Genomic DNA, 144,179 nt, shown 5'->3' with positions numbered 1-144,179 from the left:
GTTCTATCGGTGCTCTCATTTCAAGTGAATGTTGCCAAAAAGATTGCTTGAAACATATGGATTTCAAATTTGCATTAGAAGGAAGGAAGAGATATTTGTCAATGAATAAAAGCATGCAAAATTCATATTTAGTTGGGTGCATGCAATCTACATTGTCAGGTTATGATTATCATATTGGGACATTATTTATCTGTAGAAAAGGTTTCAAAATGTTTCATTCCATTGGGAATTTTCGTCTCTTGAGAATTGAAGAAAATTTGGAAAAGGATCCCACATTTTATTCAGAAGTACGTCATAAAAGACAGTTTGGGCCATTATCAAATACTGCAATGTCATGGATGAAAGATTTCTTTTCAAAGCATGGAGAGTGTATGCCAAATAGAGAGACAATACATATTCCAGATAATTTTTTAAGACGAGAAATCTACAACTTATACAAAGAATATGCAGAAGGTGCTGAGGGACATGGCCAGTTTATTACATATCAATATTTTGTGAAGGTATGAAAGAAAGAATTCAACAATGTCTGTATTCCTAAGAAGACAAGGATGGGGATTGCAGTACATGTGCTTCTCTTAAATAAAAAAGGGACAAATGTGAAGGCTCAAAAAGAGGAAAGCGTTCATAACTTTAACTTTTAAAATTGTATAGTCATCAACTATGAAAACATGTTTCTTAATGAATTTATTTTATGTTGTGTAGATTTAATTGTCAAAGAACTTCAGGAGCATCGCGAACAACAAACAAATGAAAGGAAGAAGTTGTACAAGCATCGAAAGAAGTGCTATGATAATCCGAATAAATATTTGGGTTTGATAATTGATGGTATGGACCAGAAGAAAACACTTTTACCACATTTTGTTCGCACACCCAAAAATTTACAGGAGGAAAATTTTATTCAGTTTCACTTGGTTGGTTGTATGGTCTTCAATGAGAAAATGTTGCCAAGGGTGTACAACACAACTCCAAATATTCATAATGATGCAAATTTGACCATAACCATAATTCATGATGTGATTTCTCATTGGTCTGGTAATCTTCCTGAAGTTTTGTATCTACAATTGGACAACACTTGCCGTGAAAATGAAAATCAGGTTGTTTTTGGATATCTAAACATGCTTGTTGAATTGAGAAATTTTCAAAAGGTAAAGGTTGGTTTTCTTCTTGTTGGGCACACTCATGACCATATTGATCAGATGTTCAGTCGTTTTTCAGTCACATTGAGGAGGAAGGAAGTTGGGAGCTTGCCATCACTAATTGAATGTATTAAGAAATCATACATGCCAGAGTCTATTTTTGATGTGTTGGAAGAAATTGTTGACATGCAAAGGTTTATTCTGGGATCATATGGTGAGGGGAAATGCATTGAACAACTTAATTACATTAGCTTCCAACATCAATTTCGTATCAAAAAAATTGATGGGAAAACGCTAATATGGGGCAAGAAGTATTCAACTACTGTAGAATGGGCACCGTCATCAGGTTTGCAATTTTTGAAGTTCATTCCAGATCATCCAATATTTGCATAAAAAATATCGTTAGTACAATCAGTTGGTGAAGTTCAGAATGCACGCAGACAAAACAGAGATATAAATTATTCTGATTGCCTGGAAGAAATTAAAAAATGTATTAGATATACATATGAGTACTTTGACATTGCTGATTCAATATGGTGGGAGTCATTTTTCAATAATCAAAGTGATATCATTTCAACAACAACAAATGAAGATATACCTTTGAAAAATCCATTTATTTGGCCACAAAATGTGTCAAATGAAGATGAGGAAGTAAACATTGTTGAACAACAACAATCTCAAGGTTCAGATGAAGAAATAGAACGCTGGCAGAACTGGTTGCACGAAGTAACAATGCTGAATTGCAACATGATGATTAGATCACTGCAGTGTGTGACGACCAAAGCAAGGGAATTGCCAACATATGATGTGGTAACAAGAGTGGATGAATTATTAGACAAATTTGAAAGTGCAGTACCATAACAACAATGGTGTGGTGCACTAGAAGGGGCGTTGTGCGCGACACCCGCACGATGGGGGGATACACCTTAGAAGACTATGGGGAACTGGTATGAATGTAGAAGATGTATGCGCTTACAATTTGGAAATCCCCAGCGTCAAGCGTGAGCCAGACAGCCAGGATGAAGCAGTTTGCTTGCTCACCTATGTTGGTGGGTACAAACGAGTGCTGTGCAAGCATACCCTAGACTAAGGATCGAAAATTAGATCCCGACGTGGTGGCAAGGAACATGACACATTCCACAAATATTCCACGATGGGGCATTCAAAAAGCTATGCGGACTCATGGACAAAGTTCACCAGGTGGGACGAACTGACTGGGACTTGCACGTACCAGGAATTTGATGGGCCTATATGGCCATAAGCAAAAACCAGAGCATGGAAATGACCCCACCACCAATGAGAAGAAATGAAACTAGGAGAGCAGAGAAGAATCGTTAGACTGCAGCTCCCATAGTTGGGACACGACGCGAGGACCTGGGTAAAGGAATTAGGCAGTTACAGGAAGCCATTCGGCAGGGGAGCTTGAAACTTCGCGAACTCGACAAAGCTTGGGCACGACTAAGGAAGAAAAGCATGACATTGGACGAAGAAATCAGCAAACTGGAAACCAAAGTCGCGCAAGCGAGCCGCGAGAAACTGAACATGATGGGACCAAGTCTAGCCAGCCCTACTACTGCATTAGAAGGAATTGCGACCCTGCTACCATGGTTGCAACCACACCTTACTAAACAAGGGTGCGTACCATACAAAGAAGAACGCTACACACTAATGGATGCAAGGGTGTTTGAAGGGTGCCCGCGGCCCGAGCTAGCAGGAAAATTGAGTCCTCACACCAGGGGTGCGACAACCTGACTATCTGTACGAAGCACAATCTCAGCTCTCCAAGTAGTTGAAAGAGGGCGTGGGACTATAAACAAATCTACAGGCAAGTTGCGTGGGAAGGAGGTTCTGCGCAGGGCCAGTATGTCACAAGGGTTGCGGTCGAATGTAAGGGGTTGTGCTCCTGCGCGGGTAGGCTGGGAGGTGACCGTTGATGTCACTGTTCATGACAAGAGTTCCAATTTAATGTAGAAAGGAGTGGGCCGCAAGCCATTAAGACAGGAATTAAGAGCTAGATTTGGGACGAACTGCCACTAGAAAGATATTAATGACCCAGAAGTGGAGGGAATGGTAAAATTCAAATTCAAACGTGACTATAAAAACCCTTGGGGTAGCCTTGGGGCAACACTTGGTTGTTTAAGATTTGAGCGAGTACAGAACATTGAGCACCAAGCTACCTTGCCACCCATGAGTACGCGACCAAGCGGATCTAGTGTAGAAACGATGACGGCTGCAAGAACCAGAGTGAGATTCGCGGAGGTTACCCCAGAGTTCCATGTGACCTAGGAGGAGCCTGGAGAGCCGGAAGCTACACCAGAGGTTCCAAAGTCCCCACACACGCCATGACCACAGAAATACAAGCAGACAATGGGGCCAGTCTGGGTATCACCACGGAACCCACGATTCAGTAAATTGTCAATGGCAGAGAAGGGCAAAGCTGTCATCGTTGAAACCGAGGAGGAGGAGGAATATTTGCAAGCCCTGATCGCCTAAATTGAAGCATAGGACGATGAGGCAGAAAATGTTTCCCAAGTACCTTCGGCAATAAAGTTACCCCATACATCCTCCCGTGGAAAGGGACAGCCAAGATACCAAAGGACCTGGAGGCCACGAAGAGTGTGCTCCAGACCCCGCTTCTTCCGGACGAAATAAGGTTTGACAGTCTACTGCTGGGACGGGTACCGAATATAAAGTTCAAAGACTGGGACCTCATGAACAACGAGAAGTTCCCACAGTTGGCCATAGAGAAATGACTGCAGCATAAATGGTTACACGGGGTGGAGAGGGCTGGGTTACTCCATTTGCGGTGGATACCCCACTACCACCGCACGCCCATCACAATTTTTGTCATCTGGCAGTTACTGTGTCTAGTACATGATGGGTATCTCTGGTTGGAGGAGCCGATTCCCATCATGGCCAATTTAATTCACCAGATTTCTCGGCTGCCCATCAAAGGAATCAATCTCGCAGCCATCACAGGAAAGAGCAATGACTTGGGCCTCACAGAAGCTATGAAGGCCAAATAGAATCTAGAGAAGAGGAAGCGAGGGTATGTAATAGTGAGCATCAAGGACTAAGGGGTGCATGTAGCCACCCAGCTGCTGGCCAGCAAGCTCATGAGGAAATGCCAAGCATACGAGGTGCTAGCTTCAGTAATTGCATTGGCAGAGCAGTGTGAAGAGGGGGTCCAGTTCAACTAGGCTTAGTTTTTTTGTGATGAATTTTTGACAAATTGTAGGGAGGCCCAAGAGCAGGGTAAGACCTTCCACTATGCGTGGTTGCTCTTATCCATCCTGTTGGTTGCAGGGGAGCTGCTGGAGGACAGCCAGTTTCCAACCATTGAGAGGAACTTACCCGAAGCCGTGAGGTACACCTTGCTCTGGGCAACAAAAGATGCGATAAGGGTTTGCGACATCAATGTGTTTTGGGTGTTCATGAAGGTGAGCATCCGAACATGGATCAATCGCAGGTTGTGCTTGTCCCCAACAGTATATAAAAGTTTGCAAAGTGCGACAGAATTCAAGGCAGATATGCATAATCTCTATATCCAGGCGCAAAAGGATCCAACCCAAACATGGGTGAAGCTTCCGTTCATTGCAACGGACGATGCAATCTTCGATGTAATGGCGACATGGTCTGTGGAGTGGCATGCTCCGGACTTGGCAGAACTGGAAAAGATCGCAACACAACAGCGGAAAAAGGAAACCAAGCTGCGCATCGCAAAGCTGACAGAGAGAAAGCACCAAGAACGGGAAGCAGCCACGCAGCAGAAGGTGGCTGAGGCAGCAACGACAGTGTAGACGGCACAACCCATAACCACGGCCACTGAAGAGATCAAGGAAGGCAGGGAAATGTCCACAGAGCAGGACATACAGGGGGAGGCTGAGACAGAGGAACGCATGGACCCTACACCAAAATTGACCCAACTCAAGAGGTCGTGCGCCCAGGAGAAGCCAACTGCACGGAAAAAGACAAAGGCAGCAAAGACTTCTCCTGAATTGTTGGGACTGGAATCGAATTTTTCGACGTTCTGACCGTGAAATTTCTGGCCGAAAGGATTGGGTCTAGAGATAAACGATGATATCCCCATACCACGGATCTAAAGTGATAATTAGAAACAAGGATTCGTCTGCAATGGGCTCCTCCGCCACAGTTTCCGTGTCAGCACGCGGGAAGTCACACATTAACTCCGCAAAAACTAAAGATTTCTTAGACTTGGATTTCTCAAATTCCAAGTCGAACTCCTGCAGGATAACAATCCATTTAGAGTACTTGCCCCCTAGCAATTTCTTGGTCAAAATGTAGATCATAGGGTTGCAATCCGAAATTACTGTAGTTTTACGTAGTAAAATGTAGTGACGAAAACGTTGGACAGCTTGAACGGCTGCCAATGCCAATTTCTCCACATGTGAGTATTTTAGCTCAGTTGGATTTAAAGTTCGACTAAGGTAATATATCACATGTTCAGTTCCGAATTCATCTTCCTGAACTAAGACCATTCCAATGGTGGAATGAGAGGCAGCGAGATACAAGAAGTAATCCTAGTTGTAGTTGGGAGGATGCAACAACGGTGCATGGGTCAACGCGTGTTTGAGTGCATCAAAAGATTTCTGAGCTATCTCATCCCAATGGAATGGAGTATTCTGTTTCAACAACCAGGTAAAACCCTTTGTCACCTCGGTGTAGTTAGGAATGAATCGTCATAAAAAGTTTGCTTTCCCTTGCAAACTTTGGAGTTGGCGAAGACCCGAAGGAGGAGGCAATTTGATGATAGCTTCAACCTTCGAGGGATCAACGCGAATGCCGGCTTTCGAAACTACAAACCCCAACAATCAACCCGTTTCTATACAGAAGACACATTTGTGTGGGTTCAACCAAATCTGATAATGCCTACACCTCATAAAGATTGCTCGTAAATGGACGAGATGATCAACTCGATGTAATGAATGAGCAGGCAAATCATCAAGATAGGGTTGCACAATGTGCTTGATGTCATGAAACGCATAAGACATCGCCCTTTGAAAAGTTACTACGGAATTCTTAAGCCCAAAAGGTAACTTGGAATAAGCAAATGTCCCCCATGGACAAATGAAAGCCGTTTTTGGTTGATCGGCAGGTAGAATATTGATTTGATTGTATCCGGAAAAACCGTCCATGAAGGAGAATATTTCGCTGCCGGCACAATCATCAATGATTTGATCGATATAGGGAGTTGGGTAATTGTCCTTTGGACAGGCTCGATTAATGTCCCTGTAGTCGATGCATATTCTTATTGTTCCCTGTTTTTTGTTAACCGGAACAATATTCGATACCCAATCCGTTAACGGGATCGGATAAATGAAACCTCCTTTCAATAGTTTTTCAACTTCTGCTTTAATTGCAGCAGCTTTTCATGGGTGAATCTGACACAAACGTTGCCGGACGGGTTTAGCATCTGGGTTTTGATCTCATGAATAACAATCGCAGGATCAATTCCTGGCATTTCCTCATAGGACCAGGCAAACACGTCACGGAATTCTTGAAATAGGGCCTTATATAGTTGAATTTCGTCATCTGTACACGAGGCAACTATATGAATGTTCTCAACAATTCCGGGCTTAACCGAAATGTGAATAGGAAAGTTTCGAGAGATGTTTCCCAAATTTAACTCTGAATAGGGATGTTTCATTGGATTCTGAGGTTCCTTGACATATTCAGTCGTAAAAATTGATGAGAAATCATTTTCAAAACGATCATCCTCGGGTAAAAATGAAGATCTGTGATGGAGATCTTCCCATGGTAAATCATCTACACATAGGATTTCATGAACTTGCTCATCGGAGTGAACAAGTTTAGAAAACGTGATTAAATCCAAGCTTGATGTGAAAAGTGACTCCTCACGGACCACATTCATGAAGTCATTTTCGGTTGAATATGGGTCGGCAAATCACTGCACGACTTCATAGGCAATTTCATATGGACTCAAAGGCATGGTGTTACCAAATGAGTCTATCTCAGATTCAGAAGGAATGATCCAAGGATCATCATAAACAATGGTGTTTGATGTAATCATATGAATAGTTGCAAATGAAGACAATGCGTTGATTGGAGGAAAAGGAAAAGTTCCCAGTAAACCGGCATCTTTAACTAGTCCTACTCCAACATCCTTATATGGGATAGTCGTTTTACCGACATGCTGAATACTCTCAGAAGAGGCTGGGTCGGATGAAAAGTAGGCCAGCTGATCTATTGTTACGATCTTTCCATTATGTGGAAACTTTATTACTCGAAAGACCGATGAAATGACCGCTGTCATAGCGTAAGACCAACTTCGACCCAAGAGAAGGTTGTAATCTAGAGGGGCATCAACCACCTCCACATCTAGACTAATGGTTTTTCCTTCAACCCCTATAGGCAGATCCTGTAGAATGCCAAAAGGATGAAACCCACGGTTGTCAAAGGCCTTTAGAATCGTCGGGGATTGATTTAGCGAAGGAGAACCAAGCGATATCCAACACTGTATCGACATAATACACGTTGAGGCTCCCTCATCAATTACAGTCTGATGAATAGGCCTGTTTTTTACTATCACTGGAATTTGGAAAGCCATTTGATGAGGCAAACGCGGTGTACTATTTTCTAGATCGAAAATCATTAGGTTCGAGTCCTGAACGTCAACAGCTCCTATAGCCAACAAAAGTAATTTACGTTGTGTTGGACATGATTGCAGCACTTCCAAAGCCGACATTGCTGAGGGTGAAACAGCTAAATCCTCAACAATGTTATAATTCTGAGCCGCTCTCGCATGTGGATTGAAAGCTGACTTTCGAAGTATACCCTTGGTGGGCGGTTTGATTACCAAGTCTGGATTAGGTTTCTCAATCTGTAGTGGATTGGAACTGGGAGCTGAGGTTGATGGATTAGAATGAGAAGATTCTGCTTCTTTACCATCAACGGGACTTTTACTACCATAATCTTGTGATCAAGTCGCAATCCTAACATGGGACATCATCAGTATGGGTTCTTCATTGGCACTCGAGGACGAACCTATCATCTTACTGTCTTGAGCTGGAAAAGGATCCTTCAAAACAGCAGGAGTTTGGGAACCCTTGACAATCTTCGCAACCTTTGCATGATGAGGGCAGTCTCTTGTAAAATGTTCATCGTCACAAATGAGACAAGGATAACGAGGTTTGCACTTTTCATCATTGGGTTCCGCCTTTTCAGGTTTCTCCTTTGAACTTTTGTCCGTTTTATTCTTCTTCTTTCCTTTTTTCTTCCCACCGGATTTTGATTTGGCTGTAGATGACTCTACAACGTGAATATCAGCGGAAACCTCTGCAGAAGAATCTCCTATTGGGGAATCAGGAAAGGTTATGATGGGAGAAGAATTCTTGGAAGATTTCTTCTTACTTTTAGTGTTAACTGTACCAATCATACCATCGGCGGCATGAGATCCCGAAGGAGTTGCAGCGATTTGATTTTGCTTGGGAAGATCGGGGATTTTTTCGTGTAACGTACCTGACTGAGTATAGACCAAGTCAAGGTATTGTGCTTGAGCAATTACTTGCTCCTCAGTAACAACTCCAGCTTTAGCTACATCTTCAGTGATCTTTGGCAACAAAGATTTTACAAACCACTCGGCCAAAATCGGATCTGAAATAAATACCTTAACTAAACGCCGTCGACGTCTCCACTCATGAATATGATCTGAAATATAAATAGACGTCGATTGTTTTAACGAAGTTAACAATTCCGTGCCATTGTCATATCGGACTGGCAACTAAAAATGAGTTAAAAACGAGGTAGCTAGCTGACTAAAATTATAAAAAGTGCCTCGTGGTAACTCAATGTACCACTTGGCCGCGAGACCAATTAGAGTGTGCTGGAAAAGTCTAAGACGGATTGAATCATCTGAAATGGAGTTAGACGCACACCAGAGGTGGTAAGTCATCACATGGTTCGACGGGTCTTCTCCTGATTTACCTTCGAACTTGGGAATGTCACTAGGCAACTTATTCGGCATTGGCGGCCAAAACAGAAGATAATTAATGGGATCGTTCGTTAGGCGTGACAAGTCAGGCAAGTCCAAAGTTGCGATAAACGGTAACTGCCGATTAGGATCCCTAAAACTCTGGGTTATGAGACCGGCCCCAAGAGGAGGATATCTAGGATAACTAGGAATAGGAATTGCGTTCGGGATATTGTATCCTCCCGGAAAACTAGGATTAACCGGACCGTACTGGGGTTGTTGAGGTTGTTGATAAGTGTACCCAGGATACAGTTGACACTGATAGATTGGCTGCTGCACAGCAGGACCGAATTGGTACTGTCCCTGGTACGGTTGATAAGTAAATTGTGGTTGACTTGTGACAACCCTACTTGAACCAGGTTGTCCTACAGGCATCTGAACCGAAGTTTGAATCGTAGATCCAGACAGTGGTAAAGATGTCTGAGGAGTAGATACAGGAACAGTAGAAACCAGAGCTGTCGATACTCCAGAAGTAGGTGGGGTAGATTGAACAGATGTTGCGACAGTTGTAGCAGTCGTTTGAGGCGGAGTACGAGGTGTACTAGGCCCAGGTTGAGAAACTACCGAAGGTACAGAAGTTTGAATGTTTGACTGAACTGGTTGCTGGGGTGAACCAGAAACTAAGGGTTGTCTAGTTTGAGATGGCAACTATACACTTGGCTGCAACACCTGTTGAGTTTACGATGGATCCCACACTATATTCATTCTGGGGTACTGACCCATAACAGGTTGAGAATACTGAGGACCATAACCAGGTTGAGGGTAGGATTGATAATTAAAGGTACATTTCCCGTTCCTTGAACATACGTTTGACCGGAAGGTGGTTGGAAACCTTGGTTCGAGTACTGACCTTGGGGTTGATACCCTTGAGGCACGTACTGATATTGGGGTTGACCTTGAGGTATAAATTGATACTGGGGTTGACTTTGGGGTACATATTGAGTCTAGGGTTGACCTTGAGGAACGTACTGTCCCATAGGTATGTACTGTCCTTAAGGTTGCCCCCCAGATGAAAATTGTGTACCTTGAGGTTTCCCCCCAGGCGTTAATTGAGGCTGCCCCCCCAGGTGGTAACTAGCCACCTTGAGGTTGAGGATTGGGAATAGAACCTGACATCATAAGAATGTCTTCTACGCTCAATGGCTTAGTACCATTGCTTCCAGTTAATAACCCTTGCTCGATGGATTGAGGAGATGCTCCCGAAAAAGTACCAGAAAGGGACTGATACCCGGAGGGAACAGAAGGACCATCGTACAAAAAGGATTCAGGCGATTGAGTAAACATGGATGACTGTCCTGACATATTTACGGGAGTATAATAACCTCTAGGTGTTGGGTGATAAGGAGCGAGAGGTGGTGAAAAACTTAACCCTGAGTTTTCTAAGAAATTAGTCAAAGAAAGATACCAAGAACTGCTCCTAGGTGGACTGTAAAAAATTGATTCACGCTCCCTTAGCTCAATAACAGGTTGATTTTCAGGGATAGGGATGCCTACTTCTTCTTCCAGAGCAAGTTCTTCAATAGCAATAAGTCCAGAAGGAAGATCTTGGGTGATTACTCTTTCTACCCTAGGTGAACCAGGACCACTAGAAGTTGGAGAAACAAACCCCGATGTCGGAGTAGCAGCAAATTCACTTTCAGGCTCGGATATTTCAGGTTCCTCACCTATATCACTAGTAGATGAAAAGCTACCAGTAACTTCGGAAACAGACACTGACTGTGGATTATAATCTGCCACTAACGGTTGAAAATCAGGATGTACAATCAAAGAAGATTCTCCTTCTTCAGGTGACCAAAATCTACTGTCTCTAGGAGTTACGAGGACTTTCAAGCCTTCAAGTTGGCTTGGTACTTCCTCAGGAGGTTGGCCCCGAAGTCTACGGGACTTCCTCAGTAACTCAGCCACGTTTCCAAACTCAGGAGACTGACCCCGAAGTCTACGGGACTACCTTGGTAATTCAGCCACAGTTAAAGACTTTTAACTACTTCACATGCAAACAAAGTAAAATCTCAATGAAAACCACCTAAAGTCTCTAAAGAACCAAACAAATTTGAATCACATGCCTAAAGAATCTAGGAGATCAAACACATACAAACAGTAACTTTCCGTACTGAAAACACTAGTTGGTGATGAAATCCAACGTCGCAGAGTTCAATACAGAAATGGCGGTTGGAACGGTTACCCTGGAAACCTACTTAATGAATAGACTGGCACAAGTTCCTCCACTTAACCATCTCGAGTGAAGAGAACCCACCCAAAAAATCCAAGTGACTCTAGTCGACGTCTACTCCAGGTACAGTGGGATCTTCCCACCACTGTATGGCCACTAAGGTTACCAACTGAAACAAATATACCTGGGGGAACAGTCTACGATCCGATATGCACGCAAGGGCAGAGTAGCAAGCTCAATCCCCTTGAAGGCTCCTTGACATAATCCAAGGTTTACCAACAAGTGACCCCAGGCTCGTCGACAATGGTTAATCCGAGGTTTACCATTTTTAATACGTGAATATCTGGCGTCGTTCCCAATGTGGAAGGATTGATTCCCACACTGGTTCGGACATGATCTCATGCTTCTCCTTTAAGATGATCTTTCCCAGAGCATAAATGCAACAATTGGATTTCTTCCCTACCACAAGATACAGCTACTTGTTTGTTTTTACTGTCTTGGAGAGTTAATTACTCTCCTACTCCAAGACACTAGCCTAAGCTAAGTTGATGTATCAGAGCCCTAGAAATAAAAATGTTACTAGATGAATTTTACTTTAAGCGTTATTTTTATTGGTTTTTGTTTAAGTCAAAAGGTGCGGAGATGAAACTCATGGTATGAAGACTCGACTCAAAATCACTAAAAATGCACCTAAGATGATTTAAACAATCTTTTTCTCTTCGATGAACTTCTAAACTAAGAAAGAGTTTGAGAATGCAAATACTTTGTAAACACAAATCTTTCTCAATCAAACAAATTAAAAGAAGAGCTTTTGCCTTTTCCAATGCACTCAAAACGAGACAACTAGTTATTTCACAAAAATTTCCCTTTTCGTTTCAAAGCACTCAAACACTACAAAACAAACTTTTTTCAAAAGAGATTTTTATATTTTCTTATAAAACACTCAAAACTAATGAAAATGACTAACTTTGAGATCTATAAATTATAAAAACCTATTTGAAGTCAAAGCCTACTAAAAGTCTTTTTTAAGGATGTTTTACTTAGCTAGATGTAAGCTAAGGACCAATTTATGCAGAATCACAAATAAGTCAAGAACAACCAATTTTGTTTTCTTTTTGAAAATGAAAATCCAAACTTTCAAACACAAGCTTTTCGAAGTTTTGTAAAGAGAAAACTCAAAGCGGATTCCTCAACAAGGGGAGATTTCATAAATGGTCAGACTCATAAGAAGGCTGGTAGACACTAAGGTGATCTGAAGTCCCTACAGCTTCTAAGCTCAGAGCCACTACACAACCAAAATGAAAAACAAACCCAACAAGCAAAACTCCTAGGAATTTCACCTAAAACCCTAACGCTAACGAAATCAACCTAAGGAAAGCTTCTGACAAGTTATATGCAGGTCTGGATAGTGGATAACAATTTCTAAACAAACACTAAGCTGACTAAGAGAGGAAATCTTAGGTTTTTCAAAATTTTGACAGGGTCCGCAAGCCCACAGTTGACATAGGTGCGGTCCCGCTCTGTGCTAAAAGCCAAGCTGCGGGTAGGTATGCACTGTGTCAAACGACTAGGGTGCGGTCCTCTCCCAAAGCTATGAAAAACAAAAAATAACCCTGGATCTACAAGCTCTACCCAATTTTACACACAACAAGCCAAAAACAGAAACAAAAATACAAGTTCTCAGGTCAAAGTAAAAACAAGGAAAACAATCAATTCCCCAACGGAGTCGCCATTTTGTCACACGGAATAAGTCGATCTTGCGGACAAGATAAACCTTCCTAGAATCTAAAGAAGACCTAATGACAAGCAAACCAACCAGACACTATCTTTCTCTAAATATGCTTTAATAAACAATGGCAAACAAGTGTTTTAGGGCCTACCTTAGGTCCAACGCAAGCTTGTGGATGCCCTCTCTTCTTCAATCCAAATGAGCTCCTTTGTCGCGAATCTGCAAACACAAACAAGGCAAACAAATTAAATAACACCCGAAAAGCCAATTGCATAAAACATATTTAACATGAAATTCAAGGAGTCCATGAAACAAATAACATGAGATACTTGTTGAGAAAAATGAGTTTGATTGTATTAATTCAAAAGAAGAAGAACTTTACAACCTTTGCCTTGACATTGTACAAGCTCCTCCCAGGGTCCAGCAAGAAGTCTCCTCTACTTTGACAAGTTTCACTCACTCCCCAATGAAGCCAAAAAGGTATGTGATCTCTCCTCTTAAGCTCAACTAGGAAGTCTTGATTTCACCATCATTTACCCTAAAAAATGTTCAGCTTCTACCCTCCTTAGCAACCAGCCCAATGCCTGTATTTATAGTGCAATGGAGGGAGGTTACTAGGTCCTCCTTCAAAGGGATAAAGCCCTCCTTCAAAGGGATAGCTCCTCTCATCAAGGGATTAGCTCCTTCTCTTTTGGGATGCATGAACCACCTCAGAACGAACAATCCACATCAAAATTCCTTCTAGAAACTTCTAGAATTAACCCAAAGTGAGTTTTTTAAGATAAAACTTGCGCCTTTTGACTTTCACAGGGGTCCGCACCTACACCATTAGGGACAGAGCGGGCAGGTCCGCAGTTTTTGTAAACAAAAGGTGTGGGACCGCAGGTGACAGTGAGAGAAAGTGCGGAACCAGAGTTACATTGATTTTTATTTCTCTCATTTCCAAAGCTTGACTTGAAGAGCTGAGGTCTGAGACTTGCTTAGGAGGACAATACAAGTGATGATAGACCCATACTGACTGCAAATAATCATGGTGACTATATTTTTGTGTAACAATGACTTTTGAATTCATTCAGTGATGTAATTTGTTCATAATGTCATGGTTTTTTAATTTTATAGTTGAAAAAATTTCAATTTCTTTTGTATCTAACATGTTATGGTTGAAAACATGTTAAATTTATACTTAGGAAAGAAAAATGATATTCTACCAAAAACATTAATGTGTTTTTTTCCTCATAAACAACTTTGTTTGACACATAAAAATTTGGTTTTATTAGCATTTTTTAAAATTTTTGAAAATTGACCCTAAAAAAAAAAATCATTATTCCAGTATCATCACTTTCATTTTGAAACTATATTTTGCACGAAAATTTCATAGTAAATTTCGTAGTCACTGCCATTTTTAAAACATGTTCAAAATTAACGCCTCAAAGATAAAAACATCGTTCCAGTATACACACTTTTCGTTTTTAGCACTATTTTTGATGTTTTTTTGGGGTTTTTTGGCCAGAGTTCCCATTTTGAGTTTATAGTTCCCGTTTCAAAGTTTACAATGTTACAATAATCCATGCCCTGTGCACCTGCACTTGAACCTGTAACTGTACTGCAACCTGTCCCTGTACCACTACATGTACTTGTACCTGCACCTGTACATGTACCTTTACCATGACCTATACCTATACATGTATTATCACCCTACTGCAACCTACGCACAATATCCATATACCTGACATCCTATTATCCTGCTTGCAAGGTCATATTCTGTAAGCTTATTCCATAAGAGCTCACAAATGCCAAGTGATGTGCCTGATCTAGAAATCAAATTCATTGATCATGGCCAATCGTCTATCCTGCCTGGCATTCAAATTCCGCTGATCAAACAAATACCTCAACCAAATGTGATCACTAGTAAGCACAAAATGCCTGCCAAGAAGATAGTGCCTCCACATCTTTAGTGCATGTATAATCGCTAATAACTCAAGATCATGTGTCGAGTAGTTCTTCTTGTGCTCATTTAATTTCTGGGACTCATAACATACCACATGTCCATCTCGCATAAGGACTCCACCAAGTCCTTAATTGCAATAATTTGTGCATACCACAAACCATTTATGCAGATCTCCAATATGTTGTACCGGTGCCTGCGTAAACCACTACTTAAGATTCTCAAAGCTAACTTCACACTCCTTAGTCCATTCGAACTTCTTACCTTTCCTCTGCAAGGATGTAATGGGATAAACAATCTGCAAGAATTTCTTGATGAACCTCCTATAATATCCTACCAGATCCATGAATATCTCACCTCGTCCACACTCTTAGGAGCTACCCACTCAATGATTTCCCTTATGTTCTCTGGATCTAATGCAATTCCTTCCTTGGAGACAACATACCCCAAGTAGTGCACCTCAGTCTGAATAGAACTACACTTGTTGAGATTAGCATACAATTGATGCTCTCTCAACAACCTCAATACTACTACTAAGTACTTGGCCTGCTCTTCCTTGAGTTTAGAATATACCAGTATATCATCAATGAACACAATAACAAACTTATCCAAATGGATGCAACACACTATTCATCAACCACATGAATGTATCTGGAGCATTATTTAAGCCAAATGGAACAACAACAAACTCATAATGCCCATACCTGGACCTAAACATAATTTTGTAAATGTCCTCCTCTTTGATGTGTACCTGATGGTATCTAGATCTCAAGTCAATCTTCGACAACATTACTACTCCCTTCAGCTAATTGAACAAGTCATCAATCCTCGACAAAGGGTACATGTTCTTAATAGTCATGTTATTCAACTTCTTGTAGTTAATGCCTAATCAGAGAGTACCATCTTTCTTCTTCATGAACTAGACCGGTGCGCCCCATGGTGATACACTTGGCCCAATGTATCCCTTGTCCAACATTTCCTTCAACTATAGCTTTAACTCAACTAACTCAGGTGTGCTCATCTTGTAAGATTCTTTCGATGCTAGAGCTACCCCTGACACTAACTCAATCGAAAATTCTACCCCCGTTTGAGGTGGAAACTATGTAATGTCCTCACGGAATACATCCTGAAAATGCTGCAACACTGGGTATCTACTCAACACATCTGCATCCTTAACCTCCTTACCCTTGTTGCTAGAAATGTGTATTGAAAATAGCTTGCACCCTTTCCTGTGGCCACGATTTTCTTGCATAGTTGTCACCATCCTAATTGATGTGGCTTTCTTCATTCCTTGCAAGGCTCTTGGTTATACATTGTCATCAACACACTCAATAGATTTATCATAGAAGTCTACCTTGGTTCTATGTAGATAAAACCAATCCGTTCCCAACAACATGTTGTATGATCCTAATGATAACACATTAAAATGTGTTGTAGTAGACATGCCATTCAAATAAAATGCACAAGCTCCTACCCAATGATGAACTCGCTTCTTCTTACCTGTAGCCAACTGCACTAACCAAGACTTTCCATGCAACTCTTTACTAAAACCACATTTATCCACCAAGTTAGAGCTAACATAGCTATAATTACATCCAGGGTCAATCAAAATAGGAATAACTTGATCAAAAATCTTACTGTCCATCTCAATGATAGATGCTTGGTGTTCTGCCTTCCTGTTGTCCACTCCTACATAGATACGTGGAATACTTTCGCCAATGTCCCCAATAGTCTACGCCTCTTGTGCACTGTATATCTGAGGCCTACCACTTTGGTTCTGTGGACAATCTCCCTTATGGTGTTCCTTGCCACATGTACAACACTCCAACTGACCAGTACCAACACCTCTATGATGTTGTTGCGACTCATGTCCCTGTCTAGCTACATTAAATCTCTTTTGTGGTGCCACATTTTCTTTCTTGTCTGCATGTTGAGGCATTTTCCTCTTAGTCTGTCATTTACCTTTACCTTTATCCTTTCCTTTCCATCCATGTTGAGATTCATTCTCACGCTTTGATTGTTCATAGCAATGCTTGAGTTTCCCGATAAATTCCTCAAGTGATCAAGGCTCATCATACTCAATTCGATGTCTAAATGCTAATGGAAAACCAATGATAAACCATTAAACTTTAGCCTTCAAATCAGTAAGATATGGTGAATACCTTAATAGCTCCATAAACTTTGTCGTGTACTGTTCATCTGTCATTGATCCCATGTTTAGCTCATAGAATTGTTTTGCCTTACTTTCATAGTACTTTTCTAACAAGTACTTCTTTCTAAAAAGTCTCTTGAACTCCCACCAACTCAAATCATCTGTCATTATGTCTCTGACTCACTTAATATCTTCGCACTGAATGTCTTCTTGAACTTTCAAGCTGAAGATAACTATTCTAGCCCTCATGTTATTTGTGTACTCATGAACCTCAAATAATTTGTTCACTCCAAGTATCTAAGGCTCTGCATCTTTCGGCTTCTTCATATCTCTGTCAAAAGTAGGTCGTTTTTCTCTGTTGAAATCATCCGGAAGGTATCCCATATCATTCCTCCTATAAGGATGATAGCGATGACGATCATGATGTCTATCAGCACCAGAACTAGAATAATACCTGTACTCATCGCCCCTCCTTTCTGGAGTGTCCAATGACCTGGAATCTCTCCCACTGTGAGATCTATCTGACCTGTGTCTACCAGGAGATCTAATGCCATATGTTCCATCAGTTTTATCCTCATGTCTATGGCTGCTCCGAGGTGGCCCTTCTCACTGCAAGTCTGAAAAACTCTAGAGAAGTATAGCATTCACCTATACCTAGTTCTCTTGTGCCTATATGATTCGGTCATTATCGCCTTACAACTCCTTATCTCTTCCTTCAAACTTTTCAATGTAACTACGAAATCTGAATAGTTCCAAATAGCATACTGCTCTTCAGATTCATAGGGAGAGTCCTTGTAGTGAACCATCTTGCTAGCGATTTGATCTTTCTCTTCCTACAATGCATAATATGTTAGATAAACCAAATCACAATAAACCAACGTACGTTAGTATAGATCAGGGAGGATACTTTATCTGTAAGATCCCCAAATTAGTGTGATACATGTATAACCTAATCATAACAACATATTGACATACACAAGTAAATGTATCAACTCATAAAAATCATTCTAACTAGTATTTAGTCATCAATGCAAGGTCATATCAACAATTCATGCTATGATCTCATGCATGACAACAACCATTACTCCATTAAACACATTGTTGCATGCAACCAACAATATGGATAAGCAATGCCAAATCAACTACATCTATGCATAAACACATGTAGTTGAGTATAATCGATCAATCCTTGTAATCAACCTACAAGACTGATACATGTAATCAAAATATTAAAGGATTTAACGTAACATACAAGGACGTAAGTAGGTGACATAAAATCAACATGTAAGTGACATATAATCCATATGAAATCAATCACATACTCATGTCAAATACGCGTCACAAAATCAACATCAAATTCTCCATGTTAACAATACTACAACCCCAATCTAACATCAAGCAAATGCAACAAGTACATAAGTGTAAGAGACACACATGAAACTGACATGCATGCATGACCAACACATTAAACCCATCCAGTCCGAGAGTTGAACCATGCTTTGATACAACTTTTTACCACCCTCCTACCACATCCACCCAAGTAACCATGCCAACTAGGGTAAACATGAGACAAGAGGCTACTATGATCAGATTTCACCTCCTAGATGGCCTTAAGGAATTGGAATCGATGGAACATCACACACAACGATCCAACATCATCAAAATAACCAGCAAGAGATAATTCAGACACTCAAACAACATGTCGTTGGGTCCCACTGTTGTTTTGGACCTCTTAGGCCACAGTCACTCTAATGCTATGGGAAAGGGAGTGACCATAAACCCAATGTCACCCTCATAGGCCTGCCTGTCAGCGACTGTGGACCATAATTTCTAGTTTTGTGCTAGCGACCCTAGAATTTAAGTCACTTTTCTAAGCCCAGAGCCCTAGGAAAGTATAGGGAAATAATGCAATAAAAGAAATAACCTGAACAAGACCTTAACCAAACCCCTACTAGCCATGACAACCATTTCATCAAACATATTGTCAACATGTAACCTAGACGTGTAAACAACAAAATTAAATGTAGGGATCTCATACATATCCGAGAATCGCTATAGACCATAGTTTCCTTGTTTCATTTACCGCATTATCATCTATTAGGTCATAGACACATTATCCGTTCATGTATAAGTAAAAACATGATGAGATCCATACATAGCTATTGTCACAAAATGTACACATAACTAACATAATAGGAACAAAAATACCATAAACATATCAGCCATCAAAATCCATATATACATCAATAATTTTTCACATGAAAATCAAGGGAATGAATGTCTAATTAATCAATGCAATTAACCAACCGGAGATGGGACTACCATGTTCCACCTAACCATAGAATGGTTGAGCTGAATCACTCTTTAGCCATTCACCCCCATTCCATATTCCAAGCGTGAATGTGGGACTCAAACCAAAACAACTCAACTAGTGCATACCGAGGCTAAACCACCTCACCCTCATCAATATAAAATAGGCTTTACCGTAATCCATCCTAAATCGCTAGGCCAACACAATGACCACATCATAACAGGCTTTACCATTATCTCCACCCGGTCACTAGGCCAAACAAGCATGGATGCCACCAGATTTCTCCACCTACACTGTGAGGAATTTTCTTGTTTCCTAGTCTTTCAGGTTTTACCGCAATCCAAACTAGGATCACTAGGCCCTAAACCAAAACTGACTCTCCAGGGTTTACCGCATATCCCAAACCTGAGATTACTAGGCCCAACGGAGATAAAACCACCTCTACTTTACCATATATCCTGCCATTCACAGGAAAGGATTCCTAGGCCTTACGAGGCAACACAAATCCATCTTTACCACAACCAACAGTCCATTTCACGGGTTACTAGGCCATGTGTTCTATCATTTTGGAGGTCTACCTCACTCAACTTCGAATCCATCTAGAAATCCAACTCAACCAAACATGAGAACCCCATCACACCATGGCTATCCGAAAATGGTAAGGCTAGGCTAAAAAACATTGTTACACCTACAAAAACCAATGCCATGATAGAAAAGAACTACATGAAATACCATGCATGCCAAATCTAGCAAGGAAAATACACATGCAATTCAATACATGTAATGAAGCTCGTTGTAGCTGCTTGATGCTACCTTTCCCTATTTGATCCCTTCTTCTTCTTACCTTCTTTGCCTTCTTTTCCTTTCTTTCTCCAATGCCATAGTGTTCCAAGAAAAAGCTCTAAGTGTCCAAGAGTATGAGAGAGAGAGAATAATGAGATTGCTCCAAAACTGAACTCACAAAAGGTTACCAATTGTTCCTCAGAAGCATTTTTATGAATGAGGCCTCTATTTTCTTCATTTTCCATTATTTTCTTTCATTTTCCCTCCTCACATGCAACTTGTGACCTTTCACCTCTCTTTTCTCCTAATTTCCATTATTTTCATAAACAATTATGCCGAAAATGCCATTTTGCCTTTCCAAATTCTTAGCCATTGCCCTTAACAATTTCCTTAGCCATAAACAACCAAATGAAAAACCCCTGGGATGTCCTGCCCACCATTCACCTTGGAATAAGTGTTCCATTCATTCGTGGTTTTTGTTTTTTATTTTGATTACATGAAATGTTTACCAAGGTTGTTACATTTACAAGTAATCTAGGATTCCAAGCAAAATTCCTTGATTAAAAGAATGAATAAATTTTTATAGGATTCCATCCTCCACGGTTATGTAGGAGATCTAACTTGAGAATTAAATCATGTTCTTGGTATCACATGTTTTTCTTGTAAGTATGCATTACAGGCATAGAAGATCATGGCCTACACTTCAAGAAATTCCTACAAGGTTTGACAAGAAACATCTTCAGTTATGTCTTAGACTATACATCTTATAAAATTATCGTTATCTTATTTTGAAATTTGTGTTATATTACTAACATTGTTATGTCTATCTATATTGAATCATAATTATTCTTGTTTTGAGTGATTCATCACATGATAAATCTACACTCCTCATATTCTTAATTGATTTTACAGAACGCTAGATAGGCTCTCTGGAAAGCCTAACCTAAGGGTATGCTAATTTTAATGTTTGAAACCCTAAAACTACTCAGCGTCATTGGGAAATGCTATTTGAAGTTTTTGTTGATGATGTAATGTTTGGGGTTCTTGAAATGATCATGAAAACCCTAGCTTGTTGGGGTTGAATGGTGTTTACTAAAATCTTGAACCTTTAAAGTTATGGTTAAGTAGGGTTTGCTATGTTGTGAATTGAAACCCTAGATCTTTAGGGTTGGGTTTATAAGAAAAACCCTCGTTATGTAATGTCCTAGGGATGAAATCCTAGATATTTAGGGTTGGGTATATAAGCAAAACCATCGTTATGCAGGGTCCTAAGAATGAAACCCTATGTATGTGTCCGTTGTTTGAATCCCTAGCATGGTCTAGGTCGGTATATGCATTATGTATTAATGTTTTCTAACATATGTTATGCTTATGATTGATGAATTCCTAAATATGTGTGCTGACATAATTTTTTTTGGACATAAGTCTTAGTGTTTAATCTAAGCCCTTGCCTAAGTTTGATATTCTACAATCATGTTGTTTGGGAAGTCTAGGGTTTTGCAGCTAAACCCTAGTAGTAGTTAAATTCTCTAGTATGTATAACAATATGAAATATCTGAAACTATATAGTAATTGTTGAGAATTTAAAAACTAGGGTTTACATCAAACCCTAGTAGAATCTAGTCATGATGTTTATTAAGCTGTGATTGGTTTTGACTCTTAGAGCTCCTGTATAAAAATATAGGGTTTTTAATCCTAGTATGAAATCTAACATATGAAATTTGAAAATTGTTAGATGCATTAATATGATTTTTTCTAGGGCTTGTTATATAAAAGATTTTGTCGTGTCATTAAAAGAATATTGAAACCCTAGATATATTGTGTTTGATATCTTGATGAGCTAGGAATGTGATTTAGGATTTGTAACTAAACCTCAGCAAGAAGTTGAAGTATTGAAGTATAGTCTCTTGTTGATTATGTTTGAAAAGTCTAATGCTTCTGTTATTATAAGATTTTGATATGGCTAACTTCATGCTTCTATAATTTTGGTTGTACTTGCTATCTAAGTTGTGCAGGTACATCATATTCAAGTTGGTGAAGATGATCATAAGTAAAGTTGATGTGATAAGCATGATATATGAATAACTATGATAAGAAGGATGGAAGCCATGAAATATTCTCTGATGTCGTAAAGTAGAAGTAGAAATCCCTAGGTTAAGAGGGAGCTTGAATGAAAGGAATCTCCCTAGGATAAGAGGATGGTTGAGAATACTCCTTGTATAGGAATAATTATATCCTCTCTGATTAAGAGAAGCCAAATCAATTTATGAAATATGTTTCTACATGAGAAGAAGGAAAGGAAGCTGCATTGTTGAGGAATGTTCATCAAGATTCATTGGAAAATCTCTAAGTCCTACTATGAAAAGTTGAGAAGAAACATCAAGTTGTCTAGAAGACCCCAAAGGTTTGTATTTGATTATGTACATGTGAAAGTATCTTATTGATTGGGGTTGTGTTTGTACAGGTAAATCTCTCAAAGGTTTTGATAGCATGTTGGTTACCGATCAGTTTGATCAAGAGAGATTTGTTGTCCGTGATCTACTGAATCAAGAAGTGTTGAGGCTTTGTGAATGAACCATTGCCCGGGAGGACATCTCCCCGACACTTTGTGTTGATTTCTAGGTTCCGAAGTTGGAAGGATGGGGTCATTGACATCTGACACGCACATGGATATGTGGGTTGATGGTTAGAAAGTAAGCCTGATGATACATAGAGAGGATGAAATATTGAGTCCATCTTAGTCCCAGTTAGATATATTTCCTTAGTCAGGAGTCTAGTCTGCACCATTGTGGTGCCTAAATTGTTGAGAGACCAATGAATAAATTTCCCTGGTTAGAAATCTAGTCCATGGCATTGCATTGCATACACTTCTTCATATATGATGTGTTTTGAGATCTTCCATGTACCTATATTATTATATCTTAATATGACTACCTCCCTAGTTAAGAGAGAGTGTTGAAAAATGTAACTAGGTTCAGTCTTCATAATTGTACTTGAAGTCAAAAAGTAATATATATTTTTCAAAAGAAAAGAAAAAAGATTTTTATTATTATTGAATTGACTTGTTAAAACATGGGTTTCATGCTTGTGTCAATTGTCATAGGTTAAGCCTCCATTGTGGGCTTTAGGATGATCTATTTGAGCCAAAGTCATTTTTTTGATTGATCAAAGGCTCCTCCATCAAGTCTCATTTCTGTTGGCTTCAAATAAATCATCATCAAGTCTGCTACATTTAAATGAACTCAAGTCATCCTCAAAATATATGAAGACACAACCCTTCAAAGAAGTCATGCCAAATTATTTTATGGGAAACAACTATATATATAATCCTAAGGTTTTCCCATTATCCAACCAAAAAATCTCGGGTAAAATCACAGAGATAATCTTGCTAAAGACAAGTGTGAAAATCACGGTGGAAAATTTTAGTGCTACCATAGTTTTGGGCTATCACAGTGACCACAATTTTGGGCTATTACAGTGATCATAGTTTTAGTTTCATTATAGTCTTGATGCTATCACAGTTTTAGTGCTATAATATTTCTGTGCAAACACGCAGATGAAGTCTCACCAGAGTGCCATAGTCTTCGTGAAATTTGAGTAAAGGATTTTGGTGCCTTGTTACCATAGGTCTCAATTAGGATGGTGAGGGTATCAATATTTTTACAGTGATGAAATCATGATGAGGTCTCTATGCATTATGGTGATGAAGGTCTCGATGCAACTACAGTGTGAAAAAATTCACTACTTAGGAGAACAATCAAGGACGACATGATGGAGGGAGTCGCTAGTCTAGGTTGTAAGGGTCTTGGTCGTCTCATCTTGAATCTATTGAAGGAATAATTTTGACCCAGTTTTTCCCTAGAGTGTGATTTTTCTCTAGCTACGTACCTACATCTTGTGTCCTCTTCTATTTATTTCTTGGCATTAGTCTTGATGATAAGAAAATATAAATCAAAAGAACTAATAATAATAATGAGAACATCACAAGTTAATTTCATAATAAGAGAAATCATTTAACTACCACACATTGAATTTCTCAACAAGATGAATGTCATAAGGGATGAATTTCAGAGGCCCAAATTCAGAACTAGGAAGTAGGCCAGTCTTTGGAAAGTCAGAGGGTTAGAGACCTTGGGACCTCACAAGGAAAATACATCAGAATATCAGAGTTTTGTAGCTCCTTTTTAATTGTATTTCTTTGAAAAGCATCGAGGGTTGCGGGGAGTGAGAAATACAAAGGAAATCATTTTCAAACCAAGGACCAAGGGACACTTTTACTCTCCCTTGACCGAACACATGGCAACATCTAATTGGCCCTTAGGAGCTGATGGTGGTAGATGATGTTAACATGACATGCCAGTATGGAGGACACATGGCAAGAAGATTCAACACTATTTGGTGGCATAATGGGGCAAATCTAGGTGACACATTTCACTACTAAGGAGATGCCACATGGAGATGATTATGGTAGCATGACATTATTTTAGAGATCAGAATATCGGAGGTTCAATACAAGGAGCTCTGATGTGGATTAGCGTTTGATCTTAGAGACCTAAAGAGCTAAGGTCCCAGAGAAGCGCTTAACACCTTAGAGCTATGGATATTCCACGTGGGTATTTCAAACACCGGATATTTCTTAATTCTATTCTAATTAAATTTTAAGAAAAGTTACGATGTAAGGGGCTTCCGATGTGTTTGGTACTTGGTCGTGAAAGCCCGAAGAATCAAGGGAAATGAGCATAACACAAGGAGATAGGCCTCTGGTGGGTCCTGAAGGGCTTAACATCTAAGTTTTGTTCTGCGGGTCACAGCTCTCAGTCCCATAGAAGAAAGACAAGAAGAGGTTACACAAAAGGGGCTAAGCACTAGTCGGAATCCTGCGATTTCGTAAGGTCTCTATAATGAAAGTTATGAAATGAGGGGCTCCAATATTGTAGCACAAAATATGTCAAGGATGTATGATTCGGTAACTGAGGAGAAAATCCATTCAAGGGAGTTAATCGCTAGAATAAATGGTGACTATGAATATTTCTAGAGAATTGTGTTGCGCTTGTCTCGGAGTTGAATTAAGTTACATCTTTTCTCCCATGCACGCCTCATTGATTTAAATGAAGAACATAGAAGCTATGCTGAAGGACTTGTCAATATCTCTGAGCCACTAATTAGCATGGGGATCCTGGTTATATTGTGAAATCTGATTGAGAATTAATTCTCAGTATGGAGAAATTCTCAGGAGTCCATTCCCAGTGTTTAATTTAGGAGCAGTGGCCAAGTCAGGTGCAATAGTGGAATGGAGAGGCATGTTGAGTATACATGCAGAGTTTAATGGAATAAAACCTTGAGTATGTAGTTTGATTGAGATTTAATTCTCAGTATGGAAGAACACTCAGGTGCCCACTCCTTAAATAACTCAGCTTCTGTGTCTAAGAAAAAAAGTACACTTGGGTAGTATGGAGGAAAACAAAGGTGGCATCGACCAATGTGAAACAGAGGAAGAAAACTCAGGAGCATAGTTGAGAAAAGTAGGGTATACATTATTATTGTGTGAGTTGAAGAGAGTGGAGTGGAGCATGCGAATGTTGAGAAAATGACCCAAGTGATGAATTGAGGCAGAGTGTTGTAGAGAGATGTGATTAAGAGCTAAAGGAGTAACAAGGAGCATAGTTCAGAGAAAATGGGTATAGTGGGTCAATGCTACTGTGTGAGGTCGAGAGTTCTTGTGGAAGTGCAGAGGGCCAAGAGCAGAAGTATGATACTACAATGAATCATATTTGTATTTCTATGTATATGTAATTTCCTTTATTTTAAGTTTGAAAATTGTATGAATGGTAGAAGGTGGCTAGAGTAGGTGGTGGCATGTATTCATAAGAGGTTGGTGCCTCTAGGAAAGTTAGTGCTTTCTATCCTAAGGGGGTCAGTGCCTCCTATGAGTGGGTTCTCAGAAAAAAATTGATGTAATTAAGTAGGTGCTTAATTTACATCATAATAACAAACATATTGGTAGTTTTTTCCCTTTGGATTTCCATGTAAAAATACATGTGTCAATATGTGTGTGTTGTTGATGTGATGGATTGCATGTACATGTGAATGTTGTATCTTGATGATAATTTGTATTATGTATGAAATCTGTCACAAGTAACTCAACATAGTGAAAAGAGTTAGACTTATACTTAAAATTGAAATAACTTCACTATTATTGATTCACCCCTCTCTTAGTAATTCCTTATTCCAATAATTGGTATTAGAGCCAAGTTCCTTCTGAAATAATCTAACCACTGGAAGGTAGATCCATAAGGAATTATTTCTAGGCAAGAGAGTCGAGATGCTTACTCAAGCAAGATACTGGTCTTTGATGGGACAAACTATGTCTTTTGGAAAGTTAGGATGGAATCCTATCTTATGTCTCTAGGAGTAGATGTTTGGAGCGTTTTTCTAATAGATTATGATGTCATTGATGTCCCTCGCACTGATGTATATAGTAAAAGATTTTATGGAAGTAATTCTAAAGCCAGGAATTCCATTCTCTTTGGCCTTAGTCAATATGAACTTGAAAGGTTATGCATTGTAAGTCTACCAAGGAAGTCTGAGTCAAAGTCATGAAGGAGATGACAAAGTCAAACAAGCCAAACTTCAAACCTTCTGAATAAGGTTTGAAATCTTAAAGAATGAGTGAAGAAGAAAGCATAGAAGAATACTTCCTCAAAGTTGATGACGTAACCAATATGATTAGAGGACTTGGTGAAGAAGTAAAGGAAGACATGATTGTTCAAAAGGTCTTAAGATATCTACCTAAGAGATTTAATGCCAAATAATATGTTGTTAAAGAAATGGCTAATTTAAATAATCTTAAGATGTATCAGATGCTTGGTGCTTTCACTACCTAAGAGATGAGAGTAGGAAGAGACAAATATGAACCTAAGGAGGTAATGTTCAAAGTGTCTAAGAAGGGCAAGGAAAAAAAATAACATCAAGATTGCTCATGTTGTGAATTTGATCAGGAGTTGGCTCAATTTTCTAGGAAACTAAAGCGTGGCTCTGGAAAATATAAAGGGAAGTTTCCATTTAAATGCTTTGACTGTGGGAGAGTTGGACATTTTTCATCCAAGTTCCCTCACGAAGAAAGGACTGAAAAGGAATATGATAAAAAATTTAGAAACAAATCTAAAAAACATAAGAAGAATAATCTCTATAATAAAAATGTGCTCTTCTCCAAAGAGGATTGTTCAGCACAAGATTCAAACAACAAAAACTCTTCAGAAGATGATTCAGATAAGTATTTACTTATGGCATTTGGAGCAGACTCCAAGAAACAAAATATTACTGACTCTGAAGAGGAAGAAGAAGAAGTAGGAGTAGTGGACTTTGAAGGGGAACTCATCAGTGCTCTTGATGAGTTAAAGAAGGCAAGGAGAAAGAAAAAGCAGTTAAAATAATATCTACAACGTTTTGAATAAGGTATGTACAACTCCAACAATGAGGAGTTTGTTTATCAAAAGGAAAAACTTGAAGAAGCCATTAAAAGCAAAGATAGTTTAGCCTTTATACTAGAAGAAAAACAAGGAACATGTGAGAAACTAGAAGAAGAGAACAAACATTTAAAACAGGAGGTGTTCAAGATAAGGAAGGAAATGATCTAAAAACATGCAAAGATGATTTTTTTCCTTGAAAGTCAAATTAGAAGAAGCTAAATGAAAGGAAGAATTTCTTCAAGGTTTGATCCTTGAATGGAAAGAGAATTGTCAGAGTCTTAAGGCAAAGGTCGTCTCTTTAAGAATAAATCTTGTGAATAGAAGACCAAGAAAGGCATAAATGAAAAATCTGCAAAAGGAACAAGAAATCTAGATCAAATTATAAGGAGTCAAAGGTCTTCAAGAAATAAAATAGTCTTGGGATAATCTAGACCACAAGAATATTCTATGGGAAAGATGAACTTCAAGTCCACAGGATTTGAGGAATTTCGGAGCGATGAAAATATATATCAAGAAAGAACCAATGAAGAAAACGGGGGAGAAAGACACAAATGATCCCATCACTGTAATAATAATTGCATCTACCGCGAGGAACCATAGCAACATAGAATCAATTAATCAACTATACAACAGAGATACCTTCATGTACAAACTCATGAACCTTCCAACTTGAGGTAATCTCGTTTATTTGATGGTCATTGTTATAAATGTCACATATTTGGAAATGAGATTGCTGATTGTAGAATGATCAAAGTTGAAAGAGATGAAAATTTCAGATACAATAAGTATCATAATTTTAGATCTCAAAACTCTACTCGCAGAAATCGAAATGCCTTCTCAACTCTAATGAATGATGTTGAATGTTTCAAATGTAATAATTTTGGCACAAGTCAAGTGAGTGTAGAAGCAGGTTGAGTACCCATCTATGTCTCAAAACACTTGCCATCTATCCTTTCAAAAAGATAAGGAGAATTGGAAACGAAAATTTGGAAAGAACATGGAATGTGGACTTCCTATATCAGCATATAATCAAGAAAACAAATGGCCTGTCGATAGTGGTTTCTCCAAGCATATGATTGGGGATAAGAGAAAATTTATGTTGCTAAAAGACAAGGATAGAGGGAATAATGTCACTTTCGGCAACAATGGCCCAGCAAGAATTAAGGGTAAGGGCATAATCAGTCTCGATGAAAAGACTAAAGCCCAAAATGCGTTGTATGTATAAGGTCAAAAGAAAAATTTTCTTAGTGTAAGTCAAATATCTGATAATGCCTTTAATGTGACCTTTTGATCCAAGGACTGTGAGATCCAAAATGAAGAAAATGGAAAGCTGGTGGGAAAAATAGTTAGAACTCATAATAATGTATATGTGTCTGATGATGCCAAGTAAGTTGTTATTTGAGCAAGTTGACTGAAGACCTATTATGGAATAGGAGACTTGTCATATGAATTTTGATAGTGTGATAAGAGTCAGTAAGCATGGAGCTATGAGAGGTTTCCTAAGACTGTTAAGGCTTGATAATTCAATATGAAAGTCATGTAAATTTGGTAAGCAGACTTGGACTCATTTCAAGACAAAAGGGTTCTCTTCATCTAGATCACTGGAGCTAATTCACACATATATCAGCGACCCATCTAGAGAAAAAATCCCAAGAAGAGAAATTTATTTTATGTTACTTATTGATGATTTTACTAGGGCTACTTGGATCATTCTCTTAAAGGGAAAATCAGAAGCATTCAAACATTTTAAAAAATTTAAAGCTCAAGTAGAAAATGAGAAAGATCTCAAGGTCAAATGCTTAAGATTAGACAGGGGAGGAGAATAAACTTCAAGGTATTTCAAAGAATTATGTTCAGGGCATGATGTAAGGAGGAAGTATTATGTGGCTATAACACCACAATAAAATGGAGTAGTTGATAGAGAGAATAGAACAATCCGAGAAATGGCAAGAGCTATGATGGATGAAGCAGATGTATCTCACATATTCTCAAGGGAAGTGTCACAAGAAGCAATGTACCTATCAAATAAAACAAAACTTAGGCCTAATAGTGATTAAACTCCCTATGAGTTGTGGAAGGGAAGACCTGCATCAGTTAAACACTACCATGTGTTTGGGAGAAAATTATTTATTAAAAGGAATGATACAAATACCATAAATTTTGATCCACGCATTGATGAGGGTATATTACTTGGGTACTATGCTCAAAGTAAAGGATACAAGTGTTACAAAAAAGAAACAAAGAGGGTTGAGGATTCCATTGATGTAGTAGTAGATGAAATAGCTTCACAACCTAAGTCCTCCAAAGGAAGCATGAACTCATATGGATAAGGGAGTTAAGAAATCAGGCCCTCAGATCAAGATGAAACCGATTCAGATAACGAAGACATGGAAAAGAGCACAACTCCAAGGCCCAAAACACCTTCCAGGTATGTACAGAAAGAACATCGTGATAGTGAAATTCTTGGATATCAAATACTTATTGTTCAGACTAGGAGGAGATTTGTTGGAAATTCAAGTTGTGTAAATAGTTTTTTGTTATCTCAGGTTGAGGCTAAAAGCCTCGGCCATGCAAGGGAGGACAAGTTTTGGGTGAAAGCTATGAATGAAGAACTTGACCAAATCGAGAAGAATGACACATGGGAGCTTGTTCCAAGGCCCAAAGCTAAAAATTTCATAGGTATAAAATGGGTCTTCAAAAATAAGCTAAATGAGAAAGGTCAAGTAATTTGGAACAAGGCTTGATTAGTTTGCAAAGGATATGCCCAGATATAAGGGATAGATTTTGAGGAAACATTTGCACCAGTAGCGAGATTGGAAGCTATCAGAATGTTTCTTTCCTTTTTCAATCATAAAAACATCAAGGTATATCAGATCGATGTGAAGTCAACATTTCTCAATGGATATCTAGAAGAAGTTTATATTGAGTAGCCAGAATGATTCATGCTCACTGAAAATAAAGGGTTTGTGTGCAAACTAAAAAAGACCTTATATGGACTTAAACAGGCTCCCAAAGACTAGTATGCAATACTAAATCGATGCCTTCAGCAACAAGGCTTTAAGAAAGGAACTGTAGACAAAAATATATACATAAAATATGAATATGATCATCTACTAATTATAGTTGTGTATGTGAATGCCATAATCTTTGGCAGCGATCTAGAACAATTGGGACTTCAATTCAAAAATTGTATGTAGATAGGCTTTGAGATGTCCAAGATCATAGAAGTATCCTTCTTCTTAGGAATGCAAATTTCTCAGTCAAAAAATCAGGTATTTATCTCTCAATCCAAGTATCTATGAGAAATGTTGAAGAAGTTTCAGCTGAAAGATTGCAAGCTAGTTACCATACCTATTGTTACAAGCTGAAAATTATGCAAAGAAAATGAGGCACTGCTGGAAAATAAGACTGAGTATAGATAAATTATGGGAAGCATATTGTATCTCATAGCTTTGAGACTAGACATCATACAATCAGTGGGTCTTCTGGCCATATTTCAAGCTTTTCCTCATGAGATTCATGTCATTGTTATAAAAATAATTTTCAAATATCTTCAAGGAACAACTGATTATGGATTATGGTATGCTAAAAGAAGAGAGTTTAAGTTGAAGCCTTATATTCATGTTGACTAGGCAGACAATATTGATGACTGGAAGAGCATCTCTGGTGCATCATTCTTTTTGGGAAACTTCTTAGTGTCTTGGATGAACAAGAAACAAAACTCCATTTCTTTATCAACTATTGAAGCGGAGTATATTGCAGCTGCCACTTGTTTCTTGTAACTTTTATGGATGAAGAAGACCATGAAGGACATTAAGGTAGAGTTGACTAATCCCATTCTGGTCATGTGTGATGATACTAGTGCCATCAATATATCTAAGAATCTTGTCATGCACTCAAAGGCCAAGCACATCCCTATCAAGTTCCAACTAATTTTGTTCGAATTGAATATGTGGCCACTAAAGACCGACTTGCAGACATCTTTATTAAGCCATTGGGAAGAGAACTCTTTGAATATCTCAGGAAGAAGATAGGAGTTATGAATCCTCCTCCCAAATGACTCAATTATAATATGTGCTGGTAGGTACTCAACATGTGGGATCAATTGAAGAGTAGGCTACAGTGGTTTAGGGGGGATTTTCAAGAGCATTCGTTGCCATTGATGCTAAAGGGGGAGAATATTACTACTGAATCAGAGAAGAACAACAATGAAGAAGACCATGCCTCATTCTAGGGGGATCTTATGTTGTTGTGATCAATTCCAAAGGGGGATATTTTTAGACAATTGACATTGTATCATTGATTAGTGGCACTTGTTATGTTTCAATTGATGTTAACTAGACTAGCATTGAGGCAGATTCCAGGCATAGACTTTGCAACCATGTTTTAGGTAGAAAGTAGGCTCAAAGACTACATCGGACTTTTTCCACTCCAAAGTGCTGAGAAAGATATTTCCAATGGTATGTGGAAAAACATGAATGGATCCTAGGATCAAAAGTTATTAACAAATGAAGTAAGAACCTTAAAGTCCTTAGGAGGAGGCCAATCTCCCACCTTGAATTTCAGGACCTCCGAAGCTATGGAATATAAGAGCCTAGAGAATATCGGGGCAGTCGAGTATCAGTGCAGGTTGAAGGTTGAAAGGGTTGAATTTTAGAGGCCAAAATTCATAACTAGGAAGCAAGAGAGTCTTCAGAAAGTTGAAGGGTTAGAGACTTCAGGACCTCGAAAGGACGATATATCAGAATTTCAGAGTTTTGTAACTCCTTATTAATTTTACTTTTTTGAAAAGTGTCAAGGGTTGTGGGGAGAGAGAAATACAAATGAAATTGTTTGCAAACTAAGGACAAAGGGACCTTTTCTCTCTCCTCTGACAAGACACATGGCAGCAACTGATTGACCCTTAGGAGTTGATGATGGTAGATGACATCAGCATGACGTGGTAGTAAGCAAGACACATGGCAAGAAGATTCAACACTATTGGGTGGTATAATGGGGAAAATAAGGGTGAAATGTGTCACCACTAAGGAGATGCCACATGGAGATGATGACGTGAGCATGAAATTATTTCAGAGGTTGGAATATCGGAGGTTAGGATTTCGTAAATTCTTTGTAATTATATTTTGGAGAAAGTTTCGGTATAGGGAGCTCCTATGTGGCATTTGGTCGTGGAGACCCAAAGAACTAAGGGAACAAAGCAAGGCTTAACACCTAAGAGTTATGGAGATATCACGTGGGGATTTTGAACCCCGGGTATTTTGTAACTTCGTCCTAATCGAATTTTAAGAAAAATAACGATGCCAGGGGCTTCCGATGTTTTTGACACTTCGTGATGAAAGCCCAAAGAACTAAGGGAGATGAGTGATAACACAAAGAGATAGGCATCCAGATCCTGAAGGGCTTAGCACCTAAGTTTTTTGCCGTCGATCATTACTCCTCGCGCCAAAGTGGCTAAGGGACAATCATAATCCCACGATTTCTTAAGGTCTTTGTAATAAAAGTTACGAAATGTGGGGTTCGATATTGCAGCAAAGAAGAAGTCAAGGATGTATGAGTCAACAGTTGAGGAGTAAATGCGTTCAGGAGAGTTGGGCGTTGGAATAAATGGTGAATTTAAATATCACTAGAGAAGTGTGTTGGACATGTCTCGAAGTTCAATTAAGCTACCTCTAGGCTCCCGTGCATGCCTCATTGATTTAAATGAAGAATTGAGAATCCATGTTGAAGAACCTTTCAAGCTTTGTGAGCCATTAATTAGCATGGGGAGCTTGTTTATATTGTGTAATGTGTTTGATAACTAATTATTAGTATGGAGAAATGCTCAAGAGCTCATTCCTAGTGTTTAATTTAGGAGCAATGGCCAAGTCAGACACAATAGAAGAATGGAGAGCCATGTTGAGTGTACAAGCAAAGTTTAATGGAAGAACACCTTGAGTCTATAGTTTGACTAAGATTTAATTCTTAGTATGGAAGAACACTCAGGTGCCCACTCCTTGAATTAACTCATCTTCTGTGTCTGAGAACATAAGTACACTTGGGTAGTATGGAGGAAAACATAGGAAACATCGACTACTGTGTAGTAGAGGAACAAAACACAGGAGCAAAATTAAGCAAAGTGGGGTATACATATTGTTGTGTGAGCCAAAGAGAGTGGAGTGGAGTATGCAAAACTTGAGAAAATGGCCCAAGTGATGAACTGAGGTAGATTGTTGCAGAGACATGTGATTAAGATCTAAAAGAGTAGAAAGGAGCACAGTTCAGAGAAAAGGGGTAGAGTAGGTTAGTGTTATTGTGTAAGGTCGAGAGTTCTTGTGGAAGCACAGAGGGCCAAGAGTAGAAGTATGATACTACAATGAATCATGTTTATATTTCTGTGTATGTGTAATTTCCTTTGTTTTCGGTTTGAAAATTATATGAACGATAGAACCGTGGCTACAACAGGTGGTGACGTGTGTTCATAAGAGGTTGGTTCCTCTAGGAAAGTCAACGCTTGATATCTTATGGAGGTCGGTGCCTCCTATGAGTGGGTTCTCACAAAAAATTGATGTAATTAAGTAGGTTCTTAATTTACATCGTAATAAAAACATATTGGTTGTTTTTTCCCTTTGGATTTCAATGTAAAAATACCTATGTCAATATGTGTATTTTGCTCATGTGATGGATTGTATGTACATGTGAATTTTGTATCTTGTTGATCATTTGTACTGTGTATGAAATCTCTCACAAGTAACTGATCGTAGTAAAAAGAGTTAAAGACTTATATTTACAATTGAAATAACTTAACTATTGTTCATTCACCCCCCTCTTAGTAATTCCTTATTCCAATAATCCAAACATAAACAAAGTTAACGTTTATATTCGATGCTTAAATACTTGACTACAATCAAACTTGGTTAACCCTATGTTTATTATATTTAAAAAAAAGTCAGTCATTCATAGTTGTTCTCTATTAATGTAACTCGACCATCCTTATATATAGTCAACCATGCTGACCGAAGTCAAATATTGTCAACCTTAACCAATTAAGATCATCCATGGTCGACCACAATAAGTATTCCAAAGTATTTAATAATAATATTAATATCAAGGTCAAGTATATTGTTATTATTATTGTTATTAATATATGATTGAATATAATATTACTAGTTAACAATGTTCAAATTTGGTTAATGTTGTAATGCAACATTGTAAAATTAGTCAATTGTATTTATTAGTCAACCAAAATGGCAAATAAATCTATTCAACATCATAATGTGACAATCAATCTAACAATCATTTTCGCAAGGTTACATTATATTGTAATTTATTCAATGTTGCATTACAACATTACAAAATTAGGGTTTAATATAAGATTTTATAGTATTGGGTTTAATATAATAGTTCATAGTATTGTATTTAATATAAGAGTTTATAATATTGATTTTAGTATTGGGCTTTTAATATTTGACATGGTCAACCATAATCTATCATCGAAAACTAACCATGATCAAATTAGTCAAACCATGTTTGCCTATAATGAACTTGGCAAAGCCATGTGAGAAACACTGCAATGTGACAAAAATTGTCACATTGTGTCAAACATTGTTGCGATGTTACATTGTCGCATTGTGATAGAAATTAATCAGATGTCACAACGTGACAAACATTGTTGCAATGTTATGTTACATTGCAATTTATCCAACATCACCATGTGACATTACAAAATTATTCAACCACATTTACTAATGTTGTTGACTATATTCGATAGTGTTTGGCTTTGTTTCACAGTCAACACTCTTCAATTTAGGTTGAACATAATCACCTATTAATATTATTGACATATATAGTCAACTACATTAGTCAAACATAAACAAAGTTAACCATTATAGTCCATGTTTAAATAGTTTACCATAGTCAAACTTGGTGAATCATATGTTTACCATATTTAAAGAAACTTAAAAGTCACTGATAGTTGTCATGTATTAATGTAACTTGGCCATATTCATATATAATCAACCATGTTGGACCAAACTCAAATATTTTCAGCCTTAGTTAACTAAGGCCATCCTTGGTCAATCATAATCAGGATTCAAAAGTGCTTAATAATTATAATAAATAATATTAATACATTTTAATAATATTAATATTAATGTTAATATTGAGGTTAAGTATATTATTATTATTACCTTAAACATGTAGCCTAATAAATGTTGTTCTGAAAAAAATTGTTGCAATGTTACATTACATTGCAATTTATTGAGCGTCACATTGCGACATTGCAAAATTAGAGTTTAATATTAGGGTTTATAATATTGGGTTTAGTATAGATGTTTATAATATTTGTTTTAATATCAGGTTTTAATATTTGGTTTTTAATGTTAGTCATGGTCAATCGGGGCCATTCAAGGGATTAATATTAATCGCAAGGTTTATAATCCCTTAGGCTTATAATATTAATCCTTGGATTCAATATTAATCCATTCAATTTATAAACCCTTGGGTTTATAATCTTAATCTTAGGGTTTATATTCTTAGGGTTTATAATATTTAACATAGCATTTAATATTAATCCCTTAGTTTTATAATATTAGTAATCCCTTGTGTTTATAATATTAACAATTTATTGGGTTTATTAATCCCTTGGGTTTATCAAACACTTGGGCTTATAATATTAATCGCTTGGGTTTATTTATCCCTCTAGTTTAATATTAATCCTAGAGTTTAATATTAATCCATTCGATTTGTAGTACCTTGTATTTATTAATCTGTTCGGTTTATAATATCAATATGCCATTGGGTTTATTAGTCCCTTCGGTTTATAATATTAATAATCCTTTGGGTTTATTAACCCCTTCGGTTTATTAATCCTTTCAGTTTATAATATTAATACTCCCTTGGGTTTTTAATATTATTCCCATCGGTTTATTGATCCATTGGGTTTAAAATATTAATCCCTTGGATTTATAAATTACATTCATCCCTGCTCGATCACAATTATGATTCAAAATTGCTTAACAATAATATTAACATTAATATACTTGACTTATATTAATATTAACATTAAGGTTAAGTATATTATTATTATTATTATAACATTAAACAAATAGCCTAATAAATGTAGTTTTGAAAAATATTGTTACATTGTGGCAATCATTCTAACAATCATTGTCACAATGTTACATTCCATTGCAATTTATTCAATATTGCATTGTGACATTACAAAATTAGCGTTTAATATTAGGGTTTATAGTATTGGGTTTAATATAAGTGTTTATAATATTGGTTTTAATATTGGGGTTTAGTATTGGGTTTATAATATTGGAGTTTAATATTGGGTTTATTAATCCCTTGGTTTTATAATATTAATCCTTTGGGTTTATAATATCAATCTCAAGGGTTTATAATATCAATTCTATGGTTTTATTAATCCTCCAGGTTCAATATTAATTCTAGGATTTATAATGTTGACCCTAGCGTTTAATATTAATCCCTTGGGTTTATTAATCCCTTCGGTTTATAATAATAATAATAATCAATGCTTAGATATATTAATCCCTTGGGATTATCATATTAATAATATTTTGATTTTATTAGTCTCTTGGTTTTATAGTGTTAATATATTAAATTTATAATATTAACAATCCCTTGGGTTTAATATATTTTTTAAAATATCAATAATATTATTATATTGTTATAATATAATAATAATTTTTATCAGGTCTATAATATTATATTAATAATATTTTATAATATTATATTATTATTATAATATATTTATTAATATTAAATCTTTACCATATATGCCTATAAACATATATCAACAACATTTATGTTGTGGATGTGATTAACATATTCCTATTGATGTTTATCAACCATATTTATTAATGTGATTGTACTAATTAAATATATATACACACCAGTGCTAAATAAAACAACCCGAAAAAAATATAAATATTGTGCTTTTTAACGAGTCTTTGCACTAGCCTAAAATCAGCCAAGCGAGTCTTCTAGTGAAAGTGTTGGATAATGTTAGTTAAAATAATGCCAGATCAATTTTGTAACACGCCACTTAGTATATAATATGAAATTAATTTTCTACTCTTATGTAGTTTTCATCATTTTTATAATATATGAGAGAGCATCCTTTATTTGAATTATATGGATGTTTTCACATATGTGGAGGAATCTTCTATCTTTATCCTATCACACATACGGAACCCTAAATTAACAACAATAACTATTGTAGGAAAAGTTACGTTTCAGGACATGATTACGAGCAAAAGCAAAATGCCACTGAGAGACCAATATCAAAATTTAACTCCATGTTTCTATAACCTTCCACCAATTTGTATCCTTCTACCTATTTGAATCGGTAACTGATTTGATTCTCAAAGGATTTGAATCGTCAATGTCTCGGTTTGCAACATTCGAAAAATTCTCATTCTTAAAGCACTTTATAAATGCGTGTCACATTGAATAGAAACTAGGATGCTTAGATTTTGCTTGATCGGTTTGCCCTAAGGAAAAAGTCTACAGCTTGATAAAGGTTTATATTTAATTTTTTTATTTTACAGATATATTTTTAAGGTTTGTCTTCTCTGTAAGACTATTTAAATTGCCCACTTAAGAAACAAAAACGTCGAAAAACGTGAAAGACGTAATTTTCAATTCTAGTTATCCCGAACGTAGGTGTTCGATATTAACCGAAGCCACCTTTCAGAGATTCGAATACTTGAGCCAATCTTGGCCTCATTAAATATAAAATAAGAGGTTAAGCAATATACAATCTTCTTTTAACGGAGAGATCAAAGAAAATCTTATGCTTTGGGTGGTTGGCTATTCACAAAAAGTACTCACATGGGATAATTTACAGGGCAGAGGTTATTAAGGGCTAGGAATATGCTCCATGTGCAGGATGCATGATGAGGAGGCATACCACCTATTCATTGGATGTTCGTTTGCCATGAAAGTATGGTCTCGGTGATGGCCTTTCTTAAGCTCGGTCAATTGAGAACTCATGATGAGGAGGCATACCACCTATTCATTGGATGTTCGTTTGCCATGAAAGTATGGTCTCGGTGATGGCCTTTCTTAATCTCGGTCAATTGAGAACTCAAAATTCTTTTGGAAATTGCTCTTTCACATGGTCTAAGGACCTGTTTCACTAACACTCTCCCCTTCTATGTCATGTGGGCCATTTGGAGAAGTCGAAATGCTTTATTGTTTAAACAACCAGTGGTTTGGGAGGTGATTTAAAGACCATCACTTATTTTTCTAAGATTGGTCCAAAGAAGTATGTGATAAAAACAAAGAAGGATATACACAAGAACATTAAGGGGATTTACCCCATGGGTTTTTTTGATGGGGCTAGTCAATGTGTGGATGTGGTGTTGTCATTATTCTGGAACCGGGGCGCATCTACCACTTCTCGTGGTAGGGAGGAAGGGGGACTAATAGTGGAGCTGAGATCATTAAACTCTCGGGTGTTCTCAACTTCGCAAAATGGCAAGGGTTGGATAAAATTTATGTACATGGTGATGCCAAGAGCATTATAGTTTAGGTCAAATATTACACCCATTTCAACCCACATATTTTGTTGAATTGGATGAGACGCATCAGTGTTCTAGAACCCTCATTTCAGAGAATTACATACACACATATCTACAAAGAACAAAATCAAATTGTTGATCTACTTTCAAAGAGGGGAATCGACTCAGAAACAGGTAAGTATTATTATGCGGCATATGTTGAAGACAAAGTCATGAACACACAGTGTATTACCACCACAAATTTTGTAGTAGAAGGTTGTTCCTTAATAGGCTCGAGAAATTGTTGCAAACAATACACATTAGGGCACTGAATACTATTTTTGTGGATAAATATAACATATATACTCTTGAATAGATAGGAAATGGAAAATATGAAACAATCATTTTAGTATGGGTGTTAATGAAAACTTTGTATAAACTATGTGGAAAAGAGATATTAACACATACATGGGACTTTTGTATGGAATCTAAGAGAATGTACTCTCTTTTTATTAATGAACGGAAATCATTTTTTTCGTAATGAAAAAAATTAAATATAAAATAAGAAGTATATTACAAAATGTAAAACACTTTTGAAACTTGTTAATTTTTATTGGAAATGCGTTAAGGTTTATGCCTAGATTGTCGTATATTTTGAATATTTATAAGAAATTAGAAAAATCAAATTGTTAATCATTTATAAGAAATTAGCAAAAATCAAACTGTTAATTTTGGTTATGGCTAATTTATTACTTTTATTTTTATTCATGACTATATTATTTTCAAAATATTTTAGAAATAAATTTATTCTCTAATCTCATATAACAAGTGTAATATGTAGAGTTGTTGCTTAGTACCTGTCTCTTATACAAAAAGTAATTGATAACTAAATTAAAGCAAAAAATATTGACAAATGTTAATAATATGAAAATTTGAGGGATTTGATTCCTTTAGCAGTTTAATAAATTTAAAGTTAATTTCGATGGACTTAATTTCTTTGAGCATTTAATAAATTTAAAGTTAAAATGGATTTGAGATGTTTTTATTCATTAAACCTAGTTTTTCATTTGTTGGTTTAAGTGATTGTATTAAACATAATCACATTATATAAAATATTTTTAACTCGATTGTTGGCATGTGGTAACTTAGAAATTAAAGTGACTAATAATTTATAAATTCATGTTGTAAACTTTGGTAATAAGCTTAATTTTATGTTTCACATTTCAACGTTTTAATAAACTTATAGTTTTTTTAATAATTATAATAATTATTATAGTTTGGTTTTTAAAAGTGATAGTAATAAAATGATTATTAAATGTATTACTTAAGTTTATTTGAATAGTGTGTTTCTTAATATAAGTAAGGGAGATGTATAATTCTTTTTATAGTTAATATGAAGTTTACACGTGACATTTTAAGAATCAACTTAAATCCATGTTAACTCTAGATTCATCACTCATAAAACAGGATCACAATTTGAGGAGAGGTTTGTACATGTAAGGACTAAATCCCTCACAATGCATGGTAGTTAATATATTTAAATGAAGTGTTGCTTAGTATGAGACATATGTGTAATTTATTTTATAATAAACATTGAGTTGATAAGTGACATATTAATAACCAACATAGATTCATGTTTAATCTAGAATCAAAATTTGGAAAAAGAATCACTTCTATGAATTTGATCTTTTTATGTGCATGAGAGGTTTAAAATAAATTGATAGTTAAAACATTTTACTAATGATGAGTAACACTTTTAATATTTGACATGGAGTTAACACATGGCATGTGCATGATAGAGAATTAGACATTGTTCCAATTAAGGCAAATCTAATATATTTAGTGAATAGTAAATATTTCTTGCAATGAATTTAAACATTAAATAACTTCTTTGAAAACATTTTTCATAATAAGAAAAATAAGAAAATATAAATAAAAATATACAAATATACAAATAAAACAAGGATTATTTTCCTATATATAATAAAATCATTATTTAAAGGGATTTATAATAGACTAATATCCTCTTCTCTTCTAAGAAAGTTATTATTTTAAGCATGACATGTGTTGAGGGGTTTAAAATGGTAATAAATAAATAAAAAGTTAATCCTAACATACTTAAATGTGTAATCTGACATGAATACTTCTACAAACTATAATATTCCAAAGTCCCTAAAAACTAGATATTTACACCGTAATACGTTTTCCTTTTAGAAGAACTCCCCCAGTTTCCACTCTACATTGGTTTGTAGCATTAGATTGAAGTGTTAGATGATTGAAGAATGGTGTACCATTGAATTAAGAGTACCAACAAAAACTAATAATAATTAAGAAAAAAACTAATAGTTAGCCCCAAAATAAACAAAAGGAATATCGTTGAGGGAAAAAACGCTACTTATTCTGGGACCAAGAGGAGTTGAGTATCAAGAAAAAATGAGTATCACTTAGGGAGAAAACATCAGTTCTCTGGGGATTTGGTGCTCATAACTGTCTTTCGAGGGTTTTTCCAGTGCTCAAAACTGCATGTACCACTGACAATTGCAGCAAGAGTGAGTTTGAATCTTTTCTTGAGTCATATGCTGGTGATTTCGTGCTCATAATTGTATTTCAAGGGTTTTTCCAGTGCTCATAACTATAGGTATTGCCGAAAATTTGAGAAAGAGTGAGTTTGAATCTTTTCTGGAGTCAAATGATGGAAAAAATTTCAAGGGAAGAATCATGTATATCCCAAAGAGCATCAACATTTTTAAAGGTTCTTCAATTTAGTTTCTTCTATACTAACACACAGTCCTATCCTTTGAAGGTATTGATGTCTCGCTACTCGCTTCGTAGAGGTTCAAGAAATCAGAGGAAAGTGTCAAGGAATTTGATATCCATTTGCAGGGGTTACACAATATTTTTCTGACCAAACTTCAGCAGTGAAATTCTCATCAACCTCCCACCTCACAGATTGTAGCCTATCATGTGTTTTCATTATGATGTAATTCAGTCTTTTGAATAACACATTGATTTGGTTCACCTATGCCTTCCCTTTGGCTCTGTAAATCTCTTGGTTAGATAGTAGTTTAAGTGTACTGCAGTGACTTGGTTAGATTTAGTGTAGTTACTTTGATTTCTGATTCACTCAAAGCATACATTCACCTCATTTCAATCATTTTTTTCACTCTTATAACTGTCTGAGAGATCTGATTTCAACTGCATAGAATGTAGCTAAGAATTTAACTTTTCTCTTGACTACTTACAGACATATCAAGAGTAAGTTTTTGTGTGTTGATTAGTTGTACTATTTAAGAAGATTTACTTGTTTGAGAACTACATACAACCCCAAGGGACATGCCCTAAGACTGCAAAATAACCAGTCAAAACAGAGAGACATGAAGAGAGGGTTTAGTTGTACTGTCCTCTACCTTTGGTATTTACATCTCGCTACATGGTTCGTAGAGGTTTAAGGAATAGTAGGAAAGTGGGAGCCATCTAGAGATGGATCCCTTATTTATGTCACGCTAAAAAATGATAGTTCTACCAAAATCAAACAAGGAAAGCTATTTTACTCTATTTTCTGTATTGTTTTGAAGTAAAGAGAAATTTCCATCTCTTGGAGCCCTCCTCTCATAAACATGTACCAACTTAGCCTTTTATTGAATTTAAACTCTATAGATTGTAACACATGGATATTTTCAATGGTTGTCTCTCAAAACGTACTTTCAAGGAAGGTGATGTCTAACCAGCATTGCATTTGTATTGAGCACATCACCAATTTATTTTTCTATCAATTTAGTATACTCAAATCAATTCTCAATGGAATAATTTAAGGCTATCATTCCCTCCTCCTCCCAAAATTTTGTTGCTCAGAAGTTATCCTAACTCGTTGTTCATGGGTTCTGTTTTTTCCCATTCAGAGTCCATCAAGGGAAGCATCCGAACATAATTGGATCCACCCATTTATAATTTGGAGAGATATGTATATCACATTTCAAGATATTCCAATTCCAATCCCCATCCACACCTCATGGATGGCCCAAATGGTGCGCCATTGTTCTATACTTCCAGGGGTTGCACAGTTGCCCATGTGTTTCATAGCGACTATATGAGTAGAGGCTCTAGAATTCAAAGAAAAGGAGGAGATTGTGAAGTAGAGGATGATCAGAATTCCAAGAACAAAAAAGATATGTATTATCAAACTTTATTGGAAGAAAATCCTAGAAACCCACTTATTCTCAGCAATTATGCAAAGTTTATGAATGAGGTTAACAACTTTGACTTATGTTTGAAATGATGTTTTAATTGTTCTAGTTACAATTATATGCATGGAACATTTATTTGTATTAGTCATGAGTGTTAAAAATCAAGTCAAGAAGCTAAACCACATGCCAAATTCTCCAAAGGAAACAAACAAAAAAGAATTGGGTAACTACAGGCAGTATATCAGCTTTAGCCTCTAAGGCTAAAGTAACACCTCTAGTTGTCTTTATTTCTCTATGAAAAGGTACTTTTCCTGTGTACAATTGGTTTTATTTCTAGAGTATAGCTACAATTTCTTGCAACTTATGAGGTAATTCCTCCTTGTTTTCACTTGTTTTGTTCATATTAATATAATATTATTAACTTCACAACAAGGAGTTCCACAAAAAATGCCCTCACAGATCTCACGAGACTTTTCCACACAGCTTAAAAGTTAAACTTTGTCAGATCAGCTTGCAATTTCTCTATTGGTCACTTCACACTCTACAAATCACTACTGAGAATGTGAGAATGCATATCTTATCAATGAGATACATTTTTTATTTTTATTTTGCACAGGAGTTCACAAACACCTTAAAATGGCCATCATATGCATGCACATTGATGAAAATGTTTTCTTGAATGTATATCCAATCAATGCCATGCAAATGCTAAGACTGATCAGAGGCCTTATGTACACTCCAAACACAATGCATTTGAAGTGCTGACATAATTGTACCATGAAACAACATTTAGTTATAAAGTACATTAGACTCAAAATTTGTTTCCAACCTTTTCTGATCTAAAATCTCAATCAAACTCTAAATAAAGCCACATAACAAACTAACTTTCTTGGAAATTTGAAGGTTATCATTACCTGTTATCACTAGAGTTGTTGTCATCATTATTATCATGATGTTTTGTGCTAGCAAAATTTCTTCCTCTGAAATTAAATTATTCAACCAAGAGCGCAACTACTCATCTTCTTTGCCGATAGTGTTTCACTATTCAATAACAGGTAATGTTTGGAAATTTTTTTCTTCAATAACAACTTGAGTTATTGTATTCAAAATGATGAGCCATTGCACTCTCAGAAAATGTAGCTTGATTTATCATCTTGTGGGATTTTCATATTGGTTAGTCAATTTATGGTCTAAAGAAATACTAAGATTATATATTTTATGTCCAGCAAACAAAGACAAAGGGAAATTCATTTGCAAGTATATTTTTGTTGAGAGAAGTGATCTACGAATATCTAACCACAACTAATTTAGTATTTCCCTTTACAACACAAGGAGTATCTGCATTCTATTATGCTTAACCGAATTCATTTCAATTGCTTTGCTAATTCATGTGATTCTCTTGTGATTTGACATATACGCATTAGTTTTAAGTGTGAAATTCTTCAAACAGATATACAAATGCCTTGTAAATGCAAAAAATGGATTCACCATGAAATAACAGTAATGATTGCATAGATATCCCATTGGACATTTTAGTACAATCCAAGCTGAAGGCCAAACCACTTCCAACCTTGAGCATATAACATGATAAAATTATCAAGGAAAAGGTTAGTTTTCATTACATTCTTCATAAGGAGAAAAATACGAGAGAGGAATTGTGACCTCCAAATCCAAAAGAATTGGATAAAGCAACTTTAATGTCTAATCTCTCCTTTTTTGGTCCAACAATGAATTTCATATCCTGGCAAACAATTTTTCGGAATCAGTCAGGTTGTACAAATGTATCCATGCTATGAAGGAAGAACCAGAAACTAAAGATAACTTTGAATTAGTTTATACTTAAGTATTTTCTATATGTTAAAATTCCACATACAACAAAACAAAGAAAATTCGAAGTCTACTTACCACATCTTTTTCTGGATTTTCTAGGTTGATAGTAGGATGAACCCATCCTGTGTGAATGGCCTGCAAAATCCAGTTTGGTAGAATAATTATCATACACAAACATACAGGCATATGTTAATCATGTCGTCAAGAACAAACTAGGTGTAAAGTTGACCAATATATTGGAACTCAGAAATAAATGGTTTCAAGTTTACACTTATGCAATTTATGTAACAATCATGGATACAAAATACCATTTGAATCTGGAAAATCAAATGGAATGAAGAAGTAACTTATTTTTTATATTTATGAGAAATAGATAGGAGTTTCTTTGACATTCGTTCCAACATTTTACTAGAATGACTTATACATTTTAGATGAACAACCTGTAAATTCAAAAGGCTAGCTTTCAAGAATTCTCCTTTCCACCCAAGTATCATATAGCAAAACAATTTGTACTTGCAATAGCTACATGCATCCTGCAAACTTATATTCTATTGTAGTAGACTTCAAACATTCCAATAGGATTATCATAGTTAAGCACAATAGTCACACAAGTCATGACCCATGCTCACATAAGTGGATCAAATCCCACCCATGTCCATTAAAAATAAAAGGGGTGGCAGGTGCAAGGGGATACTCTATGATCCCAGAGGGAAAAAGTAGCATCATATGCTTGGTGCCTTGGGATAGCACCAAATAATCTGGTAGCAACATATGCCCTTTTGAGGGGTCTCCATTTAGCAAAGGAAGCTAAGGTAAGATCATTGATTGTCTTAGGTGATTCCTCAGTGATCATTAGAGCAATGCTTCGGAAAATGTCACCAGTGGATAGCAAGATTGTTGTAATCATAGCTTGAAATCCTTGAACTAAAAAGGAGGCAAGCACATTAAGAAAAATATCATTCTACCATGTGAAGCGAGAGCTCAATGTAGAGGTTGATATTTAGGTCAAGGAGGCCACCAAACTAACCAAAGGTGGGTTTGAAAAAAATTGGGTGCACTCACCATGCAACACCCACTAAGGTATTGGATTAAATTCACACATCAATCCGCATTTACTACCCTCATGATTCAGTATCAAACATACCAACTCCATTAGATTCAAATGAGAGTCTCTCTCACATGCAAGACTTAACAACCTTGTTTACTGAATGATTCAGTATGAAAATTTGTCAGCTGTGGGATAATGGGATATGGAAGAAAAGGAATTGGGAACATATACAGTTGATACCTTCAAGCATCAGGTCCCATGGTAACCAATTTCTCTGTAATTTGTTTGGACTTGTGGTTATTTTATTTCAATTTTGAGAATACTGCAAAAGATTGTAGTAATGGAGATCACTTTCACTTCAACATTTTGGGTTTGGTTCTCTGGTTCTAGTGAAGGCATTTTGTAAGGGCTTTGGAAGAGAGTGGTCTCTCAGCTCTGTTTCTCCAGGGCTTTCCCTTTCTTGTGTGTGTTCCATCTGGACTACTTGTTGCAAGGAATTTCTTGAGGATTTCATGGTGAAGGGTCTCTTGTCCTGGTTTCTGTCCTCTGTTGAGATGCACAAGGTGTTTGTAGCCTTCTCCTTATTTCTCTTGAACTGTGGCTCTCATTCTGGAATTGTCTTTTTCAGCATGGTTTGGTTGGTAGAGTTTGGGGCTCTAAGCACAGACATGGAAAATAGAGAGGTATTGGAATTCAATAGGACTCTAAGGAGACACAAGGAATATATTCAGTCTAATAGGACTTCATTGTTCTCTTTGTCTCTCAACATGCATCTATAGTGAATTTTTGGATTCAACAAAAATAGAGGCTTGACAATTTGGAAGTCTAATACAATATGTTGCAGAATTTGGAACTCATCTTTGAAAGGACTCCCTCTCCTCAGCATCAAACAAAAAAGTCTCAGTTAATTATGCTCAAGATCACTTCAATGTAGAAGATTTGGTTCACTAGCCAAAAGAATTAATGGATATCAACCAGAAAATCATTCTCCTCTTGCAGATGTTGGTCAGGAAGAAGCGAAATAGTCTTCATGTCTTTTGCTAACCATAATGGTTTTAGAATCATGAGGATCTTAGATGTTTTTGTCAAAAAGACCACTTGCAGGAAAATCTGCAATGTCTATTTTGTACTATGTTACAAGTTTTGTCATGTAATATTAAAGAGTTGTTCAGTTTTGGGCTCTAAAACTCAGAATCTATCTTTTTGTATAATGTTGTTAGCACTAGCTACAACCTTCTAATATAATAAATTATTTTCCTATTTTCTTTTTCTTTTTCTTTTTCTTTTTCTTAACAACGATGAGAATTTCCGGAGAATCAGTAAACACTAAAATATTAGCTACCACTATTACACCAGATACAACTATTCATAAATGCCACAAACAGGTTGGTTACAACATGTCTCTGGAGACTTGAACCCACACAGTTGGGGAAACAAATTGTTCACCAAACCACTCAAGATAGGATCCTTTGACTCTTGTTTTGGTTTTCTTAAAAAATTGCAAAAGCAATTTACCTGCCAAAAAGAAACATAAAATAAAAAATTTAAAGAGAAAGAGATCATAGTAATCATACACATGTCCCCCAACCCAAGCAACCAGCTCCCAAAAAAAACCAAGAGAAAAAGGTCGTAATAATCACAAACATTGTCTAGCATAGAATCTCTTTAGGAAAATATTATAAATTCACCTCTTTGTTTGATAGAAGATAACTTTTATTTTCCTCATATTAAATTCAGACATGCATATCAAAATGAGGATTTAGGCCCACGAATCCAGCCAACAACCAGCTTTATGCACTAACAATGAACAATAATGCCACTACAGATTATAAGTGGTGGATCCAAACATAGCAGACTCTATGAGATAGTATGGGGTATACTATGCGTATGATGGCCTGTAGTCTATTGACATTGATTTTCCATGGAGAACAAATATCCCTTGATACAAGCAGATTTTCCTTAGAGTGGTTATTGGTTGTCTTTCCACTCTGCTTTGAATATTATACCCATTAAATTAAATGTTGCATTGAAGAAATTTATCTAGACACGACTATCTTATCCTTGAATTTATTGCACCAGATATAACTGGTTGAAGGAAGGCTCATTTACCTGGACAGTTGCTACAGCTTCTACAGCACCAGATGCCCCCAACAAGTGCCCAATAATTGATTTTGTAGAATTCAGCTTGAGCTGGAAAAACAAACATCCTACCTCATTTGAATATATAAAAGTTGAGTTAAAATGCCTGTTAAACAGTGAACACATGGGCAACAAAGTCAAAGGAGCACACACTTAACAAAACTAAGATAAGTACCTCAGGATTCTATCCAAAACAATGAATCAAGGCTTGGTACTCTTTCAAATCACCAACTTTAGTTGATGTTGCGTGAGCATTGACATAATTAACATTTTCTCTTCTTACCCTAGCTTGACGTAAAGCATTTTCCATGCATAAAATAACTCCAATACCTAAAAATATCCCATTAGGTCAATAAGAATGCAGTTTAACAAGAGGCTTATGAACATTGAAATAAGTGTTTGACATCCTATACCTTCTGGATGAGGATTTGTCATATGATATGCATCAGAAGTAGAACTTCCTCCAAGAAACTCTGCATAGATCTTTGCTCCCCTTTTCTGGTAAAATCATCAAAAGTGCAAACTCCAAATTATATAATGCTAATATTAAAATACAAATTGTTTAATTCTCAAAACACAAGCTAGATTACTTGTTCAATGTCCTCTCTGACAAAATGTTGTACCTTTGCATGTTCTAATTCTTCTAGAAGAAGAACTCCTGCTCCCTCTCCCATAACAAATCCATCACGATCCTGTAAGGTAAAATATTATATGATATATCAATAACTTGGAAACTGTATTTAAAGTTTAAATTGATAGAATAACAAGACAATAAATATCCATGGGACAAAAAACAAGACAATATATATTATAATAATCGATTCACAAGTGATCAGAAATGGATACTAAATCAAGAAGAAAAGGTATTACAGACTCATGTGCAGGAATGCCTATATCATTTAGTGCAATGGATCGAAAAGATTGCGAATAATATAGACAATGAATAGTTATAGAACATAATAAACACACTTCAACACAGTCAAAATAATCAAGGAGTTCACGAGACTTTCTGGATACGTCTCTTGGTCTAACTTTCAGTGTCGACCTCTATATTATGTCTTCAAGAACAGATTTTACAGGTGTGACCTCAATCAGAGCCATAACACAACAACAATGATATTACACATGGATTTCACTAGGAAACCTCAAGTCTAAAGAGTGCACAGACTCTCCCTCTTAGTGCCTCTGATCAACTCTTTGTAGCTGTGTGTTTTCTCTGACTCGCTGTCTCCCCTCTGTCTCTAACCTCCGACTTGTCTTTGTTCTGTTATGGGATGGATTTTTAAGCATAACAGCACTTGTCTGTTCATTTCCCTGTTCGGGCTCTCTGGCTCCCGGCGTTGTCCCTTCATCTCCCTGTTGAGCGTTTAAACAATCATTGCAAAACACTTAAGGCACAGGGCAGTTGTTTACAAACGGAAGGATCTTTGGGCGCAGGTGAAAATCCCCAAAAATACACTTTTCGTTTACATAGAGAAATACACAGAATACACTGAAAACCAATGAAAAACCTGACTGCAACATTAAAGCCAGACTTCAAACGATATAAAGTCCGCCCTATAATCCTCTCGGGTCCACCTTTTATTGCTGTCGCAAGCCCTTTGTATTCCACACCGTTGATCTGCCTCTGATCCGATGCTTTGCATCCAACCTGATCATCCAACCAGCTCGTGCCTTTCACCGTCTGATCCGTGATCGTTAATCCAACAACTGATGGCTATTTCGGGTGGCCCACTTGCACGAAGATTACCCACCCGAAAAAGTGATTTTCTCTCTCCTGCGGCGTGCTACATGTCGGCCAGAGTATGGAATTGGGCGAAGCCTCTCCAATACTGCTTGCCACCTGAATCCTGGCCAAAATACCATTTACCTTGGAACTCAAATAACATAAAGTCGCATTTATAAACCCTTTCGAGTCCGCGCATATCGTGTATTCTTTAGGCTTGCTAGTTAAGTCTTCCCCTTTGGAATCTGCGATGCAATATACGTGGTCTCTGTTGTTGATCTGCGCGCTGATCCGATGGTCCATGTTACATCTTTGGATCGCAGTCGCAACTCACTCAAGGTTGGCGTCGATGTGCCCTGCTGACCTTCACCGATGCGATATCACTGATTTGATTTGGACTGTTGATCGGCCTGATCCAATGGCTCCTGTGTAGCAGGATTTAAACCTTCGATTAGCTCTGTTTTCGCCAATTTTTAGTGTTTTTCCTCTGCGACAGTGTTTTCCAATAACTGAAGGCATAATGGTTTTGAGGACTTAGGATCCATTTTGTATTATCTTTGAGGTTTTAAGATCCATTTTGGATCACACCTTCCCACTAAAAAGCTTTTGGACCACCAAAAGTTGGTTTTAGGCATCGATCAAGTGAGGATACAGTTCCCTCACTTGTCCAATTTCTATCCATCGTGCCTTGCTTGGATTTGAACCTTTGAGGCCTGCTCTTAGGTACTCAACATCCCTTGTCGCATAGTTCTTACCTTCCTGCCCAGAACTGTGTCCTCCTGTAACTCATTGAGATATTCAGGCAACAAATCGTCAATAGAAGTCGACTGGCTTTTCTCTTCAGGATCTTGAATCAATGAAGGTTCATACAATCTCAAGTTTTCTTCATTAACAACTGAATAGATCTACATATAAGTTGGAAAATCAAGGCGAAAATAATTTTCACCAATTTTATCAAGTATCTTGAAAGTTTCATACCTTATTGGTTTTAGCTTCTTACCTTCACCCTGCATTTTGTCTTTGTTGATGTACAACCAAACTTGATCACCAACTTGAAAACTATGCTCAACTCGATGCTTGTCATGTCTTTCCTTGTACTTGGCTTGACTTCTTTCCAGTTGTTCATGTACTGCCTGGTAAATTTCTTGGATTTTTTCAATGTACTTGGTCGCTTTGTCCACATCACTGTGTCCATCAACTGCTATGCCTTTACCAAAGACAAAATCCAAGGGAGACATTGGTATAAAACCAAAACAAGTCTCAAAATGAGATCTCTGAGTAGAAGAGTGCTTGGCATGGTTGTAAGCATGTTGCACATAACAGAAATTCTCATCCCAAAGCTTGGGATGCTTGCTGCAATAACCTCTAAGCAACTGGATCATTGTCATGTTGACCACTTCTATCTGACCATCTGTTTGTGGATGAAATGTTGTGCTCTTCTTCAACCTGGTGTCCATCAACTCCCATAAACTTGGCCAAAACTTCCCAATAAATCGAGAGTCTCGATCAGATACAATAGAAGTGGGTAACCCAAAATGAACCCATACATTCTGAAAGAACAACTTTGTTGTTTGTTCAATTGTAACTTTCTTGTTACATGGTATCAAAACACACATTTTACTGAACCTATCCACAACAACATACAAATAATCATGACCTTTCCTAGATTTTGGTAATCCCCTAACAAAATCCATGGAAACACTTTCCCAAGGACGAGAAGGAATTGGAAGTGGAGTGTACAAGCCTAATTTCCTATTATTGGGCTTGCTTGTAGCACACATAGTACACCCTTTGATATATCTAGAAACTGTCTCATGCATTCTTGGCCAATAACAAAACCTTTGCAATTGTGCAATTGTTTTACTTACACCAAAATGACCTAATATGAGAGAAGTATGTGCTTCTCGAATTATGTTAACTCTTTCAATTTGTGGAATGAATAACTTTCCCAAATGATATAAGTGTTGGTCCTTTACATAATAATCCAATTCTTCTACTTGCTTTCCATGACTTAAAGTTGCATATACATATTTAAAATCTACATCTTGAGCATATTATTCAATGTAACTTTCATGCATTACTGAGTTAGGCTTAAGTATAGTAGATGCATTTATGATTAGTCTTGATAACATGTCTGCAACCTTATTGTGTATGCCCTTCTTATATCTGATGACAAGATGAAATGTTGTAGAAAACGCATCCATCTATAATGTCTTGATTGCTGCAACTTAGTTTGTGGGTGAAAATATTGAAGTGGTTGATGATCTATATGTATGATTGTTTCTTTACCCATTAGGTAGTGTTTCCACATTTTCACACTTTGTACTAATGCATACAATTCTTTATCATATGTGGGATAATTAACTACTACAGAAGAAAATGTCTCAGAATGATAGCATATGGGTTTTCCGTGTTGCATCAACACTGCTCCCATGGCATAGTCACTGGCATCTGTCTCAATCTCAAATGGATGTTGAAGATCTGGTAGTGCTAGTACAAGTGTTGTACTGATTTTTTCTTTTAAGGTGTCGAAGGCTTTCTACAGTTTGCCTCCCCGCTTAAACACTTGTTTCAATCCTGTTAAAGCACGTAATGGAGCTGCAATCAATGAGAAGTTAGCAATAAACTTTCTCCAGTATTGTGCTACCCCTAGGAAACTCCTAACCTCTGTAGTAGATTTGGGTTTAGGCTAGTTCACAATGACTTCAACCTTAGAGGGATATATTTTCAATTCACCACCCCCTACAATATGACCCAAATAATTTAAAGATGTTCTGCAAATTCACATTTTGACAGTTTTACATAGATATTTTATCTTTTTAAAACATCTAAAGTCTGATTCACATGCTTTACATGGTCTTCACATGTCTTACTAAAAACAAGAATGTCATCTAAATAAACAATTGCAAAATCATCAAAAAAGGGTCTGAGTACATCATTCATGACTCTCATAAATGTAGCAGGAGCATTAGTTAAGCCAAAAGGCATAACCAACCATTCATACAGTCCTTGCTTTGTCTTGAAAGTAGTCTTCCATGCATCATGTTCTGCAACTCTGACCTGATGATAACCACTTCGTAAGTCTAACTTAGAAAAGTAAACTACTTCTTTTAATTGATCTAATAAATCATCAATACGAGGAAGAGGATAACAATTCTTGATCGTTATTCTATTTACTGCTCTATAATCAATGTACATTCTCCACGAACCATCTTTCTTTCTCACCAACATGATTGAAGATCCACATGGTGATGTGCTTGGTCACATAAACCCTTTATCGAGAAATTCATGTACCTGCTTCTTTATCTCTGCATTCTCTAAAGCTGAGAACTTGTACATTCCAATGTTAGGTAATGGAGCATCTTGCTGCAAATAAATATCATGTACTATTTTCCGTTTAGGTGGCAGACCTTTTGGTTCTTGAAATATAACATCATACTCTGAAACAACTTTAACTAAATCAACCTTTTGTCTAGAATCACAGCCTTCAAATGCATTGGATTTTTCAGGATCCTTTGCCTTTACAACCATTAGTAAAAATTGCTTACATGAATTCACAATTCTTTTCATCTGTCTTGAATTTATGAGAGAATAATTACCTTTGAGTTTATGAGCTCTTACAATATATTCTATTCCATCTTTAGTGAGTTGATACTTATTCTCAGCTCTATATAAAATAGCTTTTCTATCATACAAGTATGGACTTCCCAAAACAATACCACATATATCCAATGGAACTATATCTAACTCAACCTCAACTACAAATGTTGATCCAATAGCAAACCTAAGTTTACATTGTCTCGTTACTAGTAGCTTTGTTTTATCACACACCCAACCTAATGGATATGGCTTCTCATGAGATTTTTTTTGTAATCCCAACTTCTTTACAATTGTTCTAGAAATCAAATTTACTTGTGATCCACTATCAAATAAAGGATCGATCTTATTGTGCTTAGAAATCACTCTAATATGAAAAAGCTCATTTCTTTCTCTCTCATTATTTTCATTATCAATATATTGTGCAGAATTACTTGTGGATGCTTCAGAATCTTTACCTTTAATACATGTGGTTGTAATTGTTGTTTCATCGCCTGAATCTGATCCCAAGTCCTTCTGAATAGTAGCAACATTCATTTTCTGCTTTCCACCGAACTTTTTAGGTTTCAGTTTTGGATGCAAAAACCAGCAGTGTGCCTCATCGTGTCCTTCTTTCTTGCAATGAGTGCATGAAGGTTTATCCTTCTTTACAGTGTTTTCTTTCCTCTCCTTCCATTTCAGTTTCTTCTTTTCCTTGCTCTTGCTTACATAATATTTAGATGATCCCCCAAACACTGGGTTTACAATCTTACCTCTAGCTTTTAGATGTGTGGCTTGAATTGATACATCATCTAAGCTAGTGGGATTAAACATGAGAATAGTATGCCTCAAATAGCTATGAAGACCACCTATATACTTCAATAAAGTCTCAGGTGAGTCCAATGATATACCTAGAGTTAAATCTCTCTTTCTGAATTCCTGAGTATAACTTTGTACAATTTGACCCTTCAATTGCCGAAGAGTTTGCCAACTCATCATTCCCTGTTGCGTGTAAGCTAAAGGATAGAATTTCTTTTTGATAGTAGAAATAAATTCATTCTAGGTAGAAATGATTTTACCATGTTTTTGTAGATCAGCTTGTGTCTTGCCTTCCCACCATACTAGTGCAGTTACTCCAAGTCGAAGGCTAGCCAACTGAATCTTCTTCCTTTCTAAATCAACGTTTTGTACCGTGTAATATACATCAATTTGTCTTATCCAATTATCTAGCTTTTCTGCATTGAGTTATCCATCATAAATTGGCAAATCAAACTTCACATCTAATTTGTATAAGGAAGTTTTCTTCTTCTTCTTAGAAGAGCTAGAAGATGATGATTACAAGGATGATGATGGAGGAGATGGTGGAGGAGTCATTCCTCCTTTTCCTTTGCCTTCTGGAGGGGCAACTAGAAAAGGTTCCTCTGCTCCTTTGTCTGGTTTAGGTGTTGAAGTGCTTCCACCTCGACCCTTCTTAAATTCCAGATACATTTCTTCCACCATGGTTTGGAGTGTCTTAAAACTCTTTATAAACTGAGATTCTGATCCCAATGTGACTTCTTTTGCCATTCTCCTCTGAGAATAGACTCTTCCAATCTCTGGATTATCCTCAACAAGTTCTCCTTCTCCTAGTCTGAGCTTTAATCTAGTTAGCATTCAAAATTTAGCACAAGCTTGTCTAACCTTAATAAAACCAAATACTAATGCTTTGATACCACTTGATCCGAAATGGATACTAAATCAAGAAGAAAAGGTATTACAGACTCATGTGTAGGAATGCCTATATTATTAGTGCAATCGATCGAAAAGATTGTGAATAATATAGACAATGAATAGTTATAAAACATAATAAACACACATCAACACAATCAAAATAATCAAGGAGTTCACTAGACTTCCTGGCTATGTCTCCTGGTACAGCTTTCAGTGTCAACCTCTATATTATGTCTTCAAGAATAAAGTTTACAGGTGTGAGCTCAATCAGAGCCATAACACAACAACAGTGATATTACACAGGGATTTCACTAGAAAACCTCAAGTTTAAAGAGTGCATAGACTCTTCCTCTTAGTGCCTCTGATCAACTGTTTGTAGCCATGTTTTTCTCTGACTCTCTGTCTCCCCTTTGTCTCTGACCACAGACTTGTCTTTGTTCTGTTATGGGATGGCTTTTCAAGCTTAACAATGCCTGTCTGTTCATTTCCCTGTTCGAGCTCTCTAGCTCCCGGCGTTGTCCCTTCATCTCCCTGTTGAGCGTTTAAACAATCATTGCAAAACTCTTAAGGCACAGGGCAGTTTTTCACAAGCGGAAGGATCTTTGGGTGCAGGTGAAAATCCCTAAAAATACACTTTTCGTTTACATAGAGCAATACACGGAATACAATGAAAACTAATGAAAAATCTGACCGCAACATTAAAGCCGGACTTCAAATGATATAATCCTCTCGGGTCCACCTTTTATCACTGTCGCAAGCCCTTTGTATTCCACACCATTGATCTGCCTTCGATCCGACAGTTCACATCCAACCTGATCATCCAACAAGCTCGTGCCTTCTTCACCATCTGATCCATGATTTCTAATCCAATGGCTGACAGCTATTTCGAGTGGCCCACTTGCACGGAGATTACTTGCTCGAAAAAGCAGTTTTCTCTCTCCTGCGGCGTGCTACGTGTCGGCCAGTGTATGGAATCGAGCGGAGCCTCTCCAATACTGCTTACCGCCTGAAGCTTGCCCGAAATACCGTTTACCTTGGAAGTCAAATAACATAAAGCCGCATTTATAAACCCTTTCGGGTCCATGCATATCGTGTAGTCTTCGGGCCTACTGGTTAAGTCCTCCCCTTTGGAATCTATGATGTGATATACATGGCCTCCACCGTTAGTCTGTGCGCCGATACGACGGTCGATGTTACATCATTGGATCGCATTCGCAACTCACTCAGGGTTGGCGCTGATATGCCCTACTGACCTCTGCCGATGTGATATCGCCGATTTGATCTGGACCGTTGATTAGCCCGATCCGATGGCTCCTGTGCAGCACCATTTAAACCTCTTATTAGCTCTTTTTTCGCCAATTTTTAGTGTTTTTCCTCTGCGACAATGTTTTCTGTTTCCTGTGCAGCTATTTCGAGTGGCCCACTTGCACGGAGATTACTTGCTCGAAAAAGCAGTTTTCTCTCTCCTGCGGCGTGCTACGTGTCGGCCAATGTATGGAATCGAGCGGAGCCTCTCCAATACTGCTTACCGCCTGAAGCTTGCCCGAAATACCGTTTACCTTGGAAGTCAAATAACATAAAGCCGCATTTATAAACCCTTTCGGGTCCATGCATATCGTGTAGTCTTCGGGCCTACTGGTTAAGTCCTCCCCTTTGGAATCTGTGATGTGATATACATGGCCTCCACCGTTAGTCTGTGCGCCGATACGACGGTCCATGTTACATCATTGGATCGCATTCGCAGCTCACTCAGGGTTGGCGCTGATATGCCCTACTGACCTCTGCCGATGTGATATCGCCGATTTGATCTGGACTGTTGATTAGCCCGATCCGATGGCTCCTGTGCAGCACCATTTAAACCTCTTATTAGCTCTTTTTTCGCCAATTTTTAGTGTTTTTCCTCTGCGACAATGTTTTCTGATAGCTGAAGGCATAATGGTTTTGAGGACCTAGGATCCATTTTGGATTGTTGTTGAGGTTTTAAGATCCATTTTGGATCAACAAGTTACAAAATACAGAATAAAGAAGCAACAAGAAAATAACAATACCACATCCCAGGGACGAGATGCTTTTGTAGGATCTTCATTTCTTTGTGATAATGCTTTGCAAGCTACAAATCCTCCCACACCTGTAACAATCACATATGAGCTCCACTTCAAGATCAAACAATAGTTTCCATTCAAAAGAAATTAGACACCAATTAAGTGCATTTAAAGTACATATTGGAAAGTGACAATTATGCATGATAAAATGCATCGCAAATAGCTGGTATATATTGCAAAACGAATAACACAAATCCTGAGCTTTGTCATTATATACCATAAGGTAATTCAAACACATGGAGAGACACTTTCCTCTCGAGCTTGGTATCAGACATTATATGATCTTTATTGGAAGTAAATGTGTAACATCCCTAAATAACTAGGTGTAAAATTATACAGTTGAGAAGGAGTAATTCGAAAAGTTACGAATCAGTTATTAAACTAATTCTTGATTTTCATGAAATTAAATGTAGATGAAATCAAGAAGGAAATTACGGTGAAAGGGTTAAGATTTTCTTGACATTCATTGGGGAAACTAGAATGTTAGACCTGGGAAGCGAGCGCAGATTACAGAGACTGCCAATACTGTCGTTGGCCCTGCGATGGATAGGAATTCGTGCCCTCGACCATTTTCAGGCGTTCATTCACATTTTCCATTGTTCGGGATTTGTTTTATTTTCAAGCAGGCACTGCTAAGATTATAATGGAATTCGGATTCCCTTCAATTGCCTTCACCACTTCAGTAGATTTCTTGTAGCTTGCCTGTTAGGAAGGAGAATGGCGTTGGCCGTCCATAACCGTGCATTCCTATGTTTCTTGGCTTCTTTCGTTTTCTTAGTCGAATCATATGAAAATTACAAGCTCGCCAAAGGTTCCGGCTCTCTTTGTGTTTGGTGAATCGAGCAACAACAACTATATCGCAACTGCATTCAGGGGCAACTATGCTCCCTACGGCAGAGATTTCATCAATCACCAACCCACCAGAAGGTTTTCCAATGGGAGACTGGCAACAGAGTTGTCGAAGGAAAAAGATAAGTTGATCTCTTGAAATATTCTTTGTTTATGTGCAGTAAAAGATTGAATATTTTATATGTTTTCTTGGTAGAGAAAATATTTTAATGCATGCAGTAAAAGAACGATTCTTTTATATGTTTTCTTGGTAAAGGAAATATGTTAGTGAATGCAGTTAAGGATTGAATGTGTTATATGTTTTCTTGGTAAAAGAAAATATTTTAATGCATGCAGTAAAAGATAGATTATTTTATAGGTTTTCTTGGTAAAGAAAATATGTTAATGCATGCAGTTAAAGATTGATTATGTTTTCTTGGTAAAGAAAATAGGTAGTTCCTCTTAGAAAGACTACATGCGAGTCTTGTGTGTGAAATGCATACTTGTCTCTTGTCATTTTCTTGGAATAAAATCCTTGCTAAATATAGCCAAAATATCATCTTGAGAAAATATGGTGAGGCATTTAAACTTTCTGAGGACAGAGTGTGAAAAGTGGCCAAGTTTTCCTTGAATTAAAATATGTATTTTCATTTAATAAAATTTTCTTGAAAAAGAATATATGCTAATTGCATAGTGATTCTAGCTAGTTTCTAAGTTTCTAGTGAAATAGTTATGCATTAAATGCATGATAGAAATAGCTAATGATGTGCTTCTAAGCACATAAATATTCATTTCTAACTTTCTTGAAGAAATCATATGTTTTATATAGACATAAATATAGTTTCTTTTTAGGAAAAGAGTGCATTCTTCATGCATGAAAATAATGAATTTATGGGAGATCTCTTGAAAACAAAAATAGAGATTATTTCCTTAGAAGACACATATGAATAGTGTTCATAAAAGAACCAGAATCCATACTTGTTTCATGAAAAGATTATGTGCATTGAAGTAAAAGTAATTGTGTTAGGAAAAACACAAGTTGCATGCACATAAGGGTAGCTATTGTGACTTTGGAAATATGATTTTGTGTGTACGTAGAGAAAGTGATTATGTTAACCTTCTTGAAAATAATAATCTCTTGAAAATATTGTCTTGTTAGATGGGTTGTGTCGATTTCTTGATTTTAGTGCATGAAAGGTTAAGTTAACCATGTTATTGTTTCCTGAATTTTTATGCATAAAGATGGAATCTATAATAATATCTTGAAAGAGAAGCATGAGGAACCTACCTATGGGAAGATAGAGAATTGAGGGTATAATGACTTCCTTTAAGAAATAAGTAAGTAATTTGTTACATGAAATGATGGTAGTATTCTAGAGAAGAGAATATGAGTTGCATACATTTAAGAAGGGCTATTATGATAAGCTATTGTATGCACAAAGAATAGTCAATGTGATATAGAGATAAGTTCTTTGTATGATAGAGAAACTATGTTGAGTTCTCGAAAAATAACTATGTGAAAAGAACACATGTGCATAAGCATAGGAACAACAGTTTATTACATGTATGAAGATATCACGATTGTGTTATACATTTTAGTAGAACTAATGGGTTAGATCTCTTAAAGAGAATTATGCATTAGTGTGAATAAACATTGTGGAAGTAAAACAAGTAATTACTTGAACATATGTACTAATTAGTTAGTATGTTATGTTTGCTCATGCACATGAGTAGATGTTGAAAGATCACTTTTAGAGGTTGTTTATTGATTGATTAATATTGTATCTAATCTTGTTGCCGAAGCTTGTTGACGACTACATTGATAGGAAACGATGGCGGTTGGTGCCAAAGAAAATTGATGTTTAACATTGTGGCAGGAAAAGGATTAATGGTCTAGGCAGATGAGTATGAGTTGCGGGATCGTACATTGCTAGAACAATCATGCCACAAGGAATGTTGCATGTGGTGGTATGTAAGTAAAGGGTTTCATGGAAACTGTATTAGCTTTTAGCTAGTTATGTGACAACTTAATGATAATACATTGTAATGATTTTATAACAATGGTTAAGGGATGGAATCCCTTATAAGCCATTGAGTGAGGGGTGAAAACCCTCAAGAGCGTTTAATAATAAGATTAAATGTTTGCTGGTTTTCACCCTACAGGGTTTCCAGGGTATATAGGTGTTCAATGGTGTGATTGTCTTTTGTGTCAGTTTGATGATGTTGAATCCTTGATGATGATGGTTCTTTATTTGATGGGATAATCATAATGTCCAAGTATGTGATTAATTAATATGGTTAAATAAATCATGAAATGGATGCAAGGATTCATGAGACAGTTTATGTTATTACTCCACCACAGTGGTGGTTAATGGCTATGAAACTCACTGTCTTTTATTGCAATTTACTTGATGTACTAATGTACATTATGTCTAATGGTTAATGAAGAATTATGGAGTTTTGAATTGGATAATCACTTGTGGGTATTTTGTATAAAAAAAAATTCTAACTCCCTGCTTTTACATGTGAGGTTACCAGGGTACGTTACAAAATGCTTAAAAAAAACTCAAGACTTAGTCACTCATAGTTGGCTAGAATAAGCTTAATTCTCAAACAATATGTGCCAAATAATAGGTAACCACATAAACATGAAGATAAGCATGAACTATTTAAGAAAAAAGGTCAATACTGGGTTCAATAATAAATCCCAGCTCAACATACCAATTGCAATAATTGCAACATCATAGCTTTGATTATGATACCTCCCCCAAAAGAATCAAATATAATATAACCCGTGATCTACAACAACTAGCCACAATATCAAATAACACCACTAATATATTATAGTCTTGTGTCGACGCCAAATTTTATGGGTGCTACTTTCTATAACACCACCACTCTATTATAGTCCTGCGTTCAAGCCTAATTTTATGGCTGCTAATTTCTTGTTGGTTTCATTGCATCATATTAGATCATGGTGAGTCTCCACCTCATATATTAAATTCAAGTTGACCAACTCTGTCTTCATTTTTGCAGCTATATTCTTGCATCTTATGCACATTTCTTATGGAAGTCTGAAGAGGAGGAAGATAAAAAAATATGGTGTTGTTGATTTGCAGAGTGTAGTAGCAACGACTTGTGTTCGATCTGTATCTGTTTCTGCTTGAGGTTATACGGTCTATAAATAATGAAGCAATAACATGAAGAAGTTACTTTTGAGTTTTCTATGTTGTTCGAGCATGTAGGTTAAAATATCCACGTTATAAAGTGGATGATTGTGCAGTGGTCTGTCTTTTCCTTAATAATTCTCTACCATATGAGCAAAAATAAAAAACTCTAGTGGCACAGGGCCCTAGTAATCAAGCATTTCCATAAGAGATCACTTTAATGTCCCACATTATAGCATGCAAACACAGTCAGGAATGCTAATGATCTGAATGATGCATCTCAAAATTTAAACAGAGTCAAGAGCTCCAAGGAACCAAAGGGCCCAAAGAGAACACAATCCCAGAGAAAACTTGTTGAGTGTATTTCCAGTGGTGATGATGAGGAATGGTCTGCTCTTGATGGTGCTACAAAGGTGAACTCTCTTCTTAATCTTCCCAGGTTTTTGACAGGAGACAAAAAGGTTGGAGTACTGAGGAAGTGTCTTTGAATCCTCTCAGATAAATATCAGGTTTGGAAACCTCAATGGGCTCAAATAGACAGTTTTTTAATCGTGTGTCCAACATACTTTTGTTGGACTCAAACGGTATATTATATAAGAATTTCTTGTGAACAATGTCTTTGTAAGAAAAAATATAGTTCCATCTCTTACTCTAGGAAAATCAGTGGAAAAAATAATGACACAACCTTTTTATTACTTCAGGTTCTGTGTTGTTTTGAATTACGATTAAGGAGTAACAAAGAAAGGAATCCCTGAAAATGTTTTTTCACTGCATGGACAAGTGGGTTTCAGAAACAATCTACTAAACTTTCTGACTGTCCTGGTCCTATAAATCGATGTTTCCGTGTCTTGACTAGTACTAGCTTGACGAGGGTGCAAATACTGAATTCAAACTCATACCAGGTCTAATTTCTTATGGGTATTGAGGAGATTTGACCATGCCCTCTCTATAGGTGAAATACTTAACCAAACCAGAGGAACCCAATCAACTGAGTTATCCCTGAAATTTATTAAAATATAACTTAATTTAGATATCATTTAAATTAATTTAGATATCAAATGATATTTTTTTTGGGTTTGTAGCATTCAATTAGTCAGGTAAACTATAGATTTGGTTCTTCCAGACACAAATGTGAGATCAATTTACAAATCTCTAAGGAATCGAGTCAAATGACCTACAGTAGTTCAATTAGCATGCTAGTATGACGCTGTGTGAAATGGGAAGCGAGTTTCTAAATCTTGATTTTTGCAATCCCATCGGTGTGACATAAAGGAGAAGCCATAGACTTTGGTCACAGATGGCACATCACGTGAAGGAATTGATTGTGAAAGTCTGGGTTGGAATCGATTGTGGCCCTTTGCATCCATCATTTCTTCCCCATGTCAATATAACATCCAGGCAATGACCCTGTAAAAGGTTTATGGGGAAACACAACTTTCAAGGAAGGTGATGTCTAACCAGCATTGCATTTATATTGAGCACATCACCAATTTATTTGTCCATCAAGTTAATATCCTCGCATCAATTCTCTATGGAATAATTTAAGGCTATCATTCCCTCCTCCTCCCAAAATGCTGCTACTAAGAAGTTATCCTAACTCGATGTTCATGGGTTCTGCTTTTTCCCATTCAGAGTCCATCAAGGGAAGTGTCTGAACATAATTGTAACCACCCATTTGGAATTTGGAGAGATATGTATATCACATTTCAAGATATGCCAATTCCAATCCCCATCCACACCTCATGGATGGCCCAAATGGAGTGTCATTGTTCTGCACTTCCAGGGGTTGCACAGTTTCCCATGTGTCTGGAAGCAAGTATATGAGTAGAGGCTCTGGCATTCAAAGAAAAGGAGGAGATTGTGAAGCAGATGATAATCAGAATTCCAAGAACAACATAGATATGTATTATCAAACTTTATTGGAAGCAAATCCTGGCAACCCACTTCTTCTTAGCAACTATGCCAAGTTTCTGCATGAGGTTACCAATTTTGACTTATGGTTGAGATGATGTTTTATTTGTTCCAGTTACAATTATATGCATGGAACATTTATTTGTATTAGTCATGAGATAGTTAGCATTAAGTTATCATTTTTCTAGTAGCTTTTGAGAAACATGGGTTGAAATATTAGATTTTATTTATTTACCGATGTGATTATTTTGAACTGTATGTATGTTAGGTGCAACATAATATGGAAAAAGCTGAGAATATTGTAAGATGGGTGCAGTAGTGAGTAAATGCTTCAACCGATCAAGTGAAGGGAGCAAAGGTATTCTCCAAGATCGATTTGCGATCTGGTTATCATCAGATCAGAATTAAAGAAGAAGACATTGCCAAAACCGCTTTCAGAACACGCTACGAGTATTACGAATTTGTGGTGCTGCCCTTTGGCTTGACCAATGCACTCGCCACCTTTATGTGTTTAATGAACAGCGTGTTTCACAGGTTTTTGGACAAATTCGTGCTGATATTTATCGATGACATTCTGATATATTCTCGTTCCCATGAGGAACACAAAGAACATCTTCGGATGGTGCTGCAAACTCTTCGGGAACATCAGCTATATGCTAAATTTAGTAAGTGTGACTTTTTCAAGGAGGAAATCCAATATTTGGGCCATGTGATTACTAAAGAAGGAATAGCAGTAGATCCTGAGAAGATAAGGACTATTATGGAATGGCCCATACCCAAGGATGTAGCTGATATCAGATCCTTTATGGGACTAGCAGGCTACTATCGAAGATTTGTAGAAGGGTTCTCAAGGATAGCCTACCCTATCACGTCCTTGCAGAAAAAGGGAAAGGTATTTAAGTGGACACCAGAATGTCAGCAGAGCTTTGATCGGTTGAAGCATTTACTCACTACTGCACCCATCTTGAGTATAGCAGATCCTAACAAGGATTACGTGGTATGCACCGATGCAAGTAAAGAGGGTGTGGGAGGAGTATTAATGCAAGAAGGAAAAGTAATTGCGTATGAATCAAGGAAGCTAAAGGATCATGAGCAGAAATACTCTGCTTACGATCTAGAGTTAACAGCAGTTATCCATGCTCTGAAAATGTGGCGACATTACCTCTTGGGGAGGAAATTTCTGTTGTTAACAGATCACCACAGTTTGACCAATTACTTCAGCCAACCTACCTTGAATGCAAGACAAGGACGTTGGGCAGATTTCCTAAGTGGTTTCGATTTCGAGATTAAGCACTTAAAGGGCAAAGAGAACCGGGTGGCTGATGCATTGAGTCGAAAGGTGCAGTGTTTGTGTGAACTTTCAGTCAGCAAGTGGCGAAACTCTCTGTTTGAGCAGATTAAATCAGCAGCAAATCAGGATGCTGAATACCAACAGTTAAAACAGCAGGTACAACAATCAGTTAATGAAAGATTACAGCAAGGTTATACATTGGACAATGCTGGCATGCTGTATTTTAATAAAAGATTATATGTACCTGATTCAAATGACCTTAAGAACCTGATTTTGGACGAGTTCCATACCAGCCACTACACTGGCCATCCAGGGTACCAAAATATGGTCACTGCACTTAGGAAGGAATATTTCTGGCCTAGAATGAAGAAGCAAGTGGTTGAGTATTTGGAAAAGTGTTTAGAGTGCCAGCGGATTAAGGCAGAACATCAGCATCCGGCCGGGCTATTACAACCTTTGCCTATTCCGGAATGGAAATGGGAAACCATTTCCATGGATTTTATAACCGGTTTGCCTCGAACAAGGAAAAACCATGATTCCATCATGGTGGTGGTAGATAAGTTGAGTAAAGCGGCACACTTCATACCCGTGCAGTCCACTTATAAAGCGGTGCAAATTGCTCACCTTTTTATGCAGAATGTGTTCAGACTGCATGGACTACCAAAGGTAATCATTTCAGATCGGGATGTAAAGTTCACATCCACCTTTTGGAGGACGTTGTTCGCTGAGTTGGGAACACAGCTGAACTTTAGCACAGCGTACCACCCGCAGACCGATGGTCAAACCGAGCGAGTAAATCAAGTGTTGGAAGATATGTTGAGAGCGTATGTGATGATGAAACCAAACCAATGGGAAGAATATTTGCACCTGGTTGAATTCGCATATAACAATGGATATCATACCTCGACACAGTTAAGCCCTTTTGAGGTTCTGTATGGGCGAAAATGCCGCACACCCTCAAGTTGGGGTGGACCTGAGGATAAGCTGAGTTTGGGTCCGGAAATGCTTAAAGAAATGGAAGACATGGTGAAAAGAGTGCGTGCCAATTTGAAGGCTGCACAGGACCGGCAGAAAAGTTTTGCAGACAGAAAAAGAAGGTTTAAAGAATATCAGGTTGGTGACCACGTGTTTGTGAGGATCCAAGCCAGAAGGAGCACACTGCAATGGAGCGGATGCGCCAAGCTGGCTCCTCGGTACTTTGGACCTTTTCAGATCTTGGCTAGAGTGGGGCCGGTGGCTTACCAACTCGCCTTGCCAAGCCATATTAGAATTCACAACGTGTTCCACGTTTCTGTTCTAAAGAAATATGTATACGATCCTAAACATGTGATCAAATGGCAAGATGTTCGGGTAAGAATTACCCTCGTTGTTTTGAACATGTGGATATACTTAATGGAAACTGACTGAGGATATTGATTGTCTGCAGGTCGAACCGGAAGGCGAGGTTCTGGTCGAACCACAGAGCATTCTCGACCGAAGAGAAGTGCGGCTGCGGAAACGGGTTATTACCCAAATTAAAGTGCTGTGGCAGCACTATGGGCATGAGGAGGCTACTTGGGAAGACGAGGAGCTTATGAGGAAAGTATACCCAGACTTATTTAAAGGGAATAGACATCGGGACGATGTCCAATCCCAGGGGGGGGAGATGTGATGACCCCGTAAAACTTGTAATTATGAAAAGTTACTATGGTAAGAAACTAGTGTGAACTGTTAATTACTGTTGTTAAATGATATCATTTTATTTATGAAATGGAAGATATTTTTGGATAAATGCTGGCAGTCTCCTAAGGGAGGATTTCTAAAGAAACAGTTATAAAACTGAAAAAAGAAACTAACCCCTCAGCCAGGAAAAGTCCTGGGAGGGAAACCCCTGATCTGTTGTGACAGAGAGGGAGAGAGAAATTCAAAGAGAAAAGGAAAAAGAAAGGAAAAGAGGGTTAAGTCTAGTGAGGACCAGATAACCTAAGCACTGAGGTGCTTGAGTCTTGTTGAGGGCTGCAGGCCTGCAAGACAGCTCGGGGGAAGAATCCAATGAACTGATGGATCTCATGGCTGGGTGGTTAAGAGCAAATATGTAAAGTGCAGGTGAACTTCTGGAGCATTAACCCTTGTAGCTGGTAGACCAGGTACGAGTTATTCACCCTTATTCACCAGATTCATATTTCTGTATCAGTATACTAGGTGTACAGGAAGAAATTACAGTAAATCTAAGTCTCTGTTGCTAGCTATATGCAAGAATATATAATGTTCGAAACAGTTCTTATGGATACCTAAACTGGTTATTAAAAACAGAAAAAATAGAGACCATCTGCTGTATATCTTGCATGCTAACAGTATGGAAATTGTTGCATAGTATCTATATAGAAATGCTGCATATCGACAGTATAGAACCAATGCATATTATCTATATAGAAACAGAGACATATTATTTATATTCAAACTGTACCAGAGTCCGGAGAGAGAGACCCTAACGGTACGCAGAGAAATTAAGAGCATATTAGAAAGATGCATTACACTATATATTAGTAGAATGATTTAAATAGAATACAGAACTGCAAGAGCAGTATTGTGATGCTAAAGAAAACAAAGAACACGTTGGAATAATATCGTTGTTCATAAGCATATTATAAGACTATAACAAGAAACGTAAACAGACCCTGCGCTAAGGGTTAAATATCATTATGTTCAAAAAACTAATGCGAAAGAAATCACAGAAATATATCATCATGCTCGAAACTAATGTGAAAGAAATCCCAGTGGTACCGTTTACCATATCCAACCGGTATAAAGAACATAGAGTAGAATCGTTAATAATGCGAGGTCGACACGAAGTCACCAGGTAACCAAACCCCGTAGAGGGAACGGCCATGTACTGCCGTGGAATAGTCGCGTATAACCAGTGAAGACGCGACTGTTACCCTTAAACCCTCAATTAAATAAAACAAAACTCTGTGGACAAGGAATAACAGTAATCCTGTATAAACCGTCGAGCATCATACATTCATAAATCAATATCATATGCGGATAAAGCAGGACAGAACGCTAGTATAAACGGTATCCAATGATAAATACATGCATGGTATTCAAGAACAATTCATTAACATTATAATAACAGAAAACCCTGTTGGGTACAAGAACAGTATAGATATCCAAATGTCCAGAGTGCTGAAGGAGGTTCTCGTCCTTCCTAAATCATACGAAAACTTGAAAATTCAAATGGAAACCTTCTTGACAAAATAAGAACAGTAAACGAGTGAAAGTCTTGAACACATTTGGAAACATTTTGGTTCCGGCAGAGGGCCGTGAACTCTTAAACATGTAATACATGAAACCTGGGCATATTGCCGAATGGATAACCAACATCAAACTGTATAAATCAAAGAGGTCGCGGGTTCAGGCATGGAAAGGCCGACCACGACTTGAACCAGGGTTTGACCGAGTGATAGAACCCTGAGGCATTAAGAGAAAGACTGCCATGAGGGACTCCTCAGGCTGGAAAAATCATCATAAGACAAGCCGTAATCAATAAACCTCACCTATCAAGATTAATCATGGACCCTGCTTGGAAATGTAATGGGTAAATACCTGTGAGTGCAGCGGCTGCATAATAGCTCTTCGAGCGATATATGGACTCCGAAACAAATACCTGCAAGTGGAAAAGCATGCAAGGTGAGCTCAGGTCGATAGGAATCCAGAATATAAGCAAAGACACTGTAAACATAAATATATATAAATCTCTCAGTGTGGAAAGACCTGTAGATGACGGGTAATAGACGTCAGAGTACCTGGAATGGCGTTGCAGGACTTGTTCACTGGTGCATGAAGGGCTGCCGAGCGGAGCAGAATGCGGCCCTCTTCCAAACAGATGCAAATGAACCCGAAAACCGTGGCTCGGTGGTTTATAAAACCCTTAAAACCCTGGAACGATCGTAAGCCCTTGGATCCGAACATGTAATCTTGGCCGTCCATCCGAATGGAGGACTGGCGCGCAAAACCCAGCGAATTTACCGAGACTTCACATGGCCTCTGCACGGTGCTAGCCACCTGGCAGAGGTAGGTGAAGACATTAAAACATTCGTTCACCACTTGGCACCAGGCTTGGTCGGAATAATGAAGCCGATGCATGTCACCCTTTGACTTAACCTTATCCTATAGTCACCAATGATTTTTAATCAACCGGGCAATACGTTATGGAAACGAAGATTATATATATGTGTTAAATTATAAGCAGTGGGTGCAGTACTTAGGGGTGATTTATATATGTGCATATCGATATTCCATGTTGAATATATGTGGTCGGATATTAAGCATAGGTTATGCAATTAATTTTTTTTTTACTTGGTATAATTACCGTGGAGTCGTGACAACATAGGCAATAATATGAAGAAGTTACTTTTGATTTTTCTGATCTTTGTACATATGGTGGCTGTGGGCTTAATGCCACATTTTCATGAACACTTTGTTTTAATTGATTCAAATTCTGTTTTTATTTCAGAACCCTGTTTATGACAGTAGCAACACCTCACCTCCTAAAATTTCTTTTTGATTGGGAGTATCATCATCCTAAAGGAGAGCATGAGGATATTCTTTTTCCTTTTCATCAAAACTGTCATACATTTGGTGGTTCACGCATTGTCAACTTCCATAAAAAAATTTACTTCTTTCTTCTATGCCACTTCCTATGCTACCCTCTGCAACATATAGTGCAATTGCTAATTATATTTCTCTCACATTCATAACGAAATATTGTGGATTACAACTAGATAAAACTTATATGGGTAGCGTGGCTTAAAGTTATTCATGCCATGTTTATAAATTCGAACTTGTCATAAATTCGCTCTTGTGAGAAAAACAACAAAAAATTCGAGAAGAACCATTGCACTTAAACATCAGTTAAAAAAAGTTAAAAAATCAGATCAACTTAGGAGAAAATTTAAAAAAATATGATCAATATGCACATTAAACTTTTTCTTTTATGTAAAATAAGAATTAGTTGAAAAATTATATCTCAACTTTACAGAAGTTAAATAATGTCCCTGTAAAGCGATGAATCTTTTAAATAATGAAACAAGTCCACTAAAAAATCGTTTGTTAAGAATATAAAGCACTTACTAAAAAATCGTTTGTTAAGAATATAAAGCACATATTAACTTGTTCGTATCAAAACTATTAAATATCAAATTTTGATACTTTATTGTGATTCTAAAGAATTATTTACGTTAAACTTTTTCTTTATATAAAATGAGAATTAGGAGAGAACATATATGTCAAATTTATAAAAGTTAAATAATGTCCCTTTTAACAAGTAGGAATCTTTTAAATAATTAAAGAAGTCCATTAAAAAATTGTTTCCCAGGAATATAAAACAGATATTAACCTGTTCGTATCAAAACTATTAAATATAAGATTTTGATACTTTATTGTGATTCTAAAGAATTATTTTTCCAATACATGAAAAACATATTACAATTTACAAACAACTATTTTATTGTTGTAACCGCAAAGATGAAATTGTACGTAGTACGCAATGAACACTATACTTGCCTACTGGCAAATCTCCGCCTGTCGGCCTCTATCAACGAGCCTCTGATTAATCACATGAAATTATTAATTAAAATGCTACAAACTCTGACTGCAATTGTTGTTTCCCTGCACGTCATCATAGACAGTGACTCGAGACCTATTCCGGCCAGCCAAGCCTTGGGAAGGCAAAGTCCCCTATTCCATACATTTTTAAAGTGAGATTGAAGATACACCGAAATGACGTTTGTGTGAGCGTCTGGTGAGCAATAGGAATCGAAGTTACTAAAAGCACTTAGATTATAATTTAGGATCTAAATAGTCTGCAACGCTTTGATTCATATAAATTTTAGTTTTCCCATTTTTAATTGAAGGTCAACAAAATAAATCAGTTAAATGTGATGTATTCACAAATAAGCTTGATAGTTTTTCAAAATTAAAAACGTAAGTTTAAACAATGAAATTATTATTTTTATTAAAAATCTCCATTTTTAAATTTATATATAACAATTCATAATAACAATAACTTCCGGTCATTCTGGCATAACTGAATTGATACGTCAAGTAAAAATGAATTATTTTGTATAAAGATATTTGATGTTGAATTCATAAAATGATTCTGGTCTAAATAAAACACATACCTAAATATCTAGGAGTTATAATGGTAGCGGCACACATTTAAATATCTAAAAGTTATATTGGTAACTGCCCATATCACACTGCTAGAAAACCAAGTAATTGATCAATTCCTCTTAAGTGCAAAAAAACAATAGCATCAACATCAGTTAGATATCTCACAAGTTCACCTTGACAGTGTCGCCGAACTAGGGGGCCACACCCATACTGCCCTTCAACTTAAAACAAAAGGTTGAGCCAGAAAGAAAACATAAGAGAACTATACAATTTAAGGCATTTGGGTGGTGGATTATGTATATCTGACAGCTATGTCTAACGAAACTAGTTATGGGAAGACAGAGACTTATCTAAACATTTTTCAAACTTTGTTTCTTTTTGTTACTGTGACAGAGAAAGCGATTGTTGTACTATTTTAGTGTTAGTTTGTAAACCGATTTTCTGAACTTGCAGCGAAGTTATCCGTTTCAACTTTTTCTATAATTGGAACACAATCTCCGCAACCTTTTGTGTCAATGCCTTTGGCCATCATCATTTCTTCTGTCACTGGATTATAAGCTAGTTAAACTCATCCTAACTTTCCTTTTATAATTTTTTCGAGAAAGTTTCCTCAACAAGGAATTGAATTCTTACTAGGCAAAGAAAAACCACGAAGAGGTGACGATTTTAAATTTTGTATGGGTAATGGAGCCTGTGTTTATCCATATTTTAGGTCCGGATCGGTCATCAGAGCATTACTCGAAGCTAAAATAGGTATACTGATGGTCCGCAATGGCAAATGTGACCGGATTTTAAGTGTGATTTTCGTATTGAACACTGGAATAGTCACCAGTTTGAAACGTTTTTTAAATCGATTTTGAGGGGTGGGAAACCCAAATCACTAGCAAGAGATGGAAACATGTTACAGTTTTGGAATTGTATGGGAACTTTATTTTTTTAAGCGAGAGCTGCAATGGGAGTTGGGGAACATTTTGTGTAGTTCAAATGTTCCCTGGGGTGGGGAATACAAAGCATGTCACAAAACATGAACCTTTGTTGAAACCTTTGCATGAAGAAAGGTCAAAGACATTTTTAACACCGATATCCTTAATTGATAAACTGGAGCAATCTTTTATTGGTTAAGGAAGCATGTGACACCTCCATGTAAAGGCGATATCTGGGATGTCATGCTCATGAGTATTTTTTGTTGTTGTTTATGTATATATAGGACAGAAGATTGTGTACTATGCATATTGTATGTGGGAGTCAATACTTAAACATTAAAGTTTCTTTTCTTTTTCTCTTAACAATAACTAGAGAAACATATATAAAACTGTCCCTTTGTATTTTTAATCCAGATTGTTTCGAACTTGACATTTTATATATATAAAAGGGAGAGACTCAAAGAGAGACACCAAGAGTATATTTATATATAAGAGTGATTATATATTTATTATATATTATTTATATATTTAAATTGATTTTAATATTGGAATATTTTGATTCAATATTAATTTTGATTATTATATAAATTGTAAAATTATTTTATTATTATTATTATTATAATATTACTATTTGCTATTCACTGTTTTTTGTAAATTTTGGAGATACCTCCAACGGTTCCAAACACCCATACCCAAGTTTCCAATGTTCCAACTTCCATAAACTCGTGTAACATAATTATTACGCTATGAAACTCATGTAACATAGTTATTACCCAGGTTTCCAATGTTCCAACTTCCATAAACTCTCATGTAACATAGTTATTACGATATGGAACTTATGTAACATAGTTATTAAGATATGGATAACGTAGTTTATACTCTCATTCAAACTTAAAAAAGAGTCACTCACAAACCTTAAAAATCCGTGAAGAGTCAAAATCTGAAAGGTAAAAGCAATGAATTTCTTAGAGTAATATCAATCGATGTAAATGTCCCAGGATCTTGAATTTACTGAGGTGTTTATTTGTTGAGATATTAAATTATTGATTAGGTGTCATTTTGATTTCTTGTCTGCTAGGTGTGATAAACAGTTTAATTTTACTTAAATTCTACTCCATAATATCGAATTTTACTTCAATCATTTATTATTGATGTTCCTAGTGTAACTTATTTAGTCATTCAGAATACTGAAAAAATCTCTACTCCATTTTTTAGTTTCATTCTTTTTCATCGTATTAGTTTCATTCCATTCTTTGTCATCGCATTAGAATTTAGACTGAGAAATCAAAGTAAAATGCATAAAACTAATTGAAAACATCATTTCTAACACGTGTGTATTAAAAAAACAGAAATTAGCCACAGAAATTGTAGCAAACAGATGTGAGACTATGCTGCGAATACGCTGAAAAGTTGTTGTGAGGTCATTGAAAAGAATAACATTATTATCCCAAAATTAAATATAACTATTGTTTTTTAAAGATTAACGCTTTTCATTAGTCAAATCAGTGTCAGTGACACCACTAACGCTGAGCATATTGTTTTTTTAAAGATTAACGCTTTTCATTAGTCAAATCAATGTGTTAGCGACACCACTAACCCTGAGCAATGAGGATAAAGCGCATTAATCGAGTTTACTTGCATCAATTCACGCGGGTTAGCGGTATTGGCGGGTGCGTTATACATCTAGCAACACGAGCCGCCGAAAAACAAAGGCACGCATCAACATTTTTTTCGAAAAGTCAAAGAGTTAAGTCTTTATTCGTATTACCTCCTTTTATAGTATTCGAAGTCGAAAGGTTATGTTTTTTAAATTTCTTTTAAAGGTACGAAGCTTAGTAATGCTTTAAAAGGATACTAAAAAGAGTATTCAAGGGAGGGTTTGTTATATTTTTTAAAATTGTTTTTTTATTAAAAAAAAAAAATTGGAAAGAAAAAGGAGTATTGAGTTTGTAATTTTTTTATAAAAATTTGGAAAGTAAATGTAAAAGGATTTTTAATTTTTTTTTTTATAAAAATTTGGAAAGGAAAAGGATTTTTAAAAGAGATTTAAAAGAAAAGGAGCATATTTTGCATTCAAAGAAATAGTTTTCTTCAGTGCTTTGCCACAAAGCCCGATTCTCTTTGGAAAAAATTATGAGTTTTTGTTTTTGAGAATGAAGACATTTCTGCAAGCCCAAGAGTATTGGGATACACTTCAAACTGCATATGTAGAGCCAACTCAAGAAGCATGGGCGACCATGACTAACAATAAGAGGAATGCAACAACTGAACTCAAAAAAAAAGAACACAAAGCCAAATGTTGGATTCAAAACTCAGTTGATGACTCTATTTTCAACAAGATAACTGGCGCATCCACAGCACATGAAGCTTGGGAAATCTTGAAAGATGCGTATCAAGATAATGACACAGTGAAGATAGTGAAATTACAAACATTGAGATCACAGTTTGAAACCCTAAAGATGACTGACAAAGAAAATGTGGATCAGTTGATGACTAGAGTCGTGGCAATAATCAATCAGATCAACCTCATCGGTGAAACCATTTCAGATGAGAAAATCATTCAGAAAGTCCTTTAAAGTCTGCTCAAGAAATATGACATGATTGTAACAACCATTCTAGAATCCAAAGATCTTCCAACTTTCTCAGCAGAACAGTTGACTGGATCACTTCTAGCACACGAAACAAGACTGAAATTGACAGAAGATTCCATGGAAGAAGATTTCAGAGCATAATTTTCTTTCGGCAGAGGTCGAGGCAGAGGATATAGAGGCGGCAACAAGCGAGGCAGAGGCCGAAGTAGAGGCAGATCAGAACATCATCATGTAGCAGAGCAGTGGAGACCTCCACAAAATCAAACTCAAAGAAGCAGACCTTGGAGAAAATATAATGTCCAGTGTTATTATTACAAGAAATTTGGGCATTATGAACATGAATGCAAAAAAAATAGTTAGATCAGCACAGAGGCAATGTACATCCCTCCAACAGTGAAGGAGAATCCTCTTAAATAATGTTTCATTCATGCAATATTTCTGAAGACACTCACAACAAGGATCTTTAGTTGTTGGACAGTGGTTGTGGCAACCATATGATAGGTAACAAAAATATGCTTTCTTATCTTAATGCTTCCATAACATCAAACATTACTCTTGGAGATCATTCTTGCATTAAAGTTGAACAAAAAGGTATTTCTCCTATTCTTACTAAACAAAACTAGTAGAAATACATTCCTGATGTTTATTATGTTCCAAATCTGAAGTGTAACCACATTAGCATAGGACAACTGATGGAACATGGTTATTATGCAATATTTCAAGGGAACACACGTTATATCTGAAACACACCTCCCAATAGAAGAGTAATATCTAAGGTTGAAAAAACAAAAAATAGGATGTTTCCTTTGACTCTTAGAAGTCGAAATCTTTCACAGTCTTTTGTACACGATGTGCCAAGTATAGATGAGTCTCGGCTATGGCATTCTAGATATGGCCACATACCATTCAAAAGTCTAAGTCAGCTTCAGAAACAGTCAATCGTCATTGGTCTCCCTGCTATGAATGAAAAAATTGTAATTGTGAAATTTGTGTTCTATCCAAGCATAGAAGAGACAACTTTTCCACATCTTCCTCTAGAGAAAAAGAGCCTTTAGAGCTTGTCCATACAGATATATGTGGCCCAATGCAGACACAGTCTATTGGTGGTAGTCTTTATTTTCTAACATTCATTAGGAAGACTTGGGTGTATTTTTTTAAAAACAAATCAGATACATTCTCGAGGTTCAAACAATTCAAAGCAGAAGCAGAAAAGCAGTGTGGAAAGCCTTTGAAAGTACTTAGATCTGACAGAGAAGGAGAGTACAAATCTAATCACTTCAAATGAATTTGTCAACAACAAGGAATCATAATGCAAAGCATAACAAGATATACTCCACAACATAATGGAGTAGCAAAAAGGAAAAATCAATGAATCATGAACATGGCTAGATGTATGCTTCGTGAGAAGAAGTTGTAAAACAATTATTGGGCTGAAGCAGTTTTGATAGCAGTGTATGTTCTCAACAGATCTCCAACAACCACTCTCCAAGATATAATACCTCAAGAAGCATGGGATGGTAAAAAGGTAAATGTATCTCACTTTAGAATTTTTGGATCAATAGCTTTTTCACATGTTCTTGAGAAGCTAAGAAAGAAGCTTGATGATAGGAGTGAAAGATGTCTTTCGTAGGCTATAGTGAGCAATCAAATGCCTACAAATTTTATAATCCAGTTTTACAAAGAATTTTGTTTTAAGGAGAGATGTAAATTTTTTTGAAAATAAATCTTGGTCTAATCAAGTTGATGAAGCTTCAAGTCAACCTTTTTATCCACAACGACCACCAAGATTGCAGGTTGAAGAAGAGCCCTACCATTCTTAAAATGGTACATCTTCAAACAGTGAAACCATTAGTGATTCAACATCTTCAGAAGACAATCAAAAAACAAGAAGCGTCAGAGAAATATATGAGCAGGAGCATGAGTTTGACTAGCATAATATGTTTTCATTTCTTCCATCTCAACCAATTCATTTCGAAGAAGTAGTTAAAGAAAAGCATTGGGTAAAAGAAGTGAACCAAGAAATTGCTGCCATAGAGAAGAATCAGACTTGGGAATTAGCTGATCTCCCAAGAGACAAAACCAGAATTGGTGTAAAATGGCTATATAAGACCAAGCTAGATGAAAACAGAGAAATTGAGAAACATGAGGCAAGGCTAGTTGCCAAAGGATTCTCACAACAATTTGGTGTCGACTATGGTGAAACCTTTGCTCTAGTAGCAAGTTTAGACACTATCAAAACCATTTTTTCCATAGCAGCTCAGCAAAAATGGAAAGTCTATCAGCTTCATGTAAAATATGCTTTCCGAAATGGTATATTGCGGGAAGAAGTTTATCTAGAGCAGCCTCCCGGTTTTGAATTTCCAGGACAACAATATAAGGTATACAGATTAAAGAAAACCTTATATGGTTTGAAGCAAGCTCCAAGAGCTTGGTACAGTTGCATTGACACCTATGTCATCAAAAGTGGTTTTTTCAGGAGCAATCATGAGCCAACTTTGTATACCAACATGCATGAAGGTAAAATTCTAATAGTATGCCTTTATGTAGATGATCTTATTTATACAGGAAATATCACGTTAGAAGATTTCAAGGTGGCAATGTAAAAAGAGTTTGATATGACAGATCTAGGAGTCATGAAATACTTCTTAGGCATTGAAATTCACCAATCTGCCAATGGATTTTTTGTCAGTCAGCAAAAATATTCCACTCATATCATGAAAAAGATCAGAATGACCAATCACGAACCTAAATATACACCAATTTCTCAAGGCACAAAACTTAGCAAAGAATATGTACCACCACCAGTTGATTCTACACTCTATAAAAGTCTAGTTGATAGCTTGTTATATCTCACTTCAGCTAGACTTGATATTATGTTTACAACAAGTTTTGTCTCCAGGTTTATGTATTCACGTAAGGTTTCTAATTGGAAGGTTGCAAAAAGGATCTTAAGGTATATTGTCGGGACAATAGATTATGGTTTGTTTTATACACATTCTGAAAATCCTTCACTTTAAGATATACATATAGTGATTATGCAAGAAGTTTAGATGATCGCAAAAGCACATTAGGGTATTCTTTTCATCTTGGAACTAATCTGATTTCATGGGCATCCAAGAAATAGTCAATTTGTCAATATCTTTTGTAGAGGTAGAATATGTAGCAACAAATTCAGCAGCTTGTCAAGCTGTGTGGTTGAGAAGATTATTGAAATATATTTCAAATATTCAGAAGGAGCCAACTCCAATCTACTGTGATAACAGTTCAGCTATTTCGTTATCAAAAAATCATTTTTTTCACAAAAAGAGCAAGCACATTGACACCTGTTTTCATTTCATCCATGAGCTTGCTAATGATGCGGACATAATACTTGATTTCTATGGTTCCAAAGATCAACTAGCAAATATTTTTACAAAGTCATTAGGCAATAATGTATTTGAATTTCAAAGAGAACAACCAGGAATTGTAAGTGTCACTACATGTAACAATTAAGATTAGGAGGGGATGTTGAGATATTAATTACACTGTCAGCTAGTTGTTGGTTAGTTGTCATCTTAATTGATTTCTTGTCTGCTAGGTGTCATAAGTAGTTTATTTTTACTTGAGTTCTACTCCATAGGTGTCAATTTTTACTTCAATAATTTATTATTGATGTTTACAATGTAACCTATTTAGTCATTTAGAATATTGAGAAGAGCAATCTCTGCTCCATTTTTTAGTTTCATTCTTTGTCATTATTTATTGGACAAACAAGCATATCAAGATGAAAAATCATGAAAGTAAACGCTTATTTTGTATTTCCTAACATCAGATGTGATTATCAAATTGTGTGAGTACTTGACAAAATGGGAAATTATATTTTCTATAGAGTGGCCACGTGTATAGATTAAGTTATCCTTCCATCATGGCATCATTAGTGGTGCTGCAGCCAACACAAAAGGCCATGAAAACAAACCATGATTTTGTATCTTCTTACCTGAGAGGTGATGATCAAATTCATGAGTAGAAGAAAATGTAAGAAAAGGTAAGGAAGGTTAGAATTATTTCACACGTAATTTATAACTAGCAATTGCACCACATGTTGCAAAGGAAACGATGTAAGGCTATAGCATAAGGAAGAGTAGCATTGATGAAAGAAGATGTGATATGTTATGCGATTGAATTGAATATAAATTATATAGTAGTCCACTCGAATCTTTAATTCTCAACCAACCAATTAATCTTTATATTTTGAGAATCTCTTTGCTTCATGATTCTACTCAGTGTAAACATGGGAAAAATGAGCAAATTAGTCAACAATTTTTTAATACCTTGAAAAGGTAGGAAAGGACTATACACTTTTACTAAGAACACCTTTATCATCCAATTGATTGAGAAATATCATCGAATTGATTATTACTCAAATATCTCCTTTCAAAAAAATGTAGCAATGGAGTGGCTCTCTCTTTGGCTAAATTTCTTATCCAATCCTGCATTTCTCGTTGCATTAATATTCCTTCTGAGCTTTCAAAATGGCACACTTGATCCAACTAAGGGTGACTCCTCAAAATCATAATTTTCTCATAGCCGTTACATAAGCCAATAAGGGTATGCAGTGTTTTCAAAAAGATTCTCGTACTGTGTTGTGTGTAGGTCTTGTTGGCTTGGCAAAAACAAAATCTGTGGTAGATATGAGATTCCCTGAGAAGAATTAGGTTCAGGTCTAGGGTGCCCTAAGGCAAGTCTAATAACTATGTATAATATCATTCTCTACCCAAAACTAAAGTTATCAAACACTCAAATTTCAATTTTCTAGAACCTAAATGGATTTGAGATTTCCCTATTCTAAGAAGAATCAGATGTAGTTGCGGGGTGCCCTAAGGAAAATCCAGTAACTTTGTAAAATACAAATTTATACCCAAAACTACAATTCCACAAAACCACTGTAATTTTAATTTTGTAGAACCTGAATGGACTATGATTTGAAGAATTATAGCCTACAATGCCAAACATCATGGACTAAGATTGTTTACATTAAGTAGTGACATATAGAAATGCACTGTCAATCATAAACACCATTAAATTTGGATAAGAACTAGAACCGTTTTCACCAATAGATTAGGAAACCCATAAATTTTTTTTAAAGTCCCATTACTAAAGTAGTTCATGTTTGGCCTTGCCTCAATTCTGAAATAAATAGAAAATGTAGTTTATTGCCTTTAGAGTTCTGCATAACAGATGTTAATATGAATCCCCAAAAAAAATCAATGAACTAACCTATCCAAATAATAACATGATGAACATAATTCCAACCCAATAAACACATGGATTGAATTTGAATGTAGTACAACCTTGGGTCATATGGAACCTATGTAATGTGGAAAAAAAATGATTTCCATGGTGAGGATAATGTAATATCCTAATATACCAAGTGAAGGGTCATTGTTGATTGATTCTTCAAGGCCAAACCTCAATGGGCCATCAAGGGGGACAATAAATCTTCAAAACTTGGAGGTGAGTGCAAGAAAACCAATCTGACTAATTTATTTGAAACCTTATGCTACTAATAATTTTACTTTATCATGGGAATTCAATTAGGTCTGATATGAACCACATCTACCATTTGTAATTAAAGGTATCACATTTAAATTTCCTAGAGGGGAGAAGATTGGGGTAGTTGAATGGTCTGGTAGTTCCAAATTCACACTTCAAGTACTAATTTGTATTGTAGAACTGACAATAGGGAAAAATATCATTGATGGAGTTGACATCTCAAAGATTGGAATCCATGATTTAAGATCCAAACTAAGCATTATCCCACAAGACTCAATGTCATTTGAAGGAACTAAACAAAGAAAACTGGACCCACTTGAAGAACATTCTGACAGTGAAATTTGGGAGTTACGTCTTATTAAAAAGAGTCAGTTTTTATTTCTATGGTATGTCAAAGGCTCTTAAAAATACAACTTATCATTTTGCAAGACTAAAATTTATCACTTTTCGATGAGATTAGATGTAAATAAGCTTTCCACAAGAGGCCACCGGGGTTGGTGAAAGCATGTCATTATTCAAGCTCTCACTAGATGCTACTCTTTTATTTTTAAACAACGTCCTCTCCTTTATCATGTGGTCCTTTGTCAAATGGGTTACCATATCTCCATAAGGGGGAAATTTTTTGTTCAAACATTTGCCATCAAAGCCATTGTTTGTTCCATGGTTAATCCATATATTCCCTTGAAGTCTCACAGTCATATCTAGATTGTTTATATCTCAGTTTTATGTTTCCATTTTAGAGGTTCAATGACCTACCCCCTATTTGTATTACTTAACTAGAATGAACAATGTTTTTGAATATATTCCTTAGTTGGTTGCTATGTGCTAGCCAAAATAAGAGCAAAGAAACTACTGTTATAAATGTCAATAGAACCATGGTTCTAATCCCTTGTGCAGTTGCTTCAGTCGATATACTCTATACCAACCATCACATAGAAAGTCCCACCTTTTGGTCGCGGACCGTGGGCTTTATTATCATAATGTATTGCCTGGTGAAGGAAGTTAAGGTATACATGATTTATGGGATTATTTTTATTACCTTAATCTCCTAGATTAGAGGAACTCAAGTGACCTATTTCCCCAACACTGTCCAAGACAACTAGAGGTTCCAATACTTCAAGAAAATCATGGATGTTTATATGATCAAAACCATTGCAGGAACGTTCAACGCTACAGAGCATTAATTTAATTGACACAACTGGAACGCTATATTCCATGGCTACGTTTGTAGGGTTTGTGGACGAGAAAGGCTAGTTTGAAGGTCAATCATTTTGCATACATGAGTAACGCAACTGGCATTGTTGTTGGGTCAGATAATTTTCATCCTTAAGTTACAAAATGCATGATCTCTTCTGCTAAAAAGGGAAGTGTAGAATATGTGAGATTTGGAGATTTCCAAATTCATCCTATTAGTGAAGTTTCCAAAATTCATAAAGATAGGGAACTCGAAAAGGAAATAAAAAGACCCAAATTTACAACCAAAAAACCTATGGTGAGAAGGTCCCAACATATCTAAAGATATTGGTACTAACAAATTGTACATGCACCTTAAGATAATCAACTACTCGTCCTACTCGCATGAAAGTTTGGATTCTCTATTCTATTTTATATCTGTAGTAGGTCATATGTATTTGGTTGAATATTCACATGTGGTGTAATTTTAGTTAAATATACCTCCAAGTATTTTATTCACTCTTCTTCGAGTACTAATTCGTATTATAGAACCAACATGATGGATAATTGTTGTTGATGGAGTTGAAATCTCAAATATTAGACTCCATTATTTAAGATCCAAGCCAAGAATTATCCCATAGGATTGAATACTATTTGAAGGAACTATAAAAAGCAATCTGGACCCAATTGAAGAACATTCCGACAATGAAATTTGGGAGGTAAGTCCTATTAAAAAGAGTCAATTTTCATGTTCATGGTATGTCAGAGGCTCTTAGAAATATAACTTATCATTTCGTAGGACTGAAACATTAAACGTTTAGATGAGATCAAATCTAAAGAAGCTTGCCACAAGATGTCACCGAGGTTGGTGAGAGCAGGTCATTGTTCCAGCGTTCACTAGATTCTATTCTTCTCTTTTTAAACAACATCCTCTCCTATATCATGTGGTCCTTTGTCAAAGCGGTTGGCATGTCTCCATAAGGGGGACATTGTGTGTTTGACCATTGATCATCAAAGCCATTAAATCATGCCATTATTTGTTCCATGGTTAAGCCATCAAGGCTTTTGAAGTCACACAATCATATCCAGACTGGTTATATCTCAATTTTATGTTTCCATTTCAGAGGTTCAATGACCTATGCCTTGTTTGTATTATTTAACAAGAATGAACAATGTTTTTAAAGATGTTCCTTAGCTAGTTTCCATGTGCTGTGGTCAATATTTTTTTCCATGGAAAGATATTTTTTATCAATATAATTTTCTCTAATTTAGAAACAATGTGTTTGACCACCTCAACTGAACTTTAATTTCTTAAGGAAAGCAAAGAGCAAAGAACTAATTTAGTATTCTCATCATTTCTATTTGGTATCCATTTCGATTTTAAGATATGATGAAGCTAATATCATATAAGTTAATCCAATCATTTGTTTTTCTATCTCAACTCTAACAGATAATTGAAGTGAAAACAACTGCTCTTTTGGATTTTTAGGCTTTGAACAAATGTCATATTGGACAAGCCTTATTCCCTCGTAGAGAGAAGATTGATACATTTGGTTAGTTTCTATATGCTTCTACCCTTTTATCAATTATGGCTTGATAAGTTGTATAGTTTTTGGTATGCTTCTTCCCTTTTATCATTTATGTAAGGATGTGTACTTGAATCATGTTGTTAACAAGTGGTGGTTGATTCAGTGATAGAAAATGGAGATATTTGGAGTGTGGGCCTGATGAAGATGGTTTCTAGGCATTCTTCGAATCTTCGTATTATGTTTCTCTATCATGATAATTATGGGGTATGAGCCCATGAACTGAATGAATCAAATGATGGGATCGAAATATTCTTCCTCGAACAATGGTGCTCCATTTCAACAATGAAAAATAAATGTGATCAACTAGTAATAAGGCACGTAGATTCAAATCTCCATTTTTATGTTTAAATTCATTATACATGAATATTATATTCCTATAGCTAACTACCTATGAACCTCCACTAATTATCAACCCTCGGTAATCAATGGTCACTAAGAGCGATGCTCCAACGTAATTTCTCCCTCTCATGGTCAATGTTCATGATATACAGTTCAACGAATTAACGCACAATTGACTAGAATGTGTTGGATACAACCAAAATTTATAATCACACCATAAACTCAACAAAGAATATCACAATGAACCATAACCAAAATATGCATAGAAATATAAAATACATAAAACAAATTCAATTCCACAAACTAGAACTCATTCATTTATTTCATGAAGTCACTTAGACACAATACTATGGAACCATGGATAGCCAATTATGCATTCTAATGGTCACCCAATACATCAACAATATTTCATTTTAAATAAAATTACAATAATGTGGATCATGTGAGATCCATGATTTTCTCCGCAGAATCGATGAATGATTCCTAATATTTATTGATTCGTGCTTTAAATAAATCTTAGGTTCTAGCAAGCTAATGAATTGATCCTTTAGATGAGAAAATCAAGTCTTATTTCAATTGTTTCTTATTCCAAAAACTCATTCTTCATTATTTCTCATAGGTATTTCAACTTTGAGGTGGAGGGCATCGATGCTCCTGCATGAGGGCCAATGGCAACTTCTTTGTTTAGGACATGCCTTGTTAAAGCACAACCACATCCTAGTAATGGATGAGGTCACAACCTCAATGGATACGATAAATGACACCATGATCCTACAAATAATACAATTAGAGTCTCATGGATGTACAATGATCACTATAGGTCACAGAGGTCCAATGGTAATAGAGAGTAGTTTTCTGCAAGATCAAAGAAGTTTTCAACTTATACCTCATGCCAATCTAAATCAATTTCAAGGATACCAACTTTTCAGCATGGCTAAGGATGACAAGAAGTTAAATGCAACAATGATCTTGCAACAACGCTTTTTCTAGAAAAAAATGATAGAAACTAAAGTTGGCAAGTTGAGATGGGGAAAACCTATAGAAGAGTAAATAATTATGGTGAAAGAATATCACCCAGAGATTTTTTAAGTTGTAGAGAGGTTTAAAATACAAAAAATGTTTTACAACATTGGCATTTCTCTCATGCCCCCGTTGATTCACTATTTTTTCTTCATTTTATAAAAACACACCTCAATTGTACAAACACCATGCCTAGCCATTTATGCATTCTAATGGCTACCCAATACATCAAGAATATTTCCTTTAAAGAATATTATAATAACGTGGTTCATGTGAGATCCATGATTTCCTCCATACAATCGATGATTGATTCCTAAGATTTCTCGATCCATGCTTTAAATAATACTTAGGTTCCAACAAGCTAATAAATCGATCCTTTAGATGAGGAAATCATGTCTTCTTTCAATTTTTTCTTATTTGAGAAACTCATTCTTGATGATTTCTCATAGGTATTTCAAATTTTACGTGGAGGGCATCAGTGTTGTTGCATCAAGGCCAATGGCAGCTTCTTTGTTTAGGACATGCGTTGGGTCACTGATTTGTCATCATTTCCGCTTGCCTTTGACATTCATTAGGCCATTATTTCCAACCAACCATTGCACCATTTCAGTCACTTACCACCATTTTTACCATAATTCTTCATGACGCGTATATATATGTCTAAGAGGTTAACTAACATAGTTTTCCTTTATTTTTAGTAGATTAACAAGAATTTTGCATGATTTTAACTAATGAGAGTTTAGTAAGTTCAAGTTGTTGCAGATTTGTCAAGCTTTTGTAGTTACCTCCATGGTTGAGGTAGTAGCACCACTCTAGAACGAAATATGATACATGGGTATTGTTTCTAGAAGCTCTAATATGGATTGTGATAGGTCAAATTCCACCCAGCTCGCACATGTGGACCTCCAAGTAAAGATCAAGGGAAAATCACAACATTTTTTTACCAGTCATCGTCAAACACTTTTTCTAAGAAAATGGAAGTGAATCTCAGCAAAACAAAACATGGGTTTTGTTTAGAACGGGCCCAATTAAGTATATATTGAGCATTTTCCCCAAATTCATTACGATTTGGGACATATTTTGGGTTCTCTGGAGCCCTATTTTGTAGTTGCCTGAGCAAACAGTCGACCTATGTGTCAATAAATGACCCAAATCAAGCACAAAATCACCAGATACACTATCAAAGGAGTGGTCAACCAACGTTGGAACAAGTGAACCAGGAGGCTGAAGCCATTACGCTTCATGATTTGCTCTGCTATGTAGAAAATTGTTAAAGAGTAGAACTCTATTTTCTGAGTTTTAGATAGAATTTGCTAAGTCCTAATGGGCGTAAAAACCTCCAAACAATTAATGACAAGCTTTTATAAATATCGGGCCAACAATTGTATTAACAGTACGTGAATTATGATATGACTGTAAACTCTATTTTCTTATTTGGAATGAAGAAGTATTCTGGATTTCTAATGCACAACTAGTAAAGATCATATTCAAAACCTTCTATTATAGAGGGCCCCTGCAATAGAAGAGGTTCTATTTTTATATGTTTTTACATTTAGATGATTTTTCATAGTTTTTTGTTCTTCATTTATCGCTTCATTTTCATGTTATGCTTTCACTGTATTATTTCCATAATTCCATAGTGTAAATTCTTGATTTGTTTTATGAATTCTTAGTATAGATACTTGATTTGTTTTATCATTTTTAATTACATTAGATGCCATAATCATTTCTAGAATTTCATTTTGTTAAATAGATGTTCAAATGATTTGTTTTGAGTTCATGTAGGTTTATTTTCAGAATGGTTCAAATGCAGGGATAATCATAGTTTCTTTTCATGCAACATTAATTTATATTAGATTAGTTTTCTTGCTGTGAGACACATTTGAAGAGCAATATAAGATTTACTTTGTAGTTTTCATCAGGTTCTATCTTGCCAAATTAAGTAGTTCATAGATTTTATTTTTTTTCTTTTCTGAAGCATAATAATTACTTTATAATGATTCAAAAATTTGAGTGATTCATTTATTCTTTGATTTAAGTTTCCATTTACATAAAATTTCTAAAAAGACAAAAATAGTATAGTTGTTTCTTTTCTAGAATTCTAGTTTTCTCAAATCAATTTTTAGCTACTAACAAATAAATTAGTTGGGACTTAAAAAAAAACAGAGATTTGTTGTAGTTTTTAGAATTTAGTCAAATTCAAATTTAGTTAAAGTCCTCACAATATTTAGTTCAGTTCAACAAATTCATTAAGGACAAAACAAAAAACGACAATCATCATAATAAAGTGAGAGTAAGGATGGCTTCTAGCATATATTGTGCACTTGCACTTCACAAGTTTACCAACTCCAATCGATAATTTATGCTTGCAATTTAAGAACATTAAATTGTCTAAACATTTTTGCGTTGTTGTCGGGGAAGTGCAAATAGGATCCTTTTCTTTCTAAAAAAACTTCAATCACCTACCACCCCACTATATCACGTGATGCAGTAAGAGCCACAAATCCACATCATGAATTCCTTGTCTTGCGGGTAGAAGAACAGGTGACCAAGGAGGTAGAATAAATGAATGAAGATGATGATAATGAGGAAGATCCTTTTGATTTTCCCATTTCAGAAACTGATATCAATTTTCATATGAAGAACATCCCTCCATCCATACTTCCTAACTTCAAAGGTATGAGATTAGAATACCTAGAAGCTTTTCTTTTTGAATTTGAAATAATTTGTAGATCTTATGGCTACTCCTTACACATTCAAAAATTGAATTTATTTCCAACAACATTGAAGGATAAAGCTCTTAGATAGTTCATGACTTTAGGAACAAATTCTATAAGGACATGGGATGATATGAAAAGAGTACTTTTGGAAAAATATAAAGATTATTGCATACACCATGATGTTACAAATGAAGTCTTTAAGATGAACCAAAAAGAGGATTAAGACCTAGAAGACTTAGTAGAGAGATTTACTTATAATATAAAAGGATCTAAATTGCATAATTTAGGATCAGACACAATAAAGACTCTCCTACTAAATACTATAAAGGATGAATGGATTGATCTTCTTAACCTAGTGGGAAAAGGAGATGTCTATCAATTGTCATTTCAAGAGATTTGTGAACTATGCAATAACATATCAAGAGGAAAAGAAAAGTATGGGAAATCCCCTCAAGATCTAGTTATGGAAAGAGTAAGTAAGTCGACAATAGGATTGGTAAGTCAAACTAAACTTAACAATTTGCTAAACATTACTGGTAATTTAAATGAACAAATTGACATGCTAAGAATTCAAAACAAGAAAAAATTGAAAATGATGCTTTATTTTACACTAAATGTACAAAGAAACATTCGTTTCATGAATGTCCACTTGATAACATTAAAATTTGTAAAATTTGTGGAGGATAACATACTACTGAAGATTTCCCATCATTACCAAGGTTGAAGGCAATTTACCAAAAGGATAATGTAGTGAATCAAGAAAAATAGAAACGTTTTTATGTAGCTACAAGAGGATTATGGCAGCCTCATCAACCAAATATGATGCAATATCCTTGTGCACAATTTCAAAGTTATGCAAAACAATCTCAAAGTAATTGGCAAACACCCTTGCATTGGCAACCTTGGCCATCTCAATCCCAATCTCAAAACCAATCTTGGAAACAGGGTTGGGAAGAGCCTTACAAAGGAAATACACCATATCCTAAATCTTTCCCTCACTATCATCAATACCAATATCAATATTATCCATACCATTCACCTCCACCACAGCACCAGTTTCACCCACACTTGACCTCAATTCAACCTTTACCATTACCATGCACACAAACACCCCAAAGATCCATTCCCACTCCACTACCTACCCAACCATTTCGAATTCCCAACAATAAAAGACCTCAATCCACTTACAAAAATAATTTATTGAAAAATGATTCGCAAGTTGCCATTGAAGAACAAAAACCAGAAGAATAAGACTAAGATAAGGTCAAAGAATCATTGATGCCTGTCGATAAAGAGTAGTTGTTGGATTTGGTGATGTTTTGATCCATTGTCTATTTCTTTAAAAGAGAAAATAGATGCATGCACTCCTTTCTTAGATAATTTGTTAAAAAAAATAGAGGTCAATGAAATCTGCTATGTTTTGACTCCTCTACTAGGCAAGAGATGGATTTAGCTAAGGTCTGTGTTGAAATTGTAGCTCATAAAGTTTTTAATAGCAAAAGAGATGTTCAAAGTACTCTGAAGTTTGCACAAACAATATGCCTATAAAATGGAGTATCCTAGAGAGAAAGAGAGAGAGAAACAAATATGAGTTCATACCCAAAGATCAAAGACAATGTTGTTTGCACCTTTTTATAAATTGCTGCACATTTTTCTCTTCTATGGGTATGATATCACAAGGATGCTACCTTGCAAGGATATATGCAGCAAACAAGAGCAAGAGTTCAGCACAAGGTAAAAAAATGGCAACAAGTTCTTTTCATATCATAAAGCAAATGCAACAGGAGTTTAGCAACAACACAAAAATGCTTTCTCTTCTTTACATATTCAGCACATATTCATCAAGGCTCATGCATAGTACATTGATACCCTATTTCAGCATGCATACAGAAGGATTTGAGGCACACCTCCAAAAGTATGGTAATAAAAATGATTCACATTGAAAAGAATTGAGTTAAGCCTTGAATGTGTGGTTATTACTCCAAGTTACCACAATGATTCAATCATTTCATCAACCTTTTATTCCTCTTGGAATCTCTTCTATGGGTTCATTGTCCCTTGGTTGAAAAATCTTGTATGGTGGAGATTGTTTTATTGGTTTGACTCCATTTCTTGGACATTTTATGTTCTAATTGCAACAAAATTGGGCGTCGTGGATTCTAAGATGAATACAATAGAAGAAAAATGCAAAAATAGTATATTTTGGGAGAAGCTACTTCTTGGGAGTTGTATTTTACATGGTGTGCATTCATATTTCATTTTCTTTGATGTTTCATTTTCCATTGAAACATTCAACTTTCAGATTTAGGCATCAAAGAAAGGGGTGCTGGAAATTAGCTTTATTCCATGGAGATGAGACTTGGTGTGGATTCATGCTCTCATGAAGTTGGAAAGGAGAAAAGACAGGTGATATAAGAAGAAATTCATTGATAAGATTAACCAACATCTTTTAAAGAAGCACTCTTCAAGAATGAAATAGGAAAACCTTGTGCAGATAAAGAAAAGAGGTATATGAGTTCATTTTTGAGACTCAACTTGCATGAGGACATGCAAATATCTCAGTGTGGGGGAGATGTTGGGTCACTGATTTGTCATCATTTTCGCTTGTCTTTGACATTCATTAGGCCATTATTTCCAACCATCCATTGCACCATTTCACTCACTTACCACCATTTTTACCATAATTCTTCATGATGTGTATATATATCTATATATATATATATATATATATATATATCTATATGTCTAAGTGGTTAATTAACATAGTTTTCCTTTATTTTTAGTAGATTAAGAAGAATTTTGCATGATTTTAACTAATGACAGTTTAGCAAGTTCAAGTTGCTGCAGATTTGTCAAGTTTTTGTAGCTACCTCCATGGTTGAGGTAGTAGCACCACTCTAGAATGAAATCCGACACATGGGAATTGTTTCTAGAAGCTCCAATATGGATTGTGATTGGTCAAATTCCACCCAACTCACACATGTGGACCTCCAGGAAAAGATCAAGGGAAAATCACAACAATTTTGACTAGTCAACTTCAAACCCTTTTTATGTGCAAATGAAAGCAAATCTTAGCAAACAAAGACATGGGTTTTGTTCGGCACGGACCCAATTAAGTTTTGTGATCAGTAGTTTCCCCAAATTTGTTACCATTTGGGAGATATTTTGGGTTCTTTGGAGCCCTATTTTGTAGTTGTGTGAGAAAACAATGCACCTATGTGTCAATAAACGACCCAAATCAAGTAGGAAATTGCCAGATATGTGGTCAAAGGAGTGGTCAACCAGTGCTAGAACAAGTGAGCCAGGAGTCCGAAGCCATTATGCTTCATGATTTTCTCTGCCACATAGCAAATCGTTAAGTAACGAAACTCTATTTTCTGAGTTTTAGATAGAATTTGCTAAGTCCTAATAGGCGTAAAAACCTCCAAACAATTAATGACAGGGTTTTATAAATATCGAGCCAACAATTGTATTAACAGTACATGAATTATGATATGACTTTAAACTCTATTTTCTTATTTGGAATGAAGAAGTATTCTAGATTTCTAATGTGAAGTTAGTTTAGATTAGATTCAAAATCATATGTTGTAGAGGGCCCCTGCAACATAACAAGTTATATTTTTATATGTTTTTACATTTAGATGCTTTTTCATAGTTTGTTTTTTTATCATTTATCGCTTCATTTTCATGTTATGCTTTCACTATATTATTTCTAGAATTCCATAGTGTAAATGCTTGATTTGTTTTATGATTTCTTAGTATAGATACTTTATTTGTTTTGTCAATTTTCATTACATTAGATGCCATAATAATTTCCAGAATTTCATTTTGTTAAACAGATGTTCAAATGATTTATTTTCAATTCATGTAGGTTTATTTTTTGAATGGTTAAAATGCAAGGATAGTAATAGTTTCTTTTCATGCAACAATAATTTATAGTAGATTAGTTTTCTTGCTGTGAGGCACATTTGAAGAGAAATAGAAGATTTACTTTGTAGTTTTCATGAGGTTCTATCTTGCAAGGTTAAGTAGTTCATGGAGATTTTTATTTTATTTTATTTTATTTTTATTTTATTTTATTTTTTTATTTATTTTTAAAAAAAAAATATTTATTTTTTAATTTTTTTTTAATTTTTTTAATTTTTAATTTATTTATTTATTTATTTTTATTTATTTATTTTTTATTTTTATTATTTTAATTTTTTTTATTTTTTATTTTTTATTTTTTTCTTCCTGAAGCATAATAATTACTTTATAATGATTCAAAAAATTTAGTGATTCATCTATTATTTGATTTAAGTTTCCATTTACATAAAATTTCTAAAAGGACATAAAAATATCAAAGTTGTTTCTTTTCTAGAATTCTAGTTTTCTCAAATCAATTTTTAGCTACTAACAAATAAATTAGTTAGGACTTACAAAAAAGAGATTTGCTGTAGTTTTTAGAACTTATTCAAATTCAAATTTAGTTAAAGTCATCATAATATTTATTTCATTTCATCCAATTCATTAAGCACAAAACATAAAATGACAATCATCATAATAAACTGAGAGTAAGCATGGCTTCTAGCATATATTGTGCACTTGCACTTCACAAGTTTACCAACTCCGGTCAATAATTTATGCTTGCAATGTAACAACATTAAATTGACTAAAAAACATGCCTTGTTAAAGCACAGCCACATCCTAGTAATGGATGTGGCCACAACCTCAGTGGATACGACAACTGACACCATGATCCTACAAATCATACGACCAGAGTCTCATGGATGTACAGTGACCACTATAGCTCACAGAGGTCCCATAGTAATAGACATTAATTTTCTGCAAGATCAAATAATTTTTCAACCTATACCTCATGCCAATCTGAATCAATTTCAAGGATACCAACTTTTCAGCATGGCTAAGGATGAAAATAAGGTAAATGAAGCAATAATGTTGCAACAATGTTGTTCTAGAAAACAATAACAGACACTAAAGTCGGTAAGGTGAGATGGGGAAAAGCTACAGAGGAATAAATAATTATGTTAAAACAAGATTATACATGGATCTTTTAAGTTCCTAAGAGGTTTTAAATAAAAAATATGTTTTACAACATTGCCATTTCTCTGATGTCCCCATTGATTCACTATTTTTTTGTATTTTATAACAACACAACTCAAATGTACAAACACCATGGCTAGCCAATTATGCATTCTAATGGCCACCCAATACATCAACAATATTTCCTTTTAAAGAAAATTACAATAACGTGGATCATGTGAGATCCATGATTTCCTCCACAGAATTGATGACTGATTCCTAAGATTTCTCGATTCAAGCTTTAAATAATACTTAGGTTCCAACAAGCTAATAAATTGATCCTTTAGATGAGGAAATAATGTCTTCTTTCAATTGTTTCTTATTCGAGAAACTCATTCTTGATGATTTGTCAGAGGTATTTCAACTTTGACGTGGAGGGCATCGATGCTCATGCATCATGTTGAATAACAACTTATTTGTTTAAGACATGCCTTGTTAAAGAAACACCACATCCTATCAATGGATGAGGCCACAACCTCAGTGGATACGACCACTGACACCAATATCCTACAAGTAATACAATAAGAGTCTCATGGATGTACAATTATCACTATAACTCACAGAGGTCCCACAGTAATAGACAATAATTTTGTGCAAGATCAAAGAATTTTTCAACCTATACCTCATTCCAGTCTTAATCAATTTCAAGGATTCCAACTTTTCAACATGATTGAGGATGAAAAGAAGGTAAATGAAACAATGATGTTGCAACAATGTTTCTCTAGAAAAAATGATAGACATTGAAGTCAGCAAGGTGAGATGGGGAAAAACCACATAAGAGTAATGAATTATGGTGAAAGAAGATCGGCCAGAGATTTTTTAAGTTGTTGAGGGTTTTCAAATACAAAATATGTTTTACAAAATTGGCATTTCTCTCATGTGCCCATTCATTCACTATTTTTTATGCATTTTATAACAACACACCTCAATTGTACAAACTTGGAAAATTCACTTTAATATCCAATCCTCCTAGAAAATGACTGCATTAGGTAGTTTCCAAAGATTCACTTGTTTTAAAGTCATCCAAACAACTGAGTCTCAGAAAGATGAAAACTTATTTGTGTGGCATTTATTTCAGTCATATTACCGAATGTCATACAATAGTTGTACTACTCAATTTCATATAATACTCATACTACCACTTTGTTTAATTCTCTAACAAGCTCTTAAGAGAACCCAGGTAGCACAAGCTGCAATAATCAATTATGCTTCATTTTCAAAATTTAAAATAATTTAGGAGCTCTTAAATCTAAGAAAACATCATAACCAAAGCTTGCAGACACAGAAATAATGGAAAAGCAAACATATCACTTATAAAATCCAAAATAAATAATGCACAAATATAGAGACTTCATGGCTTATTAGTAATCACAAATAGACCACATGAGGAAAATGAATAGTAACCACAAAGAGACCCCCTGTAGATGGACTATTAGAAGGTCCCATGATTGTGACCTACCAATGAACCATATCATTAGCCACTAGAGCTATAAATCCATTGAAATGTTGTCACCCAGAACTTACCCCTGATCACAACTGCATGAAACAACCTACTTGCATCTGTAAAACCCGTCTCTAGAAGGTTAGAACATATTTCATATAAATGTTTCATTGTTTTTGTATGTCTAGAGGGATGCATGTTTCTCATCATTTGAGCTCTTTTTTTCAGAGCTAAGCTCACTAAGATGATACCTAGACCTATTCGCTTGCCATATGCTATGGGGATTGGACTGTTTCTTTCCCTCATAAGACTTCAATCTGACCAAGGGATTGGTCTCATGGGTGTTAGCCCTTCAACCCTTCTCACAATCTTTGCATGTCCCAGCCAAAATAAGAGCCAAGTATCTCCTGTTATAAATGTCAATGGAACTGTGGTTCTCATCCTCGGTGTAGTTGCTTCTGCTGGCATACTCTGTAATAGCCGTCGCATGGAAAGTCGCACCTTTTGGCAGGCCATAGCAATGACGGGCATCCAGGCAAATTTCAACCACGCAAGGAGGAGGTGGTCCACTTGGGTTTCGATGTTTTTAGATATGAGAAGAAGAAAATAGGGTTGGAAGAGGCTCAAACAATAACTACCTTTTGGCATCGACCTAACGACAGAAAATTATTCCATCGTTTAATAATTAATCCAACAGTGCGGGATGGTACACAGTGGCATGAGAGGGGAGTTGTTCTTAGAGGTAATTCCTTACGGCTTAATTATGTATATTATTATCATCTCATAATTTCATAAAGTACACATTAATTTAGGAGTAAACAGATAAGCTTCTAACTAAACAATTCATATAAAAATTACAATAACGAATACCAAATATTAAGCACAAAATAAGTAAGAATCAATGTGACTAATAAGTACTTATCTTGATTTGTGATAAACATTTTGAAATCTCTTAGATTGATCTCCCTAAATTTGTCTCTTATCGCTTGTAAACATATAGTTTCCAAGTTGAATTACATAGTTTTGTTTCTAGACTTTCAAATTAATGATGTAGCGATGTCAATTACTATATAGCAACAACTAGTATAACTTCACTAGTAGACCATTCTCATGTATTCAGTAACTAATGAGGCATCCTTGTCTACATTCACAAATCTCGAAATATTTGGACAACTACCCATACCGAGCTTTACTCCCAATTTATCTCTTGAAGATGCAATTGCTTCAGACCATGAATTTGCTTTATGTAATGTCTGAACTACTAGTCATTCTATTACTATCTTACATTATGACCTCTTTCATATAATTATAAATATTCATCATCATTTATTTTAGGAATATATATATATATATATATATATATATATATATATATATATATATGTATATATATATATATATATATATATATATATATATGTATATATATATATATATATATATTCTTATATGCAACATAATGAGAAATATATCCCATTGATTTTTCTTCTCCACACACACACACACATATATATATATTATGACAGACATAATTGTTTGGTGCATGTCAGAAAATCTGAAAGACAGGGAGATAGGTTCTCAATGTTGTCAATTATATTCAGGGAATTCAATGTATACAACCCATATACTATGCACATACTTCAATCAATTCAATGTATACAATGCATATATCAATAGTAGTGATAGTTTAGTGAGCAGACTGCAGAGTTTCTGTAAGCAGGTTTGCTGAACAGAAGAAATGCTTCTCATAGAGAGCGTAGATGGTAGAATTGTACAAAGAGGCTACAAAAATAGTGGTTCAAACTGGAACAGGGTCATAATTCACCCACTCCGATACCATGTTAAACACAAATGGAATGTGGACAACATATAGGATAGATAATCATGAGATGCTTTATTGTTCACAAGTTATACATTCATAATACATTTGTGTGACTCATGGATTCATATTCCAAAGTATTTTGGACTTCTTTTGATTGTTAAACTTCCACACCATAACCCTTAGCGAAATAGATGTCCAACGTCCTATAAAAAGGTCACCAGTGGGAAAGAAGTAGCGAACCTACTCTTTGGACAAATCTAGTTTCACTTTCAGATACTAAGAAGCATATTTTTTTATAGGGATATATTATTTCTTAGTGCACTTTGAGTTGCATTATAGGAGAAGATGGAAACAAAGTTTAAGAGGTCCATAACATTCCATCTATAAGGAGATGGGAAGATAGAAGTTGTCAATAGTACTTTGGTGCAACTTTTGATGAGTTACAATCAAAAGCATTTGAAAATTTGTGATTAAAATATGGTATATATATATAACTCTCTAATAACACAACAATCGACATTTCCCTTGGTATGTCCTCATTTGAGACTTGTTTTAAATATTTGTTACATTCACACTTGGATATTACTTATGCGTTTTAAGGAGGGATGAGGGAGGATATCACTTGGGATGCCATAATGCCATAATGTTTTTTTGAAAACATTTGTTATGACACCGAGTGATATCCTCCCTCATCCCTCCTTAAAATGCATAAGTAATATCCAAGTGTGAATGTGACAAATATTTAAAACAAGTTTCAAATGAACACTTACCAATGGAAATTTTGATTACTTTGTTATTAGAGAGTTATATATATACCATATTTTCATCACAAATATTCAAATGCTTTTGATTGTAACCCATCAAAAGTTTCACCAAAGTACTATTGACAACTTTTATCTTCCCATCTCCTTATAGACGGAATTTTATGGACTTCTTAAACTTTGTTTCCATCTTCTCCTACAATGAAACTCAAAGTGCACTAAGAAATATTCTATCCCTATCTAAAATGATGCTCCTTAGTATTTGAAAAGTGCACCTAGACTTGTGGAAAGAGTAGATTCACTACTTCCTTCCCACTTATGACCTTTTCATAGGGCATTCGACATCTAATCTACTAAGGGTTATAGTGTGGAAGTTGAAAAATCAAAGGAAGTCCAAAAGACCTTGGAAGATGAATCCAAGAGTCACACAAATGTGTTATGAATATATATCTTGTGAATAATAAAGCATCTCACAATTATCTATCATATATGTTGTCCATATTCCGTGTGTTTAACATGGTATCAGAGTGGGCGGATTATGTCCTTGCTCCAGTTTGAACCACTATTTTTGTGGCATGTCTATATGGTTTTACCATATATTCTCTCTATGAGAAGCATTTCTTCTGCTCACCAAACCTTATTACAAAAACTTTGCAGTCTTCTCAATAAACTATTGCTACTCTTGATATGTGCATTGTATACATTGGATTGATTGAATTTTGTGCATAATATATGGGTTGTATACATTGAAGTCCATGAATATAGTGGACAATGTTGAAAATCTATCTCCCAGTGTTTCAGGTTTTTTGGCCTGCACCAAACCATTAGGTTTGTCATTTTCTATTGATTTCCTACGTCCCCACCTTAGGTGTTTCATTTCCTGACTATCCCTCTACTCATCAATTCTTTGGAAACTATAAAAAATGTTTCATGCACATCCATAGTTACCCAGGCATTACTACATCGTCCTTGTTGTAACATTATCTCTACCAATTCTCTCTATCTATTTTAGTGCTCCCTATACCCTTCACTTTTTCTCTTATTTTGTCAACGACCATTGGAATTCTTCATTTTCTCCTCGTACCACTCAAACGTTTTTTGTATGTATTCACACCTTTGCTACATCATGTGACTAATTCTGGCTCTAAAGAGGGGAATATTCCTAAAGTAGTGCTTTACTAGAATTTTTGTGAGCTTACCATATAGTGAGAAGACCAGGACACAATTTCCACGAACTTGGAGATGATGAGGGATTTACAAATAAGAAAATGAAGTCACTATGGGAGCCACCTGTTAGCCTCCTGTTGCAACAGGGTTTCATCTTTCATGATTGACATTTTTACATGCCAAATATGTCATACTTTGCAAACTGCAGTGTTCCATATTTCCAGAAGAGACCAAAGAAGATAGCCATGAAGTGTGTTAGTCCAAATGCCACTGCTGATTCCAATTTTGATGAGTTGCTCCAGTTTTGAAGAGTTTTCATTTAAGGGAGGTCCAAACAGTCTAATCTTGGTCTCCCTCGGTTTCAATTTCCTGTTTTAGAATATAGAGAATGCATTTGACCAAACAGTTTAATCTTGGCAGATTTGTAGATATGTAGAGAATCAAAGGGACCCAACTGTTTAATCTGGGCCCTGGCAGAAATAAGTGTAGAGCTAGATAGGAAACATTCAAAAGAAAAATTGTAAATCTGGGTCTGCAAGTCTAAGTGCACCCAAACCAAAAAAAAAAAAAAAGAAGAAAAAAATGTTAGGTGAGTAGGCTGGGTAGGTAGTTGAGAGGTTGCAGAAAGATGACTTATGATCAATTTTGTGTTACTAAGTGTATATTTTTCCGGATCACAGTGCAGGCAGTTTTCATTCAAAAGAGCTCAAAGGTGGACATCACTAACTCCCCCTTCTTCTAATTCCCTAAGTCACTTACTAACTTCCCAAAGAGGTCAAGATCTGCTTGATTCCTCTTAGTTTCATCATCATCCATATCAGTTGCCTTGGTGAAGATCTGCTTCACTTAAGGATTTTATTTCTTTTCAAATTCTTTCCCCAAAATTAACCTAAGGTCCCTAACCTTAGCGCCTGTTTATCATCACCATATTAACCACTAACTCTACTATATAACTCCCTATCAGTCTTCCCCTTCCCTTACTAAAAGAATGTATATAAAACTCCCCTATGTAAATATCCCCTCCCTGGCAATATAGCCATATTTTTTCCAAGTCCGGGAAAAAATGGTCCACCTGGGGCTGTTTTTAGCCCATCCGAGTCATAGCAGGAGTTAGATGACACCTGGTCATGCTAACAACCTCTCCCTTAGCCCTGAAAACCCTCAAAGACCCTCTTTTCTGCCCCCTTACCTTAAGTTTTGGGCATAAATCGTTAAACCCGCGCGCATTAAACCCATGTTTTACCCCTTATCCCTAAGCCCCAACTGTAAATACATTAACCCGCCCATTTTAGACCCCATAACCCACTTTCCCTAAGTCTAAAACCCCCGCCACGCATTATTTAAATCGGGATATTCCCGCGAATATCCCCGCCCACTAACCCGCCGTCGCCTCGCCCTTCCCGCCAACCGTCCGATCGTCCTGCACCCAGATCAACGGTTGACGGGCCGTCCCATCTCCGAAACGCCCGAAGGTTAGCGTCCGGGAGATGGGCGGTATTGCCGCCGTACTCCCGCCACGCGTCACCTCCTGGGCTGTGGCGGAGCCCCCTCTGACAAAACCGCTCATGCCCAAAGGCGGTGCGCCCCAAAACCGGAAACCGCCCCCTGCCTGGTGACGTCACCTGCCTGCGTCACCCCCCTGCCCAGTCACCATGACACGTCATCTGCCTGCGTGGCCCTCCTGCCACTGTACCGCCGAGTCACCTGCCACGTGTCCTGCCACATCTTCAGAGCCGTCGTACTGCCACGTCACCTCCGTACGTGATGACGTCATCATGCTAATGTCATCCCACCACGTCATCATGCTGACGTCATCGTTGACGTAACCCGCCGTACGAGGTCCCATCGCTGACGTCATCATCACTTTTTTGGCGCGAAGGGCAAAAATCGCACTCCGGAGCCCCGGAATCAGTTTCTGAGGCAGTTTTTGATGAGCGATTTGCGCAAATCGCTCATCGCTGGATAAATTAGGCCTGAATGGGGAATCTTTTCATTTTGCAGCCCCCAGCAAGCCAGAAAGGCGCCGAATGACCCATTTTTCTTCGCGAAGCTTGCCGAAAGGAGCAGAAGACAGTTCTAGAGGAAACAGAGGCCGAACAGTGGCCATTAATTTGTGATTAGACCCACAGCAAAGGAAAACAGCGGCCCGGTTTGTTTTCAAAGAGTATCAGAGGAAGAAGAAGAGCCAAAAGAGTACCAGTCAAGATTTTTTAGGGGCTCGAAGCACCTGAACATTGATGAGCCCCCCAGAAAGTCAAATCAAGAGGCGTAAGCCCATCCTTGCCCTCAAATCACAGTTAAAGCTTTAAATGCAGATAGACAGCAAAGAAGCAGAAACCCATACACATTTATTGCAAAAAACATTGCACCAAGCCGCCAAGGACTACATCATTTACTCAGTTTTGATACGGCAGCCCTGAGCGCAGCCCGAGATATTTTTTTGCATTTATTTCTGGATAGGATTAGGTTAAGTAATCATCTTTCTTTCAGACCTGTTTAGGTCAAGTTGTAATAAAAGCAGTTGTAGAGAGTTTTTCCCTATATATACCGCCCTCTACATTGTTACAAGGGTTGGAAAATTGAGAATTTTCACTAGAGACTCGCATTGTATACCTGAGTTTTTTCTATAATCAAAGATTGCTGAAAGCTTGGAGAGCAAACTGTCTGTTGTAAATGAATGTTTTTGGAGATATGAAGATGGAATTCTTGTGCTGCAGTCTGAAGCAATAAGTGCATCTTACCTCTGTTTATTGTTTACCACTATCTAAATAGCAGAAAGAAAGAATAGCTTAGAATTTGTTTAAGTACACTCTATGCTCAATTTCTGTTGTTTCTTTATGTTTTCCTCTGAATGAATTGGTTATGAATGTGAATTCCCCCGGGCTCATATTTACCCCGATTCACCTGTGTTAGCCAATTATCTAGGGATTCTTTACTGCCCCTAGGTAGAGCTCTGTTACCCCCATCTGTTAAGCTAATTGAGAGATTCTTAACTGCCTCTCATTACTTAGCATTCTTTCCATCATTTAAACCTGAAATATTGTTTCATGCGCAGCTATCTTGCTCCATTTTCCCTCTCTTGTGACCGAAGAAATCACCGGCAGTTCTCCTCCTCGACTCCACGCCCAATGGTTTGAAACTTCAAGACTATGCCTTGCCTCTCTGTTTGAAAACATCAATTTTCCCACCAAAAACAAAACAAAAACCCTCTGAACTCAAAACCTAGCCTAAAATCCTTTTCAAAAAAGCTAAATCTAAAAGAGAGAGCCCTCTCTTATTGCAGGTTGGCTAGAACCTGCAGTCCAAAGTTGGTCTGTGGTTACCTCGGCGGTATCCTTTTCCGGAGCTTAAGGACAACCTGAGTGATAACATAATGGTGACTCCACTGGGGACTTCCTCAGATAGTTTCACGAAGAAGGTAAGAAAGCTCCGCTGAGACCATAAATCAAACTTTCCAATTGTTGTTAATCTCTTAAAACTACAGATGAAGCTTGAATGTCAGCCAGGAAGCCTTTGAAACTGTTTTTTTTACTTTGCATTAACAGGAGTAAATAAATGCTGCTTCAGTCAATCTTCATGCTAGTTTTAAGTTACAAATAAGCTGTCCCAAATTTTAATTAGTCTCTTGTTGATTACAAAAACATTCCCGGGAAAAATACCCAAAAAAAAATTCGGAAGCTGGCTCCCAAGAAAAATCCACGATATACAAGGTCAAATCCAGATCCGAACCCTCCAGCTGTTTTTGAAAACCATAACATAATCTTGAAAATCCTTAGGAAGCAAGAAAGACAGGAAAATTTTGCTGATTTGAGCCCTGAAACAGCTTACCCTAGCTGTATTCCGACTTCTGTCAAGGTTTTGTTCCGTTCAACCCCTATTTCCCTTAGTTCATCATCTACATCTCGTAGTACTCCTTCCACACCTTCATTCACTGTACATACTAACACTACTGTTGTTTCCAACGTTCCAGTTACTCCTGTGATCCCCGTTACTCCAGTTGTTCCATTTATCCCCGTTGTTCCACTTATACCTGCCAATATGGCTAATAGATATGCACCCCTGCAATTACCTGCTAATGTTGGGGCTTTACCTGAAGAGTACCAATCTAAAATCACATATTTTGACAGCACCGGTCCTTTCACATCCCTTCAGCACACCAAAAAGATGCAAGACTATTTTGAAAACTACGAGATAAATGATGATAGTGTAAGAATGAGAATTTTTGTTCAGAGTTTAACAAGTGATGTAAGAACTTGGTTCAGATCACTTGCTGCAAATTCCATAACCACCCCAGATGAGCTTTACCAATCCTTTACCAACAGATGGGAGAAAAAGAAAGACCCCTTGCACATACTAGCTGAATATGATATGATCAAATGAGGTCCTCAAGAGACTGTTTTGGAGTACTGTGCAAGATTCAATAATGTATATAACACAATACCACAGAACTTAAGGCCTCCACCTGACCTTGCCTTGTACAAATTTCCCGATGGATTCGACCCGGATATGGCATACCAGTTAAAAGAAAGAGCTCCTCAGACCCTTGCGGACATGCAAAATGTTGCTGTCAGCGTAGAAGCCAATTTAATTGCCAAAAGAAACAGAGCTAGAATGGAAAGAAGAACCACCTTTAAGGAAGAACCCTCAGCTTTTGATCAAAAGCTTGATGCTATCATCAGTGGCCTACAAAGGCTGGGAGAAAGAGTAGAAAATGTTGAGAGAAAAGCATCATGGGAAGGACAATAGTCTAATACCATAAGGAACCCAAATTTTAGGAAAACGCAGAACACAAATGCTGGTAGGCCTAACCAAGACCATGATATAAGACCCCCTTTCCAAGATAATTATGTTGAAGGATCTACTTCTAGTGAACCCATAGAGGACACTCACATGAACTTAATTGATCTAAAGGGCGAGCACCAAACTGTCCTATCCCAAGAAGACCAAAATGAACCCGATTACAATCAGTTTCAGACTAGGTTTGGCGAGTCTTTTGATTTTAAACAAGGTTATGATACCACTGTGTATGAAGTATACAAACAATATAAGCTGAGAACTAGGACCATTGACATTTCTGAACCTAGTAAAACAAAGGAAGGCAAACAACCCAACAAGACTAAAGGCAAGGCTGTCATAACAGAACTAGCTGATATACCTGTTCCAAACCCGCATCAAGTGACTGTAGAAGACATAACAGAAATACAGCCTTCCAAAGATCAACCTTTGCCACCTTCTTCCTCGAAATAAAGCTTGAACAGGGTTCCAAAAAACTTTCCTGAAGTTGAAAAACCGCAAGAAAAAACTTCCCATAACGCTGATAAACAAGAGCAAAATGCAGAAAATTCAAATGAAACAGAAAAAACTGCCATCATCAACGCCAAGACTCCAATGGAAAATCCATTTAATTTAGAGACAGAAATAGCTAAGTTAAAAATATCCATTCCCCTCTCAGAACTTGCCAAACATGATGTATATAGGCAGCAAATTCAAAGATCACTTCAAATGCCAGAGGTTAAGGATGATGTAAATGTTTTAGATGACACCCCAGAGCTGCTGTTTGGCCCAGAAGTTAATGGAAAATCAACACATGGACCGGTCCCACCCTTTTATGTCAGTTTGCATATACACGACAAAGTTTTGCACAACGCTATGTTTGACTCAGGGGCATCGCACAATCTTATGCTCAAAGCAGTTATGGAAAAACTGAATCTTGATGTTACAAGACCTTACAAAGATTTATACTCATTTGACTGAAGTCAAGTGAAATGTCTAAGCCTCATCAAAGACTTGTGTGTCTCCTTAGTCCAATATCCCAACAAGACCATCCTCATGGATGTAGTGGTTGCTGACATTCCACCAAAGTATGGTATGCTCCTGTCAAGATCATGGGGAGCAAAGCTCCAAGGATCCCTTCAATTAGACCTTTCCTATGCCACCATTTCAGTCTTTGGGCAACCAAAGAGACTATATAGAGAAACGCTCATGAAATATGTGGTAAGTAGTGAGAGCAAGCCTGAAAATTTTCCCATTTACTCAATCCACTCTGATATGGATTCCTTTATTTTGTTTAATGATGATACAAATTCTCCAATTGATAATGAGCCCTTTACTCTAGAGCAACAAGCACACATCAACGAAGAATCAGTTGCACACACTGATGAAACTGTCACAACAGCTAATGCAACCAGCATACCAAAAGAACTTTCCCAAACAAAAGTTTTGAATCTACCCAATCCTAAGCTGACTGACACTTTAGGCATCAACCACAAGCAGGAAATCACATGGTATTTAGAATTTGATGGCTCTGTTAACAAGTTAGGAGCAGGGGCAGGTGTCTGGATTCACAATACATATAAAAACCATGCAGAAGGTCATGCCTACAAACTGAATTTTAAATGCACAAATAACATGGCAAAATATGAGGCTTTGTTGCTAGGCCTTAAACTCCTCAAAGCTCTAGGAGCTGCAAAAGTGTCTATTTTAGGAGACTCTGATTTAATCATACAACAGATGAAAGGCAATTTTGTAACCAATGACAACAGAATGAGAGCCTATAGGACCGCTGCTACTAATATACTCCAGGCATTCACTGAATTCAAGCTTGACAAGATTTCCAGAAATCACAACATTCATGCACATAGCCTAGCCACCTTTGCTAGTACATGCAAGCTTCCTTTTGACCCAAACCATCACTTCACAGCTGAAATAAAACATAGGCCCGCAGTCCCAAATAATGTTAAAGATTGGCAAGTATTCGAAAATGATGCCAAGATTAATAATTTCCTCACCCTTGAGCATGAGTTTTCGAATATTAACATCGACATGGATGCTATGAATGGCTCCCAACACCAAACAAATGAAAATCAGCAAGATATAACAGCTGCAGCAGTCAAGAAAATCCTGAAACCAACTATTTTTGACAAAGAAAACATAGAACAGCTGAAACAAATACACTTGGAAGATACAGCCAAAACAGAGGAAGACATCATTGACATAAAGGATAACTTTCTGCCTGCTGGCCTAACCCCATTAGAAGACATGTTTGATGCTAATGACGTGCCAAGAAAGCCAAAATTACAGCCCATAAACACTGATATAGAGGAACACAACATTTGGACAGCAGAAAAGCCAAAAATGATCAAACTGTCCAAAAATTTACCACCTGATCAAAAGCCCAAGTACATTGACTTATTCAAAGAGTTCCAAGATGTATTTGCTTGGAGCTATGAGGATCTGAAATCTTATGACACCTCGGTGATCCAACACACCATTCCTTTAAAACCAAACCAGAAACCCTTCAAGCAGAAACTTAGAAGAATTAACCCTATGCTTCTTCCCCCGATTGAGAAGGAAGTAAAGAGGATGTTTGAAGCAGGCATAATAGCACCCATCAGATTTTCTGAATGGGTGTCCAATCTTGTTCCTACGAGAAAAAAGACAGGCGAAATCAGACTTTGTGTAGATCTCAGAAATTTAAATCAAGTCTCCCTAAAAGACCATTACCCTTTGCCTAAAATGGACCACATCTTGCAAAGAGTAGTGGGATCATCTAGAATCTCTTTGCTAGATGGTTTTTCAGGTTTCAACCAGATACTTGTTCACCCGGACGACCAAGACAAAACTGCCTTTACTACACCCTGGGGAACATTTAAGTATGTAAAGATGCCATTTGGTCTTAAAAACGTTGGTGCTACCTTTCAACGTGCAATGGATATTGCTTTCGCCAAAGAAATACATGACTTCCTGGTTGTCTACCTTGATGACTTAACCCCATTTTCCAAATCTGATGAAGAACACCTCAAGCATCTCAGGCGAATTTTCATGACATGTAGGAAGTATGGCATTTCCTTGAACCCCAAGAAGTTTCTGTTTGGCCTTGAAGAAGGTAAATTACTTGGCCACATCATATCAAAGGATGGGATCAGAATTGATCCTGAAAGAATACAAGCCATCCTCAAAATCCCATTTCCAATAAACATTACAGAGCTACAAGCATTCCTTGGAAAAATCAACTTCTTGAGAAGATTTATTCCAAATCTAGCTGAGTTGATAGGATTGTTAAGCAACATGTTAAAGAAGGATGCCAAGGTAAAATTGTCTCTTGAAACCAAGCAAGCATTTGAGAGTATCAAATCAGCCTTAACACAAACCCCTGTCCTAACTAGCCCACAATTTGACAAAGATTTTATCATATTTTCGTTTGCATCTGATCACACTATAGCCGCTGTCCTTTTGCAAAAGGATGAACAGGGAGCTGAAAAACCAATCGCTTTTTTTAGCAGAGCCTTAAGAGACGCCCTTTTGAAGTACCCAATAATGGAAAAGCATGCCTATGCACTTGTTAAGGCCATCAAGGATTTCAGAGTGTACATTTTATATTCACATGTGATTGCCTATGTCCCACATGTTGCTGTAAAGGACATATTGACTCAAGAGGGATTAGAAGGCAAAAGAGGCAAGTGGATTGCAAACATACTTGAATATGACATAGAAATAAAACCAACCAAGCTGATAAAGGGACAAGGTTTAGCTAAACTGATGTCCGAAACAAATTTTCAAGCCTTAGAGATTAACCAGCTAGACAATGAACCGGAGCTGGCGACTCCACAGATCAATGAAATCTTTTTACAATCCCCATGGTACGCTGATATATGCTTTGTATTGTTAAACCTGTGTGCTCCCCCAGGATTGTCCAGAACCAAGAAAAGATTTTTAAAAATGAAGGCTTTAAAGTTTTGTGTTATAGATGGTGCATTATTTTGGAGAAATCATGAAGGTATATTGCTTAATTGTTTAACCATGAATGAAACTAACAATGTCATGAAATAATTCCATGCAGGTGACTGTGGAGGACATCTATATTGGAAGTCCACTGCCGATAAAATTATAAGGGCTAGTTTTTATTGGCCCTCTCTTTTTGCAGATGTAAAGAAGTTTGCCATGTCATGTCACAAATGCCAAATTTTTGAGGGCAAGAGAAAGCTGTTACCCCTGCCCCTTAAACCCATCTCAACCGAACAACCTTTTCAACAATGGGGTCTTGACTTCATTGGAGAAATCCATCCCTCTTCCTCAGGCCAACACAAATGGATCCTAACAGCCACCGACTATTTCACTAAGTGGGTTGAAGCCATTCCCTGTAGACAAGCCAATGACACCATCATTATCCAATTCCTTGAGTGCAATATCCTTTCTAGATTTGGCTGCCCTGAGAAAATCATCACTGAAAATGCCGCTACCTTTAAGTCCAAAAAGATGATCAATTGTTGCCACAGATTTCATGTTACCTTGGGCCACTCCACAGCCTATTACCCTCAAGGTAATGGCTTGGCCGAATCATCTAACAAAAGCCTCATCAACATCATAAAGAAAGTGCTCGAAGAAAACAAGAAGAACTGGCACAAAAAACTGGTAAATGCCCTATGGGCAGACAGACTTTCAAGCAAAAGATCAATTGGGATGAGCCCTTATGAGCTAGTATATGGCATGGAGGCTAGATTTCCTTCATCCCTGGGCATTCCTACTATCAAATTGTTACAAGAGATTCAGGCTGAACCAAATGACATCCAAAGAAGAATCAATCAGACCATCCATCTGCAGCAAACCAGAGAACAAGTTTATGACAGAGCTCAAATTATGTAAGAAAAGCTCAAAAAGATGTTTGATAAGAGAGCTAAGGCTGAGGATTTCAATGTTGGTGACAAAGTTCTAAGATGGGACTCAAGAAGGGAAGACAAGGGTAAACATGCCAAGTTTGATTTTCTATGGAGAGGTCCATTGGTTATTTCTGCTGTTCAGGGAAATAACACTTATTTTCTCAGATCTGTAGAGGATTGTTCTGCTGAAGAAGGCCCTGTCAATGGCCGTATGCTGAAACATTACCATGATCCCTTTTAAGGGACACAATGCAGTTTTGTATATATCTTTGTACAGTCTTATTTGTGTATATCACCACTCTATTTTTATTTTTGTATAAACAGGCCGATTGTTTAAAGAACAGCAGTAAATTCTGTGAAGACGTAGCTGATGCAAGTGCCCCAGTTCTGAAAACTTTGTCTTTGCACCAATTTTAGCAAAACAGTAAAAGGAAAACTGTCACATTACAAGCAATTCATGGTAGAAAAGAACTATCTGCAATCAAAGGCATGTTCCAGCAACATTGTACATAATTATCAAGCATGCAGAAGAAAGCAGGCGATGCTGTACAGTTCACAGTAATTCAGTTGAGGAGGAGGTTGTTCATAGTTCAAAGTTTATATTTTTAGCAGCCAGAAAAAATGTTTCCAGTCTACAGCAACCACAGAAGATCAAGGCAGTCTGACCTGCTGTTCTTGGCTTTTTACAAGGAAAAGCCATCCCCAAGTGGAGCCACTGTTAGCCTCCTGTTGCAACAGGGTTTCATCTTTCATGATTGACATTTTTACATGCCAAATATGTCATACTTTGCAAGCTACAGTGTTCCATATTTCCAGAAGAGACCAAAGAAGATAGCCATGAAGTGTGCTAGTCCAAATGCCACTGTTGATTCCAATTTTCATGAGTTGTTCCAGTTTTGAAGAGTTTTCATTTAAGGGAGGTCCAAACAGTCTAATCTTGGTCTCCCTAGGTTTCAATTTCCTGTTTTAGAATATAGAGAATGCATCTGACCAAACAGTTTAATCTTGGCAGATTTGTAGATAGGTAGAGAATCAAAGGGACCTAACTGTTTAATCTGGGCCCTGGCAGAAATAAGTGTAGAGCTAAATAGGAAACATTCAAAAGAAAAATTGTAAATCTGGGTCTGCAAGTCTAAGTGCACCCAAACCAAAAAAAAAAAAAAAAGAAGAAAAAAATGTTAGGTGAGTAGGCTGGGTAGGTAGCTGAGAGGTTGCAGAAAGATGACTTATGATCAATTTTGTGTTACTAAGTGTATATTTTTCTGGATCACAGTGCAGGCAGTTTTCATTCAAAGGAGCTCAAAGGTGGACATCACTAACTCCCCCTTCTTCTAATTCCCTAAGTCACTTACTAACTTCCCAAAGAGGTCAAGATCTGTTTGATTCCTCTTAGTTTCATCATCATCCATATCAGTTGCCTTGGTGAAGATCTGCTTCACTCAAGGATTTTATTTCTTTTCAAATTCTTTTCCCCAAAATTAGCCTAAGGTCCCTGACCTTAGCGCCTGTTTATCATCACCATATTAACCACTAACTCTACTATATAACTCCCTATCAGTCTTCCCCTTCCCCTACTAAAAGAATGTATATAAAACTCCCTTATGTAAATATCCCCTCCCTGGCAATATAGCCATATTTTTTCCAAGTCCGGGAAAAAATGGTCCACCTGGGGCTGTTTTTAGCCCATCCGAGTCATAGCAAGAGTTAGATGACACCTGGTCATGCTAACAACCTCTCCCTTAGCCCTGAAAACCCTCAAAGACCCTCTTTTCTGCCCCCTTACCTTAAGTTTTGGGCATAAATCGTTAAACCCACGCACATTAAACCCATGTTTTACCCCTTATCCCTAAGCCCCAACTGTAAATACATTAACTCGCCCATTTTAGACCCCATAACCCACTTTTTCTAAGTCTAAAACCCCGCCGCACATTATTTAAATCGGGATATTCCCGCGAATATCCCCGTCCACTAACCCGCCGTCGCCTCGCCCTTCTCGCCAACCGTCCGATCGTCCTGAGCCCAGATCAACGGTTGACGGGCCAACCCATCTCCGAAACGCCCGAAGGTTAGCGTTCGGGAGATCGGCGGTATTGCCGCCGTACTCCCGCCACGCGTCACCTCCTGGGCTGTGGCGAAGCCCCCTCTGACAAAACTGCTCATGCCCAAAGGCGGTGCGCCCCAAAACCGGAAACCGCCCCCTACCTGGTGAAGTCACCTGCCTGCGTCACCCCCCCTGCCCAGTCACCATGACACGTCATCCACCTGTGTGGCCCTCCCACCACTGTACCGCCGAGTCACCTGCCACGTGTCCTGCCACATCTTCAGAGCCACCGTACTACCACGTCACCTCCGTACGTGATGATGTCATCATGCTGACGTCATCCCGCCACGTCATCATGCTGACGTCATCGCTGACGTCACCCGCCGTACGAGGTCCCATCGCTGACGTCATGCTGATGTCATCATCACTTTTTTGGCGCGAAGGGCGAAAATCGCACTCCGGAGCCCCGGAATCAGTTTCTGAGGCAGTTTTTGATGAGCGATTTGTGCTAGCGCTGGATAAATTAGGCCTGAATGGGGAATCTTTAGGGAATCTTTTCATTTTGCAGCCCCCAGCAAGCCAGAAAGGCGCCGAATGACCCATTTTTCTTCGCGAAGCTTGCCGAAAGGAGCAGAAGACAGTTCTAGAGGAAACAGAGGCCGAACAGCGGCCATTAATTTGTGATTAGACACACAACAAAGGAAAACAATGGCCCAGTTTGTTGTCAAAGAGTATCAGAGGAAGAAGAAGAGCCAAAGAGTATCAGTCAAGATTTTTTAGGGGCTCGAAGCACCTGAACATTGATGAGCCCCCCAGAAAGTCAAATCAAGAGGCGTAAGCCCATCCTTGCCCTCAAATCACAGTTAAAGCTTTAAATGCAGACAAACAACAAAGAAGCAGAAACCCATACACATTTATTGCAGAAAACACTGCACCAAGCCGCCAAGGACTACATCATTTACTCAGTTTTGATACGGCAGGCCTGAGCAGAGCCCGAGATATTTTTTTGCATTTATTTCTGGATAGGATTAGGTTAAGTAATCATCTTTCTTTCAGACCTGTTTAGGTCAAGTTGTAATAAAAGCAGTTGTAGAGAGTTTTTTCCTATATATACCGCTCTATACATTGTTACAAGGGTTGGAAAATTGAGAATTTTCACTGGAGACTCGCATTGTATACCTGAGTTTTTTCTATAATCAAATATTGCTGAAAGCTTAGAGAGCAAACTGTCTGTTGTAAATGAATGTTTTTTTGGAGATATGAAGATGGAATTCTTGTGCTACAGTCTGAAGCAATAAGTGCATCTTACCTCTGTTTATTGTTTACCACTATCTAAATAGCAGAAAGAAAGAATAGCTTAGAATTTGTTTAAGTACATTCTATGCTCAATTTCTATTGTTTCTTTATGTTTTCCTCTGAATGAATTGGTTATGAATGTGAATTCCCCCGGGCTCATATTTACCCCGATTCACCTGTGTTGGCCAATTATCTAGGGATTCTTTACTGCCCCTAGGTAGAGCTCTGTTACCCCCATCTGTTAAGCTGATTGAGAGATTCTTAACTGCCTCTCATTACTTAGCATTCTTTTCATCATTTAAACCTGAAATATTGTTTCATGCGCAGCTATCTTGCTCCATTTTCCCTCTCTTGTGACCGAAGAAATGCACCAGTAGTTCTCCTCCTCGACTCCATGCCCAATGGTTTGAAACTTCCAGACTATGCCTTGCTTCTCTGTCTGAAAACATCAATTTTCCCACCAAAAACAAAACAAAAACCCTCTGAACTCAAAACCTAGCCTAAAATCCTTTTCAACAAAGCTAAATCTAAAAGAGAGAGCCCTCTCTGATTGCAGGTTGGCTAGAACCTGCAGTCCAAAGTTGGTCTGTGGTTACCTCGGCCGTATCCTTTTCCGGAGCCTAAGGACAACCTGAGTGATAACACCACCATCCATTTTTGGTCCTTCCACTTTTGGATCTTCTTGAACCAAATATTATAGCCATTACATAGATATTTTGGTTCGTCAAGGCCATTTCTCCACAACGACGTAGTTTTGCATTATGTACGTGTCCTCACAACCACTACATGTTGCTTCAATTTTATGCAAGAAAATTTTTCCAATATCACAAGGCATCATCATTTGCATGCCAATAGATAAATCATGGTCAGTTGGAAGATCCTTTTCGATAGCCTCTACGCAGAAGGTTGTAGAACAACACTTTATCTTGCAATATTGTGAATATTTTAACAATGCAGAATTTTGCAGTACAATGCTTCAATATCATGATCACTGCAGTGCTACAATTTTCATCAAGGGATCATAAGGCCATGTGATGAGTAAATATTTGAGGGATAATTTTATTGGAAGGCTCTTGTCACTCTGTATAGGGGAGATATATAGTGTGAATCAATTCGATAATCAATTCATTTCCAGCGATGATTTCAAATTTTCGAGAGACTGCCAGGGAAATTAATAAACAGTTAGAGAAGAAAATTTTGTGGTTTGGTTTTGGAATAGCGGGGTTCAAATATTAAACTTGGTTTCTCTGTGCATTGATTGAAGATTAAACTCTTCACTCTGTGTTGAATAATTTCCTATGCATTCATTAAAATCCTAGTCAAAGAAGTTAAAAAAAAATTATTATTTTAACTTGTATTGTGGGAGTTGGACGAGTCTCATTGGTTGCACCAAAATAAAAATATCCAGCAAGCCAACGAACAGGGGTAACTTTAGATGTCAAACCTATGCGCAATTGACTTATATACACATCGTTGAATGGAGCCTTGAAGTTTGTGCATAACTCCTAGTATGTACATTGGAATGGTCCGTGTTGTACTGGCTTATATATATGCATTTAAATATGTGATGGATTGTTTATGCACTGAACTACATACGTCGTGGACTGTTGTAAAGTTCATTCCTATCATTTATTTATAAAAATTCATTGTTTCATGTATGATGTATGATGGCATACATTGATCCATGTATGATGGTATGCATTGGTTCATATTTAAGGCTTATATTGGTCCATATTTGAATTTGAAGCATGTGTTGGTGATATGTGTGTGCGCGCTAGTACACATGTGATTGTATATGCGAGTTGGTTTTTGAGATATTTTGAAGAAAATGGCAGACAAGTTGTATGATGGGTCTCTATTATTTATAAATATATATTATACATTTTTTGGTAAGTATTTTGACTATTTTGGGGCCACTTCCACTTCCAGCGCTTGGTATTTCTTTCATCAATTGAAGCCATAGTAAAAGAAGCTTTGAGAATTGATAGTGATGCATTTATAGGTCTTTATTTCTTAATGAGACAATGGATAGAATTACTGAGGTATTAGAGTTCCTACAAACTCAGATACACTCCACTGATCATGATACAGTAAAAATCAACAAGGACACACTTTTTGACATTAAAATCTATTTGCAAATTGCACAAGAGAAAATAGAGTCTTTGTAGTGCAAATTGCAGCGACAACGAGATGAGTTAAAAAATTGTAAGCATAATTTTGAACTTGTTTTTGTTTAGAAAAATCATTTCTTTGAGTTTGGGATAGAATCCCATCAACTACCAAAAACTAATCAAGTCATTGAAAGAGTAGAGTTGTATATAGATGCAAAAATCAGCCCGCACTTCCCAAGCCTATCAATAGGCCTTCGAAGAGCTTGTCAACAACAAGCACAAAAAATGTATTGGATATGATAAGTAGGAATTCTTTCATATTCTATATTACTCAAAGCCCATCAAATTTCAAAGTCCTAAATTTCTTCATGATGGTTCACCTTCACCTGTTCCATATTCTTCTCCTCCACATTCACAAAAACAGATTGTGAAATGTCAACATTGTAACAGAGTTTTTCATGTGAAAGATCATTGTTTTTATATTTATTTGTGTGAGCATTATGGTCAGCACACTCATTCTTCAAACAAATGCTTCAAAAACAATCCTCCTACAAGAACAAAGATTCACCTTGGATGGAATGCCTCTTGGCAATGAACTTCAACAACCAAGAATATATTTCACTCATATCACCGAATTTGTTCATAGGTACTAAAAGGTCTTGCAATTGAGTTTCCTTCATCTTCTCACCTTGTATGCGACAGGGGGGGAATTCACGGTCATCTACAAGTTTCAAAGATAAATAAAGAGAGCTTGATCCACAACCTGAACTTGTTGTGTAACATACCCTGGTAAAACTTTCATGTAATAAAAAGTTAATAAAATCAAACTAAGACCACAATTAAGGGACACGTATTCCAATTTGAAATTTGGGTAAAAATATCCTAGGGGGAATCATTGGATGTGTTTATGGCTAAGGGAAATTGGCAAAGGTGATGGATAAGGCATTAAAAAAGGGAAACATGTATTTTGGCACATTTATTGATGAAAATAAAGGAAAATAGGAGAAAATGAAGGTGAAAGGTGACAACTTGCATGTGAGGAGGAAATTGAAGGAAAATAATGGAAAATGAAGAAAATAGAGGCCTCATTGATAAAAAGGCTTTTTAGGATTAGTTTCTAATATTTTGTTAGTTCAATTTGGGAGCTCTCTCATTATTTTGTCTCTCTCACTCTTGGACACTTAGAGTTTTCGTGAATCATTCTAGCTTTGGAGCAAGGAAGGGAAAAGCTTTTGGAAATAATACTGAGAGGGGGGGTGAATCAGTGTTAGCACATCAATAATTTTTTTCATTTCCATAATCAGATTTATATACACTATTTCAATGAAGGGAACTCACGTGTGCACACAACTGTTCTTAAGGCAACCAACATATATCTAGTGAACCTATGATTCAGTTAATTCATCATATTTTGATCTTTAATCTGTGCATCAGTACTTTATTAAACATTAAACAGTAACCATGTGCAATTAATATCAGAATGAACCATCACACATAAGCAACACACATGAACACCAAGATTTAAGGTGGAAACCCAATGTGGGTGAAAACCACCTGTTGTTGTTGTCTCTATCTTCTTTTAATAATACGAAAATCTATTTATAACATTGTACTAGTGCAGACTCATACCAGTACGCAAGCTTCTACCTCTAGAAGGTTACAACATTCTCTCATTCTCTAGCTTCTACTGGAAGGGAGCTACAACCCCCTAGCTCTTGTACTAGCCGATATGTTTACTATTACGTTGGCGCCGACCTACAGAAAGCTATGACCTTATTTCTTCCTCCAGGGACCACGTTTCATAAATTTTTAGACTGGATGCTCCTAGTACACAACAAGACATATGAAGGCCTCGTTTCATGCAATTTTCATACTAGACCCATCAACAACATTGAAGCTTTAGAATCAATCACCATTGCAATACAACCATCAAATCAACCAATCAACTGGAACAGATAGATCACTTTAACCAGTACACAGATCTGAACCCAGAACACTGCATCATCATTCAAAACCAGCTATAACCTCAAGACCATGCATCAGATTGTATACACTACTGGGAAGAGCCGAACCAGCGTGTATACGCAACTTCACCAAAGCGAACCAGTGTATATATCAGCAAATACTTACTTATAACTTCGCTGCATTTCCCGACTTCAGATATACCCAGATCAAAACATATAAAGGATAAAACATGTGTTAGCAATCAGATCTAGCCCATCCATTATTAGATCACATAATGATAAGTCATTATGATCATGATCCATCATTAGATCTCATCCATCATCACTGAAGCAAATCACAATCAATTAATTTGAATATACAGAATACTGTCACCAGAACACAGAGCAAAACCTAGAATTCTGCAATAACAGCCAGATCAAACTGCAACTTCAAATATCATATTTCATAATGTATACACTACTTAGATGTGTTGAACCAGCATGTATACACGATTTTATCAAAGCCAACCAGCGTACATATCTGCAAATATTAATTCATAATTTTGCAGCTATTGTAGACTTCAGTCATACCGAGATCATAACATTTACAGAATAACACATGCATCAGTATTCAGATCTAGACTATAAATGATCAAACCACATAATGATAATTCATTTCAAGCCTTAAGATCTCGATTCATCATTAGATCTTATCCCTCACCAACCGCTAAGGTTCATCCTTGGTTCAAATCAAGCAAAACACCATAAGCCGACAACCTACATACTAGATCTCACACTTAATCAGATATTCAATACTTGCACACCTTGGCCTAATGATATTCTCCTCCTTATATAGTTTTATTCCGTTCTCAATACCATGGACCAAAACCACTTAGGACCAATACCTTGGACCAAATACCTCGGACCAAATACCTCGGACCAATACCTTGGATCAAAATACCTTGGACCAAATACCTTGGACCAAAAACTTAGTTTTCCAACATATACGTGCTTTTTCTTCTGTGAAAGTGCGTGTGTACGTATACGCTCCTTTTGTTCAGTAAACCTACGTGTATACGCAACTTGGACAAGTTGAACCTATGTATACCTCTCTTTCTTCATTCTTTGGAGTCTGATCTATAATCCTTTGTTGTTAACCTGTTGTACTATGAACTGTCATCTAAGAAAGTTGCCATTACTTCTTAACTGATTCCTTTGAACTGCCCTGCATTTTGTCACATCTGTAAACACAACTGTCATGCATTCTGTCACATCTGATATCTCTTCTGTAGATTCATCTAGTTACCATATACAAGTGACTTGTTCTGCTACAAGTGGATTTCCATCAAGTAAAACACATGCATCATAATGCCAACAAACGCAAGCAAAGGAAAGACAAGGAAAGGAAAGGAAAACAATGATAAAGTAAGGAATAACATGATTAAGCAGCTTCAACATGAATGCTTGCACGTAACCTATTGCATGTGTGATTTCCTAGCTGGTTTTGACATGCATGGCGTTGCATGTTGGTATATGACTCTCTTGTTGTCGTTGACATAGTTTTTCCAGGTTATGACAGTGGTTTTCATCCTTGCCTTGCCTTTTTCTGAATAGATACTATGTGATGGGATTGTTTTCTTGGTTTCGAGCTTCGGAGTTGCCGGATGGTTTCAGAATCTGGGGTGGAGGTGGTATTAGGATAAGTCCCAAAGGACTGGGAATTCCTTGACTGATTTTGGGAGGATACATGGTAAAGCTTGAGGGTCAAGTCTTGGTTTAGGTCCTAGTGATCCGGTGTGGATTGCAGTAAAGCCTAAGAGACTGGTTTCTCAATTTAGCACCTAGTGATCATGAGTGGATTGTGATAAAACCTAAGAGACAAGGAGACAAAAACTTCCTCAATGATAGTGATGGATTCTAGAGGAATTCCTAGCTCAATTTGGTTTTGTGATCTCGGTGCGGGTTTTGGTGAGATCATGATTTTGTGAGGGTGGAGATGGTTTAACCTCTAGATTCCCTTGATTTTTTTTGCATTGGTTTATACATGAGGTCCCACATTCATGCTTGGAATATGGCATGGGGGTGACTGATGGAAAGAAATATTTGGTTCAGCTATGTCTACGGTTGGGTGGAATGTGGAAGTCCTGAACTTGGCCGGCTTTTCCTATGTTTAATAAAACCTAAGTTTTCTGGCTTTTGTACTTGTTAATATGTGTCTTTAATGGTTTCTATCTCATTTTTATTTACATGGTTTAATGTCGGTTATAAGCATGGTTATATGAATAGTTATTGTCATGGTTATTTCATGTATTTACTTGTAACTAAAAGGATAATGGATGCAGGACCCAACTAATGTCAAAATAGCTAAAGGAAGAGGGTGGTGATCTTTCTCATCAAGTTTCATATGAGTTATCAACCATTTATTATTTATCTTGTATTCATTTCATGTAGATTTCATTCATGACAAGTTTTTGATAGAATTTCATTCTTGGTTGGGGATGGTAAGGCCTAGTCCTAGAGTCAATTTTTTATTTGTAAGTCTTCTCATCATGTAATTTATTAATTTTGAAAGCTATAGGGGTTTCTGGGTGTTGACCTGGATTATGGGCTTAAAAAGTGGCACAAATTTCAGAGTCGTAGGGACAGGTCTAAGGAGAAAAGTCCTCAGACACATGCATACCCATGTTGTGTGTGAGTCTGAAGGTTTACAGATGCACCCTTTTCCATATCAAGTGAGTGTCTGTAGGTTTAGTGGTCTAAAATATCAGTGGGACCCAAGGGCTAGTCAGGGGAATGACTGGGATGCATTTTGGGAGTCCTATAGTAGGTGCAGAAGGTCTGGTATGGTTTTTTTCCACTGGTTCCACTTCCTTAAGGTCACTTAGGAGGTCGAATAATATCATAGTAACTCCTCGTCACATTTTTACCCTGGTTGGATGGTTACTTGGGTTGATGTGGAATAGGGAATTACATGTTTCCTGAGCCTACAGCCAGAGACAACCATTCCTAGATTCATAGTTTTATCCAGAGACACAGAAGCCCCTAAACATGCCTTTGTTTGGTGGCCTTCCTTAAACCATCATAGGTTGTAGACCTCCCTTCTTTGATGTTGAAGGTATCGCTCTTCAAAGCATTTAGGAGAACTTCTTCTAACAAAATGCTTCAACTCTTTCCATATTTGGAAGAGTTTCAGGAACTACACTAAGAGTTACAGAGTTGGTGGTTAGCCTTAAACCACTATAGGTTGTAGACCACCTTTTTTCTAGGTTGAATTCTCCCTCTTCAAAGAATTAAGGAAAACTTCCTCTAGCATAAGACTTCAACTTCTTGTAATATTTGGAAGAGTTTCGGGAAATGCACTAAGCGTCCATTGTTGGTGGTCATCCTTAAATCACCATCAGTTGAGACCATGACTTCTCCTGCCTGATGCCATCTTTCTAAAGAGAACATTCAGCCATTGGCTACCACTTTTGTATTACAACTCTCTTCTTGGACTCTTATATACCCCTTCACATTACGGGGGGAATGTTGGACACCTAATCCGCTAAGGTTTATGGTGTGGAAGTTGAATAGTCAAAGGGAGTCCAAGATACCTTGGAAGATGAATCCAAGACTCACACAAATGTATTATAAATGTATATATTGTGAATAATAAAGCATCTCATGATTATCTATCCTATCTGTTGTCCATATTCCATGTGTATTTAACATAGTGCATTAGAACACACATCTTGTTGAATTTGTAAACTACCACAAAAATGTATTCATGTGTCTTACTAGTTGTTGGTAAAACTCACATGATGTTCATGGAAATTATTTGTGAAGGATGAGTGGGTACAAGAAAGGGATGATGTAGACCCTATTTCCTATTACTATATTTTCTAGTATAACACAGAATGAATTCTATTATTTATCTTGCAACGGATTCTTGCATCTATGGCCAATACATCTACCTCTACAAGTTGGCCACTATTTTCCCTATAGTAAAGCACCATGTAACCTTGGAGTTGTGAGCCTCTCCGATTACTTGCAATTTCTCACCTTTAAAAACTCATAACTTATTCAATATTTAGAGTAACCCATTCTAGAGATGGTATTTAATAATGTTGTAATCATAGTCCACATGAATTTGGCTTCACAACTACTAAATCACCTCCTTGAAGTCCTCATCCTCTTTATATTCCTTTTTATATGTATGATGGGTGAAATCCTCCATGTTTATCAAAGTTTCAAAATGTGATATTTGATATGAGTGGCTTTGAAAACATGTTTACCAACATGTTTGTGCTTCGCTTATTGGACTTGATTTCTAAATGAAACTATTGTAAAAGTACTATCCACTGGCAATGACTTGTCTATTGTCACTACAAGAAAAAGAGACATTAGTGAGGGGCGAAAAATGTCACCATAAGCTCATTGGTGACGGTCAAAAGAGCCTTCATCACCAAAAACTTAACGTCACCAAAGCTGGCATTGCCAAAAGTATAGGTGTTATAGTAACATTCAAATTTTGTCACCAATAATGATTTATAATGATGGATAGTGACTGTCACCATTTATAATGATTTATAATGACGGACCATAGACTCTGTCACCAAACATTGAACGTCACCAAAGGTGGTGTCGCCAAAGGTATAGGTGTTATGGTGACATTCAAGGTCCATCACAATTATTGATTATAATGACGGATAGTGACTGTCACCATTTCATATGAATAACAACGATTTATTGTGATGGATCTTTCATGGTTGTCACTATTGGTGCATATATATGGTGACATTCGTTGTCCATCACCAAAAGTCGCATTGCGAGAAGTATAGTTGTTGTGGTGATGTTCAAGGTCCGTCACGAATAATGACTATAATGATGGACATCAACCACCACCATTTCATATCAACAATAACAATTTATGGTTATGGACCTTTGAGGGTCGTCACTATTGATACATATATATGGTGGCATTCGTTGACCGTCGCCATTTCATATTTTGGTGAGGGTCGAAAAATGTCACCAAAGCTCATTGGTGATGGTCAAAAGAGCCTCCATCAGCAAAAATTGATCGTCGCTATTCCATATGGATGTTAGGGTATGATGGAATCGAACCACCAACCTCCCGCTTGTAAAGCAGGTGCTCTTCCATTAAGCTACCACCATTTAAAGAATTAAACTTTTAAAAATTAGACCTTGAAACTTCGTAAATTATAAATTATACAGCTTTCAATAAATTAAAGTCTTGGCAATATTTTATTAAACAAGAAAAGCAACATCGAAGTTGCAGGTCCCTACTTAATGGTTATGGAACTTATGAAAAGTGGGTGGAGGGAAAAATAGTTATGTATAAGAGAATCAATATGTTTAGTTGAGTACTCAATTATAAGTGAAACTTTGAACATATTTATAATCTATAAATGACTTATAACTAGCAAATGCACCAAATATTGCAAAGGAAATGTCATAAGTGGATAGCACATGGAAGAAGAACATTGATGAAAACAGATGCAATATGTTATAAGTTGAGTGAAAGAAAAGTCTCAATGTTGTTGTTGTTTGGTGTTTGGATATCTGAATGATATCTAAACTTCCGTACAAATGTAGCACGGATCTCCAGAAACCATGAATGACATATGATAAAAATTTATATATATATATATATATATATATATATCCCCTTTACATAGACCAACATGCAATTTGGAATTTCACAAGTCCGCACTCAAAACATGACAACAACCAACAAATAAAATAATTCTACTTGGACAAGAAGCAATAGCTTCACCTTCATTCTTGAGTTTCTTCTGTTTATTTGAATTTGACTCTTGACATTGTTTATCTGACAAGGAATCAAAATCATCAATAGTATTAAATTCATCCAACACGGACTTTGGATATCCCACTGACATCTACGTTTTTGTTGCCATTCCTGAAAACCATGGAGTTTCCTTCCGATAGTAGAATAAAATGTGTGTCTGCAGCTCAAAAACACATTCCTTATTAACCATTATTACTTTACAGAAACCAAATAGACAACACAATATCAACGTACACAAAATCCCCTACCGAAATATAATCATAACTTAGCAAAGAAGTCTAAAAGATGTTCTTAATTAATAAACTTTGTATTTGGAAATATTGTTTCTTTATATTTAAAAAAGACTATGTTATACAACACTTCTATCTATTTATCCAGGAAATTATATCATAGCATATGTCACACAATAGCAATCTACAATACCTAAAGTAAAAAGACAAATTTACTCAAGAAAATAGATTTATAAAAAACTTTGAAAACTATAAGTTTGTCATCAAAGCTTTGATTAATTTAACAACAAACTAGTTGGAGTTTGAAAATCAAAATCATTCATAGGAAATAAATAGGACAATGGCCAAAGTCGCTATTCATACAAATAAAGCTAGAGTCACTATTTTCATTGTAGATAACTGAAATTTGGGCAGTGGTCTAACAGTTAGAGCTTATTTGCCAGGAAGTCTCATCAATACCATCACTTTTTTCCACGGTTTGTTGTGTCTCTAGATCTAGATCGGATAGCTTGCCATTCTCAAGTTCTATCTTTCAAGTATTGATTTCTGGCCCACCCTTTAAAACACAATTCTACCACTCCATTTTATTTTGTTTTGTCAACAAAATTGGAAGGACCTTCCCATCCTCTATTTTACATCATCAATAACCATCCATCAATGATATAAAGAATAACAGATACACAACAAAGGCCAAATATGTTCTTGTTGTATACCTATGTTCTAGGACTCATCTGACCTTACTGGTGCAAAGAGCTCACCCTGAAAAAATAACATCCACGTGGAATTTACAAAACTTTTTTAAATCAAGCTCCAAGTAAACCAATCAAAATATGAACATCCTTTTAATCAATAAAATCTTTGACTTAAAATAAAAGTGGCCTAGAATTGAATATTATATCAACCATGTCAGGTAACTAACATCGAGTGAGAAATATAAGTCATGCATATTGGATTAGTGAAATAATTGATCTGATAAAGCTCAAAAATAGATGACTTACAACTAAGAAATTAAGATAAATGACTTAGAACTAAGACATGAGGTTGCCCTTTCAACCCTGTCATTAAATAACTATTCTTTATGTTACTTACCATTAAACTTTTTCTGATACCAAGTGGAAGTGGTATTGTAACATTAACCTCTGATAATCTGTGTCCAAGACTACTTCTCAAGATCCGGTCCATTACCAACATTTGGGTTTAGATAAGATACATGCAAAAACTATCAACATGAACATGAAATCTACATCCTTGTAAAAAAATGGGAGGAGAAAAAATATCCACAAATTGAAACAAACCCTAGGATACCTCATTCCTGCAACATGATTATCTTGTCATGAACAATAAAAAAATAAATCAAGAGAAATGTAATTTTTGCCACATTTTGACAATGAAATCTTTTTCATGTTCTATGAACAATTGATGAAAAAAGTCGGCTAAAGCCCGTCAACATCAGGATTATAGTAAAACATAAAGGAATAGATCCAACACATATATAATCCTAAACATAAGTATCTATACATATAAGTATTTATAGAGGTATTGTATTTTGTGAAAATATGGAAGTCAAATATTTGAAATAACACAATTTATGGTACCACTTCCTTACGAAGTACATTCATTCGAGTATTTACGAAGTCCATTCAAGAATTTCTTCAAAGTTCAAAGTTCAAACAATTAACATGTAGCCTAAAAAAGCTCAGATTTGAAAAGGAGATAACCCAAAGATGTAGAGTATATATCTCACATTTATATATCCTAATTTCTAGACATTGAAATGAGACTTGTAAACATACTATTGTGAATTCAGCCCAAAATTCTAGAAAAAAATATTGATGGTTATTTTGCTAATATAGAAGTTTTATACATGCATTTATTTAAACAGATAGCTTGCAATCTCAAACATATCTAAGGATGCACACAATACATTGCATCTTTAGTGCTGGTGTGTGAACTTGAGACAACGAAGTCCAACATTTAACAATTTTCCTACAATATGCACTAGCTGAATAGGTGAACAATAATATTGTAGGTATGTGTTATGAATATATGTATTGTAGGCCAATAAGAGTATGGTTCAAACAGTCACGTCCAACCCTTCCAAGTTTGCCTATAATTTTCAGTGGTATAATAGATGAACAATAGAACTATAGGTGTGTATTCTGCATCACTTACCTAAATCCAACACCTTCAGCATAGAAATTTTAAATAATATGTCAAGAACTCTTAGGTAATTTTCAAAATGAAAGAGTTGGCTTGATTGTTTCTGGAGAAGACTAGATTCTTACATTGCTTAATGGAAATTCATGACACTTTTCCAAGCTTATATGGAACAAAAAGGAGCCAAGCTAGAAGGTTATTTAAAGAATCCTTACTTAGATAGGGTAAAATGTTAGCCTTTTTTTGTCAAAAAGCATAAATGTAAAAACTTTAATAAATTTAGTGAAGAGACTATAGAAATGTTCTTATCAAACCACTAACATAAACATAGCTAAGAAATATTGCTTTGTAAAAGAGATATTCATAGTCAAATTAAGAAGAAAGTGACCTTTTAACATAGTTAATGCACTAGTGTTGCTGGTACAATATTTGGCACAAACAATAAACAAAAAAAAAACCCATTTTCACTTTAGTAGGAGCATGTTGGGAAAATAATCTCACAATAATACCCATCATTGAACATTCTGACCCACTAAATCACTTTTACATCATTTTGAAGTCCTTCAACAAAGTACTTAAAAGTTGTGAAGAATGTCATAACAATACTTCTAGCTATAGAACAAGCATTTCAAGCTTGTCTTTGTTTTATGATATGGATATTTGTCCTTCAAACAAAGTTGTGTGGCACAAAACCACTTTCACCCTTAAGAAAAAATGTGGTTGTAAATGCATGTTGAACTCTCTTAGCACAAATATGCTCTAGTATGGTATACGATTCTTAGACTAGTGCTAGGTTTAAGGGTGCCAAAGACTTTAGATTTTAGCTATGATATGGTGCACGCTTGGCTTCAAGACAACATATTCTTTAGGAAGTTCATGTTGGGAAACCTCCAAATCTGTTTCCAGGAAAACTCATGTTAAATGGAATTTTTTTTGTATAATGGTTGTGATTCATATGGATGCACATTAATATATATGTTTTTTTCCTAAATTTGAATCATTTATGTATTGTTTGGTGACTTTTTAGCATACTTAATGCACTAGTGCTGCTATTACAACATTTGGCCCAAACAATAAAAAAAAAATAAAAAAATAAAAAAAAAAAAAAAAAAAACCAATTTTCAATTTAGTAGGAGCATGTCGAGCAAATAATCTCACAATAACACCCATCATTGAACATTCTGACCCACTAAATCACCTTTACATCCTTTTAAAGTCCTTCAACAAAGTACTTAAAAGTTGTGAAGAATTTCATAACAATACTTCTAGCTATAGAACAAGCATTTCAAGCTTGCCTCTGTTTTATGATATGGATATTTGTCCTTCAAACAGAGTTATGTGGCATAGAACCACTTTCAGCCTTAAGAAAAATGTGGCTGTAAATGCATGCTGATCACTCTTAGCACAAATATGCTCTTAATATGGTATACGGTTCTCAGACTAGTGCCAGGTTTGAGGGTGTGAAAGACTTTAGATTTTAACTATGATATGGTGCACGCTTAGCTTCAAGACAACATATTCTTTAGGAATTTCATGTTGGGAAACCTCCAAATCTTTTTTGAGGAAAACTCAAGTTAAATGGAATTTTTTTTTTTATAATGGTTGTGATTAATATGGATGCACATTAATATCTATGTTTTTTTTCCTAAATTTGAATAATTTATATATTTTTCGGTAAATGAGTTTTTTTATCCAATTTTTATCTAGTTCTGATTTGATTTGACAGCAGAAAGAACTCAGGAACTTTAGAGGATAAATTAATATCATCCTCAATAAAGTTCAATTGTTGCTTGTGATGTGATTGTTGTTCGTGAGACAATTGTTGATCCATACAAAAAAGTATATATTCTTGGAATATCATCTAACTATGAATATGGAAGTGTTCAACTATCTTTTTGAGGACATTGTATCTATGAAAATCCAGAATTCAAATCTTTGAAATAACACAATTTATTGCGGCGGTAAGCTGGAAGTCAAATATGAAATAACATAATTTTGGACAATTGAGAACTTCATATGTGTGTGTAAGAACTGAAATCCATGAACACAGTCACAACTCATCATATAATGCTCTAAGATCTTCAAAACCCTAGATAGAGAAAACCAATAGAAACCTTAGCTCCACCAAAGATATTTCAAAAAGATATTCAAAAAGATTGATTGTTGGAGTATCTTTGGTGGAGCTAGGGTTTCTCTTGGTTTTCCCTATCTAGGCCTTTTTAAAATCATGGAGCATTATATGATAGATTGTGATTGGGTTCATGGGTTTCGTTTCTTCTTTATATATATGAAGTTTTTGGGTGAATTCTCCAAGAACACTAACAACGTAAGACAAAAAAACATAAAGTACAAAGAAGATTGAACGAGAGAGATAGAGAGAGAGACAGTAGCACTACTCTTACATCTCTAACCCATGTATGAAAAGTAATATGCACAAGTTCATGGTCGACTATAATAACAACTCACTCCTTCCTCTATTTATATGAGAGGTATAGGGGCCTTACAATAACAAGTGGACCTAGTCCATTACAAGAAAACTTGCAAGACACAAGTAGGTCCACCCATGTGAAGCACTCTACTCCAAGTGACATGTGTGAGGCTCAAAGGACTTGCAAGACACAAGTAGGTCCGCCCATGTGAAGCACTCTACTCTAAGTGACATGTGTGAGGCTCAAAGGTGACAATGATTAACAAGCAAGGCCTCCATGGCATGAGCACTACTCCCCAAGGTCCAACAATCATCCAAAGTTCCAAAGCTCCAATGCATCTCCATGGTCATGTGTCTCCTTAAGGACAATGCATATCCAGGGTCATGTGTCGCCTTAAGAACTCCCACACCTACATATCCACTCCCTCAACCCAAGAGTCCATGTTTCAAGTGTAAACCTCCATGCAAGAAACCAAGCAACCCCATGCTATCTAGGGCTCAATAACCTCCTATGAAATACCCAACTCTACTCCAAGCACATAAACTACCTTCATGCATCAACAACATGAAGTCACCAAGCTCCATACTTATCCAACACTCCGAGGAATAATGTCTTTCAAAAATCCAAACAAGGTCTATCAGCAAATAGTAAACCACCTCTAATGTCCAAGTCCATCATGGAAGAGCATGGTCCAACCATACACCATGCACCCCACATCTTTCATTTCTTCTTTATATATATGAAGTTCTCGGGTGAATGCTCCAAGAAACACTAGCGCCTTGAGACAAAAACACATAAAGAACAAAGAATATTGAACAAGAGAGAGAGAGAGAAAGTAGCACTTCTCTTGCATTTCTAACCCAAGTATGAAAAGGAATATGCACAAGCGCATGATCGACTATAATAACAACTCACTCCTTCCTCTATTATATGAGAGGTAAAGGGGCTTTACAATAACAAGTGGACCTATTCCATTGCAAGAAAACTTGCAAGGCACTAGTAGGTGCACCCATGTGAATCACTCTACTCTAAGTGACATGTGTGAGGCTCAAAGGTGACAACAATTAACAAGCAAGGCCTCCATGGCATGAGCACTACTCCCCAAGGTCCAACAATCCTCCAAAGCTCCAATGCATCTCCATGGTCATGTATCTCCTTAAGTCAATGCATATCCAAGGTCATGTGTCACCTTAAGGACTACCATACCTACATACCCACTCCCTCAACCGAAGAATCTACATGTCAAGTGTAAGCCTCCATCCAAGCAGCCAAGCAACCCCATGCTATCTAGGGCTCAATAAGCTCCTTTGAAATACCCAACTATACTCCAAGCACATAAACTGCCTTCATGCATCAACAACAGGAAGTCACCAAGCTCCATACTTATCCAACACTTCGAGGAAGAATGTCTTTCAAAACTCCAAACAAGGTCTAGCAACAAATAGTAAATGACCTCCAATGTCCAAGTCCATCATCGAAGAGAATGGTCCAACAATACACCATGCACTCCACATCTCACAAAGCACCCCCAAGACCCAAACATGGTGTAAAATTTTCAAAGTAACCCAAAAATCTAAAAATTATGTCCCTCTCTTCATAAAATCCTTTGTAACTCCATGCATATTCGGTTACAACTTTCACTCATAAGTGCCACTAATCAAAGTTTGCAGCTCCTCTTTTCTACAAAAGGTGGGAATATTAACTATAAAATTACCATTAGACATTGGAGTAGAGGCTTTTTATGAAGGCAGTTTGAAAGAGACCATTTGGGGCAAGGGCAGTATCCATACTACCTTGGTCCTCAGTTGGCATCAATACCTTGATGAAGCTGTTTGTGAAGTGTGTTATTGCATGGATTTTGGAAGAGACTATTTGAGGTACGTAGCATCCATACTACTGTTGACTTGACCTGATTTCACATCCATACCTTCTGAGAAGAATTCCTTTGTATCATATTTATTTTCTGGGTTACTCATCTACAAACTACTTCCTGCTAGAATTTACATTTGTTCTTCAAAGTCAGTATCCAGTTCTAGTTGAAATCACTAGTATTTTTTGTCGTTTCTTGTCTTCATATCTTTTCTATTATTTTGTAGTTATTCAAGTTTTTGCTATAGTTAGGGTCTTCATAATCTCTGATTTTTTGTTTGCTTTATTTTTCAGATTTCAGATCTAGATCTGGAATTTTTAGATTTCAAATTTCCTTGGTACCATAATTCCTTTATTTCATATACCAAGTGTTCCAAAAACACACTAATGTCATTGCTTGCTTGCTTGGGACCAGGTATTAACAATGTTAGCATACAAAAATTCCTTTTTGTGCACAACCATGGTGGAAGGTTGTATGTGACTAACACTACAGGCCAAAAACTATATGTGCTTCTCAAGTCTCCAAAAGGATTAAATCCATCTATTGCCATTGCAAGTCCTACATTGCAAGGTTCGCTAGAAAAACTAGGTCATTTGTCATCAATAGTTTTCCATGTTGGGCTATCAATAGGGTGGCACATTTGACCATAATTGCTTGCATTCTCATGATGCCACCTCATTTTTTGTGACATGTCTGCAGAGCTATAATGATTTTTTTTTCATCTATATAATATATTGTCATATAATAACACTATGACAAATGGTAAAGATAATACAAGAAGGGGAAAACTTGAATGAAATTATAGTGTTCAAGATCATACCTATACATTCTTTTTAGGCTTGGTGCTATGGGAAAATATCTTAACACCTTGGATGGAACACCTTTCCACACCTTTATAGATTGGGCATCCACTTTCCATCGAGATTTTCCACATGTTGGTCATTGGTATTTACTTTCATAACTTCCTCGACATGAAATGCAATCATTTGGACATGCGCGTATCATATCATAATTTAATCCCAATGATTTTATCAACTTTTTTGCAGAATATGAAGAATCTGGAAGTGTGTTATGCTTAGGCAGGATATCCTTTTGCAATTTTAACATTTGTTCAAAACTTGTATCAGACCATCCACTCTTCACTTTTAGATTGTAGAATTCTACAGTGGCTGATAGTTTTTTGAAGTCAACACAACCTAGCTACAATGACCTCTTGGAATTTTCAATAAGCTTATTATATTCATTAAGTTCATTTAGTACATTTGTTGATGCAAACCCCTCATTATCACAACTCTCATTGATGTTTTTATTAACACATCGATTGACATCATTCACGATTTCAAGCATTTGATCACCGACAATGGTTGTATCATCATCATCATCATTTAGAGGTTCAATATCATTCTTAAATAATGTTTCATGCTCGTCCACCTGATTATCATAATCATGTTCCACAACATGTTCATAGCCCTATTAATAAGAAAATAAAATATGTTAATAATTTTATGGTTTTTATGAAAATTAAAATCAATGATGTTTAGTATTTACAGAGTTTTGAATACATATTTATACAAATATGTGGAAGTTATTGTGATTCTATGTAACAGACTCCACATATTGGCCAACACATACATATATGAATATTTATTTGAAGGTTGATACTATTCTAAATTCTAACATCCCCCTCAACACACAAATATTCTCACACAAAAGCTCCCAAAATTTTGCTTACTTGTGATGGATAACAATTTGGAGCTGATTACAGCTTCTCTTGCAAGTCCAGAACTCTTCTTTGTCATTCACTCTAATGGTCTTCCATCACTTTCACATCGAAAGTAGAACTTGTAGCTTTATGTAGAACTTTCCTAAGCAACCATCATTGAACCCTCAAACATTATCTCTGCTAGGACGCCCACTAGACTCTTTCTTCATGCTACATGTTACCCCTCCTTCTAGCAGGGGTACCTATAGTCAAATTCTTCACTTTTATTTAGCAAATCAGAGTCCAGACTGGAGACAGGACTATTTTTGGCCATTTTCACATTTCCCAAGGCACTTCATGGATCCCAATGCATAGGGTCCCCACTCCAAAATTCAATAAGGGCTCCTTGTGATTAGCAAGAGGCATACTTGACACGCGAAATTTAAATTTTAGAAAAAGAATGATATTTCAAGGTGAATTTCATCTCATATGGGAACAATGTCCTAATATATTCAATGGGAATAAAGGTGGAAAATAAAATAGACATCGTATGCATTGTATTCTACATTGCATGTAGCTCATAAGGCCTCCTATCAAGCATGCAAACCTTTTCAACCTCAAAAGTAGAGGGGTGTTGGTAATCTCATGCCCCATGAAAGTAATTTGAACTCTCCTAGCCAACATGAGGGAGTAGTAAGGTTGCCTAGGTGTAATTCCCTAAATCAAACATGATCAAACAATGGCTTGTGTGCATCCCCAAGCTGAAAAGTAGCTTCTCCAAGCAGAACACTCCAATCAAGAAAGACATGGCCAAAGGAAATGGAATGTTTCTAGTTAAATATTTAAGGGAGTCAACTAACTATTAGGGGTCCAGGAAGGTTACAATTTCAAATGTGCATGTTAAAGCATCCCATGAATAAGAAATGTAAAAAATCTGGCATACCAAGATCAGTTCAAAACAAAGCACACATAAATAAAACCCTTCAACCTATTTAATCAAATGAAGATGAAAAAATGCATACTTCCTAGAGGCATGTTTATCTCAAAACTATATCTAAAACCCTCAATGCATCTTGGGCTTTATCAGAAACCTCCCCTTGAATAACTAATCATTTGGCAAATGCTTTGCCTTCAGCATGCTCCTTGCCATATCCATGATGGTCCTATTCTTCCTTTCAGCAACTCCATTTTGCTGTGGGGTGTACCTAGCTGTAAACTGTTTATGGATTCCATTTTCTCTACAAAATCGTAGGAATTCCTTGGAGATATACTCACCTCCTCTGTCAGTTCTCAAAACTTTTATATGCAGCCCGCTTTGGTTCTCCACAAGTGCTTTGAAATTTCGGAATTTTTCAAACACTTCACTTTTGTTTTTAAGAAAATATATCCAAGTTTTTCTTGTAAAGTCATCAATAAATGTTAGGAAATATTGGTTGCCTGCTAATGATGGATTTTGCATTGGTCCACATAGATCTGAGTGGATGATCTCTAAGGGTGCCTTTGCCCTTATGCTTTTACCTGATGGAAAACTTTCTCTATGTTGTTTCCCCAATATGCAACCTTCACAAAGGCTGTCCAGTTTCTCTATCAATGGTAATCCTCTTACCATTCCTTTTCTGCTTAACAAGTTTAGACCTCCAAAATTGAGATGTCCAAATCTCAAGTGCCACAACCAATTTTCATCCTTTGGCACGCTTTGGAAAGCCTCTTGGGTGACTGCTGCAATTACATTCTTGTTTTTCAAATCTTCCCTTATTCTAAGAGGGAACATCCTGTTCCTTGTCATCTTCACTTCAGCAATGCATCGTTTGCTGGGTGCTATATCCATGATGGTGCATACATCATTTTTAAAGAAAACATTGTAACCCTTTTGAACAAGCTGTCCAATACTCAAAAGGTTACATCTCATTCCAGGGACATAGTAGACATCTGCTATGTTTTTCTTCTCCCTTGCTTTGTAAATATTTTTACCTCTCTTTTTCCCATAACAAAAATTTTGCTATTAGTTCCTAGTGTGACTTCTGATTTCACATTTTTATCTAGGGCATAAAAGAGAGCTATGTTTCCTGTCATATGGTTGCTGCAACCTGAGTCTAAAAACCATATGTCCTCACTGTTTGTTTCAGCCATGTTACAAGCTAACAACACATTATCTTGGTTGATGTTTTCTCTAGTGACATTTGCATTTTGTCTATTACTCATATCATGTTGCTTCTTCCTACATTCACTAGCATAATGCCCATATTTTTTACAATAATAGCATTGGACATTGGATTTTTCATACCTTTGTCCTTGAGCATGATGTTGTCCTCTTTATTGGCTGCTGCCTTGGCCTTGGTTCTGATTTGGATTGCTGCATCTTCCTTGAGCATTTGCTAGACTGTTCCTTCCACCTCTGTTCTGGCTTCTGCCTCTTCCTCTCTTGTTTCCTCTTCCTTGACCTCTTCCTCTTCCAAAAGACATCTGGGTCTTGAAGGCTTGCTCTAGAGATGAGTTTTCATTTCTACTCAACCTCTGCTCATGTGTTATCAGTGATGCATGAAGCTCATCAACTGAAAAGTTTGAGAGATCCTTTGTCTCTTCTATGGTGGTGACAATCACATCAAACTTTGAGGGTAAGACCCTCAATAATTTCTCCACAATCCTCCTTTCTTCAAGGGTTTCTCCATGAGTCCTTATCTGTGTGACCAGACCAATTACATGTGTGAAAAATGAGTCAATGGTGTCTGACTCCTTCATGCTCAGATTTTCAAAATCTCTCCTCAGGAACTGTAGTTTTGCTGTCTTCATTTTTTCCATGCCTTGATAGGCTGTTTTGAGGGTTTGCCATGCTTCATTGGATGTCTTAGCTGCTGCTATCCTTGGAAACACACTCTGGTTCACTGCCTGATACAACAATACAATGGCTTTTTCATCCTTCTTCCTATTGCTCTTTAGCAGATCTCTCTCTCCCTGAGTTAATGCATTGAACTCATTTTCATCTGTTGGTTCTTCAAACCCAGATTCAACAAGCTCCCATAGATCTTGGGAGACAAATAAAGCTCTCATGGTTATTGACCAGTAGTCATAGTTCTTCCCATTAAACTATGGGAACTGGGTGTTAAACATACCCATGCTAGTACTGGTGCTAGCCATTCCTTGCATCCTCAACTATGCTTTAATTTCTTGACTGTGTATCTTAAAACACTGACTGTTTCAGCAGTAACAAAAGGAAAACTTTGAGGAATACCTGAATCTTTTGTCTGAGACTTCACTTTGCTGGAGAAGATTTACTGCTGCAACAAAAGACTCCTCCCTTCAGCTTCTTGAACACCTTCAAAGAGCCTAAGGTGGCTCTGATACCACTGTTGGGGATTTTTCTGATAAAATCCCAAAAACAAACAAAATAAACTCCACACAGAGACAATGCTCTGTTTTGCTGCCATAGGATCTTTTGCACAGGGAAGCTTCAAAATAAACTTCTGAGAACATAGTATTGCACACCCACACAAAGATTTGTATTCATTAAAAATATAATGCCTTATACAAACTTCATCCTCTTTTACTGAGAGGGATTTACCAAAAAAAATTGAGCCAACAAAAGGTTATTCTGTCTGAGAATTTTACACTGCTGGTGTGTAAAAACCCATTTACATTTACTGATGTAAAAACATTTTACATATACTGCTGTAAAACAATTTTTACATGTGCAGTAAAATTTTACATTACATTCACAGAAAAAAAATTCTTTACTCACACCATACGCTCTTGCTTCCCCTTCATTTGGACAACATCCAAAAACTTACATTTCATTGTTTCGCACTGCTGTGCGGTATTTATTCCTTGCTTCAAACGCTGGTCTTCATCTTTTTTTTAACACCATGCACTGCTGTGCGTTTTTTGTGTCATGCTCACACAATGGTCAACACACATTAAAAGACATATTACAAAGAAAACATATGCCAAAAAAAATTACAGCAGCAAGCACTTTTCGTTTCACTTGTTATATCATATAACCCCAAAACAAAACATATATATGATTCGTTGACTTACCCATTCTTCCGTGCAAGCAATAAAGTATTTTACCTACTATTATGATGGTTTTATTAAATGCCTTAATATCAAAACTGCGGTCAACGAAACTTGAATTTTACTCCACGCAATATTTATTCGTTGCAGGCTCGTATGCTACTTTGGTTGATGGACGGCGGAGAACGATCAAGCAAATCGGACGGTTGACGTCGATTTCGGGAGCCCACTTCATGCTGAACATTAGCGTCCGAAAAGTCAGTTCTGCTGACGTATGTAGAGGACCACGTGGCTGCATTACATTGTATCGGAGTCGATTATACGGAAACCACTCCACACCAAAAGGCGGTCCGAAATCTGACAGGGGTAGTTTCTGGTTTCGCTGCGGCGGTTTGGGCGTTGTACGCATGCGGTTGAAATTACGTTTTCAACACCTTCCCGACAATTGGCTTCTATGGGGCAAGTGAACGATGGGTAAAATATCGAACAAAGGTTCGAATTTATTTGTGTTTAGGATTTGCTCGAGGTATTTCGAAAAATAATGGCACTTGCGGCGTGTTTGCCACCTTTCAGGCAACTAAGAGGAAAACTTATTGATATTTATAATTTATTTTAAAATTCCTGGAAATAGTTTAAATGTATATCTTTGGAAATGGATAGAATAGTGACTCATTACCTGGTAATTTTTCAGGGTTATGGTTGAAATTAACAATTTTAGTTTGAAGTTTTAACTCTTTAGTAAGTTATCTGAATTCTATAATTCCATGGATTTTCAGAAATAATACTGTTTATCAGGAAAAAATTTCAACACATATTAATTTAACTGTAAATTTCTGTTTCAGAGGCCATATTTCATATTTTAAAAAATACTGCAACATTGACGGAGACAAAATTTGCTAAAATCACATAAAATCCTTCCTATTAAGCTTATAATTTAGAGGAACGTGGGTATCACGAAATGTCGGTGCAATCAGGGCTGTAATTCGTAGGAAAAAGACCACAAGAATTTCTATGAAAATCCTAGGTTAGGTTGAATTAGCATATATTTTCATAGAAGTTAAGGAGAAAATAGCTTCACATTTATTTTTATAAATTTACTTCTTAAAAGTTTTGGATTCATATTTTCAACAAAGTGTAAAGTTCATTTGGTTTCTCACAAAATTTGAAGAAAACAAAATATGGAGCAGAGGATTTGCTCTTTTGAATATTACTAATCACTTAAATAAGATTACTAGTTCAGTTTGAGTTAGTTGAGTTTAAGTCAAGTTTGACACTCCCCCTTAACTACAACCGCATAAAAAATTCAAATTCAATTAAGATATCCGCTGTAGGTTTACAATTTAAAAATTGACTTCAACTTTTCTTCTTTCCCTTTTTCCACATCCTATGGCCTCTAAATTGTTACAAGTTTTTATCTTTGTTGTATCCTTCAAACCTCAGTTTCTTCATTTGCATTTGTTGGTGCAGACATTCCATTCTAAGCATACCCTTGACTTCTTCAAAAGCTAACTTGTATGTGTGGGATGCTGCCACACATTATCATCTTCCACCCGACTTCTTCAAAAGTTGACTTGTATGTGTGGGATGCTGCCACACATTATCATCTTCTGTAGTGTTCTTTTCATAAGCAATATCATCTTCTGTAGTGTTCTTTTCATCATCAATCTGCTGCAACATAAAATTATAATAAAATAATATTTAAAATAATATTTCTTCACGATTCCAATACCTGAAAATTTCATTGATTTTCTCATCATTGATGTTGTCTTCAACATTCATTATCTTCTGTAGTGTTCTTTTCATCATCAATTTCCTGCAATATGAAATTATAATAAAACAATATTTCTTCACGACTCCAATACCTCAAAATTCCATTGATTTTCTCATCATTGATGTTGTCTTCAACACTCTTTCTACAACTTCTATGCAGACCTCATCTAGACATGGTGCTGCAAGCCATGCTTCAAGAAAATTTAACTGTTCTTCAAAATCATTTTCTGTACTTGCACATTGGAAATCAATGGTAAGTTTAAAAACATCTAAAGAACCACATCGGTCTAGACATGGTGTTGCAAGCCATGCTTCAAGAAAATTTAATTTTTCTTCAAAATCATTCTCTGTACCTGCACATTGGAAATCAATGGTAAGTTTAAAAACATCTAAAGAACCACATTTGTTTTGTTCTTTCTGCTATGCAATGAGAGCTTTTTCTTGTTGTACTTCCAGTTGTTCTCCTGCCTTTGTCTTTATTTTCTCTTTGTGGGCTTCTTGTTTGGCTTCGCTTCTATCTGTATCTCTGTCTTTGTCACTATCTCTTCCACTTTTGTATTAACATGTGCTAACTTCTGTACTAACATGTGCTGTTGCAAATAGGTTGTCTTCCACTAGCTCACCAAATAGCATCATGTCAATACGATGTTTTTGTTGCATCCCCTGCAACCATTCATCATTACCCAACAATTCTTCATCAAAAGTTACATATTGTTGGATTCACCATATCATTGACTGCTCTAATGGCAACTTCATTGTCCTCAGCAAGTTGTGTTGCTAGATTCACCAAACATTCATCAACAAGCTCCGCTAGAATCATGATATTGTTAACAGTAAGCTCTGTTGCTGGAATCACCAAATTTTTGTCTAGCACAGTGGGTTTCGTGAGCATCTACGTGCTTCTTCTCTCTTGCTTATGTGACTTCATCACATACATCATCCATGTGTGACTGAGCACAGTGGGATTCAACAATCCTTTCATCTCGATGTAGATCTATTGATGTAGATCCACCTTCATCTTCAACTTCAGTGCTCCCCCTTGGACCAAAACATCTCTCAACAGTATCCAAGGCCTCCTTGGTGGTCTTGGCTTCTGAATCAGAGTGGGATTCAACAATCCTTTCATCTCGATGTAGATCTATTGATGTAGATCCACCTTCATCTTCAACTTCATTGCTCCCCCTTGGACCAAAACATCTCTCAAGAATATCCAAAGCTTTCTTGACGGTCTTGGCTTCTAAATCAGGGGAAGAACGCTGTCATCGTCACACTTTTTTATGCATTTCAATGCAAAGGCAACATTTTGTCTCTTCACTTCCAAATCTAAAATGATCTCAAGGATCTCATGTAGTCGCTTTGACTTTCTGAGCCTCTTGGCTATTCCCATTTGAGTGTAAGGCTCTTGGCTATTCCCATTTGTTGAGCGTTCATTGACTATAGCTCAACAAGCAAAATAAACTGTAGATGATGTTCACTGACTACAGCTCAACAAGCAAAATAAACTGTAAACATCATCTAACTGCAATAAAGTCACTGCTACTTGGCTTCTACAAACAAACAAGTCTACAAATTTTCGCAAAAACAACGCTTTCACAAAACTTAAGAAAAAAAAAGACAACCCCTAAAGTGGAGAAAAACATACCTTTTTTAAGAAAAAATTTCAAAAAAATACACCACCTTTTTTCCAAATTCCATCCTAAAAATACTCTTTTAAACAAAACAAAAAAAATGTAATGCCCTTTTTTAATTTTTATAAATTCCTTCTGTTAAAAAACTTGAAACAATTTAATGAACATATAATGCTCTCAAAACCTTTTTAAGAATTCACGTATGCCCTTTTTTATCACCTCTCAGAAATCTCATAAAATATTACATGGCCCTTTTCAAATAACGTAATTCGTTTTTCAAACTAATACAATGCACTTTTCATTCACATGTGTATTTTATATAAGCTCAAACCTTTGACCATTCGCGTTGGAAACCAAAAACGTGCGCATTTCGCTTGACCTCAATTTGCTGCAACAGAATTTGGCTAACGCCCTTTCCGAGTCTCTATGGCCGCGTGTGAGAGAAAACGCGTTTTCTTACTGTGGTGTTGAGCGTTAGTAACGCTAACGCATTCTGTGATTTTATGCGCTGCATTAGTAGGCTCTCTTCAATGATGTAGGGTGCGTTAATACGCTAAAAATTTCTGAATTTTTTTTGACTTTGAATTGAATTTTTTTAATCAGTTTCCCTTTTGCCTTGTTGTAGCTGGCTTCTTGGTTCTCTTGCTGCTAAGAAGCAGGCTTTTTCTAACTTCTACTGTTCTCTCAGAGAGGTTTAGGCTTTCTCTTCAATCAAGTTGCTGGTCTTCTGCTGCTATCCCAAAGAGGCTTAAGCTTTCTCTTCAATCAAGTTGCTGGTCTTCTGCTGCTATCCCAAAGAGGCTTAAGCTTTCTCTTCAATCAAGTTGCTGTTCTCTCACTGAATCTTATGCAAACTTGTCTCTCTCTGTTGCTTTCAAGGAGTCTTACACAGGCTGTTGCGCTCTGATACCATAACAAAACTTGAAGTGAACAAAATATGGAGCAGAGGACTTCCTCTTCTGAGTATTACAAATCAGTTAAATAAAGATTACATTGGAAATATGATGCAGGAGCATCTAGCTGAAGGGGATCATCATGGCAGAGGGTCATTTGGTCTCAGTTAAAACTGAGTAAACTATCAAATGTAACTAACAACGGTTAAGATAAATTGTTTTCAAAATCATTCAAAACACAGAAGGATGCATTGTAACAGGTTCGATTTTGAAGAGAAAAAAGAATAATAGAAATCTCTGCAAATAGAAGTACACATTTGAATCCACATTGCAGTCCATTAACAGTGCTTTAAATTTGTGTTATCTAGTATTGTGTGCAAGAAAACATTTTCTTCAAAAAGCATGTGCATTTCTTTATTTACATGAATTTAACAGCCTCATAGACAACTGGATATTCTAAGCATCAATATCAGGAGAACCGATAGAAGTCCGGGCAGCCGTTGAAACCCCAGATATATTAAAGCAAATAGAACGGTGGAGTATCATAACAAATTATAGTCCCAGGCAACATAACAGAGTGAAATAACACAGGTAATTCTCAAGCAACCAAACTCTTTCTTTTGTTTTCAAAGAGAAACAAAATAGTCTCTGTCAAGACAAAATTACAGTCTATATAATTTAAACACAGTCCAAGTTCAAACATGGTTCACACCAGAAAACGGGTTGAGAAACCATAACCACAAACCCTACAGCCATCAAGTATAAATTACGATTGTGCTAGACCAGAGGTCTACAATAACTTAACACAGAGGAAAAGTCGAAATTCTCTGAGCCTAAACCCTAGCCAGGCTACCATTAAGCCGACGACATCATACTAAACAAAAAATAAACAGAGCTATCAAGGAGCGACCCTACCGGGTTTGCAAGTGTGCACAGGAGTGGAGACCAGGTTCTCGGAGCCGACTCCACCTGCAAACACCCATCGATAATAGGGTATGAGAATCATAGCAAAGTGAAACTGAAGAAAAGAATTGACGGAGGGTTTCAGGGATAGGGGAAGCTTACCAACAGAGGAGACGGTGCCTCGAGACCACATTCAGGACCAGGTTGCAGCCACCAGAGGGTTCTCTGCTCACAAGGAGCGGTGGCCTCAGTAACAGAGTAAAAAGCGAGAGGTAATGATAGCACAGAGCGAGGGCTTACCTTGCCCATTGATGAACAGAGCTGAAGCCACGAACCCCCGAGACCACAACCTACAACAAGAATCGAAAGCACAAGCCAGTAAACCTCAGGAGCAGCTGAGCAGAGGAAACAGAGATGGGAGCATACATTAACAGTTAAAAGACGACTTGCAGTGAATGCACACAGAGGAGCCGAAGCCACCATAACCAGTATACCTTCCACAAATGGACATACCTCATCCATTGCAGATACAAAGAAGCATACAAATACAAACGATAAAGCAACCTTACCACCTGGCGGAGCAGAGGCCGTGACCACACCAGGGCCGAGCAACAACATCACTGATAGCAAAGTCACACAGACAAACCAGCACAGAGAACCAACGGAGGAAACCCTCGAGCCACCACAGAGCAAACAAAACAAATGATCAAGTGATTAGGGTTGAGAGTGTTAACCAGAGGTGGGAGGGTGCCTTTCGAGGCGGGGACACATGTCCACTCCATATCAGTGTAAGTACAAATAATCAAATCCACAACCAAAATCTATATCGCCAATCATTGTGATCACCAACAAAATCAAGTCTTAATCACACATTAATCATCACCATAATCTATTTCGACAGGAGGGTTGAGGGACTACATCATAATCAACTAATCACCAAAATAATTATATCAATTACCATTCCAGTTAACATAGTTGCAAGGTTAAAGAGGGGGCTGGACCCATCAAGTGGTATCAGAGCAGGAATTAAATTATTTTGACAGAAATGGAAGTTGGAAGATGAGGTTGTGGGAGAGGTATACACAGAGTAGCAAAACGCCCAATTGGCGGCGGTAGAAGCAGGGAGAAGAAGGGATCCTGATGGAGGAGATGAGAGTGATGAAGGAGCTGCAGCGACAACAGATGGATCGGATGAAGAAGGACCTGAGATCAGGTTATTGAAGTCAGTTTTGTTGGCTAATAGTAAGCCAAAACCAGAGATTTCGAATTATGACGGAAGTTTATCAGCAGAGGTACTGCTGGATTGGCTGAGTGAGCTAAATAAGTATTTTGAGTATGAAGAAATCAGCGAAAATAAGAGAGTAAAATTCGCTACCACCAGATTGAAAGGGCATGCAGCCTTATGGTGGGATAGTGTACAGGCAGAGAGGAAGAGGTTGAATAAACAGCCTATTAAGAAATGGACCAGGATGGAAGCTAAGTTGAAGGGAAAATTTCTGCCCAAAGATTATCAGATTTCTATGTACAGGCAGGTACAGAATCTGAAACAAAAAGGCATGACTGTGAAAGAGTATACGGAGGAATTCTATCAGGTGAACCTAAGGGCAGGTTATATGGAGGACACCCCGGAGAAAACAGTGAGATTCGTGAATGGTTTGAGATTGGAAATATTGGATGAGATAAGCATTCTCTCGCCCAGAACTATAGATGAAGCTTATCAAAGTGCCTTGAAGGCAGAAGAGAAGATAAACAGGAAACAGAATGCCAGGAGAGGAGGAGGATCTGGCAGAGGAAGAGGACGAGTTTTTGGCAGAGGTAAAGCTGTCAATCCCAATGATGAAGGCAACAGCTCGAAGGCTTCAGGGACAATAGAGAAGGACAGTAGCACGAGAGGAGGAAGGCCATACCAGCGCAGAAGAGGTAGTGGCAGAGGCAGAGGAGCTACCATGGTTACAGGTGCCATAGGTGGGGGCACAAATCCTATGAGTGTCCTGAAGGAGAGCAGGCCGAGACAAGGGGAACATACATTGTGCAGACGGATGAAGCAGAGGCACCACCCCAAGAGGTAGAGAACGTGCCAGAGATAGGTGAGGCCTTAATTTTAAACAAGGTACTGTTGGAGGAGACATTGGACCCAACTCAAAGGAAGGCATTATTCCGGACAGTTTTCAAGTCGCACAGAAAATGTTGCAAGCTGATTATCGACAGTGGGAGCACAGATAATCTAGTCTCCACAGAGATGGTAGAGAATTTAGGCTTGAAGAGGCTGAAGCACCCCACGCCTTACAAGGTTTCGTGGTTGCAGAAAGGACATCAACTGTTGGTTGATGAACAATGTGAGGTTGAGTTCCACATTGGCAAATACAGGGACAAAGTTATTTGCGATATAATGCCAATGGACGTGTGTCACATACTGCTAGGAAGGCCATGGCAGTATGACAGAAAAGTAGTGCATGATGGGAAGACAAATTGTTACAAGTTTGTCAAAGATGGGATTAAGCACACGCTTGTACCCATCAAGGAGGAAGAGACAACAAAAACAAGCGGAGTCAAAGCGTTACTGGTGGGAGGAAAGGAATTTCTGAAATAGATCGAAGACAACGAGATAAATTATGTTGTTGTAAGGAGGCCAAAGACAGTGTTGTTGCACACTGAAATTTCATATTTGCCTGAGGAAATTCAGGAGATGTTGCAGGAGTTCAGTGATATTGTGGTAGATGACTTACCAGATAAATTTCCTCCTAAGAGAAGTATTAGTCATCACATTGAATTTATATGTGGAGCTAGTCTACCAAACAAGGCAGCATACTGAATGAGTTGCAAAGATAATGAGGAGATCTAAAAACAAGTACAAGAATTGCTGGATAAGGGGTTGATAAGGGAGAGTTAAAGCCCCTATGCAGTTCTGACAGTTCTCGCTCCCAAGAAAGGAGGAGAGTGGCGAATGTGCACTGATTCGAGAGCCATCAACAAGATTACCATCCAATACAGGTTTCCACTGCTGCGGATGGATGATATGATGGACTGCCTAAGCGGGGCAGCATACTTCTCAAAAATCAATCTGAAGAGCGGTTACCACCAGATCCAGATCAGAGAAGGGGATGAATGGAAGACAACATTCAAGACTAATGAAGGGTTGTATGAGTGGCTGGTAATGCCATTCGGTTTAAGTAATGCCCCTAGTACCTTTATGCGCCTGATGAACGAAATGCTGAAAGAGTTCATTGGGAAGTTTGTAATTGTCTATCTTGATGATATATTAATTTTCAGCAAGACTAAAGAGGAACACTTTCGACATGTTCGGAGTGTGTTGGAGAAATTGCAGCAGAATAAGCTGCTGATAAATCTAAAAAAATGTTCTTTTTTTCAAAGAGAATTGGTTTATCTGGGTTTTGTGATTGCAGAAAATGAGCTGAAGATGGACCCAGAGAAAGTTGCAGCTATCATTAGCTGGCCATCCCCAAAGAGCCTGTTTGAGGTTCGTAGTTTTCATGGGTTGGCAAGTTTTTATTGTAAATTTATCAGAAATTTTAGTGGAATCTGCGTGCCTATGTTGGATTTTATTAAGAAGGCAAGTCAGCCTTTCCGTTGCACTAAAGCAGCAGAGAAGAGCTTCTAGGTATTGAAGAAAAAAATCACTGAAAGGCCAATCCTGAGATTGCCTGATTTTAATAAGCTTTTCCAAGTTCATTGTGATGCTAGTGGTACGGCCATTGGGGCTGTACTCAGCCAGGAAGACAAACCTATTGCTTATTTCAATGAGAAGTTGAATGAACGCAGGTAGAAGTGCTCATCTTATGACAAGGAATTCTATGCTGACGTCCAAGCGTTGAAGCATTGGAAACACTATTTTCTAGGTAGTGAGTTTGTTTTATTCTCTGATAATTCTGCATTGCAATATGTGATGTAGCAACATAAGCTGAATCACAAGCATGCAAAGTGGGTGGAGTACTTACAGAGCTTCACGTTTGTGTTGAAGCACATTAGCGGACAGGCCAACAAGGTAGCAGATGCGTTGAGCAGGAGAGCTTTGCTCTTGTAGGAGAGTACGATACAAGTGCTAGGATTTGAGCATTTGAAAGACTTGTATCAGACGGATGCAGATTTCAAAGAGGCTTATAAAGCTTGTCAAAATCCTTTGTTGAGAAACAATAGTCCATGGTTGGACTATAATTTATAGGAAAATTTGTTGTTTAAGGGAGGACAACTATGCATTCCCGACTGTTCGATGAGAGAAAACATCATCCAGGAAAAGCACAGTGGAGGTCTAGTCGGACATTTCGGCATAGACAAGACTTTAGATCAGCTCGGACACTTTTATTACTGGCCAAGAATGCGAAGGGATGTGCAGCGATATGTGAGCAGGTGTAAAGTGTGCCAATTGGCAAAGGGACACAGTCAAAATACAGGACTCTACACACCACTGCCTATTCCAAGTAGACCATGGGACTCAGTCAGCTTGGACTTTGTCTTGGGTCTGCCAAGGACGCAGCGAGGTTTCGACTCAGTGATGGTGGTAGTAGACCGGTTTTCGAAGATGGCACATTTCATCCCTTGTAGGAAAACCAGTGATGCCACTCACGTAGCACACTTGTTTTTCACAGAGATTGTCAGACTGCACGGCCTACCTAGGTCCATTATTTCTGACAGGGACGTGAAATTTACAGGACATTTTTGGCGCACCCTGTGGAAGAAATTGGACGTAGTTAAATTTCAACTCCGCATATCACCCACAGAGTCACGGGCAAACAGAGGTGGTGAACAGGAGTTTGGGAAACCTGCTACAGAGCTTGATTGGAGAAAATTCACAGATGTGGAATCGTGTACTTGCTCAGGGGGAATTTGCTTATAATGATTCACCGAGTCGCAACACGGGATACAATCCTTTTCAGATCTTGTATGGCATGCATCCTCGCGGAGTGCATGAGTTGCGGGATCTAGGAAAGTTGGAAAGAAGGAGTGCTGACGGGGAAGATTTCGCCAAAGTAATGAACGACTTACACGAGCAGGTAAAGTCGAAATTGCAAGACAACAGTCAGAGATATAAGCAGCAAGCAGATTTAAAATGGCGGGAAGTACAGTTTGATGTAGGGGATGAAGTCCTTGCACACTTACGCAAAGAACGGTTCCCTAAGGGCGAATATAACAAGCTGAAATATAAGAAAATTGGCCCCTGTAAAATTCTGCATAAATTCTCAACCAATGCTTACGAATTACAGCTGCCACCAGGTATAGGCATATTGCCCATCTTCAACGTGGCAAATCTATTTCCATATGTTGCCAGTCCTGAAGACGGCAGTGCAGCACGGCCAGAACAGGACACCCAAATAGCGAACTCGTAGAAAGGTGTACCTGTGGTACCTTGTCAAGTGGAAGAACCATCCCATTGAGGACAGTTCGTGGCTTGATGTGGCACAGATACAACAAGCAGGCTATTCTATGGAAGAGCTCATGGAGCGGAGCCATGAATTTTCATTACCCCGGGAGCCTAACACAAGAGCATCTAGTTGAAGGGGATCATCATGGCAGGGGGTCATTTGGTCTCAGTGAGGACAGAGGAAACAGTTCAAGAGAACATCTTAGTTTTATTTTAATTTTAATTTCTTAGTGATGCAGCGTTTAGGAAGGTGAATGTCGATTTAAAACTGTTGTAGTTAATTGTCCTTTTATTTTATTTCCATATGTTAATTTTTGCAAATTACAGCATAGAAAAAGACAGCAGTTATAGAAACTGAGTAAACTATCAAATGTAACTGACAACAGTTAAGATAAACTGTTTTCAAAATCATTCAAAAGACAAAAGGATGCATTGTAACAGGTTCGATTTTGAAGAGGAAAAATAATAATAGAAATCTCTGCAAATAGAAGTACACATTTGAATCCACATTGCAGTCCATTAACAGTCCTTTAAATTTGTGTTATCTAGTACTGTGTGCAAGAAAACATTTTTTTTAACAGAGCATGTGCATTTCTTTATTTACATGAATTTAACAGCTTCATAGACAACCAGATATTCCAAGCATCAATAGCAGGAGAACGGACAGAAGTCCGGGCAGCCATTGAAACCCTAGATATATTAAAGCAAACAAAATGGTGGAGTATCATAACAAATTACAGTCCCAAGCAACATAACAGAGCGAAATAACACAGGTAATTCTCAAGCAACCAAACTCTTTCTTTTGTTTTCAAAGAGAAACGAAATAGTCTCTGTCAAGAAAAAATTACAATCTATATAATTTAAACACAATCCAAGTTCAAACATGGTTCACACCAAAAAATGGGTTGAGAAACCCTAACCACAAACCCTACAGCCATCAAGTATAAATTACGACTGTGCTAGACCGGAGGTCTACAATAACTTAACACAGAGGAAAAGTCGAAATTCTCTGAGCCTAAACCCTAGCTAGGCTACCATTAAGCCGGCGACATCATACTAAACAAAAAATAAACAGAGCTATCAAGGAGCAACCCTACTGGGTTTGCAAGCATGCACAGGAGTGGAGACCAGGTTCCCGGAGCCGACTCCACCTGCAAACACCCATTGATAATAGGGTATGAGAATCATAGCAAAGCGAAACTGAAGAAAAGAATTGACAAAGGGTTTCAGGGATAGGGGAAACTTACCAACAGATGAGACGACGCCTCGAGACCACGTTCAGGACCAGGTTGCAGCCACTAGAGGGTTCTTTGCTCAC

At 36.8% G+C, this 144,179-nt stretch overlaps 1 pseudogene; it reads right to left on the bottom strand.

Moving 5' to 3' along the window:
* Positions 1–45,005: 45,005 nt before the first annotated feature.
* LOC149180937 (3-oxoacyl-[acyl-carrier-protein] synthase II, chloroplastic-like) lies at positions 45,006–134,952 on the bottom strand (annotated as a pseudogene).
* Positions 134,953–144,179: the final 9,227 nt, after the last annotated feature.

The sequence above is a fragment of the Pinus tabuliformis genome, chromosome 3_2 (assembly GCF_031772625.1).
Source record: "Pinus tabuliformis cultivar Carrire ecotype Pingquan chromosome 3_2, CPIR1, whole genome shotgun sequence".
NCBI lineage: Eukaryota > Viridiplantae > Streptophyta > Pinopsida > Pinales > Pinaceae > Pinus > Pinus tabuliformis.
Note: the sequence above shows the minus strand (reverse complement) of the source record. Positions and strands in the feature narration are given on the sequence as shown.